This window comes from Gouania willdenowi, chromosome 6, assembly GCF_900634775.1.
Source record: "Gouania willdenowi chromosome 6, fGouWil2.1, whole genome shotgun sequence".
Classification (NCBI taxonomy): Eukaryota; Metazoa; Chordata; class Actinopteri; order Blenniiformes; family Gobiesocidae; genus Gouania; species Gouania willdenowi.
In genome coordinates, this window is record NC_041049.1 from 59,178,669 (window position 1) to 59,280,037 (window position 101,369).

General features: G+C 39.2%; 2 protein-coding genes, 2 long non-coding RNA genes and 1 pseudogene across 5 annotated transcripts; all 5 read left to right on the plus strand.

The window, feature by feature from the left end:
- Positions 1-545: 545 nt before the first annotated feature.
- Positions 546-88,332, plus strand: LOC114464275 (ATP-dependent Clp protease ATP-binding subunit clpX-like, mitochondrial). The gene is made up of 19 exons (XM_028448320.1): positions 546-702; positions 778-892; positions 6,045-6,199; positions 6,306-6,465; positions 9,129-9,170; positions 12,529-12,705; positions 12,779-12,943; positions 14,641-14,729; positions 18,622-18,786; positions 18,853-19,152; positions 19,869-19,961; positions 20,047-20,153; positions 55,899-55,968; positions 56,041-56,087; positions 87,552-87,565; positions 87,696-87,726; positions 87,841-87,910; positions 87,983-88,051; positions 88,192-88,332. Exons 1-19 carry the CDS (start codon positions 670-672, stop codon positions 88,330-88,332), a joined length of 2,043 nt encoding a protein of 680 aa, XP_028304121.1. The 5' UTR covers positions 546-669.
- Positions 28,480-44,974, plus strand: LOC114464634 (uncharacterized; annotated as a pseudogene).
- On the plus strand, positions 70,538-76,381 carry LOC114464639 (uncharacterized). The gene is made up of 3 exons (XR_003674242.1): positions 70,538-70,666; positions 70,742-70,856; positions 76,361-76,381. It is a non-coding gene; the product is annotated as an uncharacterized LOC114464639 (long non-coding RNA).
- Positions 76,582-80,822, plus strand: LOC114464638 (uncharacterized). Its single transcript, XR_003674241.1, has 4 exons — positions 76,582-76,714; positions 76,825-76,963; positions 80,322-80,406; positions 80,495-80,822. It is a non-coding gene; the product is annotated as an uncharacterized LOC114464638 (long non-coding RNA).
- On the plus strand, positions 83,116-86,101 carry LOC114464635 (uncharacterized). Of its 2 annotated transcripts, XM_028449038.1 has the most exons (13): positions 83,116-83,415; positions 83,490-83,593; positions 83,684-83,848; positions 83,955-84,062; positions 84,192-84,285; positions 84,374-84,441; positions 84,533-84,598; positions 84,903-85,061; positions 85,160-85,222; positions 85,307-85,450; positions 85,547-85,618; positions 85,721-85,789; positions 86,062-86,101. In XM_028449038.1, the coding sequence occupies exons 1-12, from the start codon at positions 83,301-83,303 to the stop codon at positions 85,751-85,753; spliced, it is 1,191 nt and encodes a 396-aa protein (XP_028304839.1). In that variant the 5' UTR covers positions 83,116-83,300; the 3' UTR covers positions 85,754-85,789; positions 86,062-86,101. The 2 variants fall into 2 exon arrangements, 1 of the variants encoding a protein (XP_028304839.1); XR_003674239.1 differs by lacking the exon at positions 86,062-86,101 and having other exon boundaries at positions 85,551-85,618; positions 85,721-85,790.
- Positions 88,333-101,369: the final 13,037 nt, after the last annotated feature.

The window sequence follows — 101,369 nt, forward strand, 5'->3', positions numbered from 1 at the left end:
ATATATATACTTAATATGGAATAGGTGGTCATTTTAAAACAAAAACACCTGCTGCTCTTCTTTGAAGGGGTTTTATATGGTGTTGGTGTTCTTTTGGAAATGGGTGCCCATTCAGTTTGTAAAGCATTTGTGAGGTGAGGCACCGATGTTGGACGAGAAGGCCTGGCCTGCAATCTGCGTTTCAGTTCATCCCACAGATGCTGGCTGTTGTTGTTTGTGGACCACCTCACACTTATTAAAACATGTCGTTATGATCCTGGCTTTGTGCCCTGGGGTACAGTCATGTCAGAATAACAAGGGTCCTTCCCCAAACTGTTCCCACCATGTTGGCAGCATAACATTGTCCAGAATGTCTGAGTATGCAGAAGCGTTAAGGTTTCCCTTAACTGGGGATAAGGGGAAAAAAAGTTGTAACAAAATGCTTTTGTCCATATAGTTTAAATGGTCAATGAACACTACACAGTTTCCCATGGTAGTCCTCAGCGTGACATGTTTAGAAATTTGATGCATTAAAGGAGATTTTATCCAACTCTTGTTTCAGGGCTTTGCTTCTCCAGGATTCAGCCATTTTCTCTGGGTCGTCAGGGGTTATGGGAAGGTCCTTTACGTCCCTGGGTACGTGCGAGGTCATGTTCAGTAACCACTGTCTGTTACGCCAATAAATATTGGATGACAAACTACGGCAGGGGTGGTGGTGGAAAGGTAATCCTTATTTCTTCAATTAAACAGTTTAGATTAATGTTTTAGTGTTAATACCTTGTGTTTTTATTCCATTAGAAAAGTGTCAGTGAAGGGAGGAGAATGTCTGGATCAGGGGGTTCTGAAAGAGGAGGAGGTCTGCTACGCTGCCCTAAATGTGGAGGCCCTTGCACAAAACTAGAGACCTTTGTATGTGAGTACACGTTTCATTAACACACTTTGGTCTGGTTTTAAAGGAATGCACATGTGACCAAGGAGGTACTGAACTTAAAAATAAATACTAAAATAACCAAGGCAATAATAATATCCAAAGACACACAGATAAGTTTGTAAAAAAATAGGCAGACAGTACTTTCAAAAGATGGAATTCAAATTTATTAAGACCAGGAGCATAAAAGGTAAAAAAAAAAAAAAGAATATTCATTTCTATGACTAAAATTTAGGTATTAATCGATGGCCAATATTAAAGTACACATTCAATTAAAACCTTACAGCCCCTGAGCCAGGACCAAACAGAAACTGAAAAAATAAAATAAGATTAGGACATGACCAAGCAAGGATGGCTGGAAAGGAAGTAGCCCCACCCCAAACAAACCAAAAAGTGCTACCCACAAACACACATTAAATAACAAATGTCCTAAATACAAAACAAAAATAAGGGCCAACTCCCCCTCCCAAGCACACCCAAGGGAAACAACTCAAAAACCTAAAAGAACCAGGGACCGTATAATCTGGTGCAAAGCTAAAATAGGGTTTCCACAATTTACAAAAAGATATCAAATAAACTCAGATTTAACCAGAATGAAAACCTAAAAACAAACTCTAAACAAAACAGTAGCAGGCTAAAATCTGAAATTAAAAAGGAAACAGATGTTAAAACCCAAATACACAAAGGATAAACTGAATATTAAAACACCTGTCCTACCTTAGAATTGCTGAAAAGAATGGGGGGAAATAGCTGACACCAGAGTCCTGAAACAGCTCTAAAACCAGAAGAATGTGTTAAACAACAGGTTACAATGCTAAAAAACCGAGGGAGCAATTAAAAACACACCTGTCATCAGCCATCAGCAGTCGAGACTGATCACCAGGCATGGAGGACATTTATACAAGACTCTTCCTCCACGAAGCAGGAAGTGGCCTGACCTAGTTAATTGAAAAGGAGCCCCCGACTATCCGCTACACACAGATATCTCTTGGACAACTTTGAAATCATAGGATACAGCACTCGATTCTTTCAAATGCTATCTTTTAATCTGGATGAGTGAAACACATGCTCAGTAAACTGTAGCCAAGTGTTAGCTGCCTCCATCACCACCTTCACAGAAGGGCTGCACAATTAATCAAATTTAATTATGATCATGATTTTGGTTGCCAAAACTAACTTAACCTGATCGTGGGCATTATTTACATTTAAAATGTGAGCTCAGCTGAATATCAAATCAGGCACTTTCTCAACAATTAGTCAGCGGCAGCTTTGAGTCATTGATGAGAGCTGTGAGCTGAAATTGTTTTTAATAAGTTGCATTTCATGATAGCACTCTCTAATTGTGTATTTATTCAGTTAACCCTTGGTACATTTCAATATCTTGTGTTCATTTCTTATTTTTTTGCTAAAAATTTGTAGGAAGATAAGGGTAATTAATAATGGGTTATATTAATGAAAATATGAATTATGATTATTAATACTTCAACTTTTGCCAGGGTGCCACTTCTTTTAACAGGAGAAATGTGTCTGAGTTTTTTGATGAAACCCATTAATTTGAAACCAGGGAAGTAGATTCATACAGCAACATCTACACCTTAATACACAGCTTTAATGAATCAGAGGAATCAAAGATTACGTTTAACCTTATATTCAAAATTCAACAGTTGACACAGTCATAATATCAATTAAAAGGTTATAATTAAATCATGATTAAATGCATTTCTAGGCTAATAAAAGTGAGGATTATATGTAATGAAGTGAAATCACTGTTCTAGGAGAATGCTAGTTTACTAAATATTGAATAAAAATGTAGGATACATATTCAAGTAGTAAGATCATAAAAATCAAAAAAAAAATCATAAAGAGAGCTCATAAAACAAAGAGGGGAAGACAAACAGGGGAGACGAACAGACATGAATGAGATGAACTGTGTGTGGAACATGATGTGAGTGTATGTAAGTGTGTAGTTATGGAAGCATGTATGTGAGCTACTGAGGACCGAGCTTGCTCATCGGAGTTCGTTCAGGTACCTTAAAGATGATGTCCGGGTTGGACCTGGAGGTGCTGTGTTGGAGAAATGCACTGGGACGTGCCACTGTTGAGCTCTGTTGTGTTTCAACAGAGTAGCCCCTTCAGCTGATCCAGGCGGTTCTGGCCTTCGCAGCTGGGTTAGAGAACGGCTTGTGGCTTACCTCAATGGGTCGCGAGCCGGGCTTCTTTCGGCTGTTACGCGTGTCACTAAAATTTTAACTGTTTCAACTAAAAATAAAATAAAATAAATGAATAGATGGGGAAGGGAAACGCGTTGAGCAAAAACTAAAGTTTTGGGCGACTTTCTTCCTTTTAAAATATGATCTTTGAGACTCGCCTCCCAAGAATGTGCTTCGTTGATTGGTTTAAAGTTGCCAGCATCTCAGCTGACTGCCTGTAGGTGTGTCTGGGGTGTGTGTATATGTGATGACATGGACAAACACGAGGGATGATTCCTAGATTTACACAAAAACCATAATAAAGAGTTCAGCTAATTCAAATAATCTTTTCGACATCATATCTTGAGATATCATGTATTATGAGAGTTTGATACCAAACATGACTGGAAAATAGCCTAGTATTACTTCAGGAACCTGTTAATGAATGTAACTTGTAATCACTCGTAAACATAAAAGTCCAAATTCATGTTATGCTTTTTCCTTACTATATGGTAAACAGTAGATACCTTAAATTAACTTTCTTGATGTTTTTGGGTATTTCAAGCACTTTTTAAATGATGAAACATTTAAAATAGCATTCTGTGGGTATAGAATTACCTGAAGAGAGGCATAGGACATACAATATTTGCAATTTCAATTTCTGCAGGAACCATTCCAATAATGTCTTTCTTTTCTGACTTTTCAAACATAGTACAGTTTCTTTGTTCTCATTTAGTTTGGAAAATTACTGGTATTTCTTCACTGGGACACATCCCAGGGGAGGCCTGGGAAGTGTCCTTGTGTGACAGCTCACCACAGGGGTCAGGGATCAATGGGACAGTTCTGTGATCTTACAGCATCCCAAAGGTATCTGTTTGTGAAGGAGGGAGAAGACGGGGGTTCCTACCCCTGTGTGGAGTCGTAAAAAGAGTTTGTACTGAAAAGTCCAAAGTGCTAGAGCCAGTCTCCTTGGCGCCATTATTGAGTTCAACGGAAGCATAGTGAGGTTAAGGCTGGGATACACTGTGCGACTTTTTCAATCATTGCACTCAGCTCAAGCTCAAACTGAGCCCGAATGTGCGCAGCTCACGATGCATGTTCTCACACTGTATGGACCAACACTCTGACACGATCTGACTGCTCACACTGTACGTTCATACACAACATGTCGGGGGCTTGTTTCCGGAAATGCAACGTACAAATTAGAAAAAGAAGAAGAAGAACACTGAAGCGTAACCATTAAACAGACAACCCGGAAGTGGAGAGATGCTCGCAAATCTCAGCAAAAAGAGCTTTAAAAAAGAAAAGACGGCGGCGTGATGGACCAGGAGCTGGCTGGACAGACGTCACTTGGGCACGACAGTCCGTCAATTTTACAGCGGTCCTACGGTGTTCGCGCATGTGCAGTGTGAGCGTTTACGGTAAGCCGGTCCGTGGCACTGCTTCAACTGTGCGATACCCTCACGAGGAGTGACTGGATTTCAAACATGTTTGAAATCCTTACGACCTACGATTGCTGATCGGGAGCTGGTCGTGAGGTGTTAATCGCTTCTCGTGACCCCATGTATACTACACGATGCACGACACACGATCTAGCAGAGACTCGCACGATCCCACAAAATAGTCGCACGAGTCGAAAATCGGCTCAAAATGGGCCAAAAATCGCACAGTGTATGCCTGCCTTAAGCATTTTGCACTGTAAATTATTCATATATTGTTTTGTTTTTTTAATGTAGTGCAAAAGAAATACAGATTTTTCTTTAACATGATGAATAATTGTGATTATAATCATGATTACAATATTGATCAAAAATAATTGTGAATATCATTTTGTTCCTGTCATTTAGTTACTATGAAAAACAATCGATTTTGAACATTTATGAATCGAATTGTCACGTGTTGAATCGCGATTATTCTAATATTCAATGTATTGGCACACTGCAAACATACTTCAAACACACGTGGTTTGAAAAACCAAAACAAATCATCTCCCCATAAGGAGCCGACTCCTGTTGTTTATTTCAATCAATCCCAAAGGGCCTGTACTCTGAAGCTGGAAATTTTTCAACTTTGAGCGATGAGGTCGCGCTTGACCAAGTCACTCAAATCACACAAGTCACGTCGTGAGGGGAGATAACTTGAGGTCTTGTCTTTTACATTGATTTTAATGTAATCAAGTCGCTTCAGTCACGTTCGGTGTGAAAGCACCAATAGACTGACATGATGTGTTTTGGATAAATTATAATGAAACTAGGCAAGACCTGTATTTAATTTGAAAATTAAAAATTGGCAAAAATGACAACCTCTATCTGGATTTGTTGACAAGTTATATAATGCAGGAAAAACAGAAGACTGACCTCTTAATTTGTGTCCAAGTTAAAGGGAATTTTTTTTTTTTTTTTGTGACGTCATGAACTTTGACCCCTACCGATCTTTTTACTGGTGGGTTGTTCTTGACGCGACCTTGACCTCGACCTTGACATTTTGGCTCCAAAAACGATTGACCGCACATCCTTGACATTCCCTGCTGCATTAATAGCCTAGGAGGAGTTCTAGGACAAATCAAGTTGCGGAAGAAAAACAATAATAAGAACTCCTACCATTACTTGCCAAATATAATTAGATTTTGGTGAGGCATGTTTACTGCAAGGATAACATTTAATGACATTGCTAAGGCCACTTTTGAGACAAATAACTTGAACATTGGATGAGAAGCTGAACACTGTTCAATGTAAAAAATAAAACTTTATTTTCTTGAACTGAAAAGGTTCTTTTGAAAGATTCTGTCATTATGTTTTTTTAAAACACTGCAGATTGTATTAGTCAATAAAAGGTTAAATACCGGTTCAAGGTTTTCCTCTTTTATGAGTTTTTTTCCTAAATAAGCCACAGACAATTGAAAGTGTAAGTTCTAAACTGCAGTTTTTTTGTATGTCGCTATTTTGCAGCATCAACTCGATTTGTTAAGTGTGAGAAATGTCATCACTTTTTCGTGGTCCATTCTGAAACGGATTCAAAGAACGGCTTAAACACAGAACCAGAATCTGCAGCAGAGGCAGAGGAGCTGACGTTTGCACAGAAGTCTCTGCCTCCACCTAAGAAGGTAGGAAGACAAAAATAAATAAATAAATAAAAGAAGGTATGAAGACTACATCTGAACCTCAGAAATAAAGTCATTGTCTCACTCTTTGGCTACATCTCTTTCACAGATATCTGCCTATTTGGACAAGTTTGTTGTGGGCCAGCCTTTTGCAAAGAAGGTTCTGGCAGTCGCTGTGTACAATCACTACAAACGTATCTACAACAACATCCCTGCTGGGAGCAGACAGCAGGTGGAGTTGGAGAAGCGGCCATCTTTAACACCACATGGTAAGTATCACTAACCATCTCAACCTTTCTACAAGGGTTGGGGTCAAATCCTGTTTTCAGTTACAATTAACATTTTCAATTTTGTTTAATTACGATTACAGTGACCCGCAATTTTTCCAAATACTATTAAATTACAATTATTTTTTATCCTCCGAAAGTCAATTACAATTGCGTTCTCAATTACTAAAGTTCAATTACAAATCATCACAATTACTGAGTCTGAAATAAATAACCTAATAAAAGTCAACCTTCTTGTTGTGTTATCATCTTTAATGATAACGGGTCCTAAATCAGCTGTAAAATACACTAAAAACAAATATCTATCATCTAATTTATTTTGTATCTATTGGTTACCTTGTTAGGCTTCCTAATCAATGAAAATATAGCTTTTAATATTTTTGGTGTGGGTGTCTGAGCCTGTTTTGTGTCAGTATACCTAGCCCTGGGTCAATAACAGATTTTCTTGGACGATATATTTTCCCACAAATTATTGTCGATAAACAATGTTATTGTTGATATTTTAGACCAAATTAACCACTAGTATAATGATAACATATATCAATGCAAGTACACCCTTTCAAATGCAATAAATTTGTAGTTTTCATTAGTATTTTTTTACCATTGTAATGTCAAGAACTTTTCAATATTTTAAACAACTAAAACAATTAAGATAAAACTGACTCTGTCTCTGTTAGCAAAAAATTGCTCTTCAATAAATATCACAAACAAAAACAATAAAATAGAGCCTGTCTATGTTAAGAAAAAAAAAAAAAACACCTCAAATGCAAAACCACACACAACCAAAGCAATAAATAAAATGGTCTACCAAGTCTCTCTCAAAAAACAAAATTGCACTTGCAATAAATATTAAACATTGAGGCACAGAGGTATATAGTTGTACATTCCTTAACAGGTAACACTTCCAATCCAGTTAGAACTTTTAAAAACAAAAATGCTCGTGGCCCCGCCTCCCCCATCTGTTTGCAGGCGAAAGACGAGGAAAACGAAACACTTACACTTAGCTTGGTTGTTAATCCCGCACAGCATCATCCCCATTTCTGCTTCCAGTCACACCTTTCGTCGCTTCCACTGGCGGACACCGCTGGTACGAGGCTCCGCTGCTTCACAGGCCGCTGGGTGTAGCCGGCGTAGCAATCCAAAGCTACGTAGTAGGTCAGAGTTGCCGCATCTACCGGACTCTAACAGTTTGATTTACCTAAATCTAAGATTGCCTGGCGGTGGTGCACTGTTTTAGAGTAATTAGCTGCAGGCTCACTGAGAATTTATAAGAACTGACTGAGTTATATGCTGTTTAATATCCGTTGCTAACACTAGCTTCTGCAGCCGACGGGCGCAGAGTGAATATGGCAATATACCGAAGTCGGCAAACTTACCGAGTTACCAAGTATACCCCCAGATTTTATTTTATAAAATGTGGGAAAGCTTGATATGAAACATAGTTAAATAATTAACTACATATGTGTAGAACTGTACATAGAACTGTACCATGTTTGCCCAGTTTTGCATTAAATTATAAGTGGCAATTTTTATAGAATTACCATGGCAATTAAAATTACAAAGTCAATTATCGAAACTCAATTACAATTTAATTACGATTACGACAGCAACAGATTTTTGAAACTACAATTATAATTACACCATAATTGTGTTTAATATCAATTATACAATTACAATTATAATTGACCACAACCCTGCTTTCTACCATAAATATTTGTGCACAATATTTGAGTTTGATGCAGACTCTTCTCTGCTGTAGAGAAAGAAACTAATACAAGCTGAACTTGTTTATCTGCTCTATATGAAGAAGGTTTGCACACTTTGCAGATTTTTGACCTAGATGTGATTCTCATGTCTTAGTGCTGAAGGGACTTTGACATGCATAAGAAACCAGTTTTACTGACATCGTAAAACGTAACCCATGGGCCCATTTGAAGCCAAAAATACTTGTTCTTATTTACATGTCGGTTGATCTTCTAATTTGTGTGTTTTTACACAATCCTTTTCCATGCACGCATTGTTTATTCGCCTTCATGTTGCAGCCTTTAGTTGCTTTTCCAACTGAAGCGCTCCTAACTTTTAAAAATGTCCCCTGGTGTTGGTGCTACTGCATCAACTAAAAACCTAATGGGAACCATAACTCACCAGAATCATCAAAATTCCTATATTTGAATGCCAATACATATTTGTCTTTGGCCAGCATTGCTGTCCAAAGATAAATATGTGAGAAATAATTTTCATTCTCCAGCAAATAACGAAGTTATTGAAGTTGATGTTTTGGAAACAAAACTATGATCACAGAGTGTACAGTGTCACAGTAGCTAGTTAAGACCTGTATATGGCTAATTTGACTGCATGTTTAATCACAGTGTCACAGTTGCAGGATATGAATATAAAATGTTCAGTTACATTTAGTTACTGTTTGAGTCCAGAACCAAAATGGTTTTACACTAGACAAACTAGTTTACTAAAAATGTACAATTTTACTTCAATGTTTTTTCTGACATTTGAGTGTTTATATTGAACCTCCCTGAGTGAAGACAAAGTCTCTCAGTCCAATTTGCCTTTTGCGGACTGCACTGATATTGTCTAATGATAATGATAGCAGTAATGTTATTGTAACCACTCTCATTCTCTCCCTGTAGAGCTAGAGATGAGACGACTGCAGGATGAATACAGATTCAAAAGTAAGTGACAGGTCCTCCTTGTCTTCTTCTCTCAGTTCTTTTAAAAAGTCACATCCCACCCTATCATTATTAATAATATTTTTTATTATCATGTTCATGTGCAAATGCCAAAATGTACAGAGCACTGTGAGAAATAAGCCCCAGATGACTGCACTGTTGATGTAGCATAGTGGTTTCCTTTGTCCGACTACAAGATTTTTAAAAACACAACACACATTTTAAATAATCACCGTTTGTAAATAAGTGGTTATGGTTAACCTCCCAACCTTTTTTGGATCGTGATCCCATTTTGAATATCAAGAATTTCTGGCGACCGCAAAGACAATTTTATCTGGATTTAGTTTTTGATCATGTTTGAGCTGAGATTTATTTATTTATTTTTACTACTTTTTTTTTAACTAGATTCACAAAGTAAAAGTATAGACAGTTGTTTAAGATTGTGTGTTTTAATTTCATAAAATTAAAAAATCTATTTTGATTTTTCAGAAATTTTAAGCGGCCCCATTTAAACTCCTGACACCAAGGTTGAAAAACACCTTTAGTGGCTCTCGAATAGATTTATTTCTATAGTTTTTATCATTTCCGGTCATATCATGCCTGGGGTGGGACTGATGCTTTATTTGTTAATCTCTCTCTCTCTCTCTCTCTCTCTCTCGTACGACCTGTAGTGCTATTGCGTACCCCCAATTGATTAACACTGACGTAGCATAGTGTTCATACCTTCCCCTGATGTCAGCCTAGATTAGCAGACTTGTGCTATTTAAAGTCCAACCTTCAGGCAAAGCACCTGGTCCAGATGGGTTCTCTGCTGAATTCCTAAAACATTTCTGGTCAATGCTGGCTCCGCTATTTTTTCAGAGTAACAGAGATTAAAAATAAAGGTTATGTAGGAGGTCACATGAATACAGCAAACATTAAATTACTACTTAAACCAGACAAAAAACCCCATGTTACCCTCAAGTTACCGTCCCATCTCACTTATTAACACAGACATAAAAATTATTTCCAAAGCACTCACTTCCAGGTTAGAGAAAGTAGTACAGTCAATTATATACCAAGACCAGACAGGATTTATTAAAAATAGACACTCCACAGACAATGTTAGAAGGCTGTTTAACTTGATCAACATGGCACAGAACTCTAAAAAGAAAACAATAATCTTGTCACTAGACGCAGAAAAAGCATTCGATAGAGTCAACTGGTCATTCCTCCTTGCTGTCCTTGGCAAATTTGGCTTTGGAGAATCATTCATACAATGGATCTCCACCCTATACTCTAAACCTAAGGCCTCAGTAACCACAAACAAAATAACATCCAAAAGCTTCACACTGCAGAGGGGAACGAGACAGGGTTGCCCACTCTCACCTTTGCTTTTTGCAATATTTGTTGAACCTCTCGCAGCAGCTGTTCGTCAGAACTCTGTTATTAAAGGAATCCACTCATCCATCTCAGAACACAAAATTAATCTTTATGCGGATGATATTTTACTCTATTTGGAAGAACCCCAATCCTCATTAGAAGAATTATTTAAACTAATAAACAGCTTCTCTAAACTATCAGACTATTCCATTAACTGGTCAAAATCATCAATCCTTCCTTTAACGAAAAATTAATGGAACCCAGCAACCCAAAACCCACAATACCCCTCCCCCACAAATATAATTAAATATCTAGGCTTAAATATATCACCAAACCTAAATGAATTAATTAAACTGAACCTAGACCCACTGTTGGATAAAGTCACAGAAGACCTGCGGAGATGGAACAATCTCCCCATCTCACTCCTAGGCAGAACAGCCTCAGTTAAAATGAAAATCTTACCTAAAATAAACTATCTGTTCTCTATGATCCCACTGAAACCACCGACACAATGGTTCAAAAGATTAGATTCTGCAATTACAAAATTCTATGCTAGGAATAAAAAACCCAAAATAAGCCTTTCAACTCTTCAAAAAAATAAAAGCGAGGGAGGGTTGGAAGCCCCTAATTTCACGCATTATTACCTAGCAAACCAAATTCTTTATTTAACAGAATGGCTAAAACCAAAAGAATACCACAACACCTGGCTAGAAATAGAACAGCAAGACTGCAAACATATTAAACTCTCTGATCTCCCTTTTATCACTGTGACCCTCAAACGTCATAACTGCTTTAAAAACCCACTGATTGCCTCCACCCTGACTGCGTGGTGGAAAGCCCTAGACATTACAAATGTTCAATTAAAAATTAGCATGCTGTCTCCAATCTGGCACAACCCTGACTTTAGAAACAGAAAAACACCGCTCTATCTAAAAACATTGGAAGATAGCGGAATTATTCATCTCCAAGACCTCTTCGAAAATGATAAGCTCAGGACATATAACAATCTAACCCAAACATTTAATATAAATAAAAGTAATTTTCTTCAATACCTACAAGTAACAGAGACAATTAAGAAAAATACGGCAATAGATTTAATCACCTTGCAACCTCCAGAACTGGCCATATATATGAAAAAAATCTCAACAAAAACAAAAAAACTCTCAAAAATATACAGAGCACTCTTGAACACTAACTCTAATCACTTACCAATTGCTAAATGGGAAGCTGAACTCTCAATCACCACGAACACCGATTTCTGGACAGAAATTTGTTGCAATACCTTAATGATGACTAAAAACACAAATATTCAGCTAATTCAATACAAGGTCCTCCACAGATCCCACACTACCCAACAGAAAATGTATAAAATGGGCTTCTCCCCAACAGACATCTGCTCTCAGTGCACCCAGAGAACAGCTGATTCATATTTACATGCCGTATGGCTTTGTTCGCCAGTTCAACAGTTTTGGTTTCTAATTACTGAAAAACTGTCCTCCATTTTGGACTGCAGGATTCCTCTATCTCCAAATCTATGTCTGTTAGGAGACCTGACAATGCTTGATATTCCAGCAAACCAATCACAATCCATCCTTGCGGCACTTGCCATAGCAAAAAAAACAATATTAGTGAATTGGAAAGATAAAAAATCCTTAAACATAAACCAATGGCGAAATCTCCTCATAGAATTTATTTCCATGAAAAAGATGTCTGCGCTCAGAAAAAATAAAATAACCTGCTTTGAGGAGCGTTGGACTCCTTTTCTAATTGCATTGAATCTTGATTTTTCATTTTTAGCCTGATGATCTAGCCTGCAAGCAACTGCCAGCACCACTCTTTAGAAAGTAAAATAAATAAATAAATAAAGTCCAACCTTCTCTTACGTAGCAACTCCACACTGATACAGACGAGAGCTTTTATATTTTTAACCGTGCGTGGAAAGCCGTTAAGTTAGTGTTTGCTTTGTGGATCTCACTCCTATGGTTGGTTCCTGTTGCAGAGCTGCTGCAGATCGCAGGAATCAGCCCTCATGGAAATGCTTTGGGAGCATCCATGCAGCAGCAGGCCAGCCAGCAGGCCCCCCAGGAGAGGAGGGGGGGTGAGGTCCAGGACTCACAACACACTGATATTAAACTGGAAAAGAGCAACATTATCCTCCTGGGTCCAACTGGTTCAGGTTTGTGTTGTCAACTGTGTTTCTGTCAGGGTCAGTCTGTAGCATGACCTCATTTTCTCTTTCTCACCCACAGGAAAAACACTGTTGGCACAGACGCTGGCGCACTGCTTGGATGTCCCCTTCGCCATCTGTGACTGCACCACACTGACTCAGGCTGGTTACGTTGGTGAAGACATTGAGTCGGTCATCGCTAAACTCCTGCAGAATGCTAACTACTCTGTGGAGAAAGCACAACAAGGTGTGCAGAGGACTGTATTCATACACTACTCTGAACCACAACATAAACACTGTTTAAACACAAAAATAATTATAGAGAATTTTGCAGCGGAGGTCTGCAGCCAGAACCTCTTTTATTTAGGGCTGTCACTTTAACGCGTTACTTGCAATTAATTAATCACAGGAAAAAGTAACGTGATAAAAAAAACAACAGTTAATCACGTTTTTAACACTCCAAACAACGCGGAACCTTATTTCAAGAGTTCCCAGTATACCCATAATACTGATGTACAAAATATAATACAAGATGGTAGACTACTGAGCTTCTCAGCTTTATTTTGGCTTTTTAAAACACCAGATGGAAAACTGAAGCCTAGCTGTGAGTAAATTGTGCAAGAAAGAGTTTGCCTTTTCATTGGAGCTTTGTAGCCCTCGCTACCACATCAATGTAGCGTCTAGCACGGACAGCTAGCACGGACACTTGGACAGTGCTAACTGCTACATGCTGCCAGCATGCCATGATAAATATTATCTGAAGGAAAGAAAAAGCAACAAGTTAATTGTCAGAAAAGTGTTCTTTTTGTTTATGATGTGCTCACTTATAGCACTACATATGACATTTTATTTCATTTGTATTTTCTATTATTTGGAGATTAACTTAAGTACACATCAATATGACATGTAACCCTTGGGACTATAGACTCAAATACAGAGGAATGAAAAACAATAAATTATTTTATGAGGACATTGTTATTTATTAATATTTTGATCTGCCACAATAATGTGATTTTAAATGGAAATATCTCAAGTTGAGGGCGATTAAAAAAAGAGATTAATTAATTACAAAGCACGTCATTAATTACATTATTTAATTGCACATTTTTAAAAATTCTCTTGACAGCACTAATTTTATTGGCACATGTAACTACATTGATTTGGTCAAGTAATAACTGAAAAAACTCGTTCGGATGAACTACGGCCGGGGCCCGCGTGAGGCATAATCGTAATCTATGTTGAGTTACCGTTGAAACAATATATCACACAACTATGTCTACCATAAATTGGTAAATTACCGGAAATAGGGGGTGGGTCCCCGGGTCCCATTTCAAAACAGGGGCTCAGGGCATTTAGTATTCATACTAAACTGCATTTTGATCTAACGAGAACTAACAGAGGAGTAGTCATTTGAAAAATGGGGTCCCCTGGTGCCCCTGTGACACGTACGGGGTAATGGGCCCCATTTATATATTGGTATGCGCCAATGATTCTGTACCACAAATCGTCATAATATTTGACTGGCAAATAAAAGAGAAATTAACCCTAGATTTTTTTTTTTTGGGGCTCCGATTCAATAATTGAGCTTTGAGCGTCAATGCATACACATCCATAGATTATACCTACCAAATTTCAGCCCGATCCATTCACGAATAACAAAGGAGTAGTGATTTTAACTAGTGTACACAACATCAACAAGAAAAACAACAAAGTGAGTGGCGTTTTGAGTCTGGTAGCCGGGCCTAAAAAGACTAATGGAAAGCACCAAATATTAGCTTCAATTTAATTTACTAATTTAATGAAATGAAAAGTTGATTTTCTAGCAGTGACGTCAGTTATATCAATGTTCCATTATACCAAGTATTGTTGTGATTTGTGAGCTGCTTTTAAGGTTTTCAGGGCTGTTGAAGATGTTAAAGTTGTCGCACTGTCTTTGTTATGCAGGTGTTGTGTTTCTAGACGAGGTGGACAAGATAGGCAGCGTTCCAGGAATTCATCAACTGAGAGACGTTGGGGGGGAAGGAGTTCAACAGGTCAGAATTTATCCACATTGCATTCATCAGTTATTTGTTTTGGCCAGTAACAGTGTTTGATCTAGAGCTGCAACTAACGATTATTTTTGTAGTCGACTAATCTATTGATCATTTTTTCGATTAGTTGACTGGTCACGATTATTTTTCTGTTTTTAAGCACATATTTTATGTTATTTTAACACCTGCTTAAATCCTAACACCTGTGAATGTGTTCCTCTTGTACTGTAACAGCATGTTTTATAGAGGAATTAAAATGACATAAAACACGTATTTGTAGTGTAGTTGTTATATTTATCACTTAAAATATCATTGAAATCACAATAAAATCATGAATAAATTGAATATCACAAACTTAAAGTGTAAGAACAAAGCAGTAATAGTAAACAAAGAAAGTAAATAAGTAACTTTAAAAAGTTGGAGCTAACCTGCAGGTTATGGAGATAATGAGGTTTAAACCAATCACAGAGCTGCTTTTACTTAAATCAAGTTCATAAAATGAAATAAATAATAACACATTGTTTGAAAGAATCCTTACAAGTTAATAAATGTCTAATTAATGTTATCCAAATCACATAGTTGATGATAAATTAAAGAGGATTATAGTTCAGAATAAACGCTAGTATCAGGAGAAAATAATACTCAATATTTATCACTAACTCAGTAATGAGTTCAGTGATAAACATGCTTTCAGACGTACACACAGACCTAATAAAACCTATTAATATTTATTACCTTTTTGAATTACAGACTACAAACACATTAGCATGTGATTAGAAATGAAAGATTAGGTAAATATCAGTGGTAGTGATGTCAATATTTGCTGGGTCTGTGTACAATCCAGGGCTCCGCTGGTTCTGTTTGGGGGTTCCCTCCCTCCATGTATCTCCGTCATGCTTTAATTACTGAGAGGTGAATTTCAAAGTTTACACTTTACGTGTTTCACTGCTTTGTTTTCGGTGAAAAGTTCTGAAGCTTTAGAAACTTAAGGTTGGGTTTAAGCTTCAGTTTTTTTCCTCTCTCCTCCATTCTTCTTCCTTGCTGTTTACTTGCACAAATTTGGTGGTTTCACACTGCTCTATCAGTCAATGTAAGGTACTGCAGTAGAAAGAAAGCAGGAAGTGGTCACCGGCTGGATTTTATCATTAATTTACAAGATTAAACGATGCGTCGACGTCATAAAAATCCATTCATCCATCCATTCATCCATCCATCCATTTTCTTCCGCTTTATTCGGGGCCTGGTCGCGGAGGCAGCAGTCTCAGCAGAGATGCCCAGACCTCCCAATCCACGCACACCTCCTCCAGCCGTTCTGGGGGAACCCCAAGGCAACACCAGGCCAGCTCATAGACAGTCCCTTCAGCGTGTCCTGGGCCTTCCACGAGGCCTCTTCCTAATAGGACATGCCTGAAACACCTCCCGAGGGAGGCGACCAGGAGGCATCCGAAACAAATGCCCAAGCCACCTCAGCTGGCTCCTTTCTACGTGAAGGAGCAGCGACTCTACTCCGAGCTCCTCCCGGGTGACTGAGCTTCTCACCCTATCTCGAAGGGTGCGTCCAGCCACCCTGCAAAGGAAACTCATTTCGGCCGCCTGTATCCACGATCTTGTCCTATCGGTCATTACCCAAATCTCATGGTTTGGTAAGGTTGGTAAATTGAGAGCTTTGCCCCTCGACTCAGCTCCCTTTTCACTACAACAGTTCGATACAGCGACCGCATCAGTGCTGACGCCACACCGATCCGTCTATCGATCTCATGCTCCATCCGTCCCTCACTCGTAAACACGACCCCGAGATACTTGAACTCCTCCACTTGAGGCGAGGACTCTCCACCGACCCGGAAAAGGGAAGTCACCTTTTCCCGGTGGAGAACCATGGCCTCTGTTTTGGAGGTGCTGTCATCCCGGCCGCTTCACACTCGGCTGCAAACCACCCCAGTGCACGCTGAAGGTCCTGATTTGATGACGCCAACAGAACAACATCATCTGCAAACAGCAGAGATGATATCCTGAGGTTCCCAAATCGGACTCCCTCCGGTCCCTGGCTGCGCTTAAAAATTATGTCCATAAAAGTAATGAACAGAACAATGACAAAGGGCAGCTCTGGCGGAGACCAACATGCACTGGAAACAGGTCTGACTTACTGCCGGCAATGCGAACCAGACTCCTGCTGCGGTCATACAGGGAACGGAGAGCTTTTAGCAGAGGGCACCGGGCCCCATGCTCCCAGAGCACCCCCCACAGGGCACCACGAGGGACACGGTCGAACCTCTTCTATAGATCTACTAAGCACATGTGGACTGGTTGGGCGAACTCCCACAAACCCTCAAGCACCCGCAGAAGGGTATAGGGCTGGTCCAGTGTGCCGCGACGAAAACTGCATTGTTCCTCCTGAATCCGAGGTTCGACTATCGGCCGGATCCTCCTCTCCAGCACCCTGGAGTAGACCTTACCGGGGAGGATGAGGAGTGTGATCCCTCTCTAGTTGGAGCACACCCTCCAAGAGAGGGACCACCAGCCCGGTCTGCCAATACAGAGGCACTGTCCCCGAATGCCACGCAATGTTGCAGAGACGTGTCAACCAAGACAGTCCTACAACATCCAGAGACTTAAGCTACTCAGGACGAATCTCATCCACCCCTGGAGCCTGACCTCCGAGGAGCTTTCCAACCACCTCGGTAACTTCAGCCCGGGTGATGGGCAAGTCCGCCTCTGAATCCCCAGCTTCTGCTTCCTCATCGGAAGACGTGACAGTGGGATTGAGGAGACCCTCGAAGTACTCCTTCCACCACCCGACAACATCCCCAGTTGACATCAGCAGCTCCCCCCTGCACTGTAAACAGTGTTGGTGAAGCCCTGCTTCCCCCTCCTGAGGCGCTGGACGATTTGCCAGAATCTCCACCTCCGCCATGACTTCTCCGAACTACTCCCAGACCCGAGTTTTTGCCTCTGCGGCCGCACAGGCTGCAGCACGCTTGGCCTGCCGGTACCTCTCAGCTGCCTCCGGAGTCCTACCATCCAACAAGGCCAGGTAGTCCTCCTTCTTTTGCTTGACGGCATCCCTTACTTTTGGGCGCCACCACCGGGTTCGGGGATAGCCGCCGCGACAGGCACCAGAGACTTTACGACCACAGTCAGGACACCATCTCGTACCCTTCCCAGGGACTCCAAGAAGGCCGGGTACTCTGCATCAATGTTGGGCCCTTAGGCCAAAACAACAGTGAGAGACCTGTCCCCAACCCGAAGGCGTAGGGACGTGACTCTCTCATTCACTGGGGTGAACTCCAACACGTGGCGGCTGAGCTGGGGGACAACAAGCAAGCCCATACCAGCCTGCCGCTGGAGTGGGCTGGGGTGGGCGCCAGAGAAGTGGAGCTTCCAGCCTCTCTCCAGGAGTTGGGATCCCGAGCCCAAGCTGTGCCTGGAGGTGAGCCCGACTATATCTAGCCCGTAACTCTCAACCTCCCGCACAAGCTCAGGTTCCTTCTCCCCCACCAAGGTGACATGCCACGTCCCAACAGCCAGAAGCTGTGGTTGGGGACCGGGCCACTGAGTCACCCCCTCTCGAGCGCCACCCAGTCCTCTCTGCACCCGACCCCTACGAATTCCTCTGCGGGTGGTGGGTGGTTAGCCTTTCGAGCTTAGCCCAGCCGGGCCACGTGGGCAAAGGCCCGACCACCAGGCGCTCGCATTCGAGCCCAGACCCCAGGCCTGGCTCCAGGGTGGGGCCCTGGTTGCACCATACCGGGCGACATCACGGTCCTTGTTGTATCTCTATCCATAAGGGTCTGTCATAAAAATATGCTTCAAATCTTTGTAGTCTACATTATCGATTATGTCGACTAATCATTGCAGCCTTGGTTTGATGTTCAGTTTTCTCCTTTTTTCTTTATAGGGTTTGCTCAAACTTCTGGAAGGCACCATTGTCAATGTTCCTGAGAAAAACGGGAGGAAACTTCGAGGAGCGACGGTGCAGGTGGACACAACAAACATTCTGTTTGTTGCATCTGGTGCCTTCAATGGACTGGACAGAATAATCAGCAGAAGAACGAATGAAAAGGTTTGTTTCTGCTTCAACCCAGACTCCTGCTACTGAATGTCTCTGACTGACTGGATGTCTGTTCAGTGTTTCGGTTTTAGAATGCCTTCCAACCTGGGCAAAGGGCGCCGTGCAGCAGCCGCAGCAGATCTAGCCAATAGCAGTGGAGAGACGGACACAGTGGCTGAGAATGAGGAGATGGACCGGCTCCTGGAACACGTGGAGGCCAGAGATCTCATCGACTTTGGGATGATCCCAGAGTTTGTGGGTCGCCTCCCCATCGTCGTTCCTCTTCACAGCCTAGATGAAGACACACTCGTCAGGATCTTGACTGAACCTCGCAACGGTGTGGTACCACAGTACCAGGCTTTGTTCAGCATGGATAAGGTAAGAGCTCTGATAGGACTAGTAAAACTGCTGTGATTCTCAAAAAAAAAAAAAAAAAAACATATTCTGGCACATTATTATTCCCCTGCACGAATGTGGAAGGGGGATAAAGGTTTGAGCTCCGTCCGTGCGTCTGTCCGATCGAGTTAAAAGGAACAGCTTTTCTCAGAAATAGTTCAAAATACGATAACAAAATTCGGTGTGTGGCTCAAGGGTATCAATACCTTGATGGAGTTCGAAAATGAGAAGTGCGCAATTATTTCTTCCGGAGTTATTGCCCTTGTGCTGTTCTTTTTACTCTTTTCGAGGTATCTTCAAAGGGGACAGCTTTTCTGCTAAACTGTTCAAGATAGGATAACCAAATTCGGTGTGTGGCTTCAGGGTATCAATACCTTGATATAGTTCGAAAATGAGAAAAGCATAATTATTTTTTCCGGAGTTATTGCCCTTGTTTTTTGTTTTTTTTTAACTCAGTTTGAGGTATCTTCAAAGGGCACAGTTTTTCTTAGAAACCGTTTAAAATAGGATAACCAAATTTGGTGCGCGGCTTCAGGGTATCAATACCTTGATGGAGTTCGAAAATGAGAAGCGCGAAATTGTTTTTTCTGGAGTCATTGCCGTTGTGCCGTTTTTTTACTATGTTTGAGATATGGATGTTTTTAAAAAATTGCCCTCAACATTGGACTAAAATTGCTTTTTTACTGTTTTTGTTTCAGTGTGAGCTGAATGTGAGTCAGGATGCTCTGAGAGCCATTGCCAGGATGGCTTTGGAGAGAAAAACAGGAGCTCGTGGACTTCGATCTATCATGGTTTGTATTGTGTAACCTCTACCAAAATGCTGAGTGTGTCTGGTGTTTTTACAGTGTAGTGAATTCTCTCCATCATATCATGCAGGAAAAGCTGCTTCTGGAGCCCATGTTCGAGGTTCCACACTCTGACATCATGGCTGTGGAGCTGGACAGGGAGGTGGTTCTGGGAAAGTCACAGCCAAGATACATCAGGTGTGTGTTTAAGAGTAAACTAAGATTTATCACTTCACATGGGCACATGAGTGGTGAGGTAGCCCCGCCCACCACTTAAACACATTTTTCACCCTGACTGTTGACTGCTTTCAGAGCTCCAGCTAAAGCGTCGCCAGAAAAGGAGTACGACTCTGGCCCCAACAGGCGGACGCTGCTAACAACTTGATCATATGACACTGAACTGTGGGTTCCACCTCAAGTCCCTGACTGATGAGCTGTCCATGTTTTCATATGAACAAGTTGAAGAGAGAACAACAACCTTTGGTCCTGTGCTTCGGATCCTAATCTGTAGTGGTGTTCACCTTTATAAAGTATTTCAATCTCTGGGGATTGTTAACATTTTATCTATATAAAGAAAATACAGTTTTATTCATTAAAATATTTGTAGCAAGTTTCTTTTGTTTTCTCTTAGTGATGATTGGCTGTAGGGAAGCACGTGAACGTTATGGGAGCGTGTGATGTGCAACTAATTACAAGTTCCAGAAACAATGAGAAGCTTTTAATCATCTGTAAAAGGTCATTATCTGTGATTAGTGTCCTCTTTTAAAAAGTGAAACTCTCAGTCATTAAAGGAGCAGTACAACTTGATATCATCAGCATAAAAATGATAAGACACATTTTATTTTTAAAACCATGGATCAACCAACCATGAGGCATCAGGTACAATAAAAACAAATTTGGCTCTAGAACAGAGCCCTGGGCTACTCCACATGACAGGTTGGACATATTAGACATAACATCATTATATATTATATTGTTTAATATTATAAATTATAACAAAACATATGTAACAGTGTGAATAAGTTATTAAATTCCTGTAAAGTTTGGGACGCAAATGTTATTATTTGTTGTTTTATTTTGAAAATCCTAGAGGATGTTAATCCTGCACATTTTTTGATGGAATGGTCTATTCGTATGGTTGCCGTATGTTCAACCCACGGTGTTATTGGTACGTTTACCGAAGTACAAGTATGTAACATGTGACTTACACATATCAGTTAGCACTCACTGCTATAAACCAGCCTTGTCCCTGCCTTTAACAAGGAATTTAACACTTAAAGGGGACAAATCATGCTAAATCCACTTTTTTAGTACTTAACACTAGAAGTCCCAGGGATTTCTATATCCCCCCAGAAGTCCCAGAGCAGGGTCAAATGAACTCTAGGACCAAACTGACGAATCTGATGGCTACAATTTGCCTCTATTCATTTGTAAATGAATCACCTGAGAAATCAGCAGGGGGGAGAGCCTGACTCTAACAATGGAAGTCTGGAATGTTAGGGGGAAGTGCCCTGGAAGCTAAAGTCACAATGCCCCGTTTATTAACTCGTTCTGCTTGATGCTGGGGGAGAACAAACACAGACTACAAACATTGAAAGAAACAGAGTCACCTCTTCCAACACACCTGATTCAAATGATTATCAGGCTTCTGCAGAGCTGGATGATCATTTGAATAAGGTGTGCTGATTAGCGGCCCTCGAGGACCGGAATTGGACACCACTGGAATACCATGTTGTCATGCAGCCTTTTGTGCTGTGGGGAATAAATAGCTGGCTGCTTCCACCTGCTGACACTCCACACTTATTCTACTCAAAATGCAGAGAAGGTTTACCACTCAAGAAGCGTTGGAATTGATCCTGAACAATGCAAACCCTTGTGACTCAGATGGGGAGGACATAAACCTTCAGCCAAATTCGGATTCGGACTCTGAGCTGTCTTCAGGTTAGATTTCCCAAACATCCTATTTTCATTTCCTGACTTTATTTTTATTTAAAACCGAAGAAAAGAATAATTTGAATTTGTTCACATTGCAGATGACGCGACTGCTCCTCATCTGGAAAAGAGAGCTCGGTTGGAGAGTGAGCCCACAGAGACGGCGAAAGAGGGCACAGTGTGGCATGAAGAACATGTGGGTACAATTCTCCGTTTCACTCCAATGGAACCGTACGCTGCAGATGGAGAGCCAACAGCAAAGGCCAGAAGAAGAATCAGGAGTCGCCTTCAGAGCTTCCTCTGTTTCATTACTGTTGGCATGCTCCGTCCCATTCAAGAATGGACTATTCAGCATGCACGGCAAACGGAGCAGACGGACTGGTTCATGATCCTCCATGAACTAATGGCATTTATTTCTGTTATTATTTTGAGGGGGGTGACCAAGGTTCCATCTCTGCGTGACAGCTGGTCAGCATGCCTGGGAAACCCACTTATCACTGGAATTATGTCACGAAACCGTTTCCAAGACATCATGCGTCACCTACGATTTGATGACATGTTTACGCGCAGTGAGCGAGTGCAGACAGATAAGTTTGCTGCAATTTCGGATGTGTGGGGATCGTTTGTTACCAACTGCATCACATGCTACAACCCTGGTCGACACATCACAATTGATGAACAGCTTTTCCCATCGAAGACTCGCTGCTGTTTCCTGCAGTACATTGCAACAAAACCCGACAAATTTGGCATAAAGTTTTGGGTGGCTTGTGATTTGAAAACAAAGTACATCTGCAATGTCCTCCCATATCTTGGAAAGGACCCCAGTCGTCCCAGTGAGGAGAGACTTTCTGAGAGTGTGGTGATGAAGCTGATGGAACCATTTATGGACAAAGGCAGGACGGTCACCACGGACAATTTCTTTACATCACTGACACTTGCACGACGACTGCTCAGCCGGAAAACCACCATCCTCGGGACAGTCAACAAGATTCGCCGGGAAATTCCTCAGTCAACTAGAAAGATGGACCGCAAGGAATTCACCACTCAGGTATGTTGTTGGTCTTTTTTATTCCATCAACACCTCTGAGTGTGTCATTGTGTTTAAAACCGCTATAATAACAACAATTTCTTCTTTTTTAGGTGTTTTCCACCACTGGTGCCACGCTGACGGTGTATGCGCCCAAACGAAAAAAGACCGTCTACATTCTCAGCAGCATGCACAGCGTGGTTGAGACTGAGGAAACCATCAAAAGGAAGCCAAACACCATCACCCAATACAACACCACAAAGTGCGGAGTGGATGTGATGGACCAGATGGTGCGGGAGTACAGTGTGCGCACAGGAACACGGCGATGGCCAGTCGCCGTGTTCTACAACATGATCGACATGGCGGCACTCAATGCACATCTGCTTTATCAAGCATGCACCGGGGTGCAGGAGAGACGGGTGGACTTCCTGGTTCAGCTAGCAAGAGAGTTGGCTAACTCTCATGTGAGTGAAAAGAAGGCACTCAAAGAGCAACTGCGCCAACAACAACCGCCTACACCTGGCCCTGGGAAAAGGGCTAAGTGTCAGATCAACCATTGCTGCAAGAGCAATCGCGCAACTGTGCGATGTGTTCATTGCCACAAATACACATGTGGCAAATGTAGGAGAGAGATACCGTGGCAGTGCCAAGTATGTCACGAGTCTCAATAAGAGGATGAAGGAGATTCTTCTAAATAAAAACCATTGAAAACAAATCACAGTTGTTCTTTTGCACATTTCTCACACCACACTGTCATTAAAAATAAATAATTTTTGTGTTCTCTTTGGGTCAAATGACACCTCTCTGGGTTTTATAGGTAAAAAGTTCATTTGACACCTCTGTGGGACTTCTAGTGTTAAATGCATTTTGATGTATATTTAGATTGTTTAGAAGCACAGAAAAGTTCAAATTAATCTCTTCAGGTGCTCCGTTGATATCTTTATATTCTGTTTTGGTCATATTTTTCAATCTGTTTCGATTTTTCGATTCTCTCTTACGTTTTTTGAACAATAACGTCAGCGGAACTGCCAAATTAGGACATCGACTCCAGGCCCAACACTTCGAGCAATCCGCCATTTTTATTTCTCGCTTTTATTTTGTAGTCCAAGCTCCAGGATGCAGAAGTTACGAGAGGAGAAATCAAAATGTTTGGTTGTTGGATGTAGTAACCCACACGCTTCATTACACCGTCTCCCAGCATCAGAACCTTTTCAAAGTGCCTGGTTGAGTTTTATTTTTCACGGAAATGTACCCACATCTGTGGGTAAGGTCATTTTTGTGTGCGCGAAGCACTTCAAGGATGACTGCTTCTGCAACCTCCACCAGTATAAAGAAGGATTTGCCAAAAGACTTCGAGTGATTGAGGGTTCAATTCCTTCTATCTTTGGAGACGACAAACAGAGCACTTCGGTAAGCTGTAAATAACGCTAAAAAGTGTGATGATAAGACGTCCCTGTCATTGTTTTGTTAGCATTAGCAGTTGCAACGTCTTCATATGTTAGCGCTGTGTGCTCGTTTTAGATCCTTGATGATATGGCCTACGTGATTTAATTTAAGTCTAAAGTTTTCATTAGTCATTTCATTTTGCCGTTTTTGTCTCCGAAAAGACTGTATTAAAATGCATTTCGTAACGTTAGCTTGGCGCTAGCGTTAGCTCGGCGCTTGTGTTAGCTCACTTGTTAGGGTTCTGCAGGTTCATCATCTTCATTTTCATCTCGCTCCGCCGGGTCAGACTCTGGCTGGAACATGTAAGGCTGGATGGACAAGTCTTCTGTTGTTGACATTTTGTAAATAACCTCTGAATAAAAAGTTTATGCGCCGCTACATAGCCGTATCTCTTCTATCAAACTACAAAAATGGCCGAGCAGTGTGGAGTTGAACCGAGTGTCACCTAAAGAGGGGGCGGGGTATTGAGTGTCTCATTTGCATTTAAAGAGACCGCACCAAAACAAGTTGCTCTCAGAAGCACATCAGAAAAGGGGTAGAAAAGGGGCCTGTGGAGCTATAATAATGAGGAATTCAGACCCAAGCATTGCAGTTCCGCTTTATATAGACCACAACTGTATGATTTATATCTAAAAAGGAAGGATTTAAAACCATGATATGTCCCCTTTAATTCACTGATAATTCTGAGCTGATTGGTTATTTGTAATAACAAAAAACCTGGTGTTGATCACCATGGCAACAATAAACTATCCAGTCTACCTCCTCCAACTCTCTGTTGCTCATTTTATTGTGTTGAGGCTTCCGAAGTGTCAAATTTGAGAAAAGCTCTCATAAGGGACTTTTACTTTCACTTAAAGGTGCAGTCCGCGACTCTCAAATCATGTAAGGCTGGATGGACAAGTATTCCGTTGTTGACATTGTGTAAATAAAGTATGAATAAACTTTTTCTGCGCCGCTACGTAGCCATATCTCTTCTTTCAAACTACAAAAATGGCCGAGCAGGGTGGAGTTGAACCTGGAGAGGGGGCGGGGTATGAAGTGTCTCATTTGCATTTAAAGAGACCGCACCAAAACGAGTTGGTCTTAGAAGCACATCAGAAAAGGGGTCTGGGGAGCTGCAGTGCAGTTCTGCTTTATATACTACTGTATGATTTATATCCAAAAAGGAAGGATTTCAAACCATGATATGTCCCCTTTAATCACGCTGCTGCCTCACAATGGGCCCCTTATGGCTTCACACATACATGACCTGGCCCAGCCTGGGATGCAATTTTTTAACTGGCATCCTTGTCTGCTCTACCTCCTAAAGGTGGGTTAATCCCAACATGTTAATCAGGGTTGGTTGTTGCATTTTATAGGTGTGCATTCCTCGGATACCATGGTGCATAATACCCTGTGAAGCTTCACACCCATACAGGTAGTAGCTATTAGAGTTGTTCAGCATGAACCATGGTCTGCTGTACCTTGTAAAGGGTAGTATTTAAAAAAAAATCATGGATTGGCTGTTATAAGCTGGTATGAAGATAATTTTTTATAAAAAATTAAAAAAATCAAGGGGTATAGGTGCATATTGTACACCAATCACAGCGCTTCACACTGGAAGAAGTGCAACAGAAGCATGAGGGAGTATTACAAGATGAACTGGGGACTTTAAAAGGGTTTCAATCTACTACTTGATAGTACTATACCCCATTATTATACACCCAGACCTGTCCCTTATGCCATGAAGCCTAAAGTTGATGCTGAAATTGATAGACTGTAAAAAGAAAATGTCATTACGCCAGTAAAGTATTTATAATGGGCAGCACCTGTGGTTTCTTTGTTAAAGCGGGATGGTACATGTCGACTTGTGTCTCCGCTCGAACAATACCCTACATCTAAAATAGAGGATTTATTGGCTGTGTTGGCTGAGGGAAAACAGTTTACAAAACTAGATATGAGTCACGCATACCAGCCAAGGTAAAAGCTGTTGTTGATGTTCCCAATCCTTCTTCAGTGACAAAGTCAACCATTTCTTTCCAAATCTCTCCACATTGCTAGCCCCGTTACATCAGCTGCTGAGGAAAGGAGTGAGTTGGAGTTGGTCATCAAGAGGAATCTTCAAAAGTCAAAAGACATATTGAAGTCAGCTGATGTGTAGGCACATTATTCTGGGGAGAGAGCTTTAAAGTTAGCGTGTGATGCCTCATCACATGGTGTAGGGGAAGTGTTATCCCACATAACCGAAGATGGAACAGAAAAACCATTTGGTTTTATATCTCGTCCCTTGGCAGCAGCAGAGAAGAAATACTGTTAGATAAAGGATTGGCTGTGATCTTTTGGACAAATACCTCTATGGCCAAAAGTTTACAATTGAAACTGATCACAAGCCTCTTATCTGACTGTTCAATGAAACCAAACCTGTTCCTCAGATGGTGTCTCCACGTGTTCAACATTGGGCTGTGTGGCTTTAGGCGCTTTCACACCAAACGCGACTGAAGCAACTCGATTACATTAAAATCAACGTAATTGACGCAACCTCAAGTTATCTCACCTAAAGCGACGTAAAGTGTAATTTGAGCGACAAGATCACGTTCAACCTCGTCGCTCAAAGTTGAAAAATCGGAACTTTTTAAGCGACTTCAAGTGACAAATCCCTTGTCCTTCACTGTCTGTAGAGTGGAGGCTGCACCCGATTTTGACTGGTTCACAGCGGGCTCTCCAGCCGTTGCTCCAGCACTCTGTGGTGAGCTCAGCGTATTTGGCCCTCTTTTTCTCATTAGCTTCTCTTTCAATAGTGCCTCTCATGGCACTATTGAAAGGCTGAGACAAAGCTTCAGTGTCCATGGATTACCACAAATGTTGGTGAGTGGCAATGCTACATGTTTCACAAGTGCAGAGTTTGCCGATTTTGTCTAAAAATGGAATAAAGCATGTAACTTCAGCCCCTTTCCATCAATCATCGAATGGATTGGCAGAAAGAGTTCTAGGCTCCATCTTGAGTTAACCTGACAGGAAGTTATAAAGATCAAGAACTGCTCATGTCACTCTTTCTGAGGCTGTGCTACCTGTGCAAGTAAAAGCCAATGCAAGTTTTCTTTGGTCTGCGTCTTCCATGGTTTTTCTGGGCCACACTGTTATATGAAGCAAACATTATAATAAGTCTAAAATTGAATGAACATCTGATTTAGAACTAAACAAAACTAGTTACAGTTGTAAGGGCAAAATTGGTTAATTATGTTTACAAATACATTTACAAATATATTTACTCATAGACCTTATTCAACTTATTGCTTTAAGTTGTAACTTTTTATTTCTAATGTCTCATGCTCTTGGAGGTCAGTTGCTCACAATCCCAATACTTAGCTCTATCTGAAGGCCGCACGCACGCACGGCGAACTGACCCCCTCCCTGCCTTCTCCTCATCTCTCGAGGTGGGGGTAGAACAGCTGAATTGGGTAGAAATGTGTGTAAAGTGCAGTGTTAATTTTGACAGCAAAATTTCATTTAGTTTTAGTCATAGTCTTTTGACTAAATGGTTGTTTAGTTTTAGTCATGATTTAGTCATGTTGATTATATTAGTTTTAGTTTAGTTTTAGTCGACTAGATATGTTATAGTTGACTAAAAACCATTAGAGATTCAGTTGACGGAAATAGTGTACATTTCTTTTTGTGTTTACATGTTTCTATGTCTACAGTGAATTAAAAATTAAGTATGAACAGAAAGACACAAAGGTTTTACTTATATGAAAACAATTTTAATCAACTTGGCTTTCCTCTGTATGAAATAAAGGAACAGTGCTCCTTGAAAAAAAACATTTGTTCATAAAAAACACAAAAAAACTGAATTAACTGCCATATGTAGTATATATTTTCACCCTTGGAAAAACATTTAAAGAAAAGTGCATGTGCTATACTGTCAGCAGGCCTTCACTCCCTGGATAATTAATTAAATTAATCGAACTAAAAATAATACAATTCTGCAAATTAATTTGAAGTATTTCAACAAAAATCTTCAAATATAAATACATTCAAAGGAAACAAAATATAAAAATATAATTCCATCAAGTATTTAAAACTAATAATAAAGAAAGAACACATATTCAAGATTTTATGAAAAAAAGTAGTCATATGTGTTTACAAGGTTCTGATTTGTGTCAAATTTAGTGTGTTTTCAGAATATAACCAAAAAGTATAATTCAGTTTATCTTAGTTTCTCTTTCTATTTTTATATATCTATGTAAAGAGCCCTGCCTTGTTACAGCTTAGCAACCAATCACAGTTCACTTCCTTGTTCTCTCCACCAATCAGGAGTCAGTATCCTCCGTCCTAACTTTCAGGCAAGTCAGTGAGCAGGTATCTTTCCTCGGGAGACTTGTTCAATCCTTCCAGCAATCACACGGAATAACATCTCTTTCTTCTTTGTTCCATGTGTTCATGCATCCATGAGAATGTAAGTTCATGTCACATGTATTGCCTGTCTATTGTTTAGTGTAGTCTATTTACAGTATTCACCGTGTTTCTTTGTGAGCATATTGTTAATGTGCAGGCTTCACTCTACCCGTGTGATGCACGTGGATGTGTGCATGCATCTCAGCCATTTGCCAGCATTCAGCTAAATTTAACCCTTTCTTTGCCAAGCCTAAATATAATCCCGGTTTTGTAGTTTGGGTTGGTTATCATAGTTTAATATAACAACTACTTTACAGTGTAACTAAGGTATACATGTATATTTAGGTTTTGTGTCCTTTTTTACACTTCAGTGAATTTATCATTTATATAGAGTATAGTCATTTAGACTTCTTATTATTGCATTTCTTTATTATTGTCATTTAGTTTTAGTAACCATCACTCATTATTCTGTTTATTCCATTTGTTTAGAAATCATGAACAACATGAACAACGTGATGTACAGCGCCATCTATTGCAACCTGCAATAAAGAGTTGCATGAGTGTGAATCCTGTCTTTCTCATTGTTCTGGCCGGACAACCTGGAGAGATTGATGAATTTGAATTAGTCCTAATTACAGTCGTATCTGAGGTCACAAGTTTGGGTCTCCTTCCTGACACCTCCTTTACAATATGCATTAAGTGCAGTCTCTAACAATATTTTCCCCTAACTACTAAACAACAACCATCAGGGCAGAAAAAAAACAATCTACTGGCATGGCGGACAGCCTTTTAAACACTCAAAAACAAAATCATTTTACTACGTTTTTAGAACGAAATAGTGCATGTTGTTGCAATACAAGTATAGCCAATATCCCTTTTTATTTGCTTCGATTCATTTTAAGGAATGCGCTTCCTGCTAAAGTGCTCCTTGCTCTGTTGCACTTACCTCGAGTGAGGTCTCCTGTAACACTAAACACCCGCTCTGCAAAGGCTTGAGAAGCTGGCACAGCCAAGAGGTCTAAAGCAAAAGGCTTTAAGCTGTGATAGAGAGAATCACTTTTTCCCAGCCAAAACTCTGTTCCTGTGTCACAAGTGATGGGCTGTGAAAGCTCTTCCTTATACTTTCTGATTGGCTGCCTGATGTTGTTTTCAGAGAATCTTTGTTTAGGTGTTGAGCTATGGAATTGTTACATGTAACAATTGAGTTGTAGATATCATGAATTAGAATTGCCACATGTTAAAATTGAATTGCAGATATCTGCAATTACATTTTTACATGTAACAATTGAATTGCAGATATCTGCAATTGAATTTCAGATATCTTATTAAATGTTAAAAGGGCTTGCCATAGTTGAGCAGCATTTTGAGAGAAACCTGAAGACCGGCTTCTTTGATGAGGATGGTACTACTGGTTCCTCTGTGCTCTCCTCTCCATTAACATCAGACTCATCCTCTTGTTGCGAGTGTGTGGATTTTACCACATACTCCTCTGCTGTTTTGAGCAGTTCCCGAATATTGTCATTAGTTACATTAACAAGGGTTTCACATACACTGGGGTTGACAAAACAGGCAGCTGCTGCAAGTGACGTGAACTTTTCATCAGGTGGATCCAAGATGTATGCAAAACGAAGGTTTATACTGACTTTCATTTTTTCTGCAAGAGTACCAAGGTCTCGGTAGCTGGTGTTCTCTTTAAAGTCATCAAGGTAGCTGAGCAGGTCAAGGAGAGCAGGGACAACCAGGCACATGGACATGGTGTCACTCTGAAGGGTTTGTGTATGTTCTGCAAATGGCAGCAGTAGTTCATGCAATGACTTAAGCTTTTGCCACTCACTGGGGAGCAAGCTGTCCCAACCCATGTCATTTGCTATTTGGCAGACCGAGTCTTTCACTTTGAGGAGGCGTGCGATCATGTTATGTGCTTGACCAGCCTGTGGGGCAGTCATTTACGACAATAAGACCACACGCATCCAAGATCCTTTGTGTTGCAACAGATGACTTGCGAAAGAGCTTCACCACGGACCTTGTCTTGACACTTGCCTCCTTTTGCATCAGGTAGACCACAAGTTGTAAGGAGTGCACCACACATGGAATACGTTCCATGTTAACATTATGGTACCTGAATAACAACAACAAACACAAATTAACAAATATTTTTTAAATATTCTATTTGAAACTTAAAATAATAAATTAAAAGTGCAAAAGAAACCAAATACCACAAACATACTCCAACTTTATTCATGCGATTGTGACCTGAGGTACTTAACTTAAAGTAATCAATAACCAAAAAATAACTAAAGCAATAAAAAAACCAAAGGACACAGATACATTTGTAAAAAAAAAAAAAAAAAGCAGAGACAGTGCTTTTAATATATGCAATTCGAGGTTTATTTAAAAGACCAGGAGTAAGCATAAAATATTAAAGTATTTATTTCTAAGGATTAAAAGTGTAGGTTAACATGGCCATATTAAAAGTACAATTAAAATGTAAAACCTTGCAGCCCTGGGGCCAGAACCAAAAGAAATCTGAAAAAAAGGCAGATAAATATAACGACTGGAGAGGAGGAAGCCCCACCCCAAACAAAACAGAAAATGCTACTCAAACACACTAAATAACAAAAATCCCAAGTGCAAAACAGAAAACGGGCCAATTCCCCCTCCCAAGCACACCCAAGGGAAAAAGACTAAAAGACCCAGGGACTGCTAAACATAACTGGTGCAGAGCTAAGGATTTCTAAAAGAAATACCAAATGATACAAAAATAAACTAATTCAACCAAAAAGAAACCCTAAAAATGAACCCTAAACAAAACAGTAGCAGGCTAAAATCTGCAATTAAAATGGAAACAAACGTTAAAACCCAAATACAACAAATACAAACAAAGTATTAAAACGCTTGTCCCACCTTAAAGTTGCAATAATAAAACGGGGGAAAATAGCTGCCACTGGAGTTCTACAGAAGCTCTAAAACCAGAAAGGCAAGTTAAGAACAGATTAAAATGCTCAAATGAGGGAGAAGTTACAAGCACACCTGTCACCAGCCAGCAGCAATCAAGACTGATCGCCAGGTGCAGGGGAGACTTAAGTAGGCCACTTCCACCATGAGGCAGGAAGTGGCACTATTGGAGAAGGGGAGCCCTTGCTGTCTGCTACAATCCCTACACAATCAAACTTGGATAAAAAGAGGTTTAAGATAATTGCGCACCTGAGCTCATCAACTTCAGGCACAGAGTCACTTTCCATGACTGGGAAATCTTCTGAATCATCTGAGGTGACGTCTTCTCCGTCTGAAGCTGTATTTATAAATGCTGCCACCATATTGCTCCCATTGTCTGTTATCACTGCGATGATCTTCTCAGTTGGTATATCCCATTCTTGCAGACATTTATCCACACAAGCTTTGATTGACTGTGCAGTGTGTGGATGGGCTACCTGTTCAAGAGCCAACAAAATGTGCTCTGGTTTATTTTGTTCAATGCAAAAATAGCATGAACTAATGGCCAGGAATGAAGCAGTCAGTCCTTTTTTTTGTCCACAAGTCAATTCCTACAGATATCCTCCGAGCAGCAGCCAGTCTCCCCCTAAATTTTTGTTTTTCATCTTTGTACTGTTTGTCTATCAAGTTACCCAATTTGGTTTTCTTTGGAATAGTCATCTTTTTGTCAATAGTTTCCATCATTAGAATAAAGTCCTCATTTTCAATAGTAGTGACTGGTAATCCTGTCCTTCCTATCCATTTCGCTATTTCTTCCTCTTTACTCAGCTGCTCTTTTGAGTTATTCTTGTATTTTAAGACACTTTGAAATGCTGTTGAAATACTCTGTTGAGTAGTTTTAGCCCTCTTTGCACCCGGCGGCCCGCTGTCATCATCTGGACGCTTCTGCAACTGTTAGAAAAATAGCGGGTAAAAGAAAAAAAGAAAAAGCATTCAACTTATTGTCTAAAACGTTTCAGGCTTTTTTAATTACCATACCACAGTAATGGGCAATATAGCTCTACAAACGTAACTCTAATGTAGCAACAAAAAGCTAAACATAATTATGACATGCTTACCTTTGAGTGGATTTCAGGGTGACTTGTCTGCAAATGTCGCTTCAAGTTTGTTGTGTTTTTACCGCTAATAGTTGCTCCACACGGTGTACACAACATCTTGTTTTGGTTCACATCATATTTAAAGTGTGTCCATATGTCGGCTCTTCTATTTCTACCCGCAGTCGACGTTTTCATACTTCCATTGCAGACACAAGGAAACGCTGAAGCCTGACTATGCAAGACATCGTCCTCTGATTGGACGTCTCTGTGTTTCTCCCGCCTTACGATACTAACAGTTCCTCTGATTGGATGTTGATGGCACAGGTCTTTCCGTCTCGTTTTTATTCGTCAACAAAAATATCAATAACTTTCGTCAAAGTTTTTATCCCTGTGCGGTAGTTTTTATTAAGTTATCGTTTCGTATTCGTCAGACAAATCATGTCGTTGACGAAGACTATGACGGAAAATTTTCGTCAACAAAATTAACACTGCAGCAGTTGTCCTCAGTGAGCAACGTTTGTAACTCGGATGAGTAATAATATTGATTGTCGAATATCTGCAAACTACTTGGTGTTTGATTAAAGCTAGGGTAAGTTTTTGCTTGAAATTTTCTTTATGTCCTGATAGAAATTAAGATCTTATGTGCTCTGAAAAAAGAACAAAGAAAATCTGTCAAATGTAGCAGCTGTAAACCTGTAAAAACTACGACCAATGGAAAAAAACGAACCGTTTTTTTTTTTTTTTAACCAATTCAATTGTCCTGGAGGTGTGTCAGTCTCGGGACTCTGGAAAATTGGTTGTTCTTTTAATAATTAATTTCGTTTTAATATCTTAGTGAGCTGTAAATTAAGATTGAAAATAAATGGATGTGTAAAAGTCTCTCTCTCTCTCTCAGTAAGCTGCAGATCTATGATAACCCATATTACAGTGCTAAATATAACACTGCCAGATTTCATCTCATTTCAGATGATGTTTGCGTTGTTGTTGTCGTTGTTAATGTGGTTTTGGTGAATGAGTGATTTTAATTCCAAGTTGACTGGATTTATTTTGTAAAGCAACTTATAGGTACTGTAGGCTATCGGAAATTGTAAAATAAATAATTTATAATTATATTATAATTAAAACAAATAATCAAAATATCACTTCACCCTTGGGTAGGCACTGCCTACCTTGCCTACCCTGACTGCACGTCACTGGTCAACAAATAGATCTGATACACAGTTTTTTGTTAGCTTAGCTTTTAGCCTCAGTTCAGTCCTAATGTTGCTGTTCATTTTCAGGATCGTCACAGAGAAGGAGACATGTTGGGTTCATGCACCATGGCTGCCAGGGTGTTCCTGAAGGCAGCACACAGAGGTACGAACACACAGTACCTGCACAGCTGTGCTGTGCTCTCCTGCTAACCCCCACACCACAGCTTGTTATGACAGATATCAGGGCTGCCAAGTTTCAGAAAATGACAAGAGTGAGATTTTAGTGACCTGATGCGTTCCGGCAAAAAAAAAAGGTGTCCTTTATAACATGCTTTGGCCTGTTTTAACGTTGAGTTCTACCTTAAGACTGATGTCCTCACCTCCATGCCAGCGGCTCTCCCTGCACGGTGGCCTCCTAATGCTAGTTTTAATCAACCAGAAATTAAAAATGAAAACTAACAAGAATTTTGACAAAATACATGTATTAGTCAATATTTCATTTCAACCAACTCTCATCATGTAGCTGGGGACATGTCTCATATTGTAGGTGTTTGTCTCAGGTGTTGATGCCTTGATGACAGAGGCAGGGGGTTCCCACTTAAAACACTGTGGCCCAAGGCAGTGCTACATTTACCTCAGCTCTCCTTGTCTGCAACAGAAAGGAGGTCATTAAAAAGCAAATCATGTAAAAAACATTAAAACATCAAATGATTTTTGATTGAATGAATGTCTTAGCAGCAGACTCAATGTTCATAGAAAGACACTATTACATACAAAAATAATCATAAGAACAGTTCAAATGAACATTAGATTAGACAAGGCATTTGTTTCATTTACTATGTATTTATGTTGATATAACCTACAAGTGCAATTCAGCTATTCAGCAATTCATAACACTGCTAGTAGCTGAATAAGAGTTTTAATTAATTTAAGTTAATGTCGAGCACAGACATACACACACGTAGGGGTGGGCGATATGGGGAAAAAAAAGAAATCACATCACGATTTTTTCTTTCTAAAATCACGATCACAATGCAATTTTTTTCATTCAAATCAATGAGACTATTTTAAAGTTATTTACCAATAAAACAAACCAATTCACTTACTTAAAATCATCGCCCTAAACGGAAAAAGGAATAAAAGATTTTTAAAGACAAGGTAATTTTCAAATTTTTTTTAAAATTGTATGTAAGCAATTTATCGAACTGGTTCCAAGTACAATTAACATCAAACAAAAGGGCTGACATGTTCTTATAGTCACACACAGTCTTTTTACTTTGTTTAACTAAAGTAGTGTAGCAATAGCATAAGCAACACTTCCTACATAACAAGGCAGCAGACCAGTCTAGTGATTTCTATTGGTTATTGAGGTAACACACTCATGTTAATAAAATCCTACTTTAAGCAGTGTTTGAACACCTCATTTCACACAGTTTAGATAATCATATCCTTTACAAGATAAAACGTTACTGCTTTTGTTACATTAGGCCTGGGTGATATGGACCAATACTCATATCTCGATATTTTTCCTCAAAATGGCAATAGGCGATATAAACCATTTATTTTTTATCAATAGTTTTACAAGAAAAACAATAATAGGTCAAAGTCAGTGGAGCCACAAAGACCCTTTTATTAATCACTAGCAGCACAATAACAACAGTTTGTGTCACTTGTGACTATTTCCTTCATTAAGGCTGAAATGTGATTAAATTATGTAGTGTTGCTTTTTTCGGGGCAGCTCTGAGTTGCTGAAAGTAGTTTTTAAAGTAAATCACATTCAGGACACTGTCTCTTTAAGAGTGTTGAAACAGCCCCTTTAGCTGCAGCAGCAACAGATCTCTGCTGAGGAGCGACAGAGAGTTAGTTAGAGAAGAGAAACACATGCAGTGTTTCTTCAAACATCTCTCAGTGTTTAACACTCGGAACTGATAGAGTTTAACAGGACAGACAGACATCTGCACTGAGCCTCTGACAGACAGTCGCTAACACAGCTGACTGTGTGTATCCAAACTAACACTATAACACGCATACACACAGAGCAATATAAACAGTGAACAAACTTGGGTAGTTACATACCATCTCAGATGGTCATACCATCTCTGTTGCTTCTGATTGGTTTATTATTGTGTGATGCCTGCATTGGTTGGTTAGATTTAGGCACAAGGAGACATGGATTGGTCTGGGATTGGTTATCTCGGTCAGTCAATCAGAGTTACTTGAGCTACGACAAGCCATGAGGACCAAAGTTCATTATCATGAAAAAATTATAAAGACCACTGAATGGGGAAATATCAGCGTGAGAAAGTGTGGCGTGTGGTGTGAGAATCCTTCAAATTGCGTGACTGTCACACTCAAAGCATGAGGCTTGGCAGCTCTGGATATGTAGATAACGTCAACAGCAGGTGGAAAGCATAGTGAAAGCTCAGCAGCTATTGTTAGATCAGACTTGTTACATCACACACTTTCATAATGTACAGTTGTGACTTTATCGTTTTTCATTATTTTTTTTTAAACAAACTAACAAACTTTAGAGAGCTGAACCTGCTACCAATTTACATGTAATTGCTAGCTTTGCTATTGTTACTCATTTTCTCAATTTCATTGGTGAACGTTGAGAAGTATAACAATAATTTTAACATTTTGTGGATAAGTATGGTGCACCAATTAAAATGTTTCTAATCACTAAACAACTTCAAGAGAAACAGAGACAGGGGCAACATTATCATTTACTTATGTAAACTAAAAATAATATCACATCAGAATCTGATTAGCTGTGCATTTGCTAACTCTGGTGCAATTGACTATTGTACAATGTCCCAGTTAAATAAACAATAACTGAAATTAAATGGGGTGTTTTATATTACAATGAAGTTCTTCCCTTTTTACCTTTTTTGCCCAAACAGTAAAGTGGAACAAAAGCATATTCACTATATAGATGAAAGTTTTAGCAGTGTAATTATACTGTTATCAAATATATATACTGCCCATTCAGTTTGTAAAGCATTTGTGAGGTGAGGCACCGATGTTGGACGAGAAGGCCTGGCCTGCAATCTGCGTTTCAGTTCATCCCACAGATGCTGGCTGTTGTTGTTTGTGGACCACCTCACACTTATTAAAACATGTCTTTATGATCCTGGCTTTGTGCCCTGGGGTACAGTCATGTCAGAATAACAAGGGTCCTTCCCCAAACTGTTCCCACCATGTTGGCAGCATAACATTGTCCAGAATGTCTGAGTATGCAGAAGCGTTAAGGTTTCCCTTAACTGGGGATAAGGGGAAAAAAAGTTGTAACAAAATGCTTTTGTCCATATAGTTTAAATGGTCAATGAACACTACACAGTTTCCCATGGTAGTCCTCAGCGTGACATGTTTAGAAATTTGATGCGTTAAAGGAGATTTTATCCAACTCTTGTTTCAGGGCTTTGCTTCTCCAGGATTCAGCCATTTTCTCTGGGTCGTCAGGGGTTATGGGAAGGTCCTTTACGTCCCTGGGTACGTGCGAGGTCATGTTCAGTAACCACTGTCTGTTACGCCAATAAATATTGGATGACAAACTACGGCTGGGGTGGTGGTGGAAAGGTAATCCTTATTTCTTCAATTAAACAGTTTAGATTAATGTTTTAGTGTTCATACCTTGTGTTTTTATTCCCTTAGAAAAGTGTCAGTGAAGGGAAGAGAATGTCTGGATCAGGGGGGTCTGAAAGAGGAGGAGGTCTGCTACGCTGCCCTAAATGTGGAGGCCCTTGTACAAAACTAGAGACTTTTGTATGTGAGTACACGTTTCATTAACACACTTTGGTCTGGTTTTAAAGGAATGCACATGTGACCAAGGAGGTACTGAACTTAAAAATAAATACTAAAATAACCAAGGCAATAATAATATCCAAAGACACACAGATAAGTTTGTAAAAAAAATAGGCAGACAGTGCTTTCAAAAGATGGAATTCAAGTTTATTAAGACCAGGAGCATAAAAGGTAAAAAAAAAAAAAAAGAATATTTATTTCTATGACTAAAATTTAGGTATTAATCAATGGCCAATATTAAAGTACACATTCAATTAAAACCTTACAGTCCCTGAGCCAGGACCAAACAGAAACTGAAAAAATAAAATAAGATTAGGACATGACCAAGCAAGGATGGCTGGAAAGGAAGTAGCCCCACCCCAAACAAACCAAAAAGTGCTACCCACAAACACACATTAAATAACAAATGCCCTAAATACAAAACAAAAATAAGGGCCAACTCCCCCTCCCAAGCACACCCAAGGGAAACAACTCAAAAACCTAAGAGAACCAGGGACCGTATAATCTGGTGCAAAGCTAAAATAGGGTTTCCACAATTTACAAAAAGATATCAAATAAACTCAGATTTAACCAGAATGAAAACCTAAAAACAAACTAAACAAAACAGTAGCAGGCTAAAATCTGAAATTAAAAAGGAAACAGATGTTAAAACCCAAATACACAAAGGATAAACTGAATATTAAAACACCTGTCCTACATTAGAATTGCTGAAAAGAATGGGGGGAAATAGCTGACACCAGAGTCCTGAAACAGCTCTAAAACCAGAAGAATTTGTTAAACAACAGGTTACAATGCTAAAAAACCGAGGGAGCAATTAAAAACACACCTGTCACCAGCCATCAGCAGTCGAGACTGATCACCAGGCATGGAGGACATTTATACAAGACTCTTCCTCCACGAAGCAGGAAGTGGCCTGACCTAGTTAATTGAAAAGGAGCCCCCGACTATCCGCTACACACAGATATCTCTTGGACAACTTTGAAATCATAGGATACAGCACTCAATTCTTTCAAACGCTATCTTTTAATCTGGATGAGTGAAACTCATGCTCAGTAAACTGTAGCCAAAGTGTTAGCTGCCTCCATCACCACCTTCACCGAAGGACTGCACAATTAATCAAATTTAATTATGATCATGATTTTGGTTGCCAAAAGTAACTTAACCTGATCCTGGGCATTATTTACATTTAAAATGTGAGCTCAGCTGAATATCAAATCAGGCACTTTCTCAACAATTAGTCAGCGGCAGTTTTGAGTCATTAATGAGAGCTGTGAGCTGAAATTGTTTTTAATAAGTTGCATTTCATGATAGCACTCTCTCATAGTGTATTTATTCAGTTAACCCTTGGTACATTTCAATATCTTGTGTTCATTTCTTATTTTTTTGCTAAAAATTTGTAGGAAGATAAGGGTAATTAATAATGGGTTATATTAATGAAAATATGAATTATGATTAATAATCAACTTTTGCCAGGGTGCCGCTTCTTTTAACAGGAGAAATGTGTCTGAGTTTTTTGATGAAACCCATTAATTTGAAACCAGGGAAGTAGATTCATACAGCAACATCTACACCTTAATACACAGCTTTAATGAATCAGAGGAATCAAAGATTACGTTTAACCTTATATTCAAAATTCAACAGTTGACACAGTCATAATATCAATTAAAAGGTTATAATTAAATCATGATTAAATGCATTTCTAGGCTAATAAAAGTGAGGATTATATGTAATGAAGTGAAATCACTGTTCTAGGAGAATGCTAGTTTACTAAATATTGAATAAAAATGTAGGATACATATTCGAGTAGTAAGATCATAAAAATCAAAAAAGAAAATCATAAAGAGAGCTCATAAAACAAAGAGGGGAAGACAAACAGGGGAGATGAACAGACATGAATGAGATGAACTGTGTGTGGAACATGATGTGAGTGTATGTAAGTGTGTAGTTATGGAAGCATGTATGTGAGCTACTGAGGACCGAGCTTGCTCATCGGAGTTCGTTCAGGTACCTTAAAGATGATGTCCGGGTTGGACCTGGAGGTGCTGTGTTGGAGAAATGCACTGGGACGTGCCACTGTTGAGCTCTGTTGTGTTTCAACAGAGTAGCCCCTTCAGCTGATCCAGGCAGTTCTGGCCTTCGCAGCTGGGTTAGAGAACGGCTCGTGGCTTACCTGAATGGGTCGCGAGCCGGGCTTCTTTCGGCTGTTACGCGTCACTAAAATTTTAACTGTTTCAACTAAAAATAAAATAAAATAAATGAATAGATGGGGAAGGGAAACGCGTTGAGCAAAAACAAAAGTTTTGGGCGACTTTCTTCCTTTTAAAATATGATCTTTGAGACTCGCCTCCCAAGAATGGGCTTCGTTGATTGGTTTAAAGTTGCCAGCATCTCAGCTGACTGCCTGTAGGTGTGTCTGGGGTGTGTGTATATGTGATGACATAAACAAACACGAGGGATGATTCCTAAATTTACACATAAACCATAATAAAGAGTTCAGCAAATTCAAATAATCTTTTCGACATCATATCTTGAGATATCATGTATTATGAGACAGTTTGATACCAAACATGACTGGAAAATAGCCTAGTATTACTTCAGGAACCTGTTAATGAATGTAACTTGTACTCACTCGTAAACATAAAAGTCCAAATTCATGTTATGCTTTTTCCTTACTATATGGTAAACAGTAGATACCTTAAATTAACTTTCGTGATGTTTTTGGGTTTTTCAAGCACTTTTTAAATGATGAAACATTTAAAATCGCATTCTGTGGGTATAGAATTACCTGAAGAGAGGCATAGGACATACAATATTTGCAATTTCAATTTCTGCAGGAACCATTCCAATAATGTTTTTCTTTTGTGACTTTTCAAACATAGTACAGTTTCTTTGTTCTCATTTAGTTTGGAAAATTACTGGTATTTCTTCACTGGGACACATCCCAGGGGAGGCCTAGGAAGTGTCCTTGTGTGACAGCTCACCACAGGGGTCAGGGATCAATGGGACAGTTCTGTGATCTTACAGCATCCCAAAGGTATCTGTTTGTGAAGGAGGGAGAAGATGGGGGTTCCTACCACTGTGTGGAGTCGTAAAAAGAGTTTGTACTGAAAAGTCCAAAGTGCTAGAGCCAGTCTCCTTGGCGCCGTTATTGAGTTCAAAGGAAGCATAGTGAGGTTAAGGCTGGGATACACTGTGCGACTTTTTCAATCATTGCACTCAGCTCAAGCTCAAACTGAGCCCGAATGTGCGCAACTCACGATGCATGTTCTCACACTGTATGGACCAACACTCTGACACGATCTGACTGCTCACACTGTACGTTCATACACAACATGTCGGGGGCTTGTTTCCGGAAATGCAACGTACAAATTAGAAAAAGAAGAAGAAGAACACTGAAGTGTAACCATTAAACAGACAACCCGGAAGTGGAGAGATGCTCGCAAATCTCAGCAAAAAGAGCTTTAAAAAAGAAAAGACGGCGGCGTGATGGACCAGGAGCTGGCTGGACAGACGTCACTTGGGCACGACAGTCCGTCAATTTTACAGCGGTCCTACGGTGTTCGCGCATGTGCAGTGTGAGCGTTTACGGTAAGCCGGTCCGTGGCACTGCTTCAACTGTGCGATACCCTCACGAGGAGTGACTGGATTTCAAACATGTTTGAAATCCTTACGACCTACGATTGCTGATCGGGAGCTGGTCGTGAGGTGTTAATCGCTTCTCGTGACCCCATGTATACTACACGATGCACGACACACGATCTAGCAGAGACTCGCACGATCCCACAAAATAGTCGCACGAGTCGAAAATCGGCTCAAAATGGGCCAAAAATCGCACAGTGTATGCCTGCCTTAAGCTATGCACCTCAAAGTTGCTGGAGCAGTATTCTGTAAACTGTTCGTGATAAAGAAAAAGGCTCCTTGGTTAATCCTGTTTGAAAGAGGGTCTTTCAGTTAAAGTTCAGCTTGAAGTGGTTTAGTTCCCTACAATTTGTACTTTGTAATTTGTACTTTTGCTTCATTTTGCACTGTAAACTATTCATATATTGTTTTGTTTTTTAAAGTAGTGCAAAAGAAATACAGATTTTTCTTTAACATGATGAATAATTGTGATTATAATCATGATTACAATATTGATCAAAAGTAATTGTGAATATCATTTTGTTCCTGTCATTTAGTTACTATGAAAAACAATCGATTTTGAACATTTATGAATCGTTATCAAATCGTCACGTGTTGAATCGCGATTATTCTAATATTCAATGTATTGGCACACTGCAAACATACTTCAGACACACGTGGTTTAAAAAACCAAAACAAATCATCTCCCCATAAGGAGCCGACCCCTGTTGTTTACTTCAATCAATCCCAAAGGGCCTGTACTCTGAAGCTGGAAATTTTTCAACTTTGAGCGATGAGGTCGCGCTTGACCAAGTCACTCAAATTACACAAGTCATGTCGTGAGGGGAGATAACTTGAGGTCTTGTCATTTACATTGATTTTAATGTAATCTAGTCGCTTCAGTCACGTTTGGTGTGAAAGCACCAATAGACTGACATGATGTGTTTTGGATATATTATAATGAAACTAGGCAAGACCTGTATTTAATTTGAAAATTAAAAATTGGCAAAAATGACAACCTCTATCTGGATTTGTTGACAAGTTATATAATGCAGGAAAAACAGAAAACTGACCTTGACCTTAAATATGTATCTTAATTTGTGTCCAAGTTAAAGGGAAAAACGTTTTTTTGTTTTGTGACGTCATGAACTTTGACCCCTACCGATCTTTTTACTGGTGGGTTGTCCTTGACACGACCTTGACCTCGACCCTTGACATTTTGGCTCCAAAAAAGATTGACCGCACATCCTTGACATTCCCTGCTGCATTAATAGCCTAGGAGGAGTTCTAGGACAAATCAAGTTGCGGAAGAAAAACAATAATAAGAACTCCTACAATTACTTGCCAAAAATAATTAGATTTTGGTGAGGCATGTTTACTGCAAGGATAACATTTAATGACATTGCTAAAGCCACTTTTGAGACAAATAACTTGAACATTGGATGAGAAGCTGAACACTGTTCAATGTAAAAAATAAAACTTAATTTTCTTTGGTGATTTTTGAACTGAAAAGGTTCTTTTGAAAGATCCTGTCATTATGTTTTTTTAAAACACTGCAGATTGTATTAGTCAATAAAAGGTTAAATAACAGTTCAAGGTTTTCCTCTTTGATGAGTTTTTTTCCTAAATAAGCCACAGACAATTGAAAGTGTAAGTTCTAAACTGCAAATTTTTTGTATGTTGCTGTTTTGCAGCTGTTTTGCAGCTGCTAGGACAGAAGCGCAGTGGCCAACTTACCTTCTCCAAAGCTGAGGTCGACCACTACCTCAAGGAGACCTACAGTGATTCCTGCAGAGAGCAAGACCTGGGCCCCTGCAGGTCTCTTATTGATCCACCTGCACCAACTTGGGATTTCAACGGGAAGGAGCCCGTTTGGAAGGAGATTCAGGAAGTGGTCAAAAGGGCCAGAGCGAGCTCTGCTCCGGGGCCCAGTGTAGTACCTTATAAGGTGTATAAGAACTGCCCCAGGCTACTCCACAGGCTTTGGAAGATCCTGAAGGTAATCTGGAGGAAGGGCAAAGTGCCTGACCAGTGGAGACAGGCAGAGGGTGTGTGGTTCCCGAAGGAAGAAAAGTCACAGAACATCAACCAGTTCCGAGCCATCTCGCTGCTAAGTGTTGAAGGGAAGATCTTCTTCAGCCTCGTCTCTAGGCGACTGACAGACTTCCTCCTGAAAAACTCCTACATCGACACCTCGGTCCAGAAAGGAGGGATCCCAAAGGTTTCCGGGTGTCTGGAGCACACAGGTGTGGTTACCCAGCTCATCAGGTAAGCCAGAGAGAACAAGGGCGACCTGGCTGTGTTGTGGCTGGACCTTGCAAACGCCGATGGATCCATACCCCACAAGCTGGTCGAAGAGGCACTAAACAGGCACCACGTCCCAAAGAAGGTCAAAGATTTGATCCTGGACTACTATTCCAACTTTAGCCTGAGAGTCTCCTCTGGATCAACAACTTCAGACTGGCACAAACTCGGAAAGGGAATCATCACCGGATGCACAATTTCTGTCATCCTCTTTGCACTGTCCATGAACATGCTGGTTAAGTCTGCGGAAGTTCAGTGCAGGGGGCCCCTCAGTAAGTCCGGAGTCCGGCAGCCACCAATCCGAGCCTTCATGGAGAAGGTTGCAGTGACCACCCAAAATACCTCCCCTGGCCTGTTGGCAACGGCGCGTGATTGGGAGCTAAAGGTTGACCTGGGGAAGCAACTAAAGTTCCCCGAAGAGGTCGCAAAAACAACCTTGAGGCCAGACATTGTGATTACTTCAGTAGCCACCAAGCAGGTAGTTCTTCTGGAGCTTACTGTGCCTTGGGAGGACCGAATGGAGGAGGCCCATGAGAGGAAGAGGGCTAAGTACTCCGAGCTAGTGGAGGAGTGCAGGAGCAATGGTTGGCGGGCAAGATGCCAACCCATTGAAGTAGGATGCAGAGGATTTGCGGGCCAGTCTCTTTGCAGGGCCTACAAGATGCTGGGTATTGCTGGAGCCAGCCAGAGAAAGGCCATCAAGTTAGCTACAGATGCTGCAGAAGTGGCATCAAGGTGGCTGTGGATCAGAAGAGGAGAGGAGTGGCACGTAGGGTAGCGCTACCTGGGCACAAGCTGGGGCTTGATCAACCCCAGTTGGGTCGCCTGGAGGAGGGGGTCTGATTGTTGAAAGACCCGAAACCCCCTGTGATCCCAGGTTACATCACTGATGATGTGTCCAGGGGCACCACAAGGTGTATTTGAGAACTGTGTGAGGAATGTCATCACACACATCACATCGTAGTCCATTCTGAAACGGATTCAAAGAACGGCTTAAACACAGAACCGGAATCTGCAGCAGAGGCAGAGGAGCTGACGTTTGCACAGAAGTCTCTGCCTCCACCTAAGAAGGTAGGAAGACAAAAATAAATAAATAAATAAAAGAAGGTATGAAGACTACAGCTGAACCTCAGAAATAAAGTCATTATCTCACTCTTTGGCTACATCTCTTTCACAGATATATGCCTATTTGGACAAGTTTGTTGTGGGCCAGTCTTATGCAAAGAAGGTTCTGGCAGTCGCTGTGTACAATCACTACAAACGTATCTACAACATCCCTGCTGGGAGCAGACAGCAGATGGAGTTAACACCACATGGTAAGTCTCACTAACCATCTCAACCTTTCTACAAGGGTTGGGTTCAAATCCTGTTTTCAGTTACAATTAACATTGTCAATTTTGTTTAATTACGATTACAGTGACCCGCAATTTTTCCAAATACTATTAAATTACAATTATTTTTTATCCTCAGAAAGTCAATTACAATTGCGTTCTCAATTACTAAAGTTCAATTTCAATTCATCACAATTACTGAGTCTGAAATAAATAACCTAATAAAAGTTAACCTTCTTGTTGTGTTATCATCTTTAATGATAACGGGTCCTAAATCAGCTGTAAAATACACTAAAAACAAATATCTATCATCTGATTTATTTTGTATCTATTGGTTACCTTGTTAGGCTTCCTAATCAATGAAAATATAGCTTTTAATATTTTTGGTGTGGGTGTCTGAGCCTGTTTTGTGTCAGTATACCTAGCCCTGGGTCAATAACAGATTTTCTTGGACGATATATTTTCCCACAAATTATTGTCGATAAACAATGTTATTGTTGATATTTTAGACCAAATTAACCACTAGTATAATGATAACATACATCAATGCAAGTACACCCTTTCAAATGCAATAAACTTGTAGTTTTCATTAGTATTTTTTTACCATTGTAATGTCAAGAACTTTTTAATATTTTAAACAACTAAAACAATTAAGATAAAACTGACTCTGTCTCTGTTAGCAAAAAATTGCTCTTCAATAAATATCACAAACAAAAACAATAAAATAGAGCCTGTCTATGTTAAGAAAAAAAAAAAAAAACACCTCAAATGCAAAACCACACACAACCAAAGCAATAAATAAAATGGTCTACCAAGTCTCTCTCAAAAAACAAAATTGCACTTGCAATAAATATTAAACATTGAGGCACAGAGGTATATAGTTGTACATTCCTTAACAGGTAACACTTCCAATCCAGTTAGAACTTTTAAAAACAAAAATGCTCGTGGCCCCGCCTCCCCCATCTGTTTGCAGGCGAAAGACGAGGAAAACGAAATACTTACACTTAGTTTGGTTGCTAATCCCGCACAGCATCATCCTCGTTTCTGCTTCCAGTCACACCTTTCGTCGCTTCCACTGGCGGACACCGCTGGTACGAGGCTCCGCTGCTTCACAGGCCGCTGGGTGTAGCCGGCGTAGCAATTCAAAGCTACGTAGTAGGTCAGAGTTGCCGCATCTACCGGACTCTAACAGTTTGATTTACCTAAATCTAAGATTGCCTGGCGGTGGTATACTGTTTTAGAGTAATTAGCTGCAGGCTCACTGAGAAATTATTAGAACTGACTGAGGAACAATCTCACTCCTTGGCAGAATAGCCTCAGTTAAAATGAAAATCTTACCTAAAATAAACTATCTGTTCTCTATGATCCCACTGAAACCACCAACACAATGGTTCAAAAGATTAGATTCTGCAATTACAAAATTCTATGCTAGGAATAAAAAACCCAAAATAAGCCTTTCAAACCTTCAAAAAAATAAAAGCGAGGGAGGGTTGGAAGCCCCTAATTTCACGCATTATTACCTAGCAAACCAAATTCTATATTTAACAGAATGGCTAAAACCAAAAGAATACCACAACACCTGGCTAGAAATAGAACAGCAAGACTGCAAACATATTAAACTCTCTGATCTCCCTTTTATCACTGCAACCCTCAAACGTCATAACTGCTTTAAAAACCCACTGATTGCCTCCACCCTGACTGCGTGGTGGAAAGCCCTGGACATTACAAATGTTCAATTAAAAATTAGCATGCTGTCTCCAATCTGGCACAACCCTGACTTTAGAAACAGAAAAACACCGCTCTATCTAAAAACATTGGAAGATAGCGGAATTATTCATCTCCAAGACCACTTCGAAAATGATAAGCTCAGGACATATAACAATCTAACCCAAACATTTAATATAAATAAAAGTAATTTTCTTCAATACCTACAGGTAGCAGAGACAATTAAGAAAAATACGGCAATAGATTTAATCACTTTGCAACCTCCAGAACTGGCCATATATATGAAAAAAATCTCAACAAAAACAAAAAAACTCTCAAAAATATACAGAGCACTCTTGAACACTAACTCTAATCACTTACCAATCGCTAAATGGGAAGCTGAACTCTCAATCACCACGAACACCGATTTCTGGACAGAAATTTGTATTTGCAATACCTTTATGATGACTAAAAACACAAATATTCAGCTAATTCAATACAAGGTCCTCCACAGATCCCACACTACCCAACAGAAAATGTATAAAATGGGCTTCTCCCCAACAGACATCTGCTCTCAGTGCACCCAGAGAACAGCTGATTCATATTTACATGCCGTATGGCTTTGTTCGCCAGTTCAACAGTTTTGGTTTCTAATTACTGAAAAACTGTCCTCCATTTTGGACTGCAGGATTCCTCTATCTCCAAATCTATGTCTGTTAGGAGACCTGACAATGCTTGATATTCCAGCAAACCAATCACAATCCATCCTTGCGGCACTTGCCATAGCAAAAAAAACAATATTAGTGAATTGGAAAGATAAAAAATCCTTAAACATAAATCAATGGTGAAATCTCCTCATAGAATTTATTTCCATGGAAAAGATGTCCGCGCTCAGAAAAAATAAAATAACGTGCTTTGAGGAGCGTTGGACTCCTTTTCTAATTGCATTGAATCTGCATTGATTTTGATCACACAGGTGTGACGCTGGTGACGTGGTGACGTATCGATCATTTCCTGTTTACGCTCTACCGCTGCTTGCAGCGCTCTACTATTGTGTTCTGCTAACTCTAATCAAACTTGTTGTCATTGATATTTTAGCCTTGAAAACACTTGTTTTAATTTTTTTACCGTAGAGTTAAACGTACGAAGGTTAAGTAAAAAGCAATCTCGCCTCTTAGAGGCAGTGTAATCTCCTTTAAACTTCCTTTTGTCCTTAGCTTAGCTTAGCTTAAATTTAAATATAACATGCATAGTACATATTTAATTACATATTAAAATCATATATATGTGGGTGTGCATGTATATTATACTTGATTTGATTATATTTAAAATGTATATATTGTTTGTAAAAATTATTGTATCATTATAAGTCAGTATAGAAATTACATGCTATACATTCTAAAACAATGAATCGCTGAATGATACATATACTAGTATTATTGAAAAAATGAAAGGAACTTAAAGACAATCATTTAACTGAAAAAACATGTGATAATACAGAAAAACAAAGCCCTTTGAAAAAGTTATTAAAGTTCAGTCATTCACAAAACAACAAAAGGTACAAGGACTTGTCTCGCAACATCAGTGCACCTGTAACGTTCTGACATTCCTGACATACCCGAGTGAGGATTGTCAGTTGACAATTCACTTTTTTGTGCCAAACACAACAGGACAGTGAAGCTGTGGATGCCAAACGAACCACCAGAAAGAAGATGATGAATCAGGAAGAAGAAGAAATCTAAAAAAACACAAAAAGTAAGGAGGGTTTAGCAGTGCACTTTGACTGACAGTAGTGTTGAAATGGATTTGATACAAGCTGACTAATATCTGCCTGTTTTTATAGAGATAATAAAAGAACCTCCACTGCCCTGAAGACAAACTTCTCTCTTCAAAATGAGCCCTCCACCATACATACATACATAATACTTTGCTCCAAATATTTTTTTCATGCATTTTTCCGTGTAGAGTGGACCTTTAATCACTGTCAGTTGTATTTCAGAGTTATCCATTTTTCCATCTTTTTGTATTAATATTCGATGCATCCCTTTATGTATAAAATTTTAAAAATGTTTATATATATATATTATTCTGTGCTTTGGCTTTTCCACACTTGTGTTTTCTCTTGTCATTATTGCATTTGTCATTCATGTGTTCAGGATATGACTAGGTGGTTTCTGTTTCCTTTAAAGGAGTTCCTGCTTGTTGCTGTTAATAAATGACCTTGTAATGGCAAGTGGGACATATTGTTATAAATGAGCTTAGAATCAAATGCTGGGTCAGCGTTTAGCAAGTCTTTTAGTATGTGAAGCAATTATAGTTTAAGAATCAATAATTTTAGCAAAGCAGATATTATCAGTTAAAAATCTTGTAAGTGCAGTATCTAAAAAGAGCCAGGAGGTGGTGGTAGAGTTTTTTATTTGATATTATATGAAATGCAGAATTGCTTGTCTTTTAATTCTCCTTTTGCCAAATGTCACAGTACTTTAAATAAAGCCAACTGTTGCATGACATGTCACAACATAGTGTTCATGGGAAATGTAGGATTAGCACAACCAGCAGTGTTGCCAGACATATATTCTGTTTAAAAATGTAAACACACAAAAACTCTCAAATGTATTGACAGAAAAACAGCCCAATCTGGCAACAATGACTTGCCACATCGTTTCTTGCAGATTCAAACAGACGCAGTGGTATGTGTCGTTCTTCACTAATATAGGATTAATAATAATAACAGCAATACTAAGATAAAAGCATAAAATAATCCTGATATTGATCCCTGAAGGGAAATGACATAATAATAATACAATGAGAATACCAGTAACTACAATATTAAAGGAGTGTACAAGGGTTCATTAGCATGTTAGCTCAGCTTCTGTAACATCTCACAGCTTCTCCATCAGCTGCTCTGCATTTCATTATGAGGTGCATTCACTTTCCCCAGGAGAATGTGGGAAAATAGAGTCTCTATAGGAAACCCTAACACATGATCTCTGATATCCAGGTTAGAAGAGTGCTTAGATTGATCAGAAAGAGCTGAACTAGTTTGATCTAAAACACTTCTTTATCAAAGTCTCCTCTTTACAGTATAATATATTCAACCATTAGCAGGAAGCAGAAAATCCCAGGTTGAGTGAAGGCAGCACAGGTGCAGGTGGTTAATTGTTCACCCTCTCCTCTCTGTGTGACCTGACTCACTTTGACTTTCACACGTCATTGAACTAAACCAGGGTCTGCAACATGTGGCTCTGGGGCCTCATGTGGCTCTTGGACTCTTTTGCAGTAGTTCCCTACAGCTTTAAAACATTTTTTATACAGAGGCCATTAATGATGAATGACAAATAAAATCAAGATATAACAATTTGTTAACCTAAAAATAAATCCTGTTGTACAATAACTCGGCCACCTTCACCTCTTGCAACATCTACAGACCATCAACTTTCCTGCACCTGCGGCTAACCTTAAGTTTTAAATTCCTGGTAAGATAAAAAATAAAATAAAAGCTATTCTAAAACAGTTTTTTCTCCACTGTAGCTGATGCTTGTTTATGTGGAATTGATGTTTTTTTCTTAATGTTATATTTTCTTGGCTTTTTATAAAGTTGAATTGAAATTAAATTAAATAAAGACATTTTAAAAAATTAAATTAAAGAATAGAAGCTTGTGTCATTGTACATATATACAATATTAAGGTGCTCTCCAATAATGACATAAAACACAAATAAAATACTGGAAAAGGAAAGACATAAATATATAATACTAATAAAACTACTCAGCAAACTTTATACATTACCATACACACAATATAAAAATATAAAGTGACCAGTGAGGAGATAAATAATTAAAGCTGCGAGCGGCGTCATAGGGTCCGATGAAGCGGTCACATACACCACTGTTGGGGATTTGGGAATTGGCCTGAGCAAATTTGGTGTAAAGTGCAATACTCAATAGACCAGGTTTGAGTATTACAAACCTAGTCAAAAACCTTGTTTAGGTCATTGTACCTAAACAAGCATGATGTTTAATCAATTGCTAATGTACATTATACTGTATATATAATTTATCAATATAATGTACTTGTAATACCATATATATATTTTAGTAATGTACATTTAAATCTACACACATCATTGTAGTTGCAAAGTAAAATAAAATAACAATTATATTTCTTGTTGTTTTTTCCAATCTATATTTAATGTATTTAAATATAGAAATAATATATACATATTTAATATTTGTCAATGTTTTTCCCTTCTATTGATTTGTATTTAATTTTTAATTTTCTTTTTGTTATTTTTCACATTTATTTATTTTTCTCACACATTGTACACACATAGTATTGACATAATAATTGATCATTTATATATTTATGTTTTAGTTAATGGTGCCAAATAAATATTTTTTTCCTAACAGGATAAATAATTGTGATTTTCGTTCTGGCCATAGAATAGTTCATTTATTGGAAAAATCAGTCAAATGTCTTTGTGCTTTTTATTCCCCTCTGCCTTTGCCGTTTAGGTCCTGGTGTGTCATAGTGTTTGTTGTTTTATTTGAGAAAGCTCCTATGAGTTATATATAGTATCAAAAAATAAATAACAGGTTCAATCATTTCAGTGTTTTGAACTATATTTTTTTGTTTAGATGCCTCGCACGAAGTCCCACCGCCGCTCCGAAGCTGCGAAGAGGCGGATGGCAGAGAAACTAGCTCCTCTAGTTACTCTTGCGCCACGGACGGATCCTGACGATGCCCGCATTGGTATGTAACGGTCTGTTGTCATTGAATGTCGTTTGTCTGAGAAGCTTCAGTTAACATTTGTTTTTTGTAAATAGGTGTCGGTACCGGGAAGCGTCACGCCGTCAAGAAATGGGAAGTTTCTAGTTTGACTGGACACCAGCACAAACTGACCATCCCTGCTGAGTCCCCGGATAAGAAGGTAATTTTATTGGCGTCTGTGGCTAATGCATTTCACATGTGTACGTTTTGATTAAAACATCATTAACTAATTGCCATTCTGTGTGTGTAGTTTGTTCTTCTTGTGGGCGATTCCCACCTGCGATCCATTGCTGATGGGATCGTCAAGATGCCAGAAGGAAGGCTTTCCTTTGGCGTCATGTCTACCCCTGGGGGCTCCGCTAATGATGAGAGGATCGAGTTGCTCAACTCCACTCTCCCATATGATCCTGACCTGGTGGGTTGTTGTTTCTTGGTTAATGGCGTGTTGCAGCCGACTTAAAAAGGTGCATATTGTCACCTACCGGACTGGAGTGTTTAAATATTGGTGCTATCTACTTCAGGTGTGCCTTCTGGCGCCAACTAACAACCTGAAGAGCACCAGGAACCCGGAAAAGGCTGGTGCTGACTTTGCCAGGCTTTTGTCCAGCATCCTAACCCGCTGGTCCAGGGTACGTTAGTAAAGCCTCCAATAATGCATGTTTGTTTAATGTGCAGCATATCAGAATGAAATTAAAGGAAATCAATAATTGTTTTTGCTGTTAAATTAATACATTATATATAACAAATATTTTGAACAGCTCGTGGTGGTCGACTTCCCACCACGTCTTGATGCTGATCTGTACCCACAAGAGATGATGCGTCAAGAGTTCCCACAGAGTCGCGGTTAAGCTAGGTATGTTGGAGAGAACATTTATCGACTTTATATTATTAATATTGTCATTTAGTGAAATTATGTGCTAATGTTTACCGATTGTCTTCAGGTGTTAAGTTCGTTCCCATTGCGGAGCACTTCCCAGTGGGAAATACAGCTCTGTGGGCCAGAGATGGTGTAAGTAAAAATGATATGCTCCTCTGCAGGTTATGTTGGTTTTTCATGGGGTCTTTTTAATGTAGTAAATGTTTGTAATTTGATTTCACAGGTCCATCTGTCTGACAACGAGGGGATGCCTATACTTGCGCAGCTGCTCTGGAGGACTTCTTACTTGGTGAGTGAAATTAGAACTCCTCCATTCTGATCTTTGTTGTGCTTATTTCTTTGTGTGTAGCTTTGTGGTCTATGCAGGGCTCTAATGTGTCTGTCATTGTTGTGTGCTCGGCACTTTGCAATCAATCTTTATTTGTATAGCACCAAATCATAACCAATATTATCTCAAGAGACTTTACAGTAGCGCAGTCTTAAGGACTGACTCTTCATTTTATTGATACACACGTATGCATATATACATATTTTTTATGCCTATGTGGTGGGGAAAAAACGTGAAGTCATCAATGTGTTGATTTTATTATCAGGAACTGGAAACATTGCCAGTAAGTAAGCCTGCGCTGGCACCCGTCAGAACACCACCTGTCCCACGCCATCGTCCACATGTGGTTTTGAAGGGTGAGGTCGTCTCACCACCTCCTCAAAAGGACCCCTTCTCATGGTCAGCTGTTGGACAAGGCAGGAAGGTATTTGACTGCATAACTCTTAAGTGTTGCTTATTTGTCTCTAGTGTTATCTAAAGGATAGTTGTTTTTCTTAAACCAAATGTTTCTCTGCATTACAGAGGAACACATCAGGCGACGACTCGTCCTCTGTGTTTCCGACCAAGGGGATGGATAAGCAGCAGGTAAAGTTTGAATGATCTAATGGTGTGTTGTTTGTTCATGTGCGCACAAATATAACACAGTAATTCTACATGTGTATTTTTCAGGTGGTGAGCGAGTTTTCCATCCCGCTGAGCCCCGTTTGGTTCAGCCCTGCCGTGCTGGATCTGATGGACAGGCTTGTGCCACCGAATCTCAGCAGTCCAGAGTCAATCTCTTCCCCCTCACAGTTAAAGCGCCCACGTGGCAAGGTCAGTTATTTTCTCTTATTGTCTGTAAAACATCTAAGACCGGTTAATACGTTGCACAGTGTTTATTCGTGGTTGTGTTCTTTGTTTCATTGGAAGAAAGCGCGTGCTGTGAAGGTGAAAAGTCAGAGTTCACCTTCCAGATTCCTGCATGGTGGGGTGGAGCGGGAGGTTTGTATTCATTTATTTAGTAGTTAGAGGAAACACAGAGCTTAAGTATTATACATTGATTGATTACTTATGTGTCTAATGTGTGTTGCTTTTGTTTTGTAGCCGCAGGTTGTCACTGGCTGCGTTGGACTGTGACCCAGCGTGGCTGTAGCAAGGACACCTGCACAGGAGGTGAGTTATATTTGTAGTTTAATAACTGAACATGTATTAACCTCTTTTAGCATCATTGGTTGTTTCAAGACAACAGTTGCATGTATTGTTGTTTTGGGGGAGAAAATGTTTATTTGATAAATCATACAATGATGCACCTGTGTGACGTGGATGAGGTGAATAATGAGGACAATAAGCTAGTGTGTTTGTCAGCTGTGATCTGTGATGCTCGGCATCTGGAATGAAAAAACTTGTTGGACTGCTTATTCATGGGAATTCTTTTTGGGGGGCAGAGGGATGCTGTGAAGGTGAAGACGAGGAGGTCACCTTCCAGCCTGCTGGGGTGGTGGCAGAGGTTTGTATTTTTTAGTTTTTTTTTCAAAGCGTTGTTGAAATCAGATCTGTGTAAAATATGTATGAATTCAGGAAAAACACACAAAGCATTGCATATTTATTCAATACTTGTGTGTGTGATATTAATGTGGTGTTTTGCAGTTGCAGGTCGACCCTGGCACTGCTGGAGCGCATGCTGCTCTGTCGCCCACCCTGGCTGAGGTCTTCGCTGGAGCACAGACTGCTGCTGCGCAGAAACGGGACATCCAATCTTCACCGGCAGAGTGTTCTAGTGAGGACGGCCGTTCTGCGCTGGAAGGTGAGGTGAGTGGTATGGTAGGTGTAGAGGCAGAGAGTTTGTGTGGTCGCAGCACAGTCAGGCCTGCTGCTCCTCGTAGGTCAGTCCAGGGCTCTTTTCATCAAGGAGATCGCCGCTTTGTGTATGGAGGTGTGCAGTGTATGGCTATTAGTCTGGCTGCTATGGCTAAACACACTATCCACAGTGTGTTATCATGGCAGCCAGCTGACCTGGATGAAGTATTGGTAGTAGGTGATGAGGTCTACAGTTGGTTGTATGATGCGGGTTTAGTGAAGGATGCAAGTAAGCACCTTTCTGGGCCAGAGCTGCCTAAACAGCATTTCCTTTTTGGACACAGCTTTGAGTTTGTAGAGGGAGCTGTGGTGTCTGGTGATGTAGATGTAGTGCAGGGAGAGTTTATAGACACTGATGTCCAATTCTCGTTAAGGGAGGTTTTGGCCAAGATTTGTGGAGAGTATGACACATCTTTTCTGACACTGGCGAGAAACAATTGCTCCATCATTGTTCAGGATGGTCGGTATGCAGTCGTGGACTCTCATGCACGCGATGCATTTGGAATGCAGTCGGCTGCAGGGAAGAGTGTAGCTGTTTTCTTTGAGAGCCTGGATGGTGTGTTTGATCACATCTGCAGGTTTGCTTGTGGGTTGCGCTCCCAAAAGGAGTTTGAGCTTTGTGGAATGCGTGTCACTCCCAGAGGTGTAAAGCGTAAGAGCGATAATTTAGACAGTGAAATTGTTGATGTCGAGCCAGATGTGGTGGTTATTAGTGAACATAGGCATATAGAGATGGAGTTTGATCATTTAGACAGTGAAATTGTTGATGTGGAGCCAGCCAGATGTGGTGTTTATTAGTGAACATAGGCATGTAGAGATGGAGTTCAACCCCATTGGTACAGATGTATCTCAGGCCATTTGTAGAAAGTTGAAAATTGAGTATGAGAAAGTTGATGTCTTTTCCATGACTGGTCTTTTAGGAGCGCCTTGTCAAAATGAGAAAATAGAAGAGGATGGTAATTGTTTTTTTAGGGCCCTTAGTCAGGCTGTTAGTGGGACACAACAAAAACATAGAAAGATTAGGCTGGCTGTTGTAAAAATCCGCCTTACTTTCTAAATGCTTCACAAGACTTTTTTGAGACGTGGGTATACGTCTGAGTGTGTCTGGTGTTTTTACAGTGTAGTGAATTCTCTCCATCATATCATGCAGGAAAAGCTGCTTCTGGAGCCCATGTTCGAGGTTCCACACTCTGACATCATGGCTGTGGAGCTGGACAGAGAGGTGGTTCTGGGAAAGTCACAGCCAAGATACATCAGGTGTGTGTTTAAGAGTAAATTAAGATTTATCACTTCACATGGGCACATGACTGGTGAGGTAGCCCCGCCCACCACTTAAACACATTTTTCACCCTGACTGTTGACTGCTTTCAGAGCTCCAGCTAAAGCGTCGCCAGAAGAGGAGTACGACTCTGGCATCGAGGAGGAGAACTGGCCCCAACAGGTGGACGCTGCTAACAACTGATCACTTGATTAACATTTTATCTATATAAATAAAATACTTTTTGGGGGGCAGAGGGATGCTGTGAAGGTGAAGACGAGGAGGTCACCTTCCAGAGTCGTGCCTGCTGGGGTGGTGGCAGAGGTTTGTATTTTTTAGTTTTTTTTTCAAAGCGTTGTTGAAATCAGATCTGTGTAAAATATGTATGAATTCAGGAAAAACACACAAAGCATTGCATATTTATTCAATACTTGTGTGTGTGATATTAATGTGGTGTTTTGCAGTTGCAGGTCGACCCTGGCACTGCTGGAGCGCATGCTGCTCTGTCGCCCACCCTGGCTGAGGTCTTCGCTGGAGCACAGACTGCTGCTGCGCAGCGGACGCTGCTAACAACTGATCACTTGATTAACATTTTATCTATATAAATAAAATACAGTTTTATTCATTAAAATATTTGTAGCAAGTTTCTTTTGTTTTCTCTTAGTGATGATTGGCTGTTGGGAAGCACGTGGACGTTATGGGAGCGTGTGATGTTACCATGCCAACCAATGCCTTATATCATGAGGGCATGACATTGAAATTCCATGAACACATTAATGCTTTGATGAGTTTCCCCCACCATGATGATGATGGTGCTCACAGTAAAAATGGCTGTAAATGCTTCACATTCCGGGCAGTTTATACGTCACATTCTTAAATTAGTGCAACTAATTACAAGTTCCAGAAACAATGAGAAGCTTTTAATCATCTGTAAAAGGTAATTATCTGTGATTAGTGTCCTCTTTTAAAAAGTGAAACTCTGAGTCATTAAAGGAGCAGTACAACTAGATATCATCAGCATAAAAATGATAAGACACATTTTATTTTTAAAACCACGGATCAACCAACCATGAGGCATCAGGTACAATAAAAACAAATTTGGCTCTAGAACAGAGCCCTGGGCTACTCCACATGACAGGTTGGACATATTAGACATAACATCATTATATATTATATTGTTTAATATTATAAATTATAACTAAACATATGTAACAGTGTGAATAAGTTATTAAATTCCTGTAAAGTTTGGGACGCAAATGTTATTATTTGTTGTTTTATTTTGAAAATCCTAGTGGATGTTAATCCTGCATATTTTTTGATGGAATGGTCTATTCGTATGATTGCCGTATGTTCAACCCACGGTGTTATTGGTACGTTTACCGAAGTACAAGTATGTAACATGTGACTTACACATATCAGTTAGCACTCACTGCTATAAACAAGCCTTGTCCCTGCCTTTAACAAGGAATTTAACACTTAAAGGGGACAAATCATGCTAAATCCACTTTTTTAGTACTTAAATGCATTTTGATGTATATTTAGATTGTTTAGAAGCACAGAAAAGTTCAAATTAATCTCTTCAGGTGCTCTGTTGATATCTTTATATTCTGTTTTAGTCATATTTTTCAATCTGTTTCGATTTTTTTCGATTCTCTATTACGTTTTTTGAACAATAACGTCAGTGGAACTGCCAAATTAGGACATCGACTCCAGGCCCAACACTTAGAGCAATCCGCCATTTTTATTTCTCGCTTTTATTTTGTAGTCCAAGCTCCAGGATGCAGAAGTTACGAGAGGAGAAATCAAAATGTTTGGTTGTTGGATGTAGTAACCCACACGCTTCATTACACCGTCTCCTAGCATCAGAACCTTTTCAAAGTGCCTGGTTGAGTTTTATTTTTCACGGAAATGTACCCACATCTGTGGGTAAGGTCATTTTTGTGTGCGCAAAGCTTTTCAAGGATGACTGCTTCTGCAACCTCCACCAGTATAAAGAAGGATTTGCCAAAAGACTTTGTCTGATTGAGGGTTCAATTCCTTCTATCTTTGGAGACGACGAACAGAGCACTTCGGTAAGCTGTAAATAACGCTAAAAAGTGTGACGATAAGACGTCCCTGTCATTGTTTTGTTAGCATTAGCAGTTGCAACGTCTTCATATGTTAGCGCTGTGTGCTCGTTTTAGATCCTTGATGATATGGCCTACGTGATTTAATTTAAGTCTAAAGTTTCTATTAGTCACAAATTTGAGAAAAGCTCTCATAAGGGACTTTTACTTTCACTTAAAGGTGCAGTCCGCGACTCTCAAATCATGTAAGGCTGGATGGACAAGTATTCCGTTGTTGACATTGTGTAAATAAAGTATGAATAAACTTTTTCTGCACCGCTACGTAGCCATATCTCTTCTATCAAACTACAAAAATGGCCGAGCAGGGTGGAGTTGAACCTGGAGAGGGGGCGGGGTATGAAGTGTCTCATTTGCATTTAAAGAGACCGCACCAAAACGAGTTGGTCTTAGAAGCACATCAGAAAAGGGATCTGGGGAGCTGCAGTGCAGTTCCGCTTTATATAGACCACTACTGTATGATTTATATCTAAAAAGGAAGGATTTAAAACCATGATATGTCCCCTTTAATCACGCTGCTGCCTCACAATGGGCCCCTTATGGCTTCACACATACATGACCTGGCCCAGCCTGGGATGCAATTTTTTAACTGGCATCCTTGTCTGCTTTACCTCCTAAAGATGGGTTAATCCCAACATGTTAATCAGGGTTGGTTGTTGCATTTTATAGGTGTGCATTCCTCGGATACCATGGTGCATAATACCCTGTGAATCTTCACACCCATACAGGTAGTCGCTATTAGAGTTGTTCAGCATGAACCATGGTCTGCTGTACCTTGTAAAGGGTAGTATTTAAAAAAAAAATCATGGATTGGCTGTTATAAGCTGGTATGAAGATAATTTTTTATAAAAAATTAAAAAAATCAAGGGGTATAGGTGCATACTGTACACCAATCACAGCGCTTCACACTGGAAGAAGTGCAACAGAAGCATGAGGGAGTATTACAAGATGAACTGGGGACTTTAAAAGGGTTTCAAGCTACTACTTGATAGTACTATAACACATTATTATACACCCAGACCTGTCCCTTATGCCATGAAGCCTAAAGTTGATGCTGAAATTGATAGACTGTAAAAAGAAAATGTCATTACGCCAGTAAAGTATTTATAATGGGCAGCACCTGTGGTTTCTTTGTTAAAGCGGGATGATACATGTCGACTTTGTGGAAATTACAGAATGACTGTAAACAGAGTCTCCGCTCGAACAATACCCTACATCTAAAATAGAGGATTTATTGGCTGTGTTGGCTGAGGGAAAACAGTTTACAAAACTAGATATGAGTCACGCATACCATGTCCTTTTGGACAAATACCTCTATGGCCAAAAGTTTACAATTGAAACTGATCACAAGCCTCTTATCTGACTGTTCAATGAAACCAAACCTGTTCCTCAGATGGTGTCTCCACGTGTTCAACATTGGGCTGTGTGGCTTTAGGCGCTTTCACACCAAACGCGACTGAAGCAACTCGATTACATTAAAATCAACGTAATTGACGCAACCTCAAGTTATCTCACCTAAAGCGACGTAACGTGTAATTTGAGCGACAAGATCACGTTCAACCTCGTCGCTCAAAGTTGAAAAATCTGAACTTTTTAAGCGACTTCAAGTGACAAATCCCTCATCCTTCACTGTCTGTAGAGTGGAGGCTGCACCCGATTTTGACTGGTTCATAGCGGGCTCTCCAGCCGTTGCTCCAGCACTCTGTGGTGAGCTCAGCGTATTTGGCCCTCTTTTTCTCATTAGCTTCGTGGATGGATGTCTATCCGGTGAAACCGGCAACCTCTCATGGCACTATTGAAAGGCTGAGACAAAGCTTCAGTGTCCATGGATTACCACAAATGTTGGTGAGTGGTAATGCTACATGTTTCACAAGTGCAGAGTTTGCAGATTTTGTCTAAAAATGGAATAAAGCATGCAACTTCAGCCCCTTTCCATCAATCATCGAATGGATTGGCAGAAAGAGTTCTAGGCTCCATCTTGAGTTAACCTGACAGGAAGTTATAAAGATCAAGAACTGCTCATGTCACTCTTTCTGAGGCTGTGCTACCTGTGCAAGTAAAAGCCAATGCAAGTTTTCTTTGGTCTGCGTCTTCCATGGTTTTTCTGGGCCACACTGTTATATGAAGCAAACATTATAATAAGTCTAAAATTGAATGAACATCTGATTTAGAACTAAACAAAACTAGTTACAGTTGTAAGGGCAAAATTGGTTAATTATGTTTACAAATACATTTACTCACATATTTACAAATATATTTACTCATAGACCTTATTCAACTTATTGCTTTAAGTTGTAACTTTTCATTTCTAATGTCTCATGCTCTTGGAGGTCAGTTGCTCACAATCCCAATACTTAGCTCTATCTGAAGGCCGCACGCACGCACGGCGAACTGACCCCCTCCCTGCCTTCTCCTCATCTCTCGAGGTGGGGGTAGAACAGCTGAATTGGGTAGAAATGTGTGTAAAGTGCAGTGTTAATTTTGACAGCAAAATTTCATTTAGTTTTAGTCATAGTCTTTTGACTAAATGGTTTAGTTTCAGTCATGATTTAGTCATGTTGATTCTATTAGTTTTAGTCGACTAAATATCATAATGTTATAGTTGACTAAAAACCATTAGAGATTTAGTTGACGGAAATAGTGTACATTTCTTTTTGTGTTTACATGTTTCTATGTCTACAATGAATTAAAAATTAAGTATGAACAGAAAGACACAAAGGTTTTACTTATATGAAAACAATTTTAATCAACTTGGCTTTCCTCTGTATGAAATAAAGGAACAGTGCTCCTTGAAAAAAAACATTTGTTCATAAAAAAAAATTTGGACAATCTTAACACAAAAAAACTGAATTAACTGCCATGTGTAGTATGTATTTTCACCCTTGGAAAAACATTTAAAGAAAAGTGCATGTGCTATACTGTCAGCAGGCCTTCACTCCCTGGATAATTAAATTAATTGAACTAAAAATAATACAATTATGCAAATTAATTTGAAGTATTTCAACAAAAATCTTCAAATATAAATACATTCAAAGGAAACAAAATATAAAAATATAATTCCATCAAGTATTTAAAACTAATAATAAAGAAAAAACACATATTCAAGATTTTATGAAAAAAAGTAGTCATATGCATTAAGTGCAGTCTAACAATATTTTCCCCTAACTACTAAACAACAACCATCAGGGCAGAAAAAAAACAATCTACTGGCATGGCGGACAGCCTTTTAAACACTCAAAAACAAAATCATTTTACTACATTTTTAGAACGAAATAGTGCATGTTGTTGCAATACAAGTACAGCCAATATCCCTTTTTATTTGCTTCGATTCATTTTAAGGAATGCGCTTCGTGCTAAAGTGCTCCTTGCTCTGTTGCGCTTACCTCTAGTGAGGTCTCCTGTAACACTAAACACCCGCTCTGCAAAGGCTTGAGAAGCTGGCACAGCCAAGAGGTCTAAAGCAAAAGGCTTTAAGCTGTGATAGAGAGAATCGCTTTTTTCCAGCCAAAACTCTGTTCCTGTGTCACAAGTGATGGGCTGTGAAAGCTCTTCCTTATACTTTCTGATTGGCTGCCTGATGTTGTTTTCAGAGAATCTTTGTTTAGGTGTTGAGCAGCATTTTGAGAGAAACCTGAAGACCGGCTTCTTTGATGAGGATGGTACTACTGGTTCCTCTGTGCTCTCCTCTCCATTAACATCAGACTCATCCTCTTGTTGCGAGTGTATGGATTTTACCACATACTCCTCTGCTGTTTTGAGCAGTTCCCGAATATTGTCATTAGTTACATTAACAAGGATTTCACATACACTGGGGTTGACAAAACAGGCAGCTGCTGCAAGTGGCGTGAACTTTTCATCAGTTGGATCCAAGATGTATGCAAAACGAAGGTTTATACTGACTTTCATTTTTTCTGCAAGAGTACCAAGGTCTCGGTAGCTGGTGTTCTCTTTAAAGTCATCAAGGTGGCTGAGCAGGTAAAGGAGAGCAGGGACAACCAGGCACATGGACATGGTGTCACTCTGAAGGGTTTGTGTATGTTCTGCAAATGGCAGCAGTAGTTCATGCAATGACTTAAGCTTTTGCCACTCACTGGGGAGCAAGCTGTCCCAACCCATGTCATTTGCTATTTGGCAGACCGAGTCTTTCACTTTGAGGAGGCGTGCGATCATGTTATATGTGCTTGACCAGCGTGTGGGGCAGTCATTTACGACAATAAGACCACACGCATCCAAGATCCTTTGTGTTGCAACAGATGACTTGCGAAAGAGCTTCACCACCGACCTTGTTTTGTCCAGGAGTCTCTTGACACTTGCCTCCTTTTGCATCAGGTGGACCACAAGTTGTAAGGAGTGCACCACACATGGAATACGTTCCATGTTAACATTATGGTACCTGAATAACAACAACAACAAACACAAATTAACAAATATTTTTTAAATATTCTATTTGAAACTTAAAATAATAAATTAAAAGTGCAAAAGAAACCAAATACCACAAACATACTCCAACTTTATTCATGCGATTGTGACCTGAGGTACTTAACTTAAAGTAATCAATAACCAAAAAATAACTAAAGCAATAAAAAAACCAAAGGACACAGATACGTTTGTAAAAAAAAAAAAAGCAGAGACAGTGCTTTTAATATATGCAATTCGAGGTTTATTTAAAAGACCAGGAGTAAGCATAAAATATTAAAGTATTTATTTCTAAGGATTAAAAGTGTAGGTTAACATGGCCATATTAAAAGTACAATTAAAAGGTAAAACCTTGCAGCCCTGGGCCAGAACCAAAAGAAATCTGAAAAAAAGGCAGATAAATATAATGGCTGGAGAGGAGGAAGCCCCACCCCAAACAAAACAGAAAATGCTACTCAAACACACTAAATAACAAAAATCCCAAGTGCAAAACAGAAAACGGGCCAATTCCCCCTCCCAAGCACACCCAAGGGAAAAAGACTAAAAGACCCAGGGACTGCTAAACATAACTGGTGCAGAGCTAAGGATTTCTAAAAGAAATACCAAATGATACAAAAATAAACTAATTCAACCAAAAAGAAACCCTAAAAATGAACCCTAAACAAAACAGTAGCAGGCTAAAATCTGCAATTAAAATGGAAACAAACGTTAAAACCCAAATACAACAAATACAAACAAAGTATTAAAACGCTTGTCCCACCTTAAAGTTGCAATAATAAAACGGGGGAAAATAGCTGCCACTGGAGTTCTACAGAAGCTCTAAAACCAGAAAGGCAAGTTAAGAACAGATTAAAATGCTCAAATGAGGGAGAAGTTACAAGCACACCTGTCACCAGCCAGCAGCAATCAAGACTGATCGCCAGGTGCAGGGGAGACTTAAGTAGGCCACTTCCACCATGAGGCAGGAAGTGGCACTATTGGAGAAGGGGAGCCCCTGCTGTCTGCTACAATCCCTACACAATCAAACTTGGATAAAAAGAGGTTTAAGATAATTGCTCACCTGAGCTCATCAACTTCAGGCACAGAGTCACTTTCCATGACTGGGAAATCTTCTGAATCATCTGAGGTGACGTCTTCTCCGTCTGAAGCTGTATTTATAAATGCTGCCACCATATTGCTCCCATTGTCTGTTATCACTGCGATGATCTTCTCAGTTGGTATATCCCATTCTTGCAGACATTTATCCACACAAGCTTTGATTGACTGTGCAGTGTGTGGATGGGCTACCTGTTCAAGAGCCAACAAAATGTGCTCTGGTTTATTTTGTTCAATGCAAAAATAGCATGAACTAATGGCCAGGAATGAAGCAGTCAGTCCTTTTTTTTGTCCACAAGTCAATTCCTACAGATATCCTCCGAGCAGCAGCCAGTCTCCCCCTAAATTTTTGTTTTTCATCTTCGTACTGTTTGTCTATCAAGTTACCCAATTTGGTTTTCTTTGGAATAGTCATCTTTTTGTCAATAGTTTCCATCATTAGAATAAAGTCCTCATTTTCAATAGTAGTGACTGGTAATCCTGTCCTTCCTATCCATTTCGCTATTTCTTCCTCTTTACTCAGCTGCTCTTTTGAGTTACTCTTGTATTTTAAGACACTTTGAAATGCTGTTGAAATACTCTGTTGAGTAGTTTTAGCCCTCTTTGCACCCGGCGGCCCGCTGTCATCATCTGGACGCTTCTGCAACTGTTAGAAAAATAGCGGGTAAAAGAAAAAAAGAAAAAGCATTCAACTTATTGTCTAAAACGTTTCAGGCTTTTTTAATTACCATACCACAGTAATGGGCAATATAGCTCTACAAACGTAACTCTAATGTAGCAACAAAAAGCTAAACATAATTATGACATGCTTACCTTTGAGTGGATTTCAGGGTGACTTGTCTGCAAATGTCGCTTCAAGTTTGTTGTGTTTTTACCGCTAATAGTTGCTCCACACGGTGTACACAACGTCTTGTTTTGGTTCACATCATATTTAAAGTGTGTCCATATGTCGGCTCTTCTATTTCTACCCGCAGTCGACGTTTTCATACTTCCATTGCAGACACAAGGAAACGCTGAAGCCTGACTATGCAAGACATCGTCCTCTGATTGGACGTCTCTGTGTTTCTCCCGCCTTACGATACTAACAGTTCCTCTGATTGGATGTTGATGGCACAGGTCTTTCCGTCTCGTTTTTATTCGTCAACGAAAATATCAATAACTTTCGTCAAAGTTTTTATCCCTGTGCGGTAGTTTTTATTAAGTTATCGTTTCGTATTCGTCAGACAAAACATGTCGTTGACGAAGACTATGACGGAAAATTTTTGTCAACAAAATTAACACTGCAGCAGTTGTCCTCGGTGAGCAACGGTCGTAACTCGGGTGAGTAATAATATTGATTGTTGAATATCTGCAAACTACTTGGTGTTTGATTAAAGCTAGGGTAAGTTTTTGCTTGAACTTTTCTTTATGTCCTGATAGAAATTAGGATCTTATGTGTTCTGAAAAAGAACAAAGAAAATCTGTCAACTGTAGCAGCTGTAAACCTGTAAAAACTACGACCAATGGAAAAAAACGAACCGTTTTTTTTTTTTTTTAACCAATTCAATTGTCCTGGAGGTGTGTCAGTCTCGGGACTCTGGAAAAATGGTTGTTCTTTTAATAATTAATTTCGTTTTAATATCTTAGTGAGCTGTAAATTAAGATTGAAAATAAATGGATGTGTAAAAGTCTCTCTCTCAGTAAGCTGCAGATCTATGATAACCCATATTACAGTGCTAAATATTACACTGCCAGATTTCATCTCATTTCAGATGATGTTTGCGTTGTTGTTGTCGTTGTTAATGTGGTTGTGGTGAATGAGTGATTTTAATTCCAAGTTGACTGGATTTATTTTGTAAAGCAACTTATAGGTACTGTAGGCTATTGGAAATTGTAAAATAAATAATTTATAATTATATTATAATTAAAACAAATAATCAAAATATCACTTCACCCTTGGGTAGGCACTGCCTACCTTGCCTACCCTGACTGCACGTCACTGGTCAACGAATAGATCTGATACACAGTTTTTTGTTAGCTTAGCTTTTAGCCTCAGTTCAGTCCTAATGTTGCTGTTCGTTTTCAGGATCGTCACATAGAAGGAGACATGTTGGGTTCATGCACCATGGCTGCCAGGGTGTTCCTGAAGGCAGCACACAGAGGTACGAACACACAGTACCTGCACAGCTGTGCTGTGCTCTCCTGCTAACCCCCACACCACAGCTTGTTATGACAGATATCAGGGCTGCCAAGTTTCAGAAAATGACAAGAGTGAGATTTTAGTGACCTGATGCGTTCCGGCGAAAAAAAAAGGTGTCCTTTTTAACATGCTTTGGCCTGTTTTAACGTTGATTTCTACCTTAAGACTGATGTCCTCACCTCCATGCCAGCGGCTCTCCCTGCACGGTGGCCTCCTAATGCTAGTTTTAATCAACCAGAAATTAAAAATGAAAACTAACAAGAATTTTGACAAAATACATGTATTAGTCAATATTTCATTTCAACCAACTCTCATCATGTAGCTGGGGACATGTCTCATATTGTAGGTGTTTGTCTCAGGTGTTGATGCCTTGATGACAGAGGCAGGGGGCTCCCACTTAAAACACTGTGGCCCAAGGCAGTGCTACCTTTACCTCAGCTCTCCTTGTCTGCAACAGAAAGGTGGTCATTAAAAAGCAAATCATGTAAAAAACATTAAAACATCAAATGATTTTTGATTGAATGAATGTCTTAGCAGCAGACTCAATGTTCATAGAAAGACACTATTACATACAAAAATAATCATAAGAACAGCTCAAATGAACATTAGATTAGACAAGGCATTTGTTTCATTTACTATGTATTTATGTTGATATAACCTACAAGTGCAATTCAGCTACTAGCAGTGTTCATAACACTGCTAGTAGCTGAATAAGAGTTTTAATTAATTTAAGTTCATGTCGAGCACAGACATACACACACGTAGGGGTGGGCGATATGGGGAAAAAAAAGAAATCACATCACGATTTTTTCTTTCTAAAATCACGATCACAATGCAATTTTTTTCATTCAAATTAATGAAACTATTTTAAAGTTATTTACCAATACAACAAACCAATTCACTTACTTAAAATCATCGCCCTAAACGGAAAAAGGAATAAAAGATTATTAAAGACAAGGTAATTTTCAATTTTTTCTTAAAATTGTATGTAAGCAATTTATCGAACTGGTTCCAAGTACAATTAACATCAAACAAAAGGGCTGATATGTTCTTATAGTCACACACAGTCTTTTTACTTTGTTTAACTTTCTGGTCTTTGGAGAGAGCAGACGTGTTTTCATTTGCTCCGATAACATGACCTTGGCTACAGCTGGCTACAGCTGAACAGCCTGAACAGCCTGAAAAACTGGGCCCAAGACTGAAGGAAAATGGTGAAAAAACCGCAGGGAGGCCCTTCAGAACCCAATTCGGGTTTGGAAGAGGTCAAGGAGATGATACGCGAGGGTCTACAAAACCTATCTGCCGAGATAAAGTCGTTGGAAAAGACGCTGGAAAACTCACTGGAAAAACTACAAAGCGAAACAAAGGTACTGAAAGAAAAGAATGAAAGAAATGCTGAAGAGATAAAATTGTTGAACGCGAGGGTTGAACAGCTGGAACAAAAGGAAAGAGAGAAAAATGTCATCATCACAGGCCTAAAGATAAAACCCAGGAGCTACGCGAGTGACGAAGAACCAAAATCGATTGAACAACAGGTCATTGACTACCTGAAGTCGAAGGACATTGTCCTGAACCCTGACAACATCAACTCCTGCCATCTCCTGCCAAAGAAAAATGATAACAGAGCTGTAAAAATAACCTTCACGAATATGAAATTCAAAGGAGAAATACTCAAGCAAGGAAATAAACTCAAGGGAACAAAGGTGTACATCAATGAAAACCTGATGAAACAAAATGCAAGCATTGCATGGAAGGCACGCCAAATAAAAAAAGGAGGAAAGATTGTGAAGACGTGGTCAAAAAACTGCAGGATTTATATCCTGGAAGAAGATGACGGAAAACCAGTTCTCATCAAAACGATGGACAACTTGGGAAAATACGAAGGATCCACCTAAACAACAACATTACTGATGGTAATCATGGATATGGACCCAGATCTATATAAACACTGGAAACAAAACTCAGACTGTGATTATTTTACGGAGACTGAATTAAATGTGGAAACCAAGAGTAAAAAAGGTCTGTAATTTATTCATTTCAATTGCTAGGTGGTGGGGTGATTAAGGATTACATTAAATTTAAATTCAAAGTGTTTATTGTCATATGTGCAGTTAGAAACACATTTTCCTGTACAATGAAATTAATACCTTGCTCATGAACTAAGATATAATAATGTGTTTATACAAGTTAAATCTAACAGTGGAAAATACAACGCTGCCAATAAAACTAACAACAGCAGTTAGAAACACGCTTATGAACTAAGATATATTACATTAAAATACTACCTTGCTTGTGAACTAGGATATAATAATGTGTTTATACAAGTTGGATCTGATCCCATCATCAGACAGTGGAAAATACAACACTGCCAATAGAACTAACAACAGCTGGATTACCCTTGATGTAGAGACAAAACAAGGTGACATTATGGATGAAAAGGGAAAAACCTTCCAAACACCTTCGAAAGAGGAACTGTTCTTGAACTGGAGGAATGCTAACAACGTCTGGCAGGGAACAAGGCCAAGAGGAGGAGGACAACACTGACTACAGATGAGAATACACAAAAAAGGACGGTTCAGAAGAAATCAAGAATGTTTTGACCAGAGAGACATGTAAACCCATGTAAATTTGCGATGGTAAAACAGGGGACGGGACCCGGATAAGCAAACTGCTTCTCTCGTCTCCTTTTTCGGCATGTACAAAAAAAAAAAAAAAAAAAAAAAAAAAAAAAAGTGAATGTAACCATGTCGGAAATAAACTGAATAAATAAAATAAAATAAAAAAGTAGTGTAGCATTAGCAACACTTCCTACATAACAAGGCAGCAGATCAGTCTAGTGATTTCTATTGATTATTGAGGTAACACACTCATGTTAATAAAATCCTACTTTAAGCAGTGTTTGAACACCTCATTTCACACAGTTTAGACAATCATATCCTTTACAAGATAAAACGTTACTGCTTTGGTTACATTAGGCCTGGGTGATATGGACCAATACTCGTATCTCGATATTTTTCCTCAAAATGGCAATAGGCGATATAAACCATTTATTTTTTATCAATAGTTTTACAAGAAAAACAATAATAGGTCAAAGTCAGTGGAGCCACAAAGACCCTTTTATTAATCACTAGCAGCACAATATCAACAGTTTGTGTCACTTGTGACTATTTCCTTCATTAAGGCTGAAATGTGATTAAATTATGTAGTGTTGCTTTTTTCGGGGCAGCTCTGAGTTGCTGAAAGTAGTTTTTAAAGTAAATCACATTCAGGACACTGTCTCTTTAAGAGTGTGGAAACAGCCCCTTTAGCTGCAGCAGCAACAGATCTCTGCTGAGGAGCGACAGACAGTTAGTTAGAGAAGAGAAACACATGCAGTGTTTCTTCAAACATCTCTCAGTGTTTAACACTCGGAACTGATAGAGTTTAACAGGACAGACAGACATCTGCACTGAGCCTCTGACAGACAGTCGCTAACACAGCTGACTGTGTGTGTCCAAACTAACACTATAACACACATACACACAGAGCAATATAAACAGTGAACAAACTTGGGTAGTTACATACCATCTCAGACAGTCATACCATCTCTGTTGCTTCTGATTGGTTTATTATTGTGTGATGCCTGCGTTGGTTGGTTAGATTTAGGCACAAGGAGACATGGATTGGTCTGGGATTGGTTATCTCGGTCAGTCAATCAGAGTTACTTGAGCTACGACAAGCCATGAGGACCAAAGGTCATTATCAGCGTGAGAAAGTGTGGCGCGTGGTGTGAGAATCCTTCAAATTGCGTGACTGTCACACTCAAAGCGTGAGGCTTGGCAGCTCTGGATATGTAGATAACGTCAACAGCAGGTGGAAAGCATAGTGAAAGCTCAGCAGCTATTGTTAGATCAGACTTGTTACATCACACACTTTCATAATGTACAGTTGTGACTTCATCGTTTTTCATTATTTTTTTTTAAACAAATTAACAAACTTTAGAGAGCTGAACCTGCTACCAATTTACATGTTATTGCTAGCTTTGCTATTGTTACTCATTTTCTCAATTTCATTGGTGAACGTTGAGAAGTATAACAATAATTTTAACATTTTGTGGATAAGTATGGTGCACCAATTAAAATGTTTCTAATCACTAAACAACTTCAAGAGAAACAGAGATGGGCAACATTATCATTTACTTATGTAAACTAAAAATAATATCACATCAGAATCTGATTAGCTGTGCATTTGCTAACTCTGGTGCAATTGACTATTGTACAATGTCCCAGTTAAATAAACAATAACTGAAATTAAATGGGGTGTTTTATATTACAATGAAGTTCTTCCCTTTTTACCTTTTTTGCCCAAACAGTAAAGTGGAGCAAAAGCATATTCACTATATAGATGAAAGTTTTAGCAGTGTAATTATACTGTTATCAAATATATATACTTATATGGAATAGGTGGTCATTTTAAAACAAAAACACCTGCTGCTCTTCTTTGAAGGGGTTTTATATGGTGTTGGTGTTCTTTTGGAAATGGGTGCCCATTCAGTTTGTAAAGCATTTGTGAGGTGAGGCACCGATGTTGGACGAGAAGGCCTGGCCTGCACCTCACACTTATTAAAACATGTCGTTATGATCCTGGCTTTGTGCCCTGGGGTACAGTCATGTCAGAATAACAAGGGTCCTTCCCCAAACTGTTCCCACCATGTTGGCAGCATAACATTGTCCAGAATGTCTGAGTATGCAGAAGCGTTAAGGTTTCCCTTAACTGTGGATAAGGGGAAAAAAAGTTGTAACAAAATGCTTTTGTCCATATAGTTTAAATGGTCAATGAACACTACACAGTTTTCCATGGTAGTCCTCAGCGTGACATGTTTAGAAATTTGATGCGTTAAAGGAGATTTTATCCAACTCTTGTTTCAGGGCTTTGCCTCTCCAGGATTCAGCCATTTTCTCTGAGTCGTCAGGGGTTATGGGAAGGTCCTTTACGTCCCTGGGTACGTGCGAGGTCATGTTCAGTAACCACTGTCTGTTACGCCAATAAATATTGGATGACAAACTACGGCAGGGGTGGTGGTGGAAAGGTAATCCTTATTTCTTCAATTAAACAGTTTAGATTAATGTTTTAGTGTTCATACCTTGTGTTTTTATTCCCTTAGAAAAGTGTCAGTGAAGGGAAGAGAATGTCTGGATCAGGGGGGTCTGAAAGAGGAGGAGGTCTGCTACGCTGCCCTAAATGTGGAGGCCCTTGTACAAAACTAGAGACTTTTGTATGTGAGTACACGTTTCATTAACACACTTTGGTCTGGTTTTAAAGGAATGCACATGTGACCAAGGAGGTACTGAACTTAAAAATAAATACTAAAATAACCAAGGCAATAATAATATCCAAAGACACACAGATAAGTTTGTAAAAAAATAGGCAGACAGTGCTTTCAAAAGATGGAATTCAAGTTTATTAAGACCAGGAGCATAAAAGGTAAAAAAAAAAAAAAAAGAATATTTATTTCTATGACTAAAATTTAGGTATTAATCAATGGCCAATATTAAAGTACACATTCAATTAAAACCTTACAGTCCCTGAGCCAGGACCAAACAGAATCTGAAAAAATAAAATACGATTAGGACATGACCAAGCAAGGATGGCTGGAAAGGAAGTAGCCCCACCCCAAACAAACCAAAAAGTGCTACCCACAAACACACATTAAATAACAAATGCCCTAAATACAAAACAAAAATAAGGGCCAACTCCCCCTCCCAAGCACACCCAAGGGAAACAACTCAAAAACCTAAAAGAACCAGGGACCGTATAATCTGGTGCAAAGCTAAAATTTACAAAAAGATATCAAATAAACTCAGATTTAACCAGAATGAAAACCTAAAAACAAACTCTAAACAAAACAGTAGCAGGCTAAAATCTGAAATTAAAAAGGAAACAGATGTTAAAACCCAAATACACAAAGGATAAACTGAATATTAAAACACCTGTCCTACCTTAGAATTGCTGAAAAGAATGGGGGGAAATAGCTGACACCAGAGTCCCGAAACAGCTCTAAAACCAGAAGAATGTGTTAAACAACAGGTTACAATGCTAAAAAACCGAGGGAGCAATTAAAAACACACCTGTCACCAGCCATCAGCAGTCGAGACTGATCACCAGGCATGGAGGACATTTATACAAGACTCTTCCTCCACGAAGCAGGAAGTTTCATGATAGCACTCTCTCATAGTGTATTTATTCAGTTAACCCTTGGTACATTTCAATATCTTGTGTTCATTTCTTATTTTTTTGCTAAAAATTTGTAGGAAGATAAGGGTAATTAATAATGGGTTATATTAATGAAAATATGAATTATGATTATTAATACTTCAACTTTTGCCAGGGTGCCGCTTCTTTTAACAGGAGAAATGTGTCTGAGTTTTTTGATGAAACCCATTAATTTGAAACCAGGGAAGTAGATTCATACAGCAACATCTACACCTTAATACACAGCTTTAATGAATCAGAGGAATCAAAGATTACGTTTAACCTTATATTCAAAATTCAACAGTTGACACAGTCATAATATCAATTAAAAGGTTATAATTAAATCATGATTAAATGCATTTCTAGGCTAATAAAAGTGAGGATTATATGTAATGAAGTGAAATCACTGTTCTAGGAGAATGCTAGTTTACTAAATATTGAATAAAAATGTAGGATACATATTCGAGTAGTAAGATCATAAAAATAAAAATAAAAATCATAAAGACAGCTCATAAAACAAAGAGGGGAAGACAAACAGGGGAGACGAAAAGACATGAATGAGATGAACTGTGTGTGGAACATGATGTGAGTGTATGTAAGTGTGTAGTTATGGAAGCATGTATGTGAGCTACTGAGGACCGAGCTTGCTCATCGGAGTTCATTCAGGTACCTTAAAGATGATGTCCGGGTTGGACCTGGAGGTGCTGTGTTGGAGAAATGCACTGGGACGTGCCACTGTTGAGCTCTGTTGTGTTTCAACAGAGTTGCCCCTTCAGCTGATCCAGGCGGTTCTGGCCTTCACAGCTGGGTTAGAGAACGGCTCGTGGCTTACCTCAACGGGTCACGAGCCGGGCTTCTTTCGGCTGTTACGCGTGTCACTTAGGGCTGGGCGATATATCGAATATACTCGATATATCGCAGCTTGTAGTCTGTGCGGTGTTGAAAATGACCATACCGTTAAACTCGCGGACTTTTTTTTTTTTTTTTTTGAAATGTCATCTTAATGACAACATGCACAAAAGGGCACTATTTGTTTTAAAATATTGTAGTGGCATTATGTACAAAAAGTGCACTTTAATTTTGTGTTTTGAAATGCCATGTGAGTTGCATCCTGCACTAATGTCTTGTTTTGAAATGTCTCTGTGACAATTTTGCACAGAACGTGCACTTTCTGTTGACAATTTTATGTTTGAGCCACTCACTGTTTAATAAATACAGTTATGTCAACTTTGACTTAGTTGTGATATCCCCTTTTTTGCATGAAAGTTTAAAATTGGCATATATTAATGCAGTATGATCAAGAATGTTTTAATGTAGACATATAGAATCATCATACTGGTGTGATTTTGTGCATCAAAGTGTTAATTCAAGGGTAATGCAAAATATCGAGATATATATCGTGTATCGTGACATGGCCTAAAAATATCGCGGTATTTATAAAAGGCCATATCGCCCAGCCCTAGTGTCACTAAAATTTTAACTGTTTCAACTAAAAATAAAATAAATGAATTGATGGGGAAGGGAAACGCGTTGAGCAAAAACTAAAGTTTTGGGCGACTTTCTTCCTTTTAAAATATGATCTTTGAGACTCGCCTCCCAAGAATGGGCTTCGTTGATTGGTTTAAAGTTGCCAGCATCTCAGCTGACTGCCAGTAGGTGTGTCTGGGGTGTGTGTATATGTGATGACATAAACAAACACGAGGGATGATTCCTAAATTTACACATAAACCATAATAAAGAGTTCAGCAAATTCAAATAATCTTTTCGACATCATATCTTGAGATATCATGTATTATGAGACAGTTTGATACCAAACATGACTGGAAAATAGCCTAGTATTACTTCAGGAACCTGTTAATGAATGTAACTTGTACTCACTCGTAAACATAAAAGTCCAAATTCATGTTATGCTTTTTCCTTACTATATGGTAAACAGTAGATACCTTAAATTAACTTTCGTGATGTTTTTGGGTTTTTCAAGCACTTTTTAAATGATGAAACATTTAAAATAGCATTCTGTGGGTATAGAATTACCTGAAGAGAGGCATAGGACATACAATATTTGCAATTTCAATTTCTGCAGGAACCATTCCAATAATGTTTTTCTTTTGTGACTTTTCAAACATAGTACAGTTTCTTTGTTCTCATTTAGTTTGGAAAATTACTGGTATTTCTTCACTGGGACACATCCCAGGGGAGGCCTGGGAAGTGTTCTTGTGTGACAGCTCACCACAGGGGTCAGGGATCAATGGGACAGTTCTGTGATCTAACAGCATCCCAAAGGTATCTGTTTGTGAAGGAGGGAGAAGACGGGGGTTCCTACCCCTGTGTGGAGTCGTAAAAAGAGTTTGTACTGAAAAGTCCAAAGTGCTAGAGCCAGTCTCCTTGCCGCCGTTATTGAGTTCAAAGTAAGCATAGTGAGGTTAAGGCTGGGATACACTGTGCGACTTTTTCAATCATTGCACTCAGCTCAAGCTCAAACTGAGCCCGAATGTGCGCAACTCACGATGCATGTTCTCACACTGTATGGACCAACACTCTGACACGATCTGACTGCTCACACTGTACGTTCATACACAACATGTCGGGGGCTTGTTTCCGGAAATGCAACGTACAAATTAGAAAAAGAAGAAGAAGAACACTGAAGTGTAACCATTAAACAGACAACCCGGAAGTGGAGAGATGCTCGCAAATCTCAGCAAAAAGAGCTTTAAAAAAGAAAAGACGGCGGCGTGATGGACCAGGAGCTGGCTGGACAGACGTCACTTGGGCACGACAGTCCGTCAATTTTACAGCGGTCCTACGGTGTTCGCGCATGTGCAGTGTGAGCGTTTACGGTAAGCCGGTCCGTGGCACTGCTTCAACTGTGCGATACCCTCACGAGGAGTGACTGGATTTCAAACATGTTTGAAATCCTTACGACCTACGATTGCTGATCGGGAGCTGGTTGTGAGGTGTTAATCGCATCTCGTGACCCCATGTATACTACACGATGCACGACACACGATCTAGCAGAGACTCGCACGATCCCACAAAATAGTCGCACGAGTCGAAAATCGGCTCAAAATGGGCCAAAAATCGCACAGTGTATGCCTGCCTTAAGCTATGCACCTCAAAGTTGCTGGAGCAGTATTCTGTAAACCGTTCGTGATAAAGAAAAAGGCTCCTTGGTTAATCCTGTTTGAAAGAGGGTCTTTCAGTTAAAGTTCAGCTTGAAGTGGTTTAGTTCCCTACAATTTGTACTTTGTAATTTGTACTTTTGCTTCATTTTGCACTGTAAACTATTCATATATTGTTTTGTTTTTTAAAGTAGTGCAAAAGAAATACAGATTTTTCTTTAACATGATGAATAATTGTGATTATAATCATGATTACAATATTGATCAAAAGTAATTGTGAATATCATTTTGTTCCTGTCATTTAGTTACTATGAAAAACAATCGATTTTGAACATTTATGAATCGTTATCGAATCGTCACGTGTTGAATCGCGATTATTCTAATATTCAATGTATTGGCACACTGCAAACATACTTCAGACACACGTGGTTTAAAAAACCAAAACAAATCATCTCCCCATAAGGAGCCGACTCCTGTTGTTTACTTCAATCAATCCCAAAGGGCCTGTACTCTGAAGCTGGAAATTTTTCAACTTTGAGCGATGAGGTCGCGCTTGACCAAGTCACTCAAATTACACAAGTCACGTCGTAAGGGGAGATAACTTGAGGTCTTGTCATTTACATAGATTTTAATGTAATCTTGTTGCTTCAGTCACGTTTGGTGTGAAAGCACCAATAGACTGACATGATGTGTTTTGGATATATTATAATGAAACTAGGCAAGACCTGTATTTAATTTGAAAATTAAAAATTGGCAAAAATGACAACCTCTATCTGGATTTGTTGACAAGTTATATAATGCAGGAAAAACAGAAAACTGACCTTGACCTTAAATATGTATCTTAATTTGTGTCCAAGTTAAAGGGAAAAACGTTTTTTTTGTTTTGTGACTTCATGAACTTTGACCTTGACGCGACCTTGACCTCGACCCTTGACATTTTGGCTCCAAAAAAGATTGACCGCACATCCTTGACATTCCCTGCTGCATTAATAGCCTAGGAGGAGTTCTAGGACAAATCAAGTTGCGGAAGAAAAACAATAATAAGAACTCCTACAATTACTTGCCAAAAATAATTAGATTTTGGTGAGGCATGTTTACTGCAAGGATAACATTTAATGACATTGCTAAAGCCACTTTTGAGACAAATAACTTGAACATTGGATGAGAAGCTGAACACTGTTCAATGTAAAAAATAAAACTTAATTTTCTTTGGTGATTTTGAACTGAAAAGGTTCTTTTGAAAGATCCTGTCATTATGTTTTTTTAAAACACTGCAGATTGTATTAGTCAATAAAAGGTTAAATAACAGTTCAAGGTTTTCCTCTTTTATGAGTTTTTTTCCTAAATAAGCCACAGACAATTGAAAGTGTAAGTTCTAAACTGCAAATTTTTTGTATGTTGCTGTTTTGCAGCATCAACACTTGTTATGTGTGGCTGTGGATCAGAAGAGGAGAGGAGTGGCACGTAGGGTAGCGCTACCTGGGCACAAGCTGGGGCTTGATCAACCCCAGTTGGGTCGCCTGGAGGAGGGGGTCTGATTGTTGAAAGACCCGAAACCCCCTGTGATCCCAGGTTACATCACTGATGATGTGTCCAGGGGCACCACAAGGTGTATTTGAGAACTGTGTGACGAATGTCATCACACACATCACATCGTAGTCCATTCTGAAACGGATTCAAAGAACGGCTTAAACACAGAACCGGAATCTGCAGCAGAGGCAGAGGAGCTGACGTTTGCACAGAAGTCTCTGCCTCCACCTAAGAAGGTAGGAAGACAAAAATAAATAAATAAATAAATAAAAGAAGATATGAAGACTACAGCTGAACCTCAGAAATAAAGTCATTATCTCACTCTTTGGCTACATCTCTTTCACAGATATATGCCTATTTGGACAAGTTTGTTGTGGGCCAGTCTTATGCAAAGAAGGTTCTGGCAGTCGCTGTGTACAATCACTACAAACGTATCTACAACATCCCTGCTGGGAGCAGACAGCAGGTGGAGTTAACACCACATGGTAAGTCTCACTAACCATCTCAACCTTTCTACAAGGGTTGGGGTCAAATCTTGTTTTCAGTTACAATTAACATTGTCAATTTTGTTTAATTACGATTACAGTGACCCGCAATTTTTCCAAATACTATTAAATTACAATTATTTTTTATCCTCAGAAAGTCAATTACAATTGCGTTCTCAATTACTAAAGTTCAATTACAATTCATCACAATTAATGAGTCTGAAATAAATAACCTAATAAAAGTTAACCTTCTTGTTGTGTTATCATCTTTAATGATAACGGGTCCTAAATCAGCTGTAAAATACACTAAAAACAAATATCTATCATCTAATTTATTTTGTATCTATTGGTAACCTTGTTAGGCTTCCTAATCAATGAAAATATAGCTTTTAATATTTTTGGTGTGGGTGTCTGAGCCTGTTTTGTGTCAGTATACCTAGCCCTGGGTCAATAACAGATTTTCTTGGACGATATATTTTCCCACAAACAATTGTCGATAAACAATGTTATTGTTGACATTTTAGACCAAATTAACCACTAGTATAATGATAACATATATCAATGCAAGAACACCCTTTCAAATGCAATAAACTTGTAGTTTTCATTAGTATTTTTTTACCATTGTAATGTCAAGAACTTTTTAATATTTTAAACAACTAAAACAATTAAGATAAAACTGACTCTGTCTCTGTTAGCAAAAAATTGCTCTTCAATAAATATCACAAACAAAAGAAATAAAATAGAGCCTGTCTATGTTAAGAAAAAAAAAAAAAACACCTCAAATGCAAAACCATACACAACCAAAGCAATCAATAAAATGGTCTACCAAGTCTCTCTCAAAAAACAAAATTGCACTTGCAATAAATATTAAACATTGAGGCACAGAGGTATATAGTTGTACATTCCTTACCAGGTAACACTTCCAATCCAGTTAGAACTTTTAAAAACAAAAATGCTAGTGGCCCCGCCTCCCCCATCTGTTTGCAGGCAAAAGACGAGGAAAACGAAATACTTACACTTAGCTTGGTTGCTAATCCCGCACAGCATCATCCTCGTTTCTGCTTCCAGTCACACCTTTCGTCGCTTCCACTGGCGGACACCGCTGGTACAAGGCTCCGCTGCTTCACAGGCCGCTGGGTGTAGCCGGCGTAGCAATCCAAAGCTACGTAGTAGGTCAGAGTTGCCGCATCTACCGGACTATAACAGTTTGATTTACCTAAATCTAAGATTGCCTGGCGGTGGTATACTGTTTTAGAGTAATTAGCTGCAGGCTCACTGAGAAATTATTAGAACTGACTGAGTAACAATCTCACTCCTTGGCAGAATAGCCTCAGTTAAGATGAAAATCTTACCTGAAATAAACTATCTGTTCTCTATGATCCCACTGAAACCACTAACACAATGGTTCAAAAGATTAGATTCTGCAATTACAAAATTCTATGCTAGGATTAAAAAACCCAAAATAAGCCTTTCAACTCTTCAAAAAAATAAAAGCGAGGGAGGGTTGGAAGCCCCTAATTTCACGCATTATTACCTAGCAAACCAAATTCTATATTTAACAGAATGGCTAAAACCAAAAGAATACCACAACACCTGGCTAGAAATAGAACAGCAAGACTGCAAACATATTAAACTCTCTGATCTCCCTTTTATCACTGCAACCCTCAAACGTCATAACTGCTTTAAAAACCCACTGATTGCCTCCACCCTGACTGCGTGGTGGAAAGCCCTGGACATTACAAATGTTCAATTAAAAATTAGCATGCTGTCTCCAATCTGGCACAACCCTGACTTTAGAAACAGAAAAACACCGCTCTATCTAAAAACATTGGAAGATAGCGGAATTATTCATCTCCAAGACCTCTTCGAAAATGATAAGCTCAGGACATATAACAATCTAACCCAAACATTTAATATAAATAAAAGTAATTTTCTTCAATACCTACAAGTAACAGAGACAATTAAGAAAAATACGGCAATAGATTTAATCACTTTGCAACCTCCAGAACTGGCCATATATATGAAAAAAATCTCAACAAAAACAAAAAAACTCTCAAAAATATACAGAGCACTCTTGAACACTAACTCTAATCACTTACCAATCCCTAAATGGGAAGCTGAACTCTCAATCACCACGAACACCGATTTCTGGACAGAAATTTGTTGCAATACCTTAATGATGACTAAAAACACAAATATTCAGCTAATTCAATACAAGGTCCTCCACAGATCCCACACTACCCAACAGAAAATGTATAAAATGGGCTCCTCCCCAACAGACATCTGCTCTCAGTGCACCCAGGGAACAGCTGATTCATATTTACATGCCGTATGGCTTTGTTCGCCAGTTTAACAGTTTTGGTTTCTAATTACTGAAAAACTGTCCTCCATTTTGGACTGCATGATTCCTCTATCTCCAAATCTATGTCTGTTAGGAGACCTGACTATGCTTGATATTCCAGCAAACCAATCACAATCCATCCTTGCAGCACTTGCCATAGCAAAAAAAACAATATTAGTGAATTGGAAAGATAAAAAATCCTTAAACATAAATCAATGGTGAAATCTCCTCATAGAATTTATTTCCATGTAAAAGATGTCTGCGCTCAGAAAAAATAAAATAACCTGCTTTGAGGAGCGTTGGACTCCTTTTCTAATTGCATTGAATCTGCATTGATTTTGATCACACAGGTGTGACGCTGGTGACGTGGTGACGTATCGATCATTTCCTGTTTACGCTCTACCGCTGCTTGCAGCGCTCTACTATTGTGTTCTGCTAACTCTAATCAAACTTGTTGTCATTGATATTTTAGCCTTGAAAACACTTGTTTTAATTTTTTTACCGTAGAGTTAAACGTACGAAGGTTAAGTAAAAAGCAATCTCGCCTCTTAGAGGCAGTGTAATCTCCTTTAAACTTCCTTTTGTCCTTAGCTTAGCTTAGCTTAAATTTAAATATAACATGCATAGTACATATTTAATTACATATTAAAATCATATATATGTGGGTGTGCATGTATATTATACTTGATTTGATTATATTTAAAATGTATATATTGTTTGTAAAAATTATTCTATCATTATAAGTCAGTATAGAAATTACATGCTATACATTCTAAAACAATGAATCGCTGAATGATACATATACTAGTATTAATGAAAAAATGAAAGGAACTTAAAGACAATCATTTAACTGAAAAAACATGCTATAATACAGAAAAACAAAGTCATTCACAAAACAACAAAAGGTACAAGGACTTGTCTCGCAACATCAGTGCACCTGTAACGTTCTGACATTCCTGACATACCCGAGTGAGGATTGTCAGTTGACAATTCACTTTTTTGTGCCAAACACAACAGGACAGTGAAGCTGTGGATGCCAAACGAACCACCAGAAAGAAGATGATGAATCAGGAAGAAGAAGAAATGTAAAAAAACACAAAAAGTAAGGAGGGTTTAGCAGTGCACTTTGACTGACAGTAGTGTTGAAATGGATTTGATACAAGCTGACTAATATCTGCCTGTTTTTACAGAGATAATAAAAGAACCTCCACTGCCCTGAAGACAAACTTCTCTCTTCAAAATGAGCCCTCCACCATACATACATACATAATACTTTGCTCCAAATATTTTTTTCATGCATTTTTCCGTGTAGAGTGGACCTTTAATCACTGTCAGTTGTATTTCAGAGTTATCCATTTTTCCATCTTTTTGTATTAATATTCGATGCATCCCTTTATGTATAAAATTTTAAAAATGTTTATATATATATATATTATTCTGTGCTTTGGCTTTTCCACACTTGTGTTTTCTCTTGTCATTATTGCATTTGTCATTCATGTGTTCAGGATATGACTAGGTGGTTTCTGTTTCCTTTAAAGGAGTTCCTGCTTGTTGCTGTTAATAAATGACCTTGTAATGGCAAGTGGGACATATTGTTATAAATGAGCTTAGAATCAAATGCTGGGTCAGCGTTTAGCAAGTCTTTTAGTATGTGAAGCAATTATAGTTTAAGAATCAATAATTTTAGCAAAGCAGATATTATCAGTTAAAAATCTTGTAAGTGCAGTATCTAAAAAGAGCCAGGAGGTGGTGGTAGTTTTTTATTTGATATTATATGAAATGCAGAATTGCTTGTCTTTTAATTCTCCTTTTGCCAAATGTCACAGTACTTTAAATAAAGCCAACTGTTGCATGACATGTCACAACATAGTGTTCATGGGAAATGTAGGATTAGCACAACCAGCAGTGTTGCCAGACATATATTCTGTTTAAAAATCTAAACACACAAAAACTCTCAAATGTATTGACAGAAAAACAGCCCAATCTGGCAACAATGACTTGCCACATCGTTTCTTGCAGATTCAAACAGACGCAGTGGTATGTGTCGTTCTTCACTAATATAGGATTAATAATAATAACAGCAATACTAAGATAAAAGCATAAAATAATCCTGATATTGATCCCTGAAGGGAAATGACATAATAATAATACAATGAGAATACCAGTAACTACAATATTAAAGGAGTGTACAAGGGTTCATTAGCATGTTAGCTCAGCTTCTGTAACATCTCACAGCTTCTCCATCAGCTGCTCTGCATTTCATTATGAGGTGCATTCACTTTCCCCAGGAGAATGTGGGAAAATAGAGTCTCTATAGGAAACCCTAACACATGATCTCTGATATCCAGGTTAGAAGAGTGCTTAGATTGATCAGAAAGAGCTGAACTAGTTTGATCTAAAACACTTCTTTATCAAAGTCTCCTCTTTACAGTATAATATATTCAACCATTAGCAGGAAGCAGAAAATCCCAGGTTGAGTGAAGGCAGCACAGGTGCAGGTGGTTAATTGTTCACCCTCTCCTCTCTGTGTGACCTGACTCACTTTGACTTTCACACGTCAATGAACTAAACCAGGGTCTGCAACATGTGGCTCTGGGGCCTCATGTGGCTCTTGGACTCTTTTGCAGTAGTTCCCTACAGCTTTAAAACATTTTTTATACAGAGGCCATTAATGATGAATGACAAATAAAATCAAGATATAACAATTTGTTAACCTAAAAATAAATCCTGTTGTACAATAACTCGGCCACCTTCACCTCTTGCAACATCTACAGACCATCAACTTTCCTGCACCTGCGGCTAACCTTAAGTTTTAAATTCCTGGTAAGATAAAAAATAAAATAAAAGCTATTCTAAAACAGTTTTTTCTCCACTGTAGCTGATGCTTGTTTATGTGGAATTGATGTTTTTTTCTTAATGTTATATTTTCTTGGCTTTTTATAAAGTTGAATTGAAATTAAATTAAATAAAGACATTTTAAAAAATTAAATTAAAGAATAGAAGCTTGTGTCATTGTACATATATACAATATTAAGGTGCTCTCCAATAATGACATAAAACACAAATAAAATACTGGAAAAGGAAAGACTTATAAATATATAATACTAATAAAACTACTCAGCAAACTTTATACATTACCATACACACAATATAAAAATATAAAGTGACCAGTGAGGAGATAAATAATTAAAGCCGCGAGCGGCGTCATAGGGTCCGATGAAGCGGTCACATACACCACTGTTGGGGATTTGGGAATTGGCCTGAGCAAATTTGGTGTAAAGTGCAATACTCAATAGACCAGGTTTGAGTATTACAAACCTAGTCAAAAACCTTGTTTAGGTCATTGTACCTAAACAAGCATGATGTTTAATCAATTGCTAATGTACATTATACTGTATATATAATTTATCAATATAATGTACTTGTAATACCATATATATATTTAAGTAATGTACATTTAAATCTACACACATCATTGTAGTTGCAAAGTAAAATAAAATAATTATATTTCTTGTTGTTTTTTCCACTTTTATTTAACAATCTATATTTAATGTATTTAAATATAGAAATAATATATACATATTTAATATTTGTCAATGTTTTTCCCTTCTATTGATTTGTATTTAATTTTTAATTTTCTTTTTGTTATTTTTCACATTTATTTATTTTTCTCACACATTGTACACACATAGTATTGACATAATAATTGATCATTTATATATTTATGTTTTAGTTAATGGTGCCAAATAAATATTTTTTTCCTAACAGGATAAATAATTGTGATTTTCGTTCTGGCCATAGAATAGTTCATTTATTGGAAAAATCAGTCAAATGTCTTTGTGCTTTTTATTCCCCTCTGCCTTTGCCGTTTAGGTCCTGGTGTGTCATAGTGTTTGTTGTTTTATTTGAGAAAGCTCCTATGAGTTATATATAGTATCAAAAAATAAATAACAGGTTCAATCATTTCAGTGTTTTGAACTATATTTTTTTGTTTAGATGCCTCGCACGAAGTCCCACCGCCGCTCCGAAGCTGCGAAGAGGCGGATGGCAGAGAAACTAGCTCCTCTAGTTACTCTTGCGCCACGGACGGATCCTGACGATGCCCGCATTGGTATGTAACGGTCTGTTGTCATTGAATGTCGTTTGTCTGAGAAGCTTCAGTTAACATTTGTTTTTTGTAAATAGGTGTCGGTACCGGGAAGCGTCACGCCGTCAAGAAATGGGAAGTTTCTAGTTTGACTGGACACCAGCACAAACTGACCATCCCTGCTGAGTCCCCGGATAAGAAGGTAATTTTATTGGCGTCTGTGGCTAATGCATTTCACATGTGTACGTTTTGATTAAAACATCATTAACTAATTGCCATTCTGTGTGTGTAGTTTGTTCTTCTTGTGGGCGATTCCCACCTGCGATCCATTGCTGATGGGATCGTCAAGATGCCAGAAGGAAGGCTTTCCTTTGGCGTCATGTCTACCCCTGGGGGCTCCGCTAATGATGAGAGGATCGAGTTGCTCAACTCCACTCTCCCATATGATCCTGACCTGGTGGGTTGTTGTTTCTTGGTTAATGGCGTGTTGCAGCCGACTTAAAAAGGTGCATATTGTCACCTACCGGACTGGAGTGTTTAAATATTGGTGCTATCTACTTCAGGTGTGCCTTCTGGCGCCAACTAACAACCTGAAGAGCACCAGGAACCCGGAAAAGGCTGGTGCTGACTTTGCCAGGCTTTTGTCCAGCATCCTAACCCGCTGGTCCAGGGTACGTTAGTAAAGCCTCCAATAATGCATGTTTGTTTAATGTGCAGCATATCAGAATGAAATTAAAGGAAATCAATAATTGTTTTTGCTGTTAAATTAATACATTATATATAACAAATATTTTGAACAGCTCGTGGTGGTCGACTTCCCACCACGTCTTGATGCTGATCTGTACCCACAAGAGATGATGCGTCAAGAGTTCCACAGAGTCGCGGTTAAGCTAGGTATGTTGGAGAGAACATTTATCGACTTTATATTATTAATATTGTCATTTAGTGAAATTATGTGCTAATGTTTACCGATTGTCTTCAGGTGTTAAGTTCGTTCCCATTGCGGAGCACTTCCCAGTGGGAAATACAGCTCTGTGGGCCAGAGATGGTGTAAGTAAAAATGATATGCTCCTCTGCAGGTTATGTTGGTTTTTCATGGGGTCTTTTTAATGTAGTAAATGTTTGTAATTTGATTTCACAGGTCCATCTGTCTGACAACGAGGGGATGCCTATACTTGCGCAGCTGCTCTGGAGGACTTCTTACTTGGTGAGTGAAATTAGAACTCCTCCATTCTGATCTTTGTTGTGCTTATTTCTTTGTGTGTAGCTTTGTGGTCTATGCAGGGCTCTAATGTGTCTGTCATTGTTGTGTGCTCGGCACTTTGCAATCAATCTTTATTTGTATAGCACCAAATCATAACCAATATTATCTCAAGAGACTTTACAGTAGCGCAGTCTTAAGGACTGACTCTTCATTTTATTGATACACACGTATGCATATATACATATTTTTTATGCCTATGTGGTGGGGAAAAAACGTGAAGTCATCAATGTGTTGATTTTATTATCAGGAACTGGAAACATTGCCAGTAAGTAAGCCTGCGCTGGCACCCGTCAGAACACCACCTGTCCCACGCCATCGTCCACATGTGGTTTTGAAGGGTGAGGTCGTCTCACCACCTCCTCAAAAGGACCCCTTCTCATGGTCAGCTGTTGGACAAGGCAGGAAGGTATTTGACTGCATAACTCTTAAGTGTTGCTTATTTGTCTCTAGTGTTATCTAAAGGATAGTTGTTTTTCTTAAACCAAATGTTTCTCTGCATTACAGAGGAACACATCAGGCGACGACTCGTCCTCTGTGTTTCCGACCAAGGGGATGGATAAGCAGCAGGTAAAGTTTGAATGATCTAATGGTGTGTTGTTTGTTCATGTGCGCACAAATATAACACAGTAATTCTACATGTGTATTTTTCAGGTGGTGAGCGAGTTTTCCATCCCGCTGAGCCCCGTTTGGTTCAGCCCTGCCGTGCTGGATCTGATGGACAGGCTTGTGCCACCGAATCTCAGCAGTCCAGAGTCAATCTCTTCCCCCTCACAGTTAAAGCGCCCACGTGGCAAGGTCAGTTATTTTCTCTTATTGTCTGTAAAACATCTAAGACCGGTTAATACGTTGCACAGTGTTTATTCGTGGTTGTGTTCTTTGTTTCATTGGAAGAAAGCGCGTGCTGTGAAGGTGAAAAGTCAGAGTTCACCTTCCAGATTCCTGCATGGTGGGGTGGAGCGGGAGGTTTGTATTCATTTATTTAGTAGTTAGAGGAAACACAGAGCTTAAGTATTATACATTGATTGATTACTTATGTGTCTAATGTGTGTTGCTTTTGTTTTGTAGCCGCAGGTTGTCACTGGCTGCGTTGGACTGTGACCCAGCGTAGCTGTAGCAAGGACACCTGCACAGGAGGTGAGTTATATTTGTAGTTTAATAACTGAACATGTATTAACCTCTTTTAGCATCATTGGTTGTTTCAAGACAACAGTTGCATGTATTGTTGTTTTGGGGGAGAAAATGTTTATTTGATAAATCATACAATGATGCACCTGTGTGACGTGGATGAGGTGAATAATGAGGACAATAAGCTAGTGTGTTTGTCAGCTGTGATCTGTGATGCTCGGCATCTGGAATGAAAAAACTTGTTGGACTGCTTATTCATGGGAATTCTTTTTGGGGGGCAGAGGGATGCTGTGAAGGTGAAGACGAGGAGGTCACCTTCCAGCCTGCTGGGGTGGTGGCAGAGGTTTGTATTTTTTAGTTTTTTTTTCAAAGCGTTGTTGAAATCAGATCTGTGTAAAATATGTATGAATTCAGGAAAAACACACAAAGCATTGCATATTTATTCAATACTTGTGTGTGTGATATTAATGTGGTGTTTTGCAGTTGCAGGTCGACCCTGGCACTGCTGGAGCGCATGCTGCTCTGTCGCCCACCCTGGCTGAGGTCTTCGCTGGAGCACAGACTGCTGCTGCGCAGAAACGGGACATCCAATCTTCACCGGCAGAGTGTTCTAGTGAGGATGGCCGTTCTGCGCTGGAAGGTGAGGTGAGTGGTATGGTAGGTGTAGAGGCAGAGAGTTTGTGTGGTCGCAGCACAGTCAGGCCTGCTGCTCCTCGTAGGTCAGTCCAGGGCTCTTTTCATCAAGGAGATCGCCGCTTTGTGTATGGAGGTGTGCAGTGTATGGCTATTAGTCTGGCTGCTATGGCTAAACACACTATCCACAGTGTGTTATCATGGCAGCCAGCTGACCTGGATGAAGTATTGGTAGTAGGTGATGAGGTCTACAGTTGGTTGTATGATGCGGGTTTAGTGAAGGATGCAAGTAAGCACCTTTCTGGGCCAGAGCTGCCTAAACAGCATTTCCTTTTTGGACACAGCTTTGAGTTTGTAGAGGGAGCTGTGGTGTCTGGTGATGTAGATGTAGTGCAGGGAGAGTTTATAGACACTGATGTCCAATTCTCGTTAAGGGAGGTTTTGGCCAAGATTTGTGGAGAGTATGACACATCTTTTCTGACACTGGCGAGAAACAATTGCTCCATCATTGTTCAGGATGGTCGGTATGCAGTCGTGGACTCTCATGCACGCGATGCATTTGGAATGCAGTCGGCTGCAGGGAAGAGTGTAGCTGTTTTCTTTGAGAGCCTGGATGGTGTGTTTGATCACATCTGCAGGTTTGCTTGTGGGTTGCGCTCCCAAAAGGAGTTTGAGCTTTGTGGAATGCGTGTCACTCCCAGAGGTGTAAAGCGTAAGAGCGATAATTTAGACAGTGAAATTGTTGATGTCGAGCCAGATGTGGTGGTTATTAGTGAACATAGGCATATAGAGATGGAGTTTGATCATTTAGACAGTGAAATTGTTGATGTGGAGCCAGATGTGGTGTTTATTAGTGAACATAGGCATGTAGAGATGGAGTTCAACCCCATTGGTACAGATGTATCTCAGGCCATTTGTAGAAAGTTGAAAATTGAGTATGAGAAAGTTGATGTCTTTTCCATGACTGGTCTTTTAGGAGCGCCTTGTCAAAATGAGAAAATAGAAGAGGATGGTAATTGTTTTTTTAGGGCCCTTAGTCAGGCTGTTAGTGGGACACAACAAAAACATAGAAAGATTAGGCTGGCTGTTGTAAAAATCCGCCTTACTTTCTAAATGCTTCACAAGACTTTTTTGAGACGTGGGTATACGTCTGAGTGTGTCTGGTGTTTTTACAGTGTAGTGAATTCTCTCCATCATATCATGCAGGAAAAGCTGCTTCTGGAGCCCATGTTCGAGGTTCCACACTCTGACATCATGGCTGTGGAGCTGGACAGAGAGGTGGTTCTGGGAAAGTCACAGCCAAGATACATCAGGTGTGTGTTTAAGAGTAAATTAAGATTTATCACTTCACATGGGCACATGACTGGTGAGGTAGCCCCGCCCACCACTTAAACACATTTTTCACCCTGACTGTTGACTGCTTTCAGAGCTCCAGCTAAAGCGTCGCCAGAAGAGGAGTACGACTCTGGCATCGAGGAGGAGAACTGGCCCCAACAGGTGGACGCTGCTAACAACTGATCACTTGATTAACATTTTATCTATATAAATAAAATACTTTTTGGGGGGCAGAGGGATGCTGTGAAGGTGAAGACGAGGAGGTCACCTTCCAGAGTCGTGCCTGCTGGGGTGGTGGCAGAGGTTTGTATTTTTTAGTTTTTTTTTCAAAGCGTTGTTGAAATCAGATCTGTGTAAAATATGTATGAATTCAGGAAAAACACACAAAGCATTGCATATTTATTCAATACTTGTGTGTGTGATATTAATGTGGTGTTTTGCAGTTGCAGGTCGACCCTGGCACTGCTGGAGCGCATGCTGCTCTGTCGCCCACCCTGGCTGAGGTCTTCGCTGGAGCACAGACTGCTGCTGCGCAGCGGACGCTGCTAACAACTGATCACTTGATTAACATTTTATCTATATAAATAAAATACAGTTTTATTCATTAAAATATTTGTAGCAAGTTTCTTTTGTTTTCTCTTAGTGATGATTGGCTGTAGGGAAGCACGTGGACGTTATGGGAGCGTGTGATGTTACCATGCCAACCAATGCCTTATATCATGAGGGCATGACATTGAAATTCCATGAACACATTAATGCTTTGATGAGTTTCCCCCACCATGATGATGATGGTGCTCACAGTAAAAATGGCTGTAAATGCTTCACATTCCGGGCAGTTTATACGTCACATTCTTAAATTAGTGCAACTAATTACAAGTTCCAGAAACAATGAGAAGCTTTTAATCATCTGTAAAAGGTCATTATCTGTGATTTGTGTCCTCTTTTAAAAAGTGAAACTCTGAGTCATTAAAGGAGCAGTACAACTAGATATCATCAGCATAAAAATGATAAGACACATTTTATTTTTAAAACCACGGATCAACCAACCATGAGGCATCAGGTACAATAAAAACAAATTTGGCTCTAGAACAGAGCCCTGGGCTACTCCACATGACAGGTTGGACATATTAGACATAACATCATTATATATTATATTGTTTAATATTATAAATTATAACTAAACATATGTAACAGTGTGAATAAGTTATTAAATTCCTGTAAAGTTTGGGACGCAAATGTTATTATTTGTTGTTTTATTTTGAAAATCCTAGTGGATGTTAATCCTGCACATTTTTTGATGGAATGGTCTATTCGTATGATTGCCGTATGTTCAACCCACGGTGTTATTGGTACGTTTACCGAAGTACAAGTATGTAACATGTGACTTACACATATCAGTTAGCACTCACTGCTATAAACAAGCCTTGTCCCTGCCTTTAACAAGGAATTTAACACTTAAAGGGGACAAATCATGCTAAATCCACTTTTTTAGTACTTAAATGCATTTTGATGTATATTTAGATTGTTTAGAAGCACAGAAAAGTTCAAATTAATCTCTTCAGGTGCTCTGTTGATATCTTTATATTCTGTTTTAGTCATATTTTTCAATCTGTTTCGATTTTTCGATTCTCTATTACGTTTTTTGAACAATAACGTCAGCGGAACTGCCAAATTAGGACATCGACTCCAGGCCCAACACTTAGAGCAATCCGCCATTTTTATTTCTCGCTTTTATTTTGTAGTCCAAGCTCCAGGATGCAGAAGTTACGAGAGGAGAAATCAAAATGTTTGGTTGTTGGATGTAGTAACCCACACGCTTCATTACACCGTCTCCTAGCATCAGAACCTTTTCAAAGTGCCTGGTTGAGTTTTATTTTTCACGGAAATGTACCCACATCTGTGGGTAAGGTCATTTTTGTGTGCGCAAAGCTTTTCAAGGATGACTGCTTCTGCAACCTCCACCAGTATAAAGAAGGATTTGCCAAAAGACTTTGTCTGATTGAGGGTTCAATTCCTTCTATCTTTGGAGACGACGAACAGAGCACTTCGGTAAGCTGTAAATAACGCTAAAAAGTGTGACGATAAGACATCCCTGTCATTGTTTTGTTAGCATTAGCAGTTGCAACGTCTTCATATGTTAGCGCTGTGTGCTCGTTTTAGATCCTTGATGATATGGCCTACGTGATTTAATTTAAGTCTAAAGTTTCTATTAGTCACAAATTTGAGAAAAGCTCTCATAAGGGACTTTTACTTTCACTTAAAGGTGCAGTCCGCGACTCTCAAATCATGTAAGGCTGGATGGACAAGTATTCCGTTGTTGACATTGTGTAAATAAAGTATGAATAAACTTTTTCTGCACCGCTACGTAGCCATATCTCTTCTATCAAACTACAAAAATGGCCGAGCAGGGTGGAGTTGAACCTGGAGAGGGGGCGGGGTATGAAGTGTCTCATTTGCATTTAAAGAGACCGCACCAAAACGAGTTGGTCTTAGAAGCACATCAGAAAAGGGATCTGGGGAGCTGCAGTGCAGTTCCGCTTTATATAGACCACTACTGTATGATTTATATCTAAAAAGGAAGGATTTAAAACCATGATATGTCCCCTTTAATCACGCTGCTGCCTCACAATGGGCCCCTTATGGCTTCACACATACATGACCTGGCCCAGCCTGGGATGCAATTTTTTAACTGGCATCCTTGTCTGCTTTACCTCCTAAAGGTGGGTTAATCCCAACATGTTAATCAGGGTTGGTTGTTGCATTTTATAGGTGTGCATTCCTCGGATACCATGGTGCAATAATACCCTGTGAATCTTCACACCCATACAGGTAGTCGCTATTAGAGTTGTTCAGCATGAACCATGGTCTGCTGTAACTTGTAAAGGGTAGTATTTAAAAAAAAAATCATGGATTGGCTGTTATAAGCTGGTATGAAGATAATTTTTTATAAAAAATTAAAAAAATCAAGGGGTATAGGTGCATACTGTACACCAATCACAGCGCTTCACACTGGAAGAAGTGCAACAGAAGCATGAGGGAGTATTACAAGATGAACTGGGGACTTTAAAAGGGTTTCAAGCTACTACTTGATAGTACTATAACACATTATTATACACCCAGACCTGTCCCTTATGCCATGAGCCTAAAGTTGATGCTGAAATTGATAGACTGTAAAAAGAAAATGTCATTACGCCAGTAAAGTATTTATAATGGGCAGCACCTGTGGTTTCTTTGTTAAAGCGGGATGATACATGTCGACTTTGTGGAAATTACAGAATGACTGTAAACAGAGTCTCCGCTCGAACAATACCCTACATCTAAAATAGAGGATTTATTGGCTGTGTTGGCTGAGGGAAAACAGTTTACAAAACTAGATATGAGTCACGCATACCATGTCCTTTTGGACAAATACCTCTATGGCCAAAAGTTTACAATTGAAACTGATCACAAGCCTCTTATCTGACTGTTCAATGAAACCAAACCTGTTCCTCAGATGGTGTCTCCACGTGTTCAACATTGGGCTGTGTGGCTTTAGGCGCTTTCACACCAAACGCGACTGAAGCAACTCGATTACATTAAAATCAACGTAATTGACGCAACCTCAAGTTATCTCACCTAAAGCGACGTAACGTGTAATTTGAGCGACAAGATCACGTTCAACCTCGTCGCTCAAAGTTGAAAAATCTGAACTTTTTAAGCGACTTCAAGTGACAAATCCCTCATCCTTCACTGTCTGTAGAGTGGAGGCTGCACCCGATTTTGACTGGTTCATAGCGGGCTCTCCAGCCGTTGCTCCAGCACTCTGTGGTGAGCTCAGCGTATTTGGCCCTCTTTTTCTCATTAGCTTCGTGGATGGATGTCTATCCGGTGAAACCGGCAACCTCTCATGGCACTATTGAAAGGCTGAGACAAAGCTTCAGTGTCCATGGATTACCACAAATGTTGGTGAGTGGTAATGCTACATGTTTCACAAGTGCAGAGTTTGCAGATTTTGTCTAAAAATGGAATAAAGCATGCAACTTCAGCCCCTTTCCATCAATCATCGAATGGATTGGCAGAAAGAGTTCTAGGCTCCATCTTGAGTTAACCTGACAGGAAGTTATAAAGATCAAGAACTGCTCATGTCACTCTTTCTGAGGCTGTGCTACCTGTGCAAGTAAAAGCCAATGCAAGTTTTCTTTGGTCTGCGTCTTCCATGGTTTTTCTGGGCCACACTGTTATATGAAGCAAACATTATAATAAGTCTAAAATTGAATGAACATCTGATTTAGAACTAAACAAAACTAGTTACAGTTGTAAGGGCAAAATTGGTTAATTATGTTTACAAATACATTTACAAATATATTTACTCATAGACCTTATTCAACTTATTGCTTTAAGTTGTAACTTTTTATTTCTAATGTCTCATGCTCTTGGAGGTCAGTTGCTCACAATCCCAATACTTAGCTCTATCTGAAGGCCGCACGCACGCACGGCGAACTGACCCCCTCCCTGCCTTCTCCTCATCTCTCGAGGTGGGGGTAGAACAGCTGAATTGGGTAGAAATGTGTGTAAAGTGCAGTGTTAATTTTGACAGCAAAATTTCATTTAGTTTTAGTCATAGTCTTTTGACTAAATGGTTTAGTTTCAGTCATGATTTAGTCATGTTGATTCTATTAGTTTTAGTCGACTAAATATCATAATGTTATAGTTGACTAAAAACCATTAGAGATTTAGTTGACGGAAATAGTGTACATTTCTTTTTGTGTTTACATGTTTCTATGTCTACAATGAATTAAAAATTAAGTATGAACAGAAAGACACAAAGGTTTTACTTATATGAAAACAATTTTAATCAACTTGGCTTTCCTCTGTATGAAATAAAGGAACAGTGCTCCTTGAAAAAAAACATTTGTTCATAAAAAAAAATTTGGACAATCTTAACACAAAAAAACTGAATTAACTGCCATGTGTAGTATGTATTTTCACCCTTGGAAAAACATTTAAAGAAAAGTGCATGTGCTATACTGTCAGCAGGCCTTCACTCCCTGGATAATTAATTAAATTAATTGAACTAAAAATAATACAATTATGCAAATTAATTTGAAGTATTTCAACAAAAATCTTCAAATATAAATACATTCAAAGGAAACAAAATATAAAAATATAATTCCATCAAGTATTTAAAACTAATAAAGAAAAAACACATATTCAAGATTTTATGAAAAAAAGTAGTCATATGCATTAAGTGCAGTCTAACAATATTTTCCCCTAACTACTAAACAACAACCATCAGGGCAGAAAAAAAACAATCTACTGGCATGGCGGACAGCCTTTTAAACACTCAAAAACAAAATCATTTTACTACATTTTTAGAACGAAATAGTGCATGTTGTTGCAATACAAGTATAGCCAATATCCCTTTTTATTTGCTTCGATTCATTTTAAGGAATGCGCTTCGTGCTAAAGTGCTCCTTGCTCTGTTGCGCTTACCTCTAGTGAGGTCTCCTGTAACACTAAACACCCGCTCTGCAAAGGCTTGAGAAGCTGGCACAGCCAAGAGGTCTAAAGCAAAAGGCTTTAAGCTGTGATAGAGAGAATCGCTTTTTTCCAGCCAAAACTCTGTTCCTGTGTCACAAGTGATGGGCTGTGAAAGCTCTTCCTTATACTTTCTGATTGGCTGCCTGATGTTGTTTTCAGAGAATCTTTGTTTAGGTGTTGAGCAGCATTTTGAGAGAAACCTGAAGACCGGCTTCTTTGATGAGGATGGTACTACTGGTTCCTCTGTGCTCTCCTCTCCATTAACATCAGACTCATCCTCTTGTTGCGAGTGTATGGATTTTACCACATACTCCTCTGCTGTTTTGAGCAGTTCCCGAATATTGTCATTAGTTACATTAACAAGGATTTCACATACACTGGGGTTGACAAAACAGGCAGCTGCTGCAAGTGGCGTGAACTTTTCATCAGTTGGATCCAAGATGTATGCAAAACGAAGGTTTATACTGACTTTCATTTTTTCTGCAAGAGTACCAAGGTCTCGGTAGCTGGTGTTCTCTTTAAAGTCATCAAGGTGGCTGAGCAGGTCAAGGAGAGCAGGGACAACCAGGCACATGGACATGGTGTCACTCTGAAGGGTTTGTGTATGTTCTGCAAATGGCAGCAGTAGTTCATGCAATGACTTAAGCTTTTGCCACTCACTGGGGAGCAAGCTGTCCCAACCCATGTCATTTGCTATTTGGCAGACCGAGTCTTTCACTTTGAGGAGGCGTGCGATCATGTTATGTGCTTGACCAGCCTGTGGGGCAGTCATTTACGACAATAAGACCACACGCATCCAAGATCCTTTGTGTTGCAACAGATGACTTGCGAAAGAGCTTCACCACCGACCTTGTTTTGTCCAGGAGTCTCTTGACACTTGCCTCCTTTTGCATCAGGTGGACCACAAGTTGTAAGGAGTGCACCACACATGGAATACGTTCCATGTTAACATTATGGTACCTGAATAACAACAACAACAAACACAAATTAACAAATATTTTTTAAATATTCTATTTGAAACTTAAAATAATAAATTAAAAGTGCAAAAGAAACCAAATACCACAAACATACTCCAACTTTATTCATGCGATTGTGACCTGAGGTACTTAACTTAAAGTAATCAATAACCAAAAAATAACTAAAGCAATAAAAAAACCAAAGGACACAGATACGTTTGTAAAAAAAAAAAAAGCAGAGACAGTGCTTTTAATATATGCAATTCGAGGTTTATTTAAAAGACCAGGAGTAAGCATAAAATATTAAAGTATTTATTTCTAAGGATTAAAAGTGTAGGTTAACATGGCCATATTAAAAGTACAATTAAAAGGTAAAACCTTGCAGCCCTGGGCCAGAACCAAAAGAAATCTGAAAAAAAGGCAGATAAATATAATGGCTGGAGAGGAGGAAGCCACACCCCAAACAAAACAGAAAATGCTACTCAAACACACTAAATAACAAAAATCCCAAGTGCAAAACAGAAAACGGGCCAATTCCCCCTCCCAAGCACACCCAAGGGAAAAAGACTAAAAGACCCAGGGACTGCTAAACATAACTGGTGCAGAGCTAAGGATTTCTAAAAGAAATACCAAATGATACAAAAATAAACTAATTCAACCAAAAAGAAACCCTAAAAATGAACCCTAAACAAAACAGTAGCAGGCTAAAATCTGCAATTAAAATGGAAACAAACGTTAAAACCCAAATACAACAAATACAAACAAAGTATTAAAACGCTTGTCCCACCTTAAAGTTGCAATAATAAAACGGGGGAAAATAGCTGCCACTGGAGTTCTACAGAAGCTCTAAAACCAGAAAGGCAAGTTAAGAACAGATTAAAATGCTCAAATGAGGGAGAAGTTACAAGCACACCTGTCACCAGCCAGCAGCAATCAAGACTGATCGCCAGGTGCAGGGGAGACTTAAGTAGGCCACTTCCACCATGAGGCAGGAAGTGGCACTATTGGAGAAGGGGAGCCCCTGCTGTCTGCTACAATCCCTACACAATCAAACTTGGATAAAAAGAGGTTTAAGATAATTGCACACCTGAGCTCATCAACTTCAGGCACAGAGTCACTTTCCATGACTGGGAAATCTTCTGAATCATCTGAGGTGGCGTCTTCTCCGTCTGAAGCTGTATTTTTAAATGCTGCCACCATATTGCTCCCATTGTCTGTTATCACTGCGATGATCTTCTCAGTTGGTATATCCCATTCTTGCAGACATTTATCCACACAAGCTTTGATTGACTGTGCAGTGTGTGGATGGGCTACCTGTTCAAGAGCCAACAAAATGTGCTCTGGTTTATTTTGTTCAATGCAAAAATAGCATGAACTAATGGCCAGGAATGAAGCAGTCAGTCCTTTTTTTGTCCACAAGTCAATTCCTACAGATATCCTCCGAGCAGCAGCCAGTCTCCCCCTAAATTTTTGTTTTTCATCTTCGTACTGTTTGTCTATCAAGTTACCCAATTTGGTTTTCTTTGGAATAGTCATCTTTTTGTCAATAGTTTCCATCATTAGAATAAAGTCCTCATCTTCAATAGTAGTGACTGGTAATCCTGTCCTTCCTATCCATTTCGCTATTTCTTCCTCTTTACTCAGCTGCTCTTTTGAGTTATTCTTGTATTTTAAGACACTTTGAAATGCTGTTGAAATACTCTGTTGAGTAGTTTTAGCCCTCTTTGCACCCGGCGGCCCGCTGTCATCATCTGGACGCTTCTGCAACTGTTAGAAAAATAGCGGGTAAAAGAAAAAAAGAAAAAGCATTCAACTTATTGTCTAAAACGTTTCAGGCTTTTTTAATTACCATACCACAGTAATGGGCAATATAGCTCTACAAACGTAACTCTAATGTAGCAACAAAAAGCTAAACATAATTATGACATGCTTACCTTTGAGTGGATTTCAGGGTGACTTGTCTGCAAATGTCGCTTCAAGTTTGTTGTGTTTTTACCGCTAATAGTTGCTCCACACGGTGTACACAACGTCTTGTTTTGGTTCACATCATATTTAAAGTGTGTCCATATGTCGGCTCTTCTATTTCTACCCGCAGTCGACGTTTTCATACTTCCATTGCAGACACAAGGAAACGCTGAAGCCTGACTATGCAAGACATCGTCCTCTGATTGGACGTCTCTGTGTTTCTCCCGCCTTACGATACTAACAGTTCCTCTGATTGGATGTTGATGGCACAGGTCTTTCCGTCTCGTTTTTATTCGTCAACGAAAATATCAATAACTTTCGTCAAAGTTTTTATCCCTGTGCGGTAGTTTTTATTAAGTTATCGTTTCGTATTCGTCAGACAAAACATGTCGTTGACGAAGACTATGACGGAAAATTTTTGTCAACAAAATTAACACTGCAGCAGTTGTCCTCGGTGAGCAACGGTCGTAACTCGGGTGAGTAATAATATTGATTGTTGAATATCTGCAAACTACTTGGTGTTTGATTAAAGCTAGGGTAAGTTTTTGCTTGAACTTTTCTTTATGTCCTGATAGAAATTAGGATCTTATGTGTTCTGAAAAAAGAACAAAGAAAATCTGTCAACTGTAGCAGCTGTAAACCTGTAAAAACTACGACCAATGGAAAAAAACGAACCGTTTTTTTTTTTTTTAACCAATTCAATTGTCCTGGAGGTGTGTCAGTCTCGGGACTCTGGAAAAATGGTTGTTCTTTTAATAATTAATTTCGTTTTAATATCTTAGTGAGCTGTAAATTAAGATTGAAAATAAATGGATGTGTAAAAGTCTCTCTCTCAGTAAGCTGCAGATCTATGATAACCCATATTACAGTGCTAAATATTACACTGCCAGATTTCATCTCATTTCAGATGATGTTTGCGTTGTTGTTGTCGTTGTTAATGTGGTTGTGGTGAATGAGTGATTTTAATTCCAAGTTGACTGGATTTATTTTGTAAAGCAACTTATAGGTACTGTAGGCTATTGGAAATTGTAAAATAAATAATTTATAATTATATTATAATTAAAACAAATAATCAAAATATCACTTCACCCTTGGGTAGGCACTGCCTACCTTGCCTACCCTGACTGCACGTCACTGGTCAACGAATAGATCTGATACACAGTTTTTTGTTAGCTTAGCTTTTAGCCTCAGTTCAGTCCTAATGTTGCTGTTCGTTTTCAGGATCGTCACATAGAAGGAGACATGTTGGGTTCATGCACCATGGCTGCCAGGGTGTTCCTGAAGGCAGCACACAGAGGTACGAACACACAGTACCTGCACAGCTGTGCTGTGCTCTCCTGCTAACCCCCACACCACAGCTTGTTATGACAGATATCAGGGCTGCCAAGTTTCAGAAAATGACAAGAGTGAGATTTTAGTGACCTGATGCGTTCCGGCGAAAAAAAAAGGTGTCCTTTTTAACATGCTTTGGCCTGTTTTAACGTTGATTTCTACCTTAAGACTGATGTCCTCACCTCCATGCCAGCGGCTCTCCCTGCACGGTGGCCTCCTAATGCTAGTTTTAATCAACCAGAAATTAAAAATGAAAACTAACAAGAATTTTGACAAAATACATGTATTAGTCAATATTTCATTTCAACCAACTCTCATCATGTAGCTGGGGACATGTCTCATATTGTAGGTGTTTGTCTCAGGTGTTGATGCCTTGATGACAGAGGCAGGGGGCTCCCACTTAAAACACTGTGGCCCAAGGCAGTGCTACCTTTACCTCAGCTCTCCTTGTCTGCAACAGAAAGGTGGTCATTAAAAAGCAAATCATGTAAAAAACATTAAAACATCAAATGATTTTTGATTGAATGAATGTCTTAGCAGCAGACTCAATGTTCATAGAAAGACACTATTACATACAAAAATAATCATAAGAACAGCTCAAATGAACATTAGATTAGACAAGGCATTTGTTTCATTTACTATGTATTTATGTTGATATAACCTACAAGTGCAATTCAGCTACTAGCAGTGTTCATAACACTGCTAGTAGCTGAATAAGAGTTTTAATTAATTTAAGTTCATGTCGAGCACAGACATACACACACGTAGGGGTGGGCGATATGGGGAAAAAAAAGAAATCACATCACGATTTTTTCTTTCTAAAATCACGATCACAATGCAATTTTTTTCATTCAAATTAATGAAACTATTTTAAAGTTATTTACCAATACAACAAACCAATTCACTTACTTAAAATCATCACCCTAAACGGAAAAAGGAATAAAAGATTATTAAAGACAAGGTAATTTTCAATTTTTTCTTAAAATTGTATGTAAGCAATTTATCGAACTGGTTCCAAGTACAATTAACATCAAACAAAAGGGCTGATATGTTCTTATAGTCACACACAGTCTTTTTACTTTGTTTAACTTTCTGGTCTTTGGAGAGAGCAGACGTGTTTTCATTTGCTCCGATAACATGACCTTGGCTACAGCTGGCTACAGCTGAACAGCCTGAACAGCCTGAAAAACTGGGCCCAAGACTGAAGGAAAATGGTGAAAAAACCGCAGGGAGGCCCTTCAGAACCCAATTCGGGTTTGGAAGAGGTCAAGGAGATGATACGCGAGGGTCTACAAAACCTATCTGCCGAGATAAAGTCGTTGGAAAAGACGCTGGAAAACTCACTGGAAAAACTACAAAGCGAAACAAAGGTACTGAAAGAAAAGAATGAAAGAAATGCTGAAGAGATAAAATTGTTGAACGCGAGGGTTGAACAGCTGGAACAAAAGGAAAGAGAGAAAAATGTCATCATCACAGGCCTAAAGATAAAACCCAGGAGCTACGCGAGTGACGAAGAACCAAAATCGATTGAACAACAGGTCATTGACTACCTGAAGTCGAAGGACATTGTCCTGAACCCTGACAACATCAACTCCTGCCATCTCCTGCCAAAGAAAAATGATAACAGAGCTGTAAAAATAACCTTCACGAATATGAAATTCAAAGGAGAAATACTCAAGCAAGGAAATAAACTCAAGGGAACAAAGGTGTACATCAATGAAAACCTGATGAAACAAAATGCAAGCATTGCATGGAAGGCACGCCAAATAAAAAAAGGAGGAAAGATTGTGAAGACGTGGTCAAAAAACTGCAGGATTTATATCCTGGAAGAAGATGACGGAAAACCAGTTCTCATCAAAACGATGGACAACTTGGGAAAATACGAAGGATCCACCTAAACAACAACATTACTGATGGTAATCATGGATATGGACCCAGATCTATATAAACACTGGAAACAAAACTCAGACTGTGATTATTTTACGGAGACTGAATTAAATGTGGAAACCAAGAGTAAAAAAGGTCTGTAATTTATTCATTTCAATTGCTAGGTGGTGGGGTGATTAAGGATTACATTAAATTTAAATTCAAAGTGTTTATTGTCATATGTGCAGTTAGAAACACATTTTCCTGTACAATGAAATTAATACCTTGCTCATGAACTAAGATATAATAATGTGTTTATACAAGTTAAATCTAACAGTGGAAAATACAACGCTGCCAATAAAACTAACAACAGCAGTTAGAAACACGCTTATGAACTAAGATATATTACATTAAAATACTACCTTGCTTGTGAACTAGGATATAATAATGTGTTTATACAAGTTGGATCTGATCCCATCATCAGACAGTGGAAAATACAACACTGCCAATAGAACTAACAACAGCTGGATTACCCTTGATGTAGAGACAAAACAAGGTGACATTATGGATGAAAAGGGAAAAACCTTCCAAACACCTTCGAAAGAGGAACTGTTCTTGAACTGGAGGAATGCTAACAACGTCTGGCAGGGAACAAGGCCAAGAGGAGGAGGACAACACTGACTACAGATGAGAATACACAAAAAAGGACGGTTCAGAAGAAATCAAGAATGTTTTGACCAGAGAGACATGTAAACCCATGTAAATTTGCGATGGTAAAACAGGGGACGGGACCCGGATAAGCAAACTGCTTCTCTCGTCTCCTTTTTCGGCATGTACAAAAAAGAAAAAAAAAAAAAAAAAAAAAAAGTGAATGTAACCATGTCGGAAATAAACTGAATAAATAAAATAAAATAAAAAAGTAGTGTAGCATTAGCAACACTTCCTACATAACAAGGCAGCAGATCAGTCTAGTGATTTCTATTGATTATTGAGGTAACACACTCATGTTAATAAAATCCTACTTTAAGCAGTGTTTGAACACCTCATTTCACACAGTTTAGACAATCATATCCTTTACAAGATAAAACGTTACTGCTTTGGTTACATTAGGCCTGGGTGATATGGACCAATACTCGTATCTCGATATTTTTCCTCAAAATGGCAATAGGCGATATAAACCATTTATTTTTTATCAATAGTTTTACAAGAAAAACAATAATAGGTCAAAGTCAGTGGAGCCACAAAGACCCTTTTATTAATCACTAGCAGCACAATATCAACAGTTTGTGTCACTTGTGACTATTTCCTTCATTAAGGCTGAAATGTGATTAAATTATGTAGTGTTGCTTTTTTCGGGGCAGCTCTGAGTTGCTGAAAGTAGTTTTTAAAGTAAATCACATTCAGGACACTGTCTCTTTAAGAGTGTGGAAACAGCCCCTTTAGCTGCAGCAGCAACAGATCTCTGCTGAGGAGCGACAGACAGTTAGTTAGAGAAGAGAAACACATGCAGTGTTTCTTCAAACATCTCTCAGTGTTTAACACTCGGAACTGATAGAGTTTAACAGGACAGACAGACATCTGCACTGAGCCTCTGACAGACAGTCGCTAACACAGCTGACTGTGTGTGTCCAAACTAACACTATAACACACATACACACAGAGCAATATAAACAGTGAACAAACTTGGGTAGTTACATACCATCTCAGACAGTCATACCATCTCTGTTGCTTCTGATTGGTTTATTATTGTGTGATGCCTGCGTTGGTTGGTTAGATTTAGGCACAAGGAGACATGGATTGGTCTGGGATTGGTTATCTCGGTCAGTCAATCAGAGTTACTTGAGCTACGACAAGCCATGAGGACCAAAGTTCATTATCATTAAAAAATTATAAAGAGCACTGAATGGGGAAATATCAGCGTGAGAAAGTGTGGCGCGTGGTGTGAGAATCCTTCAAATTGCGTGACTGTCACACTCAAAGCG

Bases quoted from the DNA above. Each gene is read 5' to 3' on its own strand.
- LOC114464275 (XM_028448320.1), top strand. From the start codon at position 670: ATGACAAACTACGGCAGGGGTGGTGGTGGAAAG. The intron at 6,466-9,128 runs GTAAGTATCACT...CTCTCCCTGTAG, and splicing joins GCCATCTTTAACACCACATG to AGCTAGAGATGAGACGACTG. The intron at 87,911-87,982 runs GTGGACGCTGCT...TTTGGGGGGCAG, and splicing joins AGGAGAACTGGCCCCAACAG to AGGGATGCTGTGAAGGTGAA.
- LOC114464635 (XM_028449038.1), top strand. From the start codon at position 83,301: ATGCCTCGCACGAAGTCCCACCGCCGCTCCGAAGCTGCGAAGAGGCGG. The intron at 84,063-84,191 runs GTACGTTAGTAA...TATTTTGAACAG, and splicing joins TCCTAACCCGCTGGTCCAGG to CTCGTGGTGGTCGACTTCCC. The intron at 84,599-84,902 runs GTGAGTGAAATT...TTTTATTATCAG, and splicing joins TCTGGAGGACTTCTTACTTG to GAACTGGAAACATTGCCAGT.